At 40.8% G+C, this 144,179-nt stretch overlaps 3 protein-coding genes across 6 annotated transcripts; all 3 read left to right on the forward strand.

The window, feature by feature from the left end:
* The first annotated feature begins 2,981 nt into the window (after window positions 1–2,981).
* Window positions 2,982–21,903, forward strand: ddhd1a (DDHD domain containing 1a). Of its 2 annotated transcripts, XM_089004647.1 has the most exons (14): window positions 2,982–3,987; window positions 5,805–5,984; window positions 8,363–8,461; window positions 9,484–9,612; window positions 9,741–9,888; window positions 11,042–11,151; window positions 12,006–12,112; window positions 12,195–12,457; window positions 14,034–14,109; window positions 14,207–14,356; window positions 15,003–15,067; window positions 15,824–15,996; window positions 16,077–16,277; window positions 18,005–21,903. In XM_089004647.1, the coding sequence occupies exons 1-14, from the start codon at window positions 3,282–3,284 to the stop codon at window positions 18,190–18,192; spliced, it is 2,595 nt and encodes an 864-aa protein (XP_088860773.1). In that variant the 5' UTR covers window positions 2,982–3,281; the 3' UTR covers window positions 18,193–21,903. The 2 variants fall into 2 exon arrangements, with proteins under 2 accessions (XP_088860773.1, XP_088860774.1); XM_089004648.1 differs by lacking the exon at window positions 8,363–8,461 and having other exon boundaries at window positions 2,983–3,987.
* Window positions 21,904–23,679: 1,776 nt separating this feature from the next.
* Window positions 23,680–70,580, forward strand: fermt2 (FERM domain containing kindlin 2). Of its 3 annotated transcripts, XM_089004160.1 has the most exons (17): window positions 23,680–23,912; window positions 25,425–25,589; window positions 41,549–41,782; window positions 51,991–52,119; window positions 53,695–53,727; window positions 56,089–56,314; window positions 56,402–56,504; window positions 57,421–57,528; window positions 59,120–59,254; window positions 59,427–59,476; window positions 60,368–60,492; window positions 60,602–60,708; window positions 61,374–61,592; window positions 64,415–64,435; window positions 65,924–66,048; window positions 67,001–67,142; window positions 68,033–70,580. In XM_089004160.1, the coding sequence occupies exons 2-17, from the start codon at window positions 25,433–25,435 to the stop codon at window positions 68,204–68,206; spliced, it is 2,088 nt and encodes a 695-aa protein (XP_088860286.1). In that variant the 5' UTR covers window positions 23,680–23,912; window positions 25,425–25,432; the 3' UTR covers window positions 68,207–70,580. The 3 variants fall into 3 exon arrangements, with proteins under 3 accessions (XP_088860286.1, XP_088860288.1, XP_088860287.1); XM_089004162.1 differs by lacking the exon at window positions 53,695–53,727; XM_089004161.1 differs by lacking the exon at window positions 64,415–64,435 and having other exon boundaries at window positions 23,681–23,912.
* Window positions 70,581–77,705: 7,125 nt separating this feature from the next.
* Window positions 77,706–115,669, forward strand: stxbp6 (syntaxin binding protein 6 (amisyn)). Its single transcript, XM_089004840.1, has 6 exons — window positions 77,706–77,959; window positions 86,470–86,691; window positions 104,416–104,546; window positions 104,635–104,800; window positions 111,372–111,529; window positions 114,609–115,669. The coding sequence occupies exons 2-6, from the start codon at window positions 86,538–86,540 to the stop codon at window positions 114,630–114,632; spliced, it is 633 nt and encodes a 210-aa protein (XP_088860966.1). The 5' UTR covers window positions 77,706–77,959; window positions 86,470–86,537; the 3' UTR covers window positions 114,633–115,669.
* The last annotated feature ends 28,510 nt before the right edge of the window (window positions 115,670–144,179 follow it).

Here is a 144,179-nt window from a genome sequence, read left to right on the forward strand (position 1 = left end):
CACTCAACCCGGAAGGAACTCAGATAGAAAGCTTAGTAAAGTAAAAAAAGTTTAAAAAAAAAAAAATAATAACACATAATATGACAACACAAAAATACAGAGTCAATCATTCTTCAGCACTTTCTGTACCCTCTTTGTGACATGAAGCAGTTCTAGATGAAAGAGGAGAGATTCTTCTTCTTCTTCTTCCTCTTATTATTATTATTATTATCTTCTTCTTCCTATTATTATTATTATTATTATTATTATTATTATTATTATTATTAGACAGTTTTACAACAACCTTCTTGTGTAAATTGTGACTAAATATTTTTGGCGTGTTCAGAGAATTTTTCGAGTAGGGCAGCAGGACCGTTTTCCAAATGAGCGTTACTGTGTCGTGACATTGACATCTACTGGCCTGGTATTATAATTACACCATTTTCAGTGAAATAGTATCCATTCTTTGATTATTTCACATTGTTTTATAATGTGAAACGCATCAGATTTTTCATTATGATGTCATGTAAATGTCCCAGGAGCGCCAGTGATGTGGTACACTTAAACAATAGCCTTTAGGAAGTATTTTTTTGCCCCCCAAAAAAACAAACAAACAAACCAACAAAGTCCTCTCAACAGAGACAACCCGCATACTGACATTCCCCACAATTTAAAGTTCCACGTACATCGCAAAATGAAAATTTTAAGAATAAAATTGTAATTTTTCGCTAAAAGTAAAAATCTTGCCAACGTTAATTAGTTTTCCTGCACTGACTGCACTGCACTAATCCTCTCTCGTCATGGAGGGAAAGTGACTTGTCTACACTTTAATTCCTACTGTCTAGTTAAGTAGAAAACAGTGGGTAATGTCTGTTTATTCCAGCTGCCTGGCCCTTTCACAAAGTATCCGCTTTGTCTACCAGCACCCAACACACAGACACTAAACATCATTTAGTTGTTAAAAAATACAATGGGACCATGGCTTGGGAGTTTTATTTACTCTGTGATCACATTCGTACCTTCACTCGTATCTCGAATGAATCTTTTCTATTTAAAGGACAACCGACATCACTTTTTTGTTTCCTAACTGACATCAGAAAAAAATGTTTTATAGCATCTAAAATACCCAAAACATGCAGTCAAATGCACCAATAAAACACCATACACAAACACAAAACATCAAAACACCAATAAAAATGACTTAAAGTGTCCAAAATCTGCAAAAAAATTGAGTTGCAAATTGGGCCTTTTCAGAAAGTCCCGCCCCCAGTTCGTGATGTCACGCCAAGACGTCTTGCATTGTTCGAGAATCAAAACAATGGCTTCAGATTTGGAGAATATGCTTTCTTGTTACACATCCAGTTATGAATATGATTTAAATAGTTCTGAAGAGGAAAGCACACATGTTTGCAATCGATTAAAGAATTTATTCCGTGCCATTTTGAGGAAAAGGGGGGGGGGGGGATGTAGCACTAAAAAAGAGGCAGAAAATGGCGACAAAGCTCCGCATAAGGAATTAATTAGCCCATTTCCACAGGCTGATTAATTCCTTACACGGAGCTTTGTCTCCCTCTTCTGCCTCTTTTTGGTGCAACACGACGTTTTCAGACCAAACAAGTACAGCAAAATGCATTGACGTGATGGAAGGAGTGCTACAATGTGTCCTTTTTTCAGTCAGGGGCGTTCCTTCGGTGATGTAGGGTGAGGACTCGTCACCAAGTCAAAAACAAGACTTCCGGAATATTCAGCGCGAGTCTTAAAACGTAAAATATAGCTATATGCGGTGGAATATTTGTAAAATACGCTCAGTAGAAGTCATTTGAAGCCATTTTACAAATTATGGACACAACTTGTCCGGAGACGTCGGTTGTACTTTAAATGAATGCAAATTATATTAATCTGCATCAGTGCCTACCACCAAAAAGTAACATATTGCTTTTTACAAGAAATATATCAGTTTACCTTATCAATAGATACTGTAAATAACAGTTATGGATTGATACATTGTTAAAAACTAAACAGGTTTGGCAAAATTTTGAACCCTTCAAGTGGGTGTTCGGGACCACTGCGCTGTTGGCCCCACCCTTTTCATACTGGGCTCGAGAATGGAAAAAAAATCAAAGTTGTACAAAGTCAAGATAAATTTGTCATATGAAAGTCAAAGTGAGGTTGAATTTCCAGAAAAAAAAAACTTTATTATAAAAATTTCTATTCTGGTATGTGAAACATTTATTGTCTAATAAATGGGAAAAATATTATTTTAAAAATTGCTTCATACCCGCAACAACAATAAAAAACAATTACAACAATAAAAAGGGGGTAACTTATTCCACATGATCTCATGTTTTGACGCATACCTCTTTCTTCATGGAGGGGTTGTCATTTATTAGTTAGTCTCTCTCCAACTATCCATCCATCATTTGCCTGTAAATTGTCTTTGAGAGTTTTAAAGGCTCTTATAAATCAAACGTATTATTATTATTATTTATATTGTTATTATTGATATAATTATTAATATTTTTATTTTTATGTATTATTATTATTATTATTATTATTATTATTATCCAGAGCGTCGTCCTTGATCCACCGGTGGAAAGATGCTTTGATCCTCTCCTATTTCATATAGAACTGCTTCATGTAACAAAGAGGGTACAGAAAGTGCTTAAGAATGAATGACTTTCTGTGTCTTTGTGTTGTCATATTGTCTGTTGTCATATTATTTGTGTAGTTTTTTTGACAAGACGACGCCACGAGAGTTGCTGGCTTTCCAGCAGCTCATGTATTTTGTTTTTCTACTTTCATTCCTTTCATCACTTTGCTGTCTATGAAATGTAAATTTCTCCACTTCGAGACTAATAAAGGCAAATCCAAATCCAAACGTTTTGTCGACATCTAGCGAAGAAGCCTAGTACTACAGGCTCTGTCACCACTGGCTGGCCTTTTTCGCCATCTAACGGCCACAACCCGATGTCGGACGTTCGCACGGTTTAAACGTGCGCGTTCTCGCGTCAAAACGTCACAGCCGTCGCGCTGCGAACGCGCACCACTCACAATGGACTATCACGTCTTTTTATTCCCTTTGAATTGAGCAGAAGAAACTCAACGAGGACTTTTAAAAAGTAAGATGACCGCAAAATGGTGGATTAAAGCGCCATGGGAAAAGCGTTCAACATAAATGCTTTGAAGTGAGAATGAGCCGTAACTGTTACTAATAAGATAGCCTCGGACTTCTACCGGCTTCGTTAGCCGCGACTAGCTCGTTAGCTACATAGCTAGCGTGATGCTAAGTAGCACAGATAGTTATGAACAATTGTGTCATCGGGTCTTTAAAAGACAAACAACGTCCACCGGAGGGAGCTACGGCGGCTAATAATAATAATAATAATAAAAAGTGGCACTCGGTAGATAGTGATGGGTGCGAGTGCTGTCAAGACATGAGCCCCATGGACGAAGCCGTGCTGCCCGGGATGTCGTCTGTTCAACCCGCTCTGGACGACCGGGACGGGCTCCGGCTCCTGGAGGATCTCGGCTGCTCGCCCGCCGCCTCACCCTACGTGGGCGACGTCAACGGCGAGGGCCCGCTGTTCGAAAGACGGAAGCGGTCGCGTTCCAACAGTTCCAAGCATCACTTCGGCGAAGTAGTGGCCGAGTTGGGTCCCGAGGAGGTACGCTGGTTTTACAAGGAGGACAAGAAGACGTGGAAGCCCTTCGTGGGGCACGATTCGCTGAACATCGAGCTCATGTATCGCAAGTATAACGAGCTCAACCCCGGTGCGGCGAGCCATCCGGTGGACGTTCAGGGAGCGAATGGAGAAGAAATGTCAGTGGAAACTCGGACCACGGGCGTCGTCGGAGACCACGGGTGTTTGGACACATCCACACCGTCCATGAGCACGGATGAGAGAGACCCTGACGGCAATGATGTCCATGTGGAGCCTGTCTGTGTCAGGGGGGGACTCTATGAAGTGGACGTCGGACAGAGAGGCTGCTACCCTGTTTATTGGAAGCGTAAGTATTCCTTAAACTGAGAATTTGGACTCGTTTACTGGTTCTAGATTACTCCAAAATTTTCATTTTCATTTTTTTGGATGGGTGAGGCAATGCGAATGTGATACCTGTCAACCGGAGGCGTTTGGCAATTATACAAATAATGGCATCTGCCCTTACAAAATGGTGACTAATCTTACATTTTATATAGCGTGCGTAAAATGAAACAAACATAATTTTTTAAAATAATATAACTTTATTGGTATATAGCCTGGTTCAATCAAAGAACAATGTCTTCAGCAGCATTATCTTCTTCTTTTCCTTTCGGCTTTTCCCTTCGAGGGGTCGCCACAACAAATCAATATCCTCCATCTTTAGAGGTATGATCCGCATGTTTGTTTTGGCCAAGCTTTTACGTCTGCTGCCCTTCCTGACACAACCCTCTGTATTTATCCGGGCTTGGGACTGGCACAAGAAGACTTATGTCCCTTTGTGGCTACAGAACAAGCAACTCGCTCACTAAAAGGCTCCCAAACACAAAATGGTCATCGGCACAGCAACATTCAAAACAGCAAAAACTGTCCTCACCATTTGATGACAATGTTCTTACTAGTGTCTATTTAAACACATTTATTTGCCTTGAAGATTTCCAATGTGCTGCAACAGCTCTGAATCCTAAAATCTAAAATGTAAGAATGATTTTTTTTGTCATTACCGGTAGATGTAGCGCTTTTGGTCATTTCACTCATCTCTTTTGATGGCACTTCAGCTCGCAATTCAGTTTGACCTGAAGGTAGTTTGTGAGTGTTGACTTCCATTGATTTCCTATACTCAGTGTTCATTTTTTGATGCGTGAAAATGCATGTTCACTGTCTGAAAATGTAGCTTCGCGTGTACCTTTCTCTGTTTAGCAATTGCACAAGACAGACATTATTTACGGTTCATAGGTACGTAAGCTTAAATAAAATAATAGTGCATAATTAACAATGATTTCGTCGGTGAACTTAAAAAGGTCAGTTGATAAAGTTTACTCACTGATGCAATCTTCGAGTCAGGAAACATTTCGTTTGTTAACTCTGAGAAGTGATCAGCAACATTTGCTCCTTTCAATATTCTTCAAACCATGTGTATTCTTCTTGTCATTACTCACCGCAACAGCAGACTGATTAATGTGGGAGACTAATCACAGCTGGCCCAACTTCATAAACCAATGAGACTTGGCCCCGCCGGATTTGTCTACGTTCAATTACTTTCAACCCTTTCAAAAAAATCTGCGACTTAACCTATTTCCTCATATTGTAGCTTAGCAACATGAGTTTACGCAGCTGCAGAAAGTTCCGGGTATTTATATGCAGAGATCTGGCCTCTTGATTGGCTTGGATTAGCCTTTATTAGTCTCACAGTCGAGAAATTTACATTTCACAGCAAAGTTATAGAAGGAAGAAGAAAGGAAATGAAGAAGTAGAAAAACAACAGGAGCTGCTGAAAAGGCAGCCACTTTTGCAGCGCCATCTTAAAGTCAAAATAACAAAAAAAAAAACAATATGACAATACAAAGGCACAGTCATTCAATCTTAAGCACTTTCTACAACGTCTTTGTCGTATGAATCAGTTCTAGATGAAAGCAGAGACGATCAAAGCGTCCTTTTCACCAGTGGATCAATTACGTCACAGTGAAATGTGCACGTCTGCTACAAGCTAAATGTTGAAAACAAACACGAAGCTGTACCATCCGTTGACGAAAAGAGACTGTCTCACATCTCCCGTCTCACGTAAATCCGCTTCAATTCCAAGCCGCGACAGTTCCACAAACGCATATTTTTTTTTTTTTTTTGCAGAGCAAGACCACATTCCGGTTCTACGAGGCCAGTGGTTCATCGACGGAACGTGGCTTCCCTTAGAGGAGGACGAGAGCGACCTTATTGAATGCGAACACCTCAGTCACTTTTGCGGGGAGCAGACACAGGATACCTTCGATGCTAGCGAATTGGTCGTCAGGACTGTCGACGGTAAAGACGGTGAGCCATGACTGTACACGTCGTAGCTTAAATACGATGGAACCTGTGTCTTTTGTTCGGAAACGGTCTCATTTTGATTTGCAGTATCAAGATGCCCAAATTAAAATTAGTATTCCTCCATGAAAGGAGGGAAAACTAAAGAAGCTCAAGAAAAAAAGCAAAACTGAAATCTGGTGAGCCTGTCACCAACTTAATTGCAAACATTTCAACAACAGCCATGTGTTCTGATGAATAGCCTCCATTTTGGATACCGGCAAAGCAAAAATACCCCCCTCCCCATCTCCTTTAGCTAATTTCCTGTGTACTCAGCAAGTCTCTCGCGCTGTCTCTTTGTCAGGTTTTTCACCTCGGCCGGGGAAGAAAACCTCGCTGACGTGTACAAAAACAGCCAACATTGCACCGGAATCCATGATTTACTCGCATTTAACTCATTCACTGCCATTCCCGAATTTTTTCGGGAATTGTAAATATGACATGGAGCGCCATTCCCGGATTTGTTCGGGTTTTGGTTTTGGTTTTTCTTGCTAGGGTTCCGATAAAGCGCTGGTCAGACCTCTGGCAATGTTTTTCCCCTTCCACGAGCGGGCAGCATTTGCCTTTTGCACAGCCGCCCCCATTTTAAGCTCAGATAACTCCAGATCCATATAATTAAGGAATTAACTGTATTTTTAATGAAAAAAGTCTAAAGTTTCTTATGCTGTATTGAGTGTTTATGTAAAACTTAAAATTGGAATTTGAGTGAAAATGACAAAAACCCTGTGTCATAGATGTTTTATCGGACACTGTGGAACAAAGACTCGAACCCAGAAAGATTACTGCCGGCAGGGAACGCAGTCATTCATGACAGACACCCGATGCTTTGCCAAGCTATTTATTGAGAGTATATGCAAATTTAAGTGATACATTAGTAAAACATAGTTTTCTTGATTAGAATACCACATTCCTGGAACGTTCTGAGCCCCAACAGCTGTAAGCAATAAAACATAGGTATTTTGTCTTTTCCATGAGCTGATAAATTTGTAACCTGGCTAATGAGCTCTTCCTGTGAAGGAGTTTCAAGTCATAAATAACTCAGAAGTTTCCCAAGTCCTAAATTCTGCCCAAGGTCAGATATCCTAGATGAAGATGACAGTTTAACTTGCTGTGTCTGTTGACCTCAGATTGACCCCAGGTTGTCTGTGCTTCAATTGTGTATTCGAGTCACACATGTTGCCAAAGCATATAACAGCATGAAACTTTTAAATATGATAACGTCTTATTCTTTCTAATCTCGATCACCCTGGCACTGGAGTGTACACATTTTTTTGCAGTGAATGAGTTAATATTCACCTCCTGCTGATTTGACTAACAAATACCAAATCAAGCCGATATATCAAACCCGAAAATCTTCTTTCACAGATTGAAATGAATGGAATGATGATTTATGTATCTGTACTACTTTCACATCCAGTACAGTGCTACCTTGACCAAACGCTTCAATCATTCCTTGACCAATCACATCACTTGCTCTGTTTGCATATCGCATGAATGTTCCCAATTGAAATTAATTAAAATTACAAACACAAAAAAATTAATTACCATATTTCCCCGTGTATCAGGCGCACCCAAAATCCTTCATTTTCTTCAAAAGATGACCTAGGGTCATCTTTTGAAGAAAATAAGACGCAGGGTCAATGACCCTGCGTCTTAGAGACCAATGTGCCTTATATGTGAAGTAATATTGAGCCTCAACAGGTGTCGCAATGACTGTCAGCAACCAGCGACTCCATTTCTCCCCATTACCCCTACTGTCACACCTTATAATGTGGCGTGCCTTATATTTGGAAAACCTTCATATATATTTATCTATTATATTTAGAAAACCTTTTTCATTCATTGAAGGTGCGCCATATACTGCAGTGCGTCTTATATGTGGAAAAATTTTTGAAAATACACCATTCATTGTGGTGCGCCTTATACTCTGGTGCGCCTTATACACAGGAAAATACGGCAATTAAAATCCCAATCATGAAAAATGTAATTATGTCAAGCAATGAACTGGTCTTGTGAAGTCTGACTACTGTCATGACCGTACTGCCGTGTCCATGTGTCGTCAAGGTAGCACTGTGCAATAACCTGACTGTTATGTTTTATTCTTATCATACGGTGCTAATTTCATCATATTAACCTCAATTTCTACAGTCGCTACTCCCGGTCATCTCTGGCATGTGTCAAGAAGCGATGCATATGAGACTCCCCAAAGGCTTGATAGTTCACTAGGCGTTCTATCATGGCCCGGGCGCTAATCTGATCGCAACGCCACTCGACCGGGATGTTTAACAGGAATGACCGGGGTAGGCGGCATCAATGGCCGTCACTCACTGTCTTTTGGTTGTCAGTCCTCTCCCACCTGCCCCCTTTCTACTTCCCCTTTATGTTCAAATGGAGCAACTATCAGACGAGTGCTAGAACATGCCACAAGCGCAAACGCTGCCAAGGTACTGTATTAAAACTACATAAATAAAGGGGGGGGAAAATACTTTTTTTCCCTGCAGTCTCCCAACCTTAATCGGCTGCCCTTGGTTTCTATCCTTTATTTACCTGTAGAGCCACGATCTTCGTGGCACTAGACTCACTCTTTTTTATTTTCAACCTATTAGATCCATTATCGCTGAAACTGAGACTAGTTGCTAGAAATTCCCCTTGTGTGCTGTGTGACAGTGAATTTTGGCACCGCTGCTCTTTCTGTGGCTTTCCGAGCTTGATAGCGAATAAACCACGGTGACACCGGTCATCCCTGGTTCACATGGCATGCAATACTTAAGACGTGACCTGTGGACCACATGCTTAGTTAGCTTAGCGTATGAAGAAATGTCATTTTTCTGTCAGCTATTAAAAGGAAATTGTCAGATAAATGCATTTTAAACACGTACTGCTTATTACGATACTATTTCTATGAACTCAAGGAGAAAATTACATGCCCGCAGGATCTGATATATTGATAGTCTGGTTATATCGATATTTTTTCCGACTCCCGAGAATATCGATATAACGAGACTTATAACTAATATATATATATATATATATACACAGTAAAGTCTCGTTATATCGATATCGGATATATCGATAGTCCCGGTTATATCGATATTTTTTCGGACTCCCTTGAATATCGATATAACGAGACTTTACTGTGTATATATATATATATATATATATATATATATATATATATATATATATACATATATAAGCCGACCCGTTTTTGTCTTTCCCCTTTAACGTGGATCGGACTTGCTCTTGCCTCCACGTTAAGAGCACATAAATACTAGAATAGATTTCTTGTCTAAGCAGGGCAGAAAGAGCAACAAGTAACTGTTTTAATCTCAGTTTTCCTTCCAAATGCAAATCAGTTCTCGCAGACTGCATTTGGACTAAATCTCTTATCTGTGTTTCACCTCTTTTGTATTCTTACCGGTCAATACGCATCTTAACATGCCTTAACTCTGTCCTCTTTCACCAGCCATACACAGTTTGAAGCTGAGTCGGACCCACGTGGACTGGCACAGCGTGGACGAGGTCTACCTCTACAGCGATGCCACCACCTCTAAAATCGCTCGTACGGTGACACAAAAACTGGGCTTCTCCAAAGGTTTGTCAAAAAGACTCTCCCGCTCCATTGTATGAACCGCTCAGAAACAGCCGGCCCACATTCACAACAGAACAATGCATGATATGAAACCGCACCCTCCCTGCTGACCCTCCCGTGTCCTTTCTCAGCCTCCAGTAGCGGAACTCGGCTACACCGTGGTTACGTGGAGGAAGCCTCTCCGGAGGATAGACCTCCGCAAACCACGCACATTGTCTTTGTGGTCCATGGGATTGGGCAGAAGATGGACCAGGGACGCATTATCAAAAATACGGGAATGTGAGTTTTCCGTTTGGGTTTCATTGGTTACACTAAAATCTGATCAATCAACCCCTAAAAATGTGAAATTTGTGATGCAAATTCAAACAAATTGGGTGCCTGTTCGGTTTCTACTTCAATGCAAATTTGGTCCAGATTGAGGTCAATTTTTTCATCAAATTTTGTTTGAGTTTGGCTCCTCAATGTTAGCATAAATATAACATATTAATATATACATAATCAAGAAATATATATGGCATTGATCTATCACAAAAACAACATCAAACGCAACCCTGCAGCCCAATTAACTAATTCATTGCCATTTTCGAATGTATTCAGAAATTGAAAATATGACGAAAAGCGCCATTCCCGAATTTGTTCGGGTTTTGGTTTTTCTTGGGGGTGCCGATAAAGCGCTGGTCAGACCTCTGGCAATGTTTTTTTTTTTTTTCCCCTTCCACAAGGGGTTAGCATTTGCTTATTGTACAGCCGCCCCCACTTGCACCTCATATTACTCCAGACCCATATAATTTAGGAATTAACTCTTGGGAATTAACACGCTTTGTTTCAGCTTCAACTGTTGTTAAAGCGCTATATAAACCAATATTTATCTATTGCATTGTATTTTGGACAGCCACTCTCATTTCAAGCTCAGATAACTCCAGACCCATATAACTTAGGAATTCCCCCTTTTTTTGATGAAAGAAGAGAGTCTAAGGTTTCTTACACTGCATTGAATGTTTATGCAGTCCTAAAACTCAATATTCTGTGGGTCCTAGAATTTGAGTGAAAATGACCAAAACCCTGGCATTGGAGGGGACACATTTTTGCATGTCTGGCAGTGAATGAGTGCAAAAAATGGGGCACAATTTTTGATCCACACCGAGTGAAAACAGTGCTCTTGCCAAACCAAGATAGTCAGGCCATCGTTTGAGGCTTAGGCAGGCTAAGCGGCAAAAGTAGACCCAAGTTGAGCTGCCGAGCACCTTAAGCCTTACTCGCAGCTACATCAGGATTACGCTTTACAAACACCCTCATCAGCAAAGAGCAAATGGCACGTCAACGCGCTTCATGTTTCTTTTTTTTTTCATGTGGCCCAACTTTCAAAGTAAAACACACTCTATTCTATGATACCCCCTCACCCCACCTCTGTATCTCAACTGCTCCTGGTCAGGTTGAGGGAAGGCGTGAGAAAGATGGAGGAGAAGCACTTTTCAGAGCACAACGACGAGCATGTGGAATTCCTTCCTGTGGAGTGGCGCTCTAAACTGGCCCTAGACGGAGGTTTGTCTTTTCATTGTGCATTTAAAAGGCTGGTGTCAATCTCGTAATATTGAGTCATTGAGAATACTGAGTAACGCTGTGCGGCAAGGGTGTCAAACTCATTTTTTTTTTGCTGCGGGCCACATTGTAGTGATGGTTTCCTCTCGGGGATCCGTTATGAATTTGGCGAAGCCATGATAATGTTTAATCCCATCCACATATTACATACAGAGTGCACAATAAATTAACGCATTCACTGCCATTCCCGATTTTTTTCCGGAATTGAAAAGCATGACGTGGAGCGCCATTCCCAAATTTATTCGGGTTTTGGTTTTTCTTGCCAATATTTATACAATTTTATTTTTATTTTATACAATTGCTGGTCAGACCTCTGGCAATGTTTTTCCCTCCCACGATGGGGCAGCATTTGCCTTTTGTACAGCCACCTCCATTTCAAACTCAGATAACTCCAGACCCATATAATTTAGGAATTAACTCTTTTATTCTGATGAAGAGAGTCTAAGGTTTCTTACGCTGCATGGAATGTTTATGTCGTCCTAAAACTCAATATTCTGTGGGTCCTGAAATTTGAGTGAAAATGACAAAAACCCTGGCACTGGAGTGGACATATTTTCGCACATTGTCTGGCAGTGAATGAGTAAATGAATAACTAGTTTTCAAATTTGAAGTAAAAAAAAGACTGTTGTTATGGTTTTTATGAGACAATTTGACATTTTGGTTCGGACTTTTGCAAGCATCATGGAATTTCACAAGCTTGATTTGCTTTCACCGGCCGAATAAAATGACGAGGCGGGCCCGATTTTGTTCCCGGGACCTTGACTTTGACACCTGTGCCGTGGGGTGTATCTGAATAGACACAGTGGACTCCATTACACCAGACAAGTTGAGAGGCTTGAGGGATCTTCTCAACAGCAGTGCCATGGACATCATGTATTACAACAGTCCTCTTTACCGTGATGAGGTACGTTTATTCGGAGAAAAGCTACTCAGCAAAATGGTGCATTGAGATGAAAAGACACAAATATTTTTTCCTTCCCTTATAGATCACCAAAGGACTGACACAGGAACTGAACAGACTCTACAGCCTGTTTTGTTCGCGCAACCCAGATTTTGAGGAAAGCGGCGGCAAAGTTTCAATTGTGTCGCACTCGTTGGGCTGCGTCATCACGTACGACATCATGACGGGCTGGGACCCCGTCCGCTTTTGTCTCCAAGAACATCACGCCGTGGAGGAGGAGCTGCACAAGCACTGGACGTCGTATGAGGAGAAACATCTGTTGGAGCAACTGCGCTATACCAGGAACAGGTGCTCAATCATTCAAATGCTAGAACAACATTTACCAGGTAGCCCTGTGGGACTTGTCTAGAAATAGCCAAATCCAATCCCCTAATTGACCAATAAATTTAAAAAGTCATCGAAATGATTAAAAAAAATATTAAAAACAAAAACATAAATTAAAGGCAGATCATTTTACTGTTAAATACTGTTTGTAACGATGAAAAATAATTATAAATATCAGTGGAGAAAATGTAGAAATATAAGAAGACTTTCACAAATATTTATAATTGTATAAGAAGCTAACATATAGCTAGATAGCTAGCTATCTAGCTATAAGAGATAACTTGATAGGTATATACTGTAGCTAGCTAGCTAGCTAATAGACAAATTGCTATATAGCTATCTATATAGCTATCTAGCATATAATAGATATACTGTAGCTTGTTAGCTAGATAGCTCATATCTCTTGTTTCTATCTATAATTGTATTTTATTTATTATTGTACCTAGGCTTGTCTGTGACTGTAAAGTGACTTAGAGAGCTTTGAAAGGTGCTTGAAATAAAATGTATTACAGTAAAGTCTCGTTATATCGATATTCAAGGGAGTCCGAAAAAATATCGATATAACCGAGACTATCGATATATCCAACCCTATTTGCATGTAATTTTCTCCATGCGTGCATAGAAATAGTATCGATATATCCGATATTGATATAACGAGACTTTACTGTATTATTATTATAAATATTGCAAAAAAAAATCTGACATTCCAGAATAAAATTAACAAAAAAGTGTCAAAGAATGGGATGGGAAGAAAGGGGAAAATGGGAAAAGAATGGGAAGTTTAATAGAAAAAAAGAAGATAAAATACACAGCCAGGTAAAACATTAATTATGCAATTAATAATTAATTATTAAAATAGAATAGAAATAAAAATATCCAACAATATAACATTTACATAACAAACACACAAAAGAAATAATATGTTATAAATTAAGTCATTCACTCCCAGACAATGTGCAAAAATGTGTCCACTCCTATGCCAAGGTTTTTGTCATTTTCACTCCAATTGCAGGACCCACAGAATATTGATTTTTAGGAATACATAAACATTCATCGCTGCGTAAGAAACCTTAGACTATCTTCTTTTATCAGAAATAAAAGTTAATTCCTAAGTTATATGGGTATGGAGTTATCTGTGCAAATGCTGCCCCTTCGTGGAAGGGAAAAACATTACCAGAGGTCTGACCAGCGCTTTATCGGCATCCCTTCCGCAAAAAAAAAATAAAAAATAAACAAAACCTGAACAAATTCGGGAATGGCGTTCCATGTCATGCTTTTCAATTCCCGAATAAATTCTGGAATGGCAGAGAATGTGTTAATATGAAAACATAAAACATATGGCAGTGAATGCGGTAAAATATCAGTCATGCACAGGAGATGAAAATACAATAAAAGCTCAACAGTATACCAATTCTTAATCTTGACCCTGTGCTTTATTGCTAAATTAATTGTTTGCTCACTAAGACCCCCATCAGTCCGCTTCTTGTGATAAAAGCGCCTTGTGTAGCAACAAATTAGCATATTTTATATCCGTTTCCAGATTACGAGAGCTGGAGAATCAACTTTTAACACTGGAAGCCTCCAAACCCTCAACACCTCCTGCTCTCAAATTTAAGGTTTGTACATGTCAACTGTAATGCAAACGAGGGAAAATAAAAATAAAACTTTGGATGAAATGACATCTCTTTTTCATGAAAATAATAACAACCTTAGGTGGAAAACTTCTTCTGTATGGGATCTCCTTTGGCGGTCTTCCTGGCCTTAAGAGGCATTCGGCCTGGCACCAGTTGCCACCAGGACCACATCCTTGCTACATCCATCTGCACACGCCTCTTCAACGTCTTCCACCCGACGGACCCTGTGGTCAGTTGTCCCAAATACTATTTCATAATTAAAAACACACAATTGCTCGGGTGAGGGTAAAAAAAAAAACCAAAAAACAATGGTTGAATTTCATATACCGTATTTTCCGGTGTATAAGATGCACCGGAGTATAAGGCGCACACCCCAATGAATGGTATGTTTTCTAACGTGTTTCCATATATAAGGTGCACCGGAGTATAAGGTGCACATTCAATCAAGGAAAAAAAATAATATATAAATACAGTAAAGTCTCGTTATGTCGATATCGGATATATCGATAGTCCCGGTTATATCGATACTATTTCTATGCACGCACATGCAAACAGGGTTGGATATATCGATAGTCCCGGTTATATCGATATTTTTTCGGACTCCCTTGAATATCGATATAACGAGACTTTACTGTATATAAAACTTTTCCAAATATAAGGCACTACAGTATATGCAGGGGTTACACACTACTTCTTCTCCAGGGGGAAATGGCTGCTGACAGTAGTAGTAGTAGTCACTGAGTGACTTCACATATAAGGCGCACCTGCGTATAAGGCACAGGGTCATCCTTGGAAGAAAATCAAGGTTTTTTGGTGCGCCTTACAAACCAACAAATACGGTAATTATGAAATGTGCTTTTTTTTTTCCACCCCAGGCCTACAGATTAGAGCCTCTCATCCTCAAACACTACAACAACGTTGCACCGGTGCAAATCCACTGGTAAGTTTAAGGTGGCAAAAACATCTCAAAAGTCCATGTCCAGCGCATATAAAAAGTCTACACACTACCTGTTGAAATGTCAAATAGCAGCGTGTGAACACTTTCACAACCACGTTATTTCAATTGTTTATTTTTTTGGAACGTCCCCTTGTGGAAAAGTTTTTTTTCAATTGATCTGTATTATGGTAATTCATATTGATGGCGGAAAATGTGTTTACATTATTCATTCAGTCCCAAGAAAAACTCTACCGGGTTATGTAGAATTATTATGATTATTATTAGTATTAGTATTGTTGTTGCTGTGTTTTATATATATAGTCCCGGTTATATATATACTCCCTTATATCGATATATACTGTGTGTATATATATATATATATATATACGTATATGTTTTTCTGTGGGTGAGCAGCAGCAGCCACACGCACTAGCGTTCACTCAACCCGGAAGTAACTCAAATAGAATAGTAAAACAAATAATAATAATTATGATGATGATGATAATAATAATAATAATAATACATTTGATTTCTAAGCGCCTTTCAAAACTCTCAAGGACACTTTACAGTCACAGGATAAGAACTTTTTTTTTGTGCGGGTGAGCAGTGGCAACCATTCGGGCCAGCGTTCACTCGACCCTGAGGTAACGCAGCAGCAAAGTTATGAAATTATGATCATTATTATGATCATTAGCATTATTGTTATTATTATTCTTATTCTAATTTTTTTAAATGACGGATTTGATGAATCCTTGGCAGGTACAGCGCCACCAACCCGGCACCTTACGACGAGGTGCGGCCCACTTTCCTCAATTTAACTAAGGAGCCGACTTCTGACACTGAGAGCATCCCCAGTCCGAGCACTTCTCCCGTCCTCCAGCGGAGACATTACGGAGAGTCGATCACTAATTTAGGCAAGGCCAGCATCCTCGGTAAGGCGATTTCAGACATTTCGCATCCCTGCAAAGCATTTAATGTACCGAGGCTGTTTTCCCTCTTTCTCACCTTTTAGGAGCGGCTAGTATTGGGAAAGGCATCGGTGGCATCCTCTTCTCCCGCTTTTCCCGCTCCAACAGCCAACCCTCTGTCTCCTTGGGTCTGGAGGGCGGATCCAACCCAGAAGAAGACGAGCAGCAGAAGCGCACTGAGAGCCAGTCGGCGTACGGCCTCTCAACCATGGCCCGGCCCACTTCGCCCACTGCTGATGTGTCACGTGAGTCACCTCGAAAAAAGAAAGAAAAAAAACCCACCCTTTTGCAATCACTGTACAAGTGATGGCGTATTGTTCTGTGTATTATTTGTTCTTTTCATTTTCAAAATCCAAATGACTTTTTTTTAATGAAGCACAAAATATTGTTTATTTTTGTTTTGTTTTACACATCATTTAAAACAATATTTTCAAAATATCCGGAAATTAATATTGTAAAATTAAAATAGGCGTTTTAGATCATTTTAACTCATTCACGATGTGCAAAATGGTGTCCATTCCAGTGCGAGGGTTTTTGTCATTCTCAAATGACTTTTTTTAATGAAGCACAAAATATTGTTTATTTTTGTTTTGTTTTACACATCATTTAAAACAATATTTTCAAAATATCCGGAAATTAATATTGTAAAATTAAAATAGGCGTTTTAGATCATTTTAACTCATTCACGATGTGCAAAATGGTGTCCATTCCAGTGCCAGGGTTTTTGTCATTCTCAAATGACTTTTTTTTAATGAAGCACAAAATATTGTTTATTTTTGTTTTGTTTTACACATCATTTAAAACAATATTTTCAAAATATCCGGGAATTAATATTGTAAAATAAAAATAGGCGTTTTAGATCATTTTAACTCATTCACGATGTGCAAAATTGTGTCCATTCCAGTGCCAGGGTTTTTGTCATTCTCATTCGAATTCAAGGACCTACAAAATATTGAGTTTTAGGACTACATAAACATTCAATATAGCGTTAGAAACCGTAGACTCTTTTCTTTCATCAGAAGAAAATAGTTAATTATTATATGGGTCTGGAGTTATATGACCTTGAAATTAGGGCGGCTGTCCAAAATACAATGCAATACATACATATTGGTTTATATAGCGATTTAACAACAGCTGAAGCGGGAACATAGCGCTAACATGGGACAAAATGGCACTGCTGCCCCCTTGTGGAAAAGAAAAAAAACATTGCCAGAGGCCATGGCCAACGCTTTATCGGCACCCAAGCAAGAAAAAACAAAAACCCGAACAAATTCGGGAATGGCGCTCCACGTTACGCTTTTCAATTCCCGAATAAATTCGGGAAATGCAATGAATGAGTTAAAAGCAATTCAAATATTATTTAAAATTAGAATAAACGAAAGAAATCAATTCTAAAACAAAAAAAGGGTTTTTTGTTATAATTCGCACATTTGGTTTAGTTATTTGACAATAACTATATTGAATTAATATTGAATACATTTACTGAAATAAAATTGAGTATATATTCATATACATATTTTTTTGAAAGGACAACCGACACCCCCGGACAAGTTGCGTCCATAATTTGGAAAATCACTTCAAATGACTTCTACTGAGCGCATTTTACAAAGATTCCACTGCATATAGCTATATTTTACGTTTTAAGACTCGCGCTGAATATTCAAGAAATCTTGTTTTTGAGTTGATGACGAGTCCGTACGTGACGTCACTGAAGGAACGCCCCTATCCGAAAAAAAAAAGGACACACTGTCGCAGTCCTTCCATCACGTCAATGCTTGTTTGGTCTGAAAACCTCGTGTTGCGCCATAAGAGGGCGTCCAAGCTCCATATAAGAAATTTAACAGCCTGTGGAAACACCCGTGTACAATCACCTTCCATTAAATCACACATCAAGTACGTAAAAAGACAATGCACACACACCTAAAACAACAACAAAACTCAACCCGGTGTGTATGTTTTTGTGTGTCGCTAGTGGAATTGGAGCGCCGCATTGACTTTGAATTACGCGAGGGCCTGGTGGAAAGTCGTTACTGGTCAGCCGTCACGTCGCACACAGGCTACTGGTGCTCGCATGACATCGCCCTCTTCCTCCTCTCTTTTATATACCGGCAAAGGAAAACAACATCCGATCCCGGAGAAGTCACCCCTGAACCTGACTGAACACACTCTTCCTCTTCCTGACTGACACCTGACACTCTTCCTCTCGCTCTAAACCTATTTTTGTTGCTGTCTTTTATTTTTTTTCGTTTTTTGAACACAAGCTTATATTTTTCTTATGATCCAGTTCTGTGAACTACAATACATTTAGCCCACTTAATTACTTTCATTCCAGGACAGTGAAACCTCCAAAGTGGACCAAAATAGATATATTTTTTCCGCCATAGCAAACTATGCACAATGCACCTTTCTGAAAGAGGGATACGTTCCAAACGCTGCTGCGATTGGTTTAAATTTAGGCATTTTCTGCCTCTTTGGGTAGATTGTTGATAAATTGCTAATATGACAAATTTTCACCTATTTATCTATTTATTTCTTTTAACTTTTATATTAACAAATTATCATCAGATTGTGATCATAAAAACATAACTTGCATACATTTACAGTTTGGCGTGCATAATTAATTTAAATTGAGTTTTTCAGGAAATAATGAAGGCTAGAGTCCAATTAAAAAAAATAGCAATCACCAGCCAGACATCCATTTCTCTATTTTGTTATTTTTAATCATCACATTCATTAATTAGTCCACTTTAGAGGTACCGCTGTAACCGCATTTTAGTGTAATTCATCAGACCTGAAACAATAGACCTCAAAACCACTGTTGCTAATTAGCATAGCTTCAGTAGTAGGCAACGGTCACAAGTTTGGAAACACCCTCAAATTCAAAAGGTTTCAAAACATTTTTAACTTGTGAGATAATGCACAGATGTGAAATGAAAGTCATTCCATATCATAACGCATCATCGACATCTTACAGTTGAGAAAATACCAACATGTGCAAAAACGGGCCCTACTTTAAAGAATCTGAATCCGAATATTCTGTTAAATTCCCTTTTTTTAACCAAATAATTCCATCAATCATGTTCAGAATTTATTTATTTTTTTAATATTGCAAAATACTGAATTGGGGGGGTGGGGTGTTTTCAAACTTTTCACTGGTTCTTTACCGCGTTGCCCTGCTGGTCCAAAGCTTTGTTGACACAACTGCCTGTTGGTTTACATTGGTTTGCCTTTTGAAACCAGCCAATCATACCATATGTTACATTTTAAAGATGAAAAATAACTTGGGGCATTATGTGATTATTTTTTTAGTTTAGTTATTTTTTTCACCATTTGCAATTACCAGTTAGATATGACTATGGGTCATCAAGGGAAGTTTGATCAAGATTTGACCTTGTGGAGTTGTTAGAATTTGATGCTTTATGGGGAATCAAACTATCAAATCTAGCCAGCGTTTACTGCCGAAGCACAGTGACAATAACTCGAAACCCATGACAATTAAGCGTCGCACGGCTAACGCGAGGTTCAAATTTGGTGATAGTCGGAGTAGGAGACTATTTTTGCGGGTCTTCTCATGATAGACATATCTGCCAAATTTCAATTTTCAAAATATCTTGCACGAGTCATACGAAAAAATCGAATATGGCCACGTTTTTTGGTAGTCTACTCGTAATGGACAAACATGGCCACCAAATTTCATGTTGCAAAACTAAACTTGCATTGGGGACTGAATTTTCAAAAAATACGACACCACATATGCCCCACACACAATGCAGTCATTTTGTCCACTTTAAAGAAACTCGGGTTATTCTCCATAAAAAAAAATAACAACTAAAAATTGGTTTTGGGCCGTTAACAAATAAATGCAATCCAAGCGACTTGCTGATCTTTTTTTGCGCATGTGTGAGAATAAAATGTAAACAAATACAGGTAACAGCCGACTTACGACCAGCTTGACTTACGACCACCTGTACTTATGACCATGACCTCCGGATTTTTTTTAATTTAAATCCTATGCCTGGCACCGCAACACGCTAACAAGCCGGCAACGCGTAGGACAATTTTGGCCAAGCAGCGAGCATCTCACTCTCTCACAGCAATCGGCCGTGTGATGGCACCAGAGGGGGGGAATTTGGATGTCATTTAGTCTCTATTCAACATTTTGAATGTACAGTAAAGTCTCGTTATATCGATATTCAAGGGAGTCCGAAAAAATATCGATATAACCGGGACTATCGATATATCCGACCCTGTTTGCATGTAATTTTCTCCGTGCGTGCATAGAAATAGTATCGATATAACCGGGACTATCGATATATCCGATATCGATATAACGAGACTTTACTGTATTTCGACTTACGACCATTTCGACTTGCGCCCGTTTGGTCAAAACGGAATTCGGTCGTAAGTCGGACGTTACCTGTATATATTTCGGCTGACAAACGAGGGGTCATTGACATTTTGTATACTACTTCAAAAGTGTACACCGAAAAGCCAGGACTGTTTGCACATTGTATTAAATCGTCTTGTTCCATCTCAAATTGGTGATTGGTTTGCCGATTGTTACGCTGCCTTCAGATCACTTCACTCGTCCGTCCGTGTTGGTTGGTTGGTTGATCTGGTCAAAACACTTTTATTCAGGCTATTTATTAACTGTAGCCTACCAGCAAAAGGGCGATCCATTTACTGAGTAACAACCGACAGACTATGCATGTTTAAAATAAAATAAAGGGAATGTCAACCCCCAAAATTTCTTTACAATAATGTGTTCTATGCGCCTCCACTTGTCTCAACACAGTGTTTTTATGAATACTTGTTTGTGGTATATGAGTTAAGCCGCAAAATGTACTTTATTTTGTACATGTATTAGATCGCCAGCCATTTTGCCCTTTGGTGTCGACTGAAAATGACATCACGGTTGCTCAAGTCATTATCAGTTATGGCTCACCTGTTTTCAGAAACTGCTTTGAATACTCCTCAATGCACATCTACCATGTTACAAAGCAAAACTGGCTTCAGTGGAATGAATTTAGCAAATCTCTCTCAAATCAATGGTAAAAAGTCACCCAAAATAGCTGCTTTGAGCCAAAATGGCAGCCTTCTTATCGGTGGCCATTTTGTCCTTTGGTGTCGACTGAAAATGACATCACGGTTGCTCAGGTCATTATCAGTTATGGCTCACCTGTTTTCAGAAAATATGCTGTGAATACGCCTCAATACACATCTACCCTGTTACAAAGCAAAACTGGCTTCATGGGTTGATTTTTTTTCAAATCTCTTGTACAATCAATGGTAAAAAGGCACAGAAAATGGCTGCTTCGAGCCAAAATGGCCGACTTCTTGTAAGTTTCTGAGCTTCTTGAGTCTTTTTTTTTTTGTAAATCAGTCATTATTACACAACATTTCATATTCGTGAAACTGGCTTCGGGGGCTGAAGTTTCTCTCAAACAAGTCCATTTTAAAAGGACGGCATGAGTTATGTTTTGCAATCAAGGGCTTATGCAAGCACTATTGTTTATTAGCATCACAGATCAATCATGTGTATGTCCTGTTGACTGAAAACCACGCTGCCTTCCTTGACGTGTAATCAAAGCACACCACTGGACTTTACTTTCACAAAGATCTCTTTTTTTTAATTTATGAGGACACGTAAAATAAAACAATCCCTATTATGTTCATGATGAATCAATAGGTGATATTAGACGATCCGCGAGCCGGGCCGGGTGTACACTAATGGTGTAATTTATGACCCCCCTCCTGCTGGCCCTGCTCTGCAATAACAACAAATGCCTGTGAATGGATCCTAACCTTCATCGAATGCATTGTAACTATATTCTCTGTCATTAAAGGGCATTCCTTGTTTTGGAATACAACCATTAACCTCCTCTCATGTGGTTCTGTCTGGTATGCTTTGGATAATGGACTCTTCCACATTCAAGTTGAAGCACCCACATTTAACCAGTGCATTGCCAGGTTCATACTATTCATACACTTTCGCCAACATGCTAAGCTACATTAGCATCAGTTTGTTGAAATTAAATTGAATGTCCACACAGCCGTGTTGTGGTGCCAAAGTGGCTAATTATGATCATGTTGGGAAAACGGGAAATTGACATTTATCTGCTTGCAAGATTTTTTTTGAAATTTTACTTATTACTCTTCACAGAGATGTAAAATTACACAATGGTTGCCATTTTCTTTTAATGAATGCATGTTTATGTGTAGGAAGTCAGATTTTTTTTTAGGGGAGGCACAAATGCGTATGTTGGCCTACTGGGATGCATGAGATTCTTTCCAAGCCCAAATCGCTCTCGCTAACAACAAAGTGGTGTTCTGGATGCTCAATGGACCTCATTGTGACTTTGAAACACAATCTGTAAAAGAAAAATCTGCACTGGGACCTGCTCATCCGCGCCAGGCCAGGAGATGGCGGTGAAGTATAGCTAACGTGAGGGAAACAATGGCTCCCATTCAACCATCTGCTCACAGACTGCTTGCCCTGCTGTTTCCATTTATGGCCCCTCTGCTCACTCACATGGATTGTCGGTGAAGGCAAAAACAGTTAACGCACGAGAAGTGGAACGATATCCATCCGATTCTCCCAACTATTTCTGTTGCCTTCCATTTCCCTTTTTGCTTTGTCATGCCTACCTGAAGCTCCAAACCTCCGTCCTTCCTTTTACTGTATTTCCAGCCATACGTCCTAACTTCCTTCCTCATTCATCTCTTTTAGTCATATTCCATCCTCCCTGCCTAATATCCATTCTTCCTTGCTTTCATCCCTTCCTTGATTCCTTTGAAAATGTTATTTTCCCTTTCCTTTCTTCTTCCACCCATCTTTCTTTCATCTTTGCTTCTATCCATCCTTTCAATACGCCATTTTTTTTCATATCAACCTAATTCTATACGACCATTGTTGTTTCTGTCATTTTTCACTTTTTATCGTTGCCTGGTCATATTCTCAATTATTCCAATGTTTTGTTTCAGATCTTCTGTGCTCTCGTCTTAGTTTTTACTTTCTTCGCCTGTTACTTCCGGTGTAGTTGGCATCGTTCCTTCCATCCTTCACCCTTGCGTCCTATGTTAAAAATGACTTCCGCCTTCGTACTAATGTACTTCCTTTCGCATATTCCATCTCAAAACCCACCGATTTAAAACTGCATTTTCTGTGTAGCTCTTTCTCTTTTTTCTATTTATAATCTTCTAGTATTTATTGCATTGTATTTGTGATTGTATTTTATTTATTATAGTACCTATGCTTGTCTGACTAAAGTGTCCTTGAGAGCTTTGAAAGGCGCTTAAAATGTAATGTATTATTATTATTATTATTATTATTATTATATTCCTCTTTTTTTATAAAACACATTGATTATCTGTCCTTGTCTTTGAATTATCACCACCCATCGTCTTTTATGCCTCTTATTTATTTTTTGCTTCTTTCCCTCTCTCTTTCAAACCGGCGTTGATTTCCACTCTCGTTCCACATTTCCTTCTTTCCTACGTTCCTTCCTTCCTCTTATATGTCAGCCAATTTTTAAAAAGTGGCTCCCGTTTTCATACGAGGGGCACTGTGGCACGAGGAGGGGGTGGAGAGAGAGGAAAAAGAGGGATTGGAGCAGTGACGTGATCCGATGCTGAAAAGAGGAGGAAGGGGGAGAAGGAGGGGATGGGGCACGGCTGGACTCCATTAGGACCAAGTCTGCTAGAAAAGTGCTTGGGAATACTCCACTACTACTTCTTCTTGGGCGACTCGTCGGGATTTTTCCCCACTTCTCGTTTTGGATCGCCTTTCCCTCTCCCAAAAAACATTCTGCATGTTTTAAAAGAAGGACTAATCCGTTTTCTACCGTGTCGTCGAGCGTTTTGAGTGTCTTTTTGTGAAGGTGAGTGTTGTATCCAGTTTACTTTAAGAGTTCGGGTGTATAATGCCGCTTTTTAAATACTAGGTTTTAGCCGTTAGCATTTAACTTTGCGACGCGTTCATGTTGTAAAGCATTTCGCCGCTGTTTTAAGTACTTATTGTGCGTTTGAAGGGCAGTACGACGCTTACACAATGAAACATTGGACTACGTACGTGGACTTGTGTCGTGTACAGTGCGAAACCGTTACTTTCCTACAGGTGAATCACTTCCGCAGGTAACAACCTTCGGGAAAGGGATCCGGGGGAACACCCGGAGACCCACCCACTCAACCCGGGAGAGACGCTCCTTTTTCGGCCACGTTTATCCTGGCGTAGCCCCCCTCCCATTCTCCTGGACTCGACCGGCTCGCTTTGAGAATTGACAGATGGGCTCATTTACTCCCCCCCCATGAATCCACAACAGGGCGCGTCTAAAACACCACAAGTTCCCGAATTAAAATTTAAAGTGACAATAATTAATTTTGTTGTTTTTTTTTACCCCTTTCTCGCTTGTTTTAATGTAGACCTAGCATAGAGCCAGTAGCAACTGCTTGATACATTGCCTTAAGATATTGGTCATTTCTATGAATGCCAATTTGATAAATTTTAACTTAGCCCAAGAATATTTTCATAATTTTCTTCATGAAATGATCGAAAGATGTTTTCAAAATACAATACATATTGATTTACAACAACAGTTGAAGCTGTAACAAAGCGCTTAACATGGACAACTACAATACATTTTGATTTATATCGCGCTTTAGCAACAACTGAAGCTGTAACAAATCACTTCACATGGACAACTATCCTATACAGCAAATAAAGCAGTCACAAAGATCGTAGAAAGCACCGGGGAGCAAAACCAATATCAAATCGGAATCATGCTGAATCGAATGCTAAAGAGTAGAAGTGAGTTTTGAAACGGGTTTTAAAGATGGGCAGCAAGGGAGCTTACCGAATGTTCAGTGGCAGGTCATTCCACAGAGTGGGGCCAGAAAGGGAAAAGGCTTGATCCCTTCTGTGGCCATTTAAATATTTGAAAACAAATTATATCTTGAAAAGAACTAAAAAAAATGCATAGGGAGCCAGTGAAGAGAAGCCAGAGCAGGAGTTACAGTATGTGCTCCCTCTTCCGAGTACCAGTCAAGAGGCAAGCAGCAGCAAAATGTTTCAATATTAAATGTATTTTTTACATTAAAAATATTGTTATATTTATATATGTTATATTGTATTTCTCTATCATAATTTGGGACTATCCACAAGTAATTCATACACACCCCAAAAAGTTTTGACATTTCCTTCGGATGCCACAAAATTGTGGTTTATGTCTAAATGAAACTCTTCAACTAACGTCACCATACATACTTAACATTAAGATTGCACCAGATGACGTGAGTAAAGGGGTATAAATTCTAAAAATAATCTTTGGATTCCGGCCAAATAGGCCATGTTATCTTAAGTCTATGACTATAACTTGTGTCTTTCCCTTTTGGAAGAACAAAAATGGCGCTGGATGGTATACGGATGCCTGACGGCTGCTATGCCGATGGGACGTGGGAGCTGAAGATGCACGTGACCGACCTACACCGGGATGTGTCGCTAAGGGTCACCGGCGAGATCCACATCGGCGGTGTCATGCTCAAGCTGGTGGAGAAACTAGGTGAGCCATGTCTAAGAGTCATAAAAACTCTCAAGTGCAGTCTTGGATCGTACTTAGGACCTGATTGGCTCTGAGCTACTTCGATGTCATTTTCAGTCGACGACAAATGGAAAGATGGCCGCCTCCTAAAACCTGGTTGATTTTAGCTCCACTAACGCAACAATAATTAATTAATAAATAAATAACAAAAGGACCTAGTAACATTAATAACTTATTTAAGGACAACCGACACCTCCGGACAAGTTGTGTCCCTAATTTGTAAAATCACTTCAAATGACTTCTACTGAGCGTATTTTACAAAGATTCCATGGCATATCGCTATATTTTACGTTTTAATCCTCGCGATGAATATTCATGAAGTCTTGTTTTAGAGTGATGACGATGCCCTAAGTGACATTACAGTGGCCGAGAAAGCGACACACAATGCATTTTGGGTACTTTTTTCATCTGAAAACATCGTGTTGATCGCAAAATTAGGAAGGAAAACTACATAAATGACGCAATGGTGAATCGTTGTGTGTTGCACCAAGACTACCATTTGATTCTAGTTGACACAAATTCCCAGCAGACAAATCAGCACATTTCCCACGGCGCTTGGGCGCCATCTTGTGCATTTTCTGGGACGCTACATTGGAGTCCCGATGGCTCGAAATGATACGCAAGTACTTCTTTAATTGATTGCAAACATGTATGCTTTCCTCTTCGGAACTATTTGAATCATATTCATAACTGGATGAGTAACAAGAAAGCATCTTCTCCGAATCTGAAGCCATTGTTTTGATTCTCGAGCAAGGCAAAGACGTCCTGGCGTGACGTCATGAACAAGGGGGTGGGACCTTCTGAAACTCGGCACCTCCGGGGTCATTTTGAAGTAGTTTTGGGACACTTTAACTTATTTTTTTGGTGTTTTGCTTTTAACTAAAAATATCAGCCTGCGTGTTTTGGGTATTTTAGATCCTATAAAACGTTTTTCTGATGTCAGTTAGGAAACAAAAAAATGGTGTTGGTTGTCCTTTTAATTGCAATCACGTTTTTTTTTTTCCCGAAACTACCATCTTGCAAAATAGCACTAAATAACAAAAGCAAAGTCATAATAAATTATCCACAAAAGTCATTAGCTCTAAGAAGAAAGGACACCGTTGTGCAACAAGCGGTTCTCTATTTTGCAGGCGCTTGAACAGTGCGTTATTTCACAAGGAACACAGAGAAAAGTGCTGTTTTTTTTAAATGTCATTTTATTTATTTATTTTTGTGGGGTACGGGTGGGTGACAGTGTATCATGTGTGGAAGACACCCTGCCGGAATGCCCAACATTCCTGCAGGGCTGCTCTCGGCTTTAATTCTCAGTCCACGGTTCTGCTTTTAGCTATCCTCTCCTGCACTGCTTCATGATTTTTTTTTTTACTTCAGATGGCTTTAGTGGTGTGTTTTCTGCCCATTATTTAACCTTGTTTAGGATTCTTGCTTAAAAAAAAAAAGTTGAGGGGGGGGGGTCGCGTGTCCATAGTCTCCACTGTTGTAGCACTCCCATTGTTTTTGTTGTGCTAAATCTTCTTTCGGATAAAATGACTTTCCGTACGTACACAAGTAAGGTGACTCGAGTTTGCTTTGTCTAGTTTTCTTGTTTGGTGAAGTCTTATGCTCCACAGTCTCCACTTCACTGCAGAATTATTTTTTTTAACTGCCCTTTGTCTCCTCTCAGATAAACTTGGTCTCTTTGTTAAGAGGTACAGTAAATAAGGAAAACATTTGTTCTTGTACGTTGTTGTGTTAGGCTACAAAGTCTCACCTCTCTGCAGCACTCCGTTGTCCTACTGCCCGCAATCTCCTCTCAGATAAAATGGGCAATACATTATGAAATGCAATCTTGCCAAACTTTGTTCCACTCTGTTTTTGCATTACTCTCTATAACCTCCATTTTGGTGATTTTAATTGTTTTTTACGCTGCCCTTAATCTCCTTTCGGATAGAATTTGTCCGAATGTTGAGAACTAAATTTTAGCCACCTGTATTTTACGAATTGTTATTCTGGATTTACAGTATGTATATTCAATTGGCTTCACATTGTTGGATCATTCTTTTCTCAGTGCCCATAATCTCCTCTAGGAATCTCTTAATATTGAAGAGAAATACACACAGTCATCGGTTTTTGAGTATATTCAACAGTCTCCACGTTGGTGCATCATTCTATTATCAATGCCCATAATCTCCTCTTGGAATCTCTTTATGTTGAAAAGAAATACATTCAGTCTTCTCCATTGTTCTAGTTTTGTACCTCACAGTTACTCCTTTTACTCAGAGCCCATAATCTCCTCTAGAATAAAAGTAGCCCCTCTCCTTTCATCGCGTACGTTCATTTTTTTATACCTAATGCGCCCGATGCTGCGTCCATGTTGTGAACATTCACATCCACATGTCGTACATGTTCAGCACATCCACCCAGCAATGTGTTGACAAATGCAGCTGTCCGCCTAAAATCCATTTCTCGCCGGTAGCCGCGCACGTGTTAGCCCACGTGAGCACGCCCACATGATTGGCCAGACGCTCGTTCGCCTACTCGCCTGCTTCAGTCAGTCAACTCTTCCTCTCCCGTCGTCCTGGGCGCACTATTGTTGGCTCAGATGGCCTTCGATAATGGATTAAATAGACAAATGCCAGAAAGGCGCTCGACTATTGATCACCGCTGTATTTCCACCCCCTCCCTAACGGTAACTCTTATTTAAAGTCCGACTCTTGTAATGCTTTCGCCCTTCTGTCAGTTCGCTTGTTTTCTGATCAAGTACTGGCTGTCCGTTCTTGCAAAAAAATAAAAAACATTTGCGGGTTAGACATTTTATGAAAGGTCTATGAAACATCTGAGTTATTAGCTTCTATGAAACACGGTTGGCTAGCAAAATCACACCATAGACACAGTTAGTGCATAAAAGAAGTCTATACACCCCGTTGCAATGCCAGAGTTTGTGCTATAGACCAACATTTTTTTTGAGGACAAGATAAATTGTTTGTTAATGAGACCTAAAATATTGACACATTAAGGGGGAACTAACTAACTAACTAACCAACTAACTAACCAACTAACTGACTGACTAGCTAACTAGCTGACCAACTGACTAACTGCTCTCTTAGTTAACCAGACAACAGCTAACTGGCTAATGAGCTAACTGGCTAGCTGGCTAATCGTGTCACATTAAGAAGAAAACTAACTGGCTAACTAGCCAACTAGTTAACCAACCAACAGCTAACTATAAAACAGCTAATGATCTAAGGGGCTAACAAGCTAGAGAGATAACTGGCTAACTAGCTAACCAACTGACTAACTGATTGAAAAAACTAATCAACTACTCTCCTAGTTAACCAGATAGCAACTAACTAGATAAAAGCTAATGAGCTAACGAGCTCATTGGCTCACTGGCTAATCTTTCCACATTAAGAAAAAAACTAACTGGCTAAGTAGATAACTAGTTAACTAACTAATAGCTAACTTTCACACCGCTAAATGAGCTAAGGAGCTTACAGCTAACGAGCTAACTAGCTAACCAACTGACTAACTAATGAACAAACTGACTGAATTACTCAACTAAACAAATATAAATAAAAATAAAAATAAATAGATACATAAATAAATCTAACAATGAAAAGGTTTCTTCAGCCGTCATCTGTACTTTTTTGAAGGTGTCGGACGTTTCGCCTCTTATCCAAGATGCTTCTTCAGCGAACTAAAGTCTTACTGGTAGTATCGGCTCTATATAAATGTAACTATTAAAAACAAACAAACAATTAGTTAATTAAATAAATAAAATATCTGGACTCGCCTAAAAATGTCACCCCACCCAAAAAGTTGAATATAAGTGGCGTGCTGGAAAACAAGAAAATCTTCCAGATGAGAAAAAAAAGGCTATTTTGTTGAAATCATTTAATGAAAAGAGAAACCTTTGAGTTTTTAGAACAAATAAAGTTTTGAAAGTTTGAGATTTTCATCATTCACTATTTCATTTGATACTCTGCTCACATGTGAAATCAGTATTGCAGCTGAGTGGAGAATCGGATGGGACGGGGTGGGGGTTGGCGGGCGACAGTGGGTGACGCACAAAGTAACAACGGGGGCGGAGTCAGAGAACGGACCTCGTCAGCCACCCTACTACTAGAATTCCATAAAAGTCTTGGATGGAGCAGGAAATGACTTCTAGGGTCTGGCATGCTGTTTCGTATGTCACTGCCGGCCGTCACTGCTATATTCTCCCTCCTTCTATAGAACCCACCCCCTCAGCCCCCCCATCACTATTTTTTTTTCCAACCCTGAATACTTAACATCTGGTATGGATGGAGAAATCGTTGGAATTCTTGGATTACATTTTCGGGATAATCTCACTGAAACTGAGACCCTTGTCCCACATGACCCTGATCAGAATTTCAGATGTGTCCATTCAAGCAAGCATTATTGCACATAATACATTAAATTGATTTTCTTACAACCTCTCACCCCCCAAATAGTCAAAGTCAGCTTTATTGGCAAATATGCTAATACGGATGACATACAGCACAGATGAAATTACTGTCCTCTCGGACCCAGCATGCAAGGCACTTATAATGACTTTAACAAACATAATAAACACGAAACACCAATTTGCCGGGAGAGGGGAGCCGCTGCGTGTTCACGCGCCGTCATCTTGGGGAAAAAAATAAAATAAAAATAATATGTCAAATTGATTTTCCTCAGCACCAAATAATATGCATCTCCAAATTTTCAAGGATTTTATTTCTTCCAAAACAACCATTTTTAATGCATTTGGATCTGCTCTTTTTTTGCAGTGCAACTCTGGTTTTTTGAGGGGTGGTGAAACAAAGAGAAAGAAAAATTTAGAGGTTGCGTTTTTGTTGTTTTTGCATTATGATGGTGACAAGATGTGTATTCTGATCATGCCAGAAAACAAAATCGTTTTGACGCATTACAACTATGTTAACGCTTGTTTTTCACAATGGGTCAGTTATTTTTTCATGTGTGAAAGGTCACCATCTGGTGTCATTACGCCATTGTTACCAATTTGAAGCATCACAATATTTATGTAACTACTGAATCCTCAACTTGTCAAGTGACTGGATGATGGGGTTTCAATTTTAGCTGAAGAGAATCAGGTCTCGCTACTGAATGTCAGACAGTCACGATCCTATGATGTAATATAAATTAGAGCTAGCTGGCTATTAGCTGGCTTGCTAGCTGGCTATTAGCTGGCTTGCTAACTGGCTATCGGCCGACTTGCTGACTAGCTATTAGCTGGCTGACTGGCTATTCGGCTGGCTAACTGGCTATTTGCTGGTTAGCTAGCTGTTGCCTGACTCGGTCGCTATTGGCTGGCTAGCTATCTATTAACTAGCTCGCCTTTAACTGAGTTATTCCGGGTTGAGTGAACGCTGGTGCGTGTGGCTGCCGCTGCTCACCCACAGAAAAAAAACGTATCATGTGACTGTAAAGTGACATTGAGAGTTTTGAAAGGCGCTTAGAAATGAAATGTATTATTATTATTATCAGTGATTTTGGGTTATATCGGTAGAAAAAAAATTGATAATAAATCACAAAAGCAATTACGTGTTCCATTTTCAGCCGTCTAACGATACTGCATTGGAAGTGAATACCGTAAAATACATCACAATATCGATATTTGCCAATGCGGCCGTTTTATCGTATACTGTACATCCATAGTCAGCATACGAGCAGAGAACGGCACAATCACTGCCCTTGCGGCATCTTACATGTCAGACAGGAAAGCACTGGCCTGGGCAGGACCGCTATTTAGGCTAACTACTTCCTGTCAGGGAGATTAGGGAGCAGGATGGTCCTCGGGCTTCTTTGTGATTCATAAAAGCCAGATCCTTGCAAGGGACGACGATGTGACTCTACATTTTGAGAATGATGTCACGGCTGAGTCAAGTGATCAAGGTTATATTATGCTGAGTGGTGTTTCAAGCTAAAGGACTAGCGTTTAAAAAAAAAAAAAAAATACAGTAGAGCAGGTATCGGCCAAGCTGCAAGAGAGTGAAAATAAGGTGTGTATAAAAGCCCAGAGGAAGTTGAACATCCTGTGGTGCATCACATCTGTTTCCTCACAAAACTTGCTCTCCAATTGTTAGCAAAGGCAAAAATGAAAAATTGTCAAAAGTTCCTAGCGGGACACCAAATTTAGAAAACTCCTTTTAAGCAAGTCCGCTGGAAGATTAAGAGATGTGTGGATGAGCAAAATAAACAAGCGCCCAACCTGGCTAGCTAGCAATGTTGCCTTTTTGGGCAGTCACGACCCGATTACGCAGCCCTCCTAGCTGTTTTTAGGTGGCTGACACTTTGGAGAGCACGTGGCATTCTTTTCATACTTATGTATGGGGCAGCAGGAATAAAAAACAGATGAGTAAATTGATGACTACTGTACCGTATTTTCCAGTGTATAAGGTGCACCAGAGTATAAGGCGCACCCCCAATGAATGCTGTATTTTCAAACTTTTTCCATATATAATACGCAACAGACTATAAGGCGCCCTTCAATGAATGAAAAAATGTTTTGCAGATATAATATACAGTCATACCTTGGCTCACGAACTCTGTCTGTGAACCAATGTTCGCAGACAGTGTCTCAGGCGAAAAGTGTGTCCCAAAAATTAATTAGCCATAGGAAACCATTAAAAGGAGAATGATCCGTTCCCGGGTCCCCATAAAACATAATTTTCTACTTTCGAAATTTATATGCCTTAAAACTACACAAAATATACCTTATTTTATGTATAATAAATGTGCTATGGTATTATAATTAAAGAAATAAACGGTGCTGTATAATAATAATTTATTTACCTTTGTGATGGCCGTTGATGGCTTGATGGAATGGAGTGGCCGGCTTCATCAGCATTAAACACTGGATGAGGAACGTAGCCTTCTTCTTTCACTATCTTGAGGAATAATTCCTTGTAGGTGCTTTATCTACGATAATTTTACCTAGTCCCTCATCAATTGTGTTCTGTTTAACTGGGTTGATAGCATTTTGCATCAAGTGTACAGATTGCTTGTGCGGGTTATTTTTGGAGCCTGATTGATGGGATATTTTAACCTTGCAGTCTACACTCTGCCTTTGAAATAACAAAGTGGAAACGAGTCCAAATTTCACTGTTTTCTAACCATTTTCTCATTCTCTCTCCGTCGTCTGCCTGTCTCTTTAAGGTTTAACGGCCTCACTCTCTCTCTGTCTCTCTCTGTCCGTAACCCCCACCCCGTCACTACTGCATTCTTGACCAATCACGTGGCTTTAACCGAAGCCTGGGGGCGGGGAATAGAGGACAAAAACAGTCGGCTGCCATTTTGTTGTTAGGAGAACGGGTTCATTTGCGAACGACACATCACTCATTGTAGTGCTCTGTGTGTATCCCGAAAAAAAATTGTATGCCAAGGTAAAATTTTCATAAATTTAATGTTCGTAAACAAAAAAGTTTGTAAGCCAAGGGGTTTGTAAACCAAGGTATCACTGTATCAATATATCAATGTTTTCAATATGTAAGGCACACCGTATTATAAGGCGCCAAAGTAGAGGGTGCGGTACATAAATGTGTCGTACAAGATTTTTTTTTTTTTTCAGTATGTCATGATTATCACACAATCACAGTTGTCTCTATTTTTTCGAATTGTTTTTCCAACCGTTAAGTTTACAATGGCTTTTCTGGGGGTACCTATGCTTTCTTTCCCTTCCTTTTTGCTTCAGCGGTTGATGCGACACAAAGCATCCACCCATCCATCGTTTGAAGGTATTTTAGAACATCAGGTATTATTGTCGCAACACGGCACACCCGTCTAAATGCAGTAAACCGATATGGCACTTTTTCTTTGGGTTATCCAGTCATTGTCCAATGAGGAGACAAACAGAAGGTTTAGTTTTTCCTTCCCCTGGGCACATTCTCGACGACATGGATTTCACGTTGCTTATTTTCGCATAGTGTACATCATGGTGTAAAAGTCTAGGCCCGGCGGCCAAATCCGTGCCGCTACATAATTTTTCTCGGCCCGCAAAAGCAACATTGAAATTCAAAATGAAATCAGAATCTGAATCAGAATCATCTTTATTGCCAAGTATGTAGAACACACAAGGAATTTGTTTCCGGTAGAACACGCTGCACTAGTATCGTCGTCAAAAAAACTGCTAAGTGGCACTATACAGTTCCATTTTTTCCGTGATGCTTGCTAAAATCCTAACCAAAATTTCCCATTTTTGGATGTAAACCATAATAACAGTCATTATTCTTGACTTATAATTTGAAAACTAGTTATTAATGAATTTCTTGTGCGCTCTATATGTAATATGTGGAGGGGATTAAACATTCTAATGGCTTCCCCAAATTCATAACGGCCCGCGAGAGGAAACAAAATGACTTTGACACTACACCTTCATAGCATCCATGCTGAGTATAATGGTTGAGTATAGGCGCTTATGCAGTTTATGGTCGCCCCTGGGGACACCCTCCTGCCCTCCCAATCATGCATATTGCATATCTGCTCAATTTGTCTTGAGTTGAGTCCCCCCTCTTAGCTTTCTTGGTAATGTTGTTATTCCTCAAGGTCCCTCAATGTATCAAGCTGTGTAAGGGTGGGGCGGGTGGTGCAAATCTGTTTGGACGAAGACAAATGGACACAAACTACCTGTCACTGAGGTTTACACTAATAGCCATCTGGCTTCTATTGCATCAATGCTAACGTGGCTACGCTCGTGTACTTTTTGACTTGCTTCGCCAACTTGGAGTCACTTTTCTAAAATGTCCCATGTACCGATGCCGCAGCTATACTATTCTGCGTGCGATTACTTTGGATTGGATCGTGAATGTCTCCTAAACTGGAATTGTTAGTGACTAGACATTCAACGTTAAAATGCCGTAATGTCACCTTCTAGTTAATTCGTGACCTTCTGATATCTGGGTCAACGGCAGTGTTTTCGCAAACTATGGTTGGCTAATGACTAGGCAATGACTAGTGTAAACTGCTCTGATCACAAGCCGCTAGTGACATGAGCACACTGGCCAGAGCTAGCACACTGTATCGTTGGAATTTCCGAGCCTCCATGGGCAAAATTTGGAATTGGAGTACAGTATTTTCCAGTGTATAAAAGCCCCGATTTTTTTTTTTTTTTTCAAAGATGACCCTGACCCTTATACGTGCGTCTTATATGTGAAGTCATATTGAGCCATAATAGGTCTCGCAACTACTGTCAGCAGCCACGGACTTCATTTCCCCCAGTAGAAGAATTACTGCGTAACCCCAGACTCTACTGTAGTGCCCTATGTAGACATTAGTAAGAAATATTGTGCTAAGTCAATTGTCTTTGTCTTTTCTGTTATACCGTACAATAGCTAGCTATCTAGCTGGCTAGCTATTAGCTATCTATTGGCTTTCTAGCTAGCTTTCTATCTATTTGTCCTACTATTCTACTTGAGTTACTTCCGGGTTGAGTGAACGCTGGCGCGTGTGGCTGCCACTACTTGCCCACAGAAAAACTTATCCGGTGACTGTAAAGTGACCTTGAAAGTTTTGAAAGGCGCTTATAGATCAAATGTATTATTCTTATTATTTTATATAAATTTGGAAAACCTTTTTTTTTTTCATTGAAGGTGCACCATATATACCGGTGCGACATGTACAGGATATGGAAAAAGTTTAAAAATACACCATTCATTGTGGGGTGCGCCTTATACTCCGGTGCGCCTTATACATTGGAAAATACGGTATGTTGTGACACAGTTTTAGCATGATTTGATGCCATGTTTAATTTTTGACAGAAAAAAAATGCAGAAGTAAAAAAAAAATCTATCTTCTAATCTTACGTGACAGGGAACATTCAAGTTGAAAAAAAATGCGATTTTGAGATAAGAAAACATTTGTCACAATGGATTAAAATTTGCAATATATTAGTCCAAATTTTAGTATCAAACATTTAAAATATACTACTCTACTAAATCTATGTACAATCATTTTAAATTATTTTTTTTTGCCATCCATATAAGAAGATTTAAATATTGACTGTAAAAATGATGAGTCACGGGAGCCAGTTTTGAGGCCCCTCCCCCTTAGGCTCATGTTTTGTATCACTTCAATCATCCACCGCTAATCTCGTGTTTGTATTGCAAGCTGCAGATGTTGTCATCACCTGTCTTTATCGCGGCTTTTCATTCATATTGACGATCTGCCGCTGATAGTATCTCACCTGACTGTAAAACGGAGACGCCCATTTGCGTTTTTGGTTTTTAATGCTTGCCAACGTTGCCTTTCTACAAACGAGACCCTAGCATTTAGGCCGTGTTGTATATGGAAACAAAGTTGTTGTGGAGCGGCGCCACACCGGCGTCGCTATAGAAACAGGATGAACGAACCTCCCCCTCTTCGTTGTGGTTTTATCATCTAAAAATGCTGAACTTTGCCACCATGCCCCACCAGGCCCCTTAACCCCCCCCCCCCCCCCCACCCGACATAACCCGACGCAACTTTGGAACAGCGACAGACGGTAAAAGATTACATCGTGTGTGTTTGTTTGTGCGTGGTTGAAAACGCTGTGACTGGCGACATATGTCAAAGTCTTATCTGTCAATGTCACGAGTCTTGTGTTTTGCATGCGGGCTCAGCTGATTGTCAACTACTCTTTTTTTTTTTTTTCTTCCACTCTGAAGCACACAAGGCATTTATTATCAAATATATTGCAAGGATTTTGCTGTTGCAAGACAGTTGAGATGGAATAAATGACCTCTGTGTCACCTCAGGAGAGGAAATGTATTTATTTGTTTATTGCAAAATATTTGAGACATTCTTGTTTTTTTTTTTTTTTTAATTTCTAAAATCTCACAGATTCACCACTTTGGCTAATTTTGAGGGCTATTCCAATCCAATCGACATGATTGGAAATCGGGGGCCATTGTGCATTTTTTTTTCAGTTCATCGACATTGGCTAAAAAAAGATCAGAAGCTTCAATTTTCCTCATTTACAAACTGATTAACTCTTTCATTGCCTGATGTGCAAAAATGTGTTCACTCCAGTGCCAAGGTTTTTGTCATTGTCACTTGAATTCCAGGACCCACAGAATATTGAGTTTTAGGACTACATAAACATTCAATTCGTCCTAAGAAACCGTAGATTCTCTTCGTTTATCAGAACAAAAAGTTGATTCCTAAGTTACATGGGTCTGGAATTATCAGAATCAGAATCAGAATACCTTTATTCGTCCCGCAATGGGGAAATTTGCAATATCTGAGCTTGAAATGGGGGCGGCTGTCCAAAATACAATGCAATACATGCATAATGGTTTATATAGCTCTTTAACAACAGCTCAAGCTGGAACAAAGCGCTAACAGGAAAAAAAGCGAGATGCTGCCCCCATGTGGAAAAGAAAAAAACAATGCTAGAGGCCATGGCCAGCGCTCTATCGGCAACCAAGCCTGAAAAAGCAAAAGCCGAACAAATTCAGGAATGGCGCTCTACGTCATATACCATTTTAGTTTTTGCTTGATTATAATTGCTGCTGTTTTATAGCCTTGTAAAAATGTATCACGACATTGTCTTTTTTTTTAAATAATATATTATTTGGTCTTTTTCTTCTTCATTGAATCCCACTGCATGCGTCTTGGACCGGAACTCTGTGTCATCAGGTGCTCAAAATCAAATGACTAAATAAATAAACGATGCCTACAGTAGATAGAGTAGATAAACACATAATTAATAGATACATTCATATCTAAATTAATAGATAAATAAATAGCTATATACATTAAAAGATACACACATAAATAGATAAATATTTTTTGAAAAATTGATCAAAAGATCCTGTCTAAATTTCTTGACAAATACCACCAGAAACTGTCATTAGACAAGTTTCTAAATTTGATCATCTTTCTCTCCAACCCCAAAGGAAAAAAAAAGAAAATGGTTAGTTCTTGTTGTGGTCTTTCCTATTATTGATCTGCTTTCATTTTTTTTCTCCATGTCCTTTTCATTTTATCCTCCATCCATCTCTTGAGCGTCCCCTCCCCCATGGACTCCGTCAGCATCCGTGCTTACTGAACATCCATATCATGACAGCCTAAAAGGAGCAACATTTCCCGTATTATCCTTTGGAACAATACTGATCTGATATCCCTGAATCGGTGTTAAGCAGCAAGTCCCCGAGAGAAGCGGTCCCGGGTTAGAAAATGCAAAATAAAAACAAATCACTTTGCCGTAATGAACAGATTAATTGAACTCGTTAAAGCATGGCCACGTACAAACACACCCGCGTCAAATGCATTTAATGAACCATGCATTCAATCTCTGGCTCATCTTTCCCATTCTGTAGAGGTCATTAAAAAAAAAAATAATAAACAGGGACTTTGTCTTTTGCTTCCCTTGCTCATGTCTTGCGAGACACAAACCAACGAGGGGATGGCCTGTCCACGTTTGGTGCACCCAATTACTTAGCTCCCCCTTAACAAGCCCCCTCCTACCGCATTACGTCAGGTTTGACAGAATTTATTTTTAGCCTTGGATGGGCTATTGGCGTTCCCGCTTCCCCTTGCGTGTGGATGAAGTTACTGCCTTTTTGCAAAAAGAACGCATCCCGGAAACCATACCGTGCTTCGACAACAAAGTGTTTGTCCCGTTGGGGAATTGAACTGAAACCTTCTTGACACAAGTGTCTGCATAGTAGCCCTAGCCAAGTCAAGCTTTTACACCGATGTAGTATCGGTAGGAAAATACTTGTCGACTGGAATGAGCCATAGATGGAGTTGTATTAGTACAATGAAAATATTTACGGCTAACAACCATAAATTCACGGTTCCTCCAATTTTGAGTTGCTCAGTTTCTGCCAAAAAAACATAACCATCTGGCTGTTCCTGTGCTCGGGCTGTAACTCTAATGCTTTGTCGCCATCTCGGGATATCTTTGGGTTGAAGTGAGTTCAGGATCTTCATTTCCGACAAAACGAATCTTTTGCCGCCATAGCGTGGCATTGTGAAGGCAATTAAAGTATGGATTAAGATAATGAGCCTTGCAGATGGGAAGGATTTGTACCTTGAGATTCCGGGTGGTCTCTAAAACAGACGAGAGACAGTCTCCTGCCTCTCTTACTGATACAACTTCAGATGGTGAAGAAAAATTCCTCGGTCGACGACTTCTATGCTCTTCTCTTTACAGACAGTGTGGTAAGGGGCATAATGTAGATTCATGGCTCCCCTACCGTCAGCGTCGTGGTTTAGGTAGCCTGCGTATAAGTTTACGTTTCAGGATCTCTATAGAATTTGGTCTGCGGTGAAGAGTGAACGAATAAATGCTTACGTTGCTGTCAGACACCAGAAATTACATGCTTGTGATAGAGAAAAGTTTTTTTTTTACTAAATATGTAGGGGGTTATATTTTCAGTTCTTGGCCCTCTTGTCTTGTCTTGTTTTCCTTGTTTTTCTCTTTTTATCCATGGGATTGCCGTTATTACAGAACAGCAACATCAAATTTTGGCACAGAGATGTCCCAGTGTGCTGGATTTTGTATGAAATTTTATTTGGACCAGTGCCTGATTTTCCACTCGGAGGTTTTTACAAATCTGTGTGTCGGAAAAAGGCTTCTTTCAGTTTAGTTCAATGTGTCCCTTCTTTGTCCAGACAGTCCCAGCCCACCCGAAAACCCCTCCTGTCTAACTAGAGCTACTGTTCAGACTTTGAAACAGTAATTGTGCAAGAGCTGCGTGTGAAGTAGGCTTCAGTTTCCCTTCGCTGCCTTTCATATGGCCTTTGACAGTCCGTCCCCACTTCACAAAAACTTCCTTTCTGCTTTGGTCTACCATTACGAGTCTTGACGTAGCAATCGTCCAGTGCCTCTATGTGAAACATACGTCAGTTACCCTCAGTGAATTTCTGGTTACTGTTGACCAAATCTTCCTGTCCTGCTTTTTCTGTTACAAATCATCTCGGGTATCTCCGTAGATCTATTTAAACACCCATGTTTTCAGAGAAGATCTGCAAAAGCTAAATTTTATGCTTGCAACGAAGCAGCGTTCACAAGATACCCCATGCCGTCACTAATGCACACAACATCCCCTCTCAAATAAAGCTTTGGAATGTTTTCACACTGCTACTAAGTGTTTGCAGCGTAAACAGTATGGAAGCAACTGCTTTACAAACAACAGCCACCCACGAGCATTGCTTCCCCCTTTTGGGTCCCACCATCTTGACAATTGGCATCGGGAGGCTTGTGGACAGTCTCCTTTTGAATTTTCGTCACCTGGCATCACAGCAGTCTTGTTTCCTAATTCTAAACAACCAATCTGTTGCTTGAGGCCCCCCACCCCCTTCCCATCCTCGAATCTCTTTCATTCAGCCTTTTTTTGATTGGCATCGGTAGGAGGGCGTTAACAGTTCATCCCGATCCTCCTTTCACCAGGGTTTAGGTTTCCATGGTATTTAGTCACTTTCGGGATCAGCGTAATATTTTCCTTTTTCAAAGTGGACAGAAGCAGTGAGTCAGTCGTTGCTATTTATGACGGAAAAAAACCCCAGAAACATTGTCAATGAGAGCTTTCCATTTTATCCTCATGCTGTCATGTGACATTTGGTGGCACATTGTGCTCGTGTTGAGCCTTGAATGATAACGAGTGACTCCTGTCATGTCGTCTTCGCGGGCTCAAGCTCTCAGCAAGTGTGTATAAATGATCAGTTGGGTTTGGTTTTTGTTTTGACCCATTGACTAATTTAGTTAAGCGATGATGGTATGTAAAACATTCGTCATTGCAATCGTTAGGATTACATTTGACATCTGGGACCATTTCATTGCCTTAAATGGCCTTTTTGCTTCACCCCTACGGCCCCCTTCAGTTTGCCACATCATTTTTTGCTTTAACGACACGTCTCCGTTTAGAGCCTTAAAGACACGTGCGCTGCCTCGCTACAGTATGTCAGCTAAACTGATTAAAGGATGAGATAATAAACGGACGTCTTCTTCTGTACGGTGACTCGGCGAGCAAAGGGAAAGACCCGCAGGGAGACTCTGTCTGGGCTGGACAGTGTCTAAAGACTACGTGGGCGTTGGCACTAAGACGCCACTTACCAAATGATGTTCTTGGAATCTGAAATTATAATTATCAAGTGTTAATTTTAAGTGTTTTCAAGGAGTTATATCAGTTCTCAATGCAATAGCCGAGAGTTTAGTTGATGTTGGAAATGGAACCTTGAGCAAAACAGCTGCTTTGGATTTCCTTCAAATCTCCAAAATCTTCACCCTCTCACACATGGTACACAATGAGATCAGGTTGTCATCATTGGACAACATCCTGAAAACTGCAATGTTGGGTTTTGGCTTGCTTGTCCCTGCTTTCCGGCGATCATAGAGTGACTTTGCAACAAAGCGCTAGACATGATGCCGATATCCCCTCCGGGTTACGCAAGCGTTAGCTTTCACACATATGATCTTGTACCCAGAAGGGACATTTGGTTGACGCTTTGGACCAGGGTGAGAAATCTACCGGGACGCCTTCACAATCAGTTCTGCGAGCCCTCTCACATAAAATAAGTGTTGATAAAACCATTGCTTAACGAATCAAACTTCGAGTTGGTGACACACAGGCCTCATTTCCTGGTAAATGGTACCTTCCAGTGGACTTGTAGTAAATCACACCTGTAGCTGCAGTCAAGGTTGTATCGTCATAAAATAGTGATTAAGAGTTGGATTGACTCAAACATAGACCTAGTGAAGGCCTAAGTGTGAAATGCACAGCTCGCCACTGCAGTAGTCCCACTTCATTAAATTATAATTGCATCATTGAGGAAGCATTTAATGATGAAAGGGGTCTTTTGGAAACTAAAAAAAGGGCACGTTTGGTTTCTCGTCCAAAATAAATATTCATTTTTGTCATTTGTTAGGCGAGAAACCTTCCCGTCCCCCCCTGGTTGGTCATACGGTTCCCTTCTAACGTTGCTCTCCCCGCCAACAGACGTGAAGAAAGACTGGTCGGACCACGCGCTGTGGTGGGAGAAGAAGAAAACATGGCTGTTGAAGACCCACTGGACGCTGGACAAATACGGCATCCAGGCTGACGCTAGGCTACTCTTCACGCCACAGCATAAGCTCTTGCGTTTACAGCTGCCCAACATGAAGCACATGAAGGTCAAAGTCAACTTCTCCGACCGTGTCTTCAAAGCCGTCTCTGACATCTGCAAGACCTTCAGTAAGTGGAGCCATATCATTTATTCCCCCTTTGCCAAAATGACGGAATCTCCCGAGTCGTTCCGCCAATTCTTCCCCGCTCATGTTTACCCAACATGCTCGGTCGGCTCTGCCAACCGGTAGCACACTGTTTTCTCTCGACTCGTGTTCTTGGAAGCCGGGCTCCATTTTGTCTTGTGTTCTATTTGGTAAACAAACATTATCATTTTTGGCTTGGAACACAGCAAGTGGAGATCATACAATATCAAACCACCGCTCACTGGATTATTCTCAAAAACTGGGGAGATGAGAGGCTGGATGATGTCACGCGATTGGCTTTTTTTTTGTTGTTGTTGAAAGATTCTCATGAAAAAACTGCTTTCGACACAGCAGGAGAAGGGAAGTCAATGTCAGGTGTTACACTTCACACCTGTATCGTAGTACCGATTCACATTGCACTTGGGTTTCGCTGTGTAGCACGCAAGGCTGGCAGTACCCCGGTACAAGCTTGACAATATTGGGACAACAGCTTGAATTTTTATTTTTTCTTCTTGCATTGTATTAAAACGCTTGCAGTATAGCACTAAGATACTAAGCCGGATCTGCGCTGAGGTGCTATTTGGCACCTGACAGGATCATGTGACGGTGTTTCAGATTTTTTATTTTTATTTTTTTACTGGCCCTGTCTAAATTTTTCAAGAATTGTATTAATCATCTTTCATCACTTTGCTGCTGTGAAATGTAAATTTCTCCACTGCGAGACTAATCAAGGCATATCCAATCCAATCCAATATATCATCATCATATATATCATATCAAAAAACTCCCCAAAGCTATGCCACCAAAAGAGCAAATGACACATTTTTATGGAGTGTAGCGACACAAAGACATCAAATACTAGCAAAACTTGTTAGATGCACCTGGTCTGCAATGTGATGAAAATATATCTATTTTTGCAGCTCAAAAATCTAGGACAACTTGTCTTTGGCAATCTTGTATGCATAGCAAGGCGTTACTTGATAGTTTGGTAGCAAAAAGGCAGAGACAAATGGTGCCCTTAGTAAGAGTCAGCGTCTATGTAGGCTCTCAGTCGTACAGGGGTGATCAGTCTAAATATTAATTAGGTTTATTTTAGACTCTTCTTACAACAGACATCTTAGGTTGTTACCATGTAGGCTTAGTCATGCTAATGGGGCAATCAGAGCAAGGCATAGACATTAGAGATAATCAGAGAGAACAAAAGAAGTAATCAAATTAGCTTCAGGTAGTAGTCCACTGCTCTCCCAACCTTAGAGCAGGGACCTAGAGTTACTAGCACAACTTTAGTTCGCTGATGAAGCACTTTGGATGAAGAGCGAAATGTCCGACACCTTCAAAGAAGTACAGATGACGGCTGAAGAAACCTTTTCATCATAAGAGTAGCAGTCAAAAATGGTAACCTTTTAATTCGAAGTTAGCTGGTCAATTTATTGTTGTTGAGATGAATCTTTTGGCATGGATCCCTCACTACGATGCAAACAAACTGTTACAGCTACGTAATCACCAGCCGAAATTCCTTTACAAGTAGACTCCCATCGGAAGTCCAAAGAACACTCCCATCGTAACAACTTCTCCCTTATTCCTGGACGGATATCAGGCTTTGATGACAATGTTACACTTTTAATACATACTATTAAAAAAATCACACTGTTACGCCCCCACCTTGACCTTTTTCTCCCCATTCGGCATTTGGATATCAAGTCATGAGGATGATAATCCATCTGGACTTTTTTAGCCTTATTAAGGAATAGGCGAGGATGATATTTGTCTGATTCCCTTATTTTCCACCAAAACCAACCATCTGCCACTAATTACAATCACCTCCTCACCCATTTGTGCAGTCAGACATGGGCTCGTCTTGTCTAGACATCCCAGAATTGACTCCAAGTCACCTTTCCCCACATTATAAACCCTGACACAGAGCTCCATTGTTTACCTCCTCGTGCTTGAGTCTTCACAAGTGACTAAGTCCAAAGGTGCAGCAAAATAAAATGAAAAAGGCCCCCTATTACCAAGCTCAGTACCACCACTTAATGTAAACAAGAATCAGGTTGCTTCACTTTAGCGCCATGTAAACGACTTTAGCTTGTATTTGTGTAAAAATGAGTACGCACTGTAGCAAATACCGCGACTATTTCAATGTGAAACCTCACAATCTGTCGCGCGACTTTTCAGAGTTGTACCGATTTCAAATCCAGGACATGAAAAATAGGACGGTTGATCAAATAAACTCTTGGATAACACTAGTGGCTAACGTCTGTGTAAACTCTGTCATTCAGGAGTGGTCCATCGATGAAAAGGTTTCTTTAGCCGTCATCTGTACTTCTTTGAAGGTATTATTCTAGACTAGCGGGGGGCGTGGCTTGCCTGTCAGTTCTGACAGGTAGGTCACGCCCTCATAGCAACACCAGCTGAAAATGGCGCGTCACAGCAACATCCGTGACACTCTGACGAAGGCGGAAGTAGTCGCCGAAACATGTCAGGTATTTGAACACCGACAATACACTGTCTGTAAGTAAGGAATCTGCTTAACATTAGTTATCAAGTAGACAGGATGAATTTAGTACAACGATTACGCGAAAGTTTTGGAGAGACATGCGTCAAGGAGTTTCGCCTCCTCGAAAAGCTGTCAAGGAAACGGGCTCGCTATCGAAACCACCTGAGATTCAACCTGCGCTGCCGGGACGAAGAAGTCGTTCCGGCCAGTCTGAGGATTAAAAACCCGATCCCAACCAGGAACGCGGAAAGAATCATCAAAAAGGTGCGGATGACTCTGATGAAAGAACGAATACGATGCACAGCAAACAAACTCAATAACATTAGCAGTGATCTACAGCGGCAAACGGAGCAATTCGAACTCCGGTTCCCCCTGGACAATTACACAAAAACAACGCTGCACGGACAACTTCACAACATACACGAACAGGAATTCATCGCGACCAAAAACCGACACATCCGGAAATTAGACAAACTCATCACGCAAAAGAAAAAGGCCGAATCAAACACATTTCAGACAAACGACAAATGGATACATAACATGTCACGCCACAACCTCACACAAGCAGAACGCAGCATATTATCAAAAGGTCTCAACTACGCAGTCACCCCCAAAAAAATACCATACGACGATTTCATTCTCGCAACGGAATTAGCGTGTGAAAAAATACAGAACCCAGGACAAAAAGCAGCACTACGCAATGAAATAGCAGGCATTTTAAAAACGGCCAAACCACCACCCAGCAATATTACCAAAGAGGAAGCAAGAGCCATGATAACACTATCAAAAAACAAAGACATCACAATACTCCCCGCAGACAAAGGCAGAACAACAGTTATTATGGACACAGAAAAATACGAAAAACAGATGCAGCAGTTATTACAGGACGACGCCTATGAAATATTAAAGACCCAACAGAAGAAAAGAAAAACAAACTTAAAGCACTACTCAAACCCCTATTAAACGAAAATAAAATAAACAAAGAGTCGTACAACCACCTGGTACCTACAGCAAACATCATCCCCAGGATTTACGGCACGCCAAAAATACATAAACCCGATGCACCCCTCCGCCCCATAGTAGACAGCATCGGATCAGTCACATACAACCTCTCCAAAGCACTATCGGAAATAATAAAACCGCTACTGGGACACACGGACCAACACTGCGAGAACTCAAAGCAACTCGCCACAGAACTCGCCACCATAAAATTACAGAAAGACGAAATGTTCATATCACATGACGTCACCTCACTTTTCACAAAAACACCCACCAAAGCCACCATTCAGATAGTTCAGGACAGACTCAAAACAGACAGGACACTCAAAAAACGCACAAATCTCACAGCACAAGACATAACCCAGCTACTTCAATTCATAGCCACATCCACATATTTCCAATACAAATACACCATATACAGACAAAAAGAAGGGTTCGCCATGGGGGACCCACTCTCTGCCATCATGTGTGGATTCTTCATGGAGGACCTGGAACAGAAAGCACTTTCAACAGCCCCGGAAATATACAAACCAACACTATGGAAACGATATGTGGACGACATCTTGGAAAAAATCAAAACAGGACACACGCAACAGCTTACTGAACACCTCAACTCCATAGACACCACAGGCAGTATCAAGTTCACCCATGAAGAAGAAACAAACCACTCCATCGCCTTCTTGGACTTGAACATACACCACACGGACAACGGGGACATCAAAATAAAAGTACACAGGAAACCTACACATACTGACCAATATCTCCTTTGGACATCTGAACACCCCACCATTCATAAGTTGTCAGTCGTCAGAACATTACATGAACGCACCACAATAATCACGGACCCGGAAGACAAAACACAGGAGGAAAAACATATACAACACGCACTGAAAAAATGCCAATATCCCCAGTGGGCAATAACTAAAGGGGCAGAGCAGGTCAAAAACAAAAACAACACAAGACAGGGAAGAAAGAAAAAGCAAACAAACAAACAAGAACACAGAGCAATGGTAACACTACCGTACATAAGAGGAATCACAGAACGCATACAAAGGGCACTGAGGAAACACAACATAAACACACCGGTCAAACCACACACAACTCTCCGTCAAATCTTGGTACACCCAAAGGACAAAATACTCCCGGAAAACAAATGTAACTCAATATATGAAATCCCATGCAAGTCATGCAATAAATCATACATCGGGGAGACAGGAAGGAGTTTCAATACAAGAAAGAAAGAGCACAAGAACGAGTGCGAGAAGGAGACGGCAACAATCCAAACAAGAGCAATAAAAGAACAAGCACAACAGGAGCACCATAAATCAGCCATCACGGACCACTGCAAAAGAGAGAACCACATCATGGACTGGGAGAAGGCCAGAGTCATCCGCACCGAAGACAACAAACATCAGCGCTGGATCAGGGAGGCCATTGAAATCCGAAAGCGAGGACCAAGGACCATCAACAGGGATGAGGGAGCTTACATGCTCTCTACTACCTGGAGCAGCATCCTGGAGGGACGAGCGGACAGCGGGGGGCGTGGCTTGCCTGTCAGTTCTGACAGGTAGGTCACGCCCTCATAGCAACACCAGCTGAAAATGGCGCGTCACAGCAACATCCGTGACACTCTGACGAAGGCGGAAGTAGTCGCCGAAACATGTCAGGTATTTGAACACCGACAATACACTGTCTGTAAGTAAGGAATCTGCTTAACATTAGTTATCAAGTAGACAGGATGAATTTAGTACAACGATTATTCTAGACATTGTAAAAATGAACAAAATAAATAGCAATACATTGGGGAAACTAAACAAATGCTCAAAAAACAGTACATATGCTAGCAACCACTCATTTGACGAAAGTGAGATTAAAATCTTATCGAAAATAGAAAATAGATGGGTTGACAGTCGAGTAAAAGAAGCAATTTTTGTAAAATAATTTGTAAAATAGCAAAACCCTTCACTAAATCGCCATGGGGGTTTGAGTTTTAATTTGGATCGCGCTTACAACAGACTTCTTAGATCGTTACCATATAGGCTTAGTCATGCTGATGAGGTGATACCAGAGTGAATGGGGCAATCAGGGCCAGTCATAGAACATAATCAGACTGTACAAAAATGTAATCAGATTAGCTTCAGGGAGTAGTCCACTACTCCACTCAACCTTACAGCAGGGAACTATCAAAGCAGAGGTCTAGCACCGCCACCCCTGGACATTAGAGATATATATCGAGCCAGAGCTACCAGCACAACTTTAGTTACTTTTTAGTATCATCTTCATTGATCCTGGTGTTATTGATCCATCAACCATGAAGCTCCGCGAGTCGCTTTCTTTGCAACTAAGGTGCGTGAGGGAAATATCGGCAGACATAATCACCCTTGGTTTTAGTCCATTTAGGGGGCTTTTCTTGAGCGGTGGGTTCAAATTGCCTTCTTGAGTCGTAAATTTTGAATGCGATGGTGTCGTGATTGGCTTTAGTCAAGCAGTGAATCATGTGTTCCAGGGAGGACGAGTCTCCAGCTCAGCTTTTTATGTTTTTTTTTTCCCGTTACTGGAACTAAGTCAAGCCCTCAGCTCTAGCTGTTAGCCTCCTCACTGCCACAAGTCTGCAGGATGGAAGATTGACTTTTCCTCTGGAGGTGTCAATTCCACTAATGGATCCTTTTATTTATTTGTGTGTGTGTGTGAGTGTCAACACTGTAGGCCGCAAGTATGCGGCATGTGTCGGTAAAGTTTTTTTCCCCGCCAGCTAGTAAAATATTTTGAACCTATAATTCAACATACGCTTACTGGGTCCGTCAGCAATAAATTAAAAAAAAATCAGAGAGGGGAGCAGTGAGTCACATGCATCTTTATTGTTTCTCTGCCAGGTAAATTCTGCTTCTGCTGGTGTTTTTTTAATTTATTTTTTCATCTGAATTTTCCCAGAAATAAAAATCCTGAGGGGTCTCAAAAACCAAAGTTGGAGACTTTGTCTCCCATTTGCTTTTAAGAAACAAACAGCAAAGTATTTAATGTAATTTTAGTCATGAGATTGGTTGTAGGTTAAACGTGAACTCATTTGCTGCCATTCCCGAATTTATTCGGGAATCGAAAAGCGTGACGTGCAGCGCCATTCCCAAATTTTTCCGTTTTTTTTTTTTTTGTGTGTGGATGCTAATAAAGCCCTGGTCATACCTCTGGCAATGTTTTTCTCTTCCACAAGGGGTCAACATTTACCTTTTGTCCATGTTAACGCTTTGTTACAGCTTCAGCTGTTGCTCAAGCTGTTGTATGTATTGTACTGTATTTTGTACAGCCGCCCCCATTTCAAGCACAAATAACCCCAGGCCTATATAATTTAGGAATATCCCCTTTTTTCTGATGAAACAAAAGAGTCCAAAGTTTCTTACGCTGCATTGAATGTTTACATAGTCCTAAAACTCAATATTCTGTGGGTCAGGCAATTTGAGTGAAAATGTCAAAAACCCTGGCACTGGAGTGTACACATTTTTGCGCAGTGTCTGGCTGTGAATGAATTAATAATAAGCACATTTTAATGTCATTTTAATCTTTTTAACTGTCTTGCGAGTGTGAAAATAAGTTGACTGTTGTTGATAAGAACCCTTAAAAATATCAAGTGTAAGGTTGTGTCTCAAAACATACAAAGTCTTACAAATTAAGCTTTTATTTTTTAAAGCCAGTCAATGGTGGCATTCCAATAAAAAAGACATTTTAGAAGCCCACTCAGCCTAAGTCATTAGCAATCTCAAAAGATCAGTTATTAGGTAAGATTTTTGATTTCAACTCTAACAAGCTGTTAATTTCTGTTTCTGTTTCCTTTCCCCAAATGTTTATATAATCTACTCAATCTTCATTATTCGGTTTGTTGCAAAGAAGGGGTATTGAATTTTTTTTCACCTCCCCCCAACACGTCTCAGTAGTAAGCTAAAATGCCACGTGTCTCTCAAAACACACAAAGGCTTGCTCACTGGGTCTGCAACTCTGCAGCACGCCTGCAACTTCACATGGCTGTATAAGGGCACAACGAATTTGTGCTTGAACACTACAGTGAAGCCAGAGGAGGACAGAGCGAGCGAGCGAGAGTGAACCAACTCCCATCTGGTAGTTTTGAATACTTTGGAATGCTTTTGCTTTAGTTACACAAAGCAAACAAGGAGCTTTCTTGCTACCATGTTCTCCCTTCTGCTCACGCTTCCTTAAACAGACTTTTTTTTGATCACACGCCACCATCCATTATCCAAGTTACACGAACGAATGGCGGGATCACTGAAAAGGACATTTCGAACCATCGTGTTGACCGTCGACTGTTATGTAGGAATACCAAAAAAATAATGGCGGTTGGTTTTTGGATTGGATTGGATTCACCTCTATTAGTCTCACAGTGGAGAAATTTACATTTCATAGCAGAAAAGTGATAAAGATAAGAGGAAAAAAAAAACAAAATTCAGGATTTGCCATAAAGGCAGCCATTTTGAAGTCAAACAACAAACAAACAAAATGGCGGATTTGATCACATGCCGGGCTATTGTCTCTTGGGCAACTTCAATTTCTCAGAGAGTGGTTAATTTATTTTAATACAGTAAAGTCTCGTTATATCGATATCGGATATATCGATAGTCCCGGTTATATCGATACTATTTCTATGCACGCACGGAGAAAATTAAATGCAAACAGGGTTGGATATATTGATAGTCCCGGTTATATCGATATTTTTTCGGACTCCCTTGAATATCGATATAACGAGACTTTACTGTACTTGCATTAGCTCTTTCGCCCTGACACGTTTAGATTCATCTTGCGACCCCCCCACCGCCGTCTTGTGATGTCCGCCGATGCGCGCTAACGCTTCCGTAGCCTCTTAGAAACAAAAAACGGGCTACAGAGTGGAAAGGAACTGCTCTGTTTTAGTCATTATATCAAATCGTGAACTCTTCAAGCACACGTGCACACTTGAATTCACACACAAACACACACACACCGAAATGTTTTTAAAGTCCTACCGTTCGACAGCACTTTAGCGTGTGTGCCTGAATTTGAGAAATGGTTGTTGAAAGTGGCGGGAGGTGGTGGTGATGGTTGAGGTTGTCTGGCCTGTCTCACTTGGGGATTACATTCCAAGCAAAGATTTGTGGGGGCCTTGAGAAAAAAGGATTTGCCATTTTTTTCCAATCCTCACGTGCTGCAGCTGTCTTTGAATATCTTACCTTCTCCTGCGTCTCGTTTGCCGCCTCTCTCAGAATCAGAATCATCTGGCCAAGAATGTGGAACACACAAAGAATGTGTCTCCTGTAGAACACACTGCACTAGTATCATCAGTATAGAGAACACTCTTAAAAGCAAATCTAATCTAATTCCTTTTAAAAGCAAATATAATCTAATTCCTTAATCTGAATGGTACCTCTCAAGAACAATGTGCAAGGTATCAAGCAGAGCTAAAGTGATCAGTGGTAGAATAAAATACGCTAGTTGATGAGAATGTTTCTTCAGCCGTCATCTGTCTTCTTTGACGGTGTCGGATGTTTCGCTTCTTATCCAGCAAACTAAATGCCTCAATCTGCAGTACATAAAAGCCAGCAACCACTCATTTGACGACAATGAGGTTAAAATCTTAGCGAAAGAAAATAGATGGTTTGAAAGGGGAGTAAGAGAAGCTATTTTCATAAAACAGAAAAACCCTTCACTAAATCGCCATGGTGGGGTGATGTTCAATTTAGATCGTTCCTACAACTGACTTCTTAGGCAACATATGCTTAGTTATTCTGATGAGGTGATACCAGAGCAAATGGGGCAATCAGGCCAGCCTCAGACCCCATAATCAGGCAGGACAATAGAAGTAATCAGCGTAGCCAAAGGGAGTAGTCCTCTGCTCCCCCAACCTGAGAGCAGAGACCAATCATAGCAGAGGCTGGCACTGCCACGTCTGGACAGTGGGGATATATATAGGGCCAAAACTATCAGCAAAAAAATAGTTCGCTGACGAAGCCTCTTGGATAAGAAACGAAACGTCTGACACCTTTAAAGAAGTACAGATGACGGCTGAAGAAACCTTCTCATCGGTGGACCACTCCTGTACGACTGAGAGCTTACACAAACGAGTTGTACAGTTGGTTCCGGAGATCAGTGAACCATTTTAAAGTGATCAGTCCCCGTATTTGTAGTAAAACTAGTATGCAATGATGCAGATATCCTTGAGCACCTCAAAAAGTCTGGTGCTGGAGATTATATTGGTCAGTAACAGTAGTTCAAGTGAGTACAGTGCTAGAGGTACAGTGATTATAACGGGATGTTGTTCCAGAGGGTTGTGCAAAATTGCAAAGAGGCACAATACGGTTAGATTTAGGTTACTGTTTAGAGAGTTAATGGCAACGGGGAAGAAGATGTTGGATTTGTCTGCTAGATTTGGATCGGTAGTGCCTGTCTGAAGGGATTCACTGGAAAAGGTGGTGAGCAGGGTGCGAAGGGTCCTGTAGGATTTTCCAGCCCTTGTCTTGGTTCTTGCAGTGTGGATGTCCTCGAGTGTGGGTAGGGAAGTCCCAATGATTTTTTTTCCCGCTGATTTTGTCCATTTTTGTCTCGGCTCCCTGACATTTTTCTCAAAATTTGAATTTAATTCTTCACATTACTTTTTTTAAACCTTGACTTTTTCCTTTTAGGTTGAAAAATTGAACCCTCTGTCTGTATCTCCACAGATATCCGTCACCCAGAGGAGTTATCTGTACTGCGCAAACCGCGCGACCCTAAAAAGAAGAAGAAAAAGTTGGAGGAAGCCGAGGAGTATGATCTGGAATTAGAGGGTCCGTTATTAACCCCCGGATCAGGTCAGTCACTGTGGCTATTTTCTCATCAACTCAAACGTGTCACGTACAAGATTGTTTTCCCCTGACCAAGCCTCCATTTTGAATTTTGGTCTGACCGCCACCAAAGGTGCGTTGATCCAAATATACAAGCCCTTGCGTGGCCTCTGCAGCCCTTTGGTGGGAAGGATGGTTGAGATTCCACACATAGTTGGTCACGCTGCCATTTTAACCCGCCGACTGTGCTGCACCCCCCTCCACTCCTCAGGCCCCCCACTTTGGCCTAGCCTGCGCTGAGTTACGACCCGAATGGGCGCCGAAGAACTTTCACTGTTAAACCGAAGCACATAGAAAAAGATCATGCAATTAACATGTTAAAAACACAGTTTAAGGTTTTTTTTTTTTTGGGGGGGGGGGGGGGTGTAGTGGCAAGGGGGTTAACACCCACAAACCCACGTCATGACGTTTTCTCCAGGGTGTCTTTCTTTCGATGGAGATATATAATGGTGCCAAGGGTTCACTTAACGACAAGAATGTGCACAATCTGCACTCCCCCCCCCCCCCTCCTCCTCCATCAGATCACATGCTATAGCTAGCCAAATTGCTCTGCGTTATTCTGTCCCGTGTGTGAGGGCCTGGCCCGGTCAGCCAGAGTCTCCTGATTGCAATCACAATCAGGAAGGAGGCGATGCAATCATTTCCGACGTGGTTACTTCAATATACTGAGTGTAGGATTGCGCGCAGCTGGCATGGACATTTTCCTTTCAATTTCTCCATTTTTCATTATTTTGGGGCGGAGGGAAAATCAGCTACGATTAATGTATTTTCCGGTGTATAAGGCCCATCCAGAAGATGGATTTTCTTCAAAATGACCCTGCACCTATATGTGAAGTAATATTGAGCCACGACAGGTCTTGCAACTGTCAGCAGCCATGACACCCCCCCTTATAATGTAGTGTGCCTTATATTCGGAAAACCTTTATATATTTTTATATTATATTTGGAAAACTTTTTTTCATCCTTTTAAGGTGCGCCTTATAGTCCCGTGCGCCTTATACAGTAAAGTCTCGTTATATCGATATTCAAGGGAGTCCGAAAAAATATCGATATAACCGGGACTATCGATATATCCGACCCTGTTTGCATGTAATTTTCTCAGTGCGTGCATAGAAATAGTATCGATATAACCGGGACTATCGATATATCCGATATCGATATAACGAGACTTTACTGTATATGGAAACACTTTGAAGATACTACTATTTTAAAGACAATAGAATGAATCTATTTTAAAACTGAAGATAGTGCGTGTCACACGGGCCCAAGATGGCATGCCTGTACATTGTGCTGAACGTAGGATCGACATTTGGGACTGTCACAAGGACGCATCGCCTGTTTTGACACTTGAATGTGTCTCTCGGAAATGGGCGGATCTTCCGTGTTTGTACCGAGAGGCTAAACTTGCCTCTAAATATGACCATTATCTCCTCATACCTTTTTTGTTTTCCCTTTCGCTTCTGTTTCCTCCCCTCTTTAATATTCCCAGTGACATTTCCTCCGCTGTCCTCTCTTTTCCCCGCCTTTCTGTCTTCATTCTAGCCTCTGAGATAATATACATCGGACCTGTCAAAGGTAAGCTTTCTCTTCTGTCCTTTGCTGTTTCTGCGGCACTGCTTCCTTATCGACGCCTTCATCCCCCGCCCTTGCCTAAGCTGTCTTGCGGTGATCACATGACAACCATAACCTTCGCAGGGCTTACCGTAGTCATTGTCGTCTGAAGTCAGCTAACCTGGAAAGTGACAATATGGAAGCTTTGGCCTCCGTAAAATTGGGAATAGTTGGTGCAAAAATTAATAAAGCACTGAATGAGTTGGTCACTGATTGATGCTTTAGGTGTTGTTGGCATTTCAATGTATCCATAAAGGCACATTTGCAATGAATATTCAATATACAGATGCTCCCCGACTTACGAACATTCGATTTCAGAACAACTGTACATCCAAACATTTTTGCAGGGATGTCGAAAAATATTAGGACAGAGATGCTGTAAGTTAGATATTGCGAGCCTTTTTCCGGCAGAACATCCCTCTTCCCAGTTGAGGCTCCAGGAGGACGCAATGCATAACACAAAGTAATGAGTGCGGGCACATAATTCAGTAATAACCTGGCAGAAGCTTCAGTAATGGCTTACTGAATAAACAAGGATATATGTCGTCGTACTACAGTAGGTGTGAATTTATTTGAGCGGCTGTGTTTCATACTTCCCCGTTCAGTGTTTGACTTAAACATGCATTGCATCCAAAATATAGCACCGAAGCAACTTATGATCAAATTCACCTTACGAACGACCACTCGGAATGTATCTCGTTTGTAAGGTTGGGAGCGTCTGCATACTTGACGTACGTTGATACTGCTTTGGATATCAGTGCTTGCTTTGTAAACTCTTTATTGTAAAAAGTCATTTTTAGAGGACATTCCACCATTTTAAGGAGTGAGAAAGTTTACATCTTGTCTCAACGGTCTATCTCCAAATCCCCCCCCCCTGTGTGGGAGTCTTTGCAAGTTGATGCGTGTAAGCATTCGAAGTGAGATTTTGACTCGCGTATCATCGAGTTTGTAAACAGGATGGAGGAGTTGTGTTTTTCAACCCCCCCCTGTTCATTTTTGAATTTCTCTCAAGACTCTGATGGTGGGAGTGACCCGCTGAACTTGGGCATTAAAGAAAATCCACCTCGCGGTGCCTGAATAACACCCTTCTCGGCTGAGGATGTTGACCCCCCGCCCCCACCTCCATCACAACCTCCCACCCCTAACCCTTGCAAGTTTCCACTATGTTCTCATGACCTCCGTTTCATACCCAAAGCAAGCCCACTTCCTGATTGCAGAAGAAGGGAATTCAGTACAGTGTTTGTTTACATGGCAGAAAGGGACGGGGTTTAGGGGAGGGGGGTCCAGCAATGGAGGAGTACTAAAGTATGATGGAAACATTTGATTCACATCATGGGTAGTATTGCAACACTTGGGCTCACAAATATGAGTGTTGGTGATGTCGTGGAGTGCACTCCTGCCCCTTTTTACTCACAAAACGGGGGTACACACTTAAAGGTCATCTGGCAATTTCCCATTTACCCACAAAAGCCGCAAAATACCTGAATCGGCCTTTCCAAAACGGATATTATTTCAAATAGATCTTACGAGTTTTATGGATGGATTGGATTGGATTAGCCTTTATTCGTCTTGCAGTGGAGAAATTTACATTTCACAGCAGCATAGTGATTAAAGGAAAGGAAGAAGTAGAAAAACAAAATACAGGACCTGGTGTAAAGGCAGCCATTCTCGAGGCGCCGTCTTGAAGTCAAAACAACAAAATAACAAATAATGTGACACTTTGTGCACCCTCTTTGTTGTATGAAGCAGTTCTAGATGAAAGAGAAGAGGGTCATAGCCTCCTTTTCACCAGTGGATCGCGGACATCATGGTGGAATGTGCATGTCTGCTACATGCTAAATGTTGTAAGCAAACACGAAGCTGTAGCATCCATTGACGAAAATAGATTGGCTCACATCTCCTGTCCCACGTAAATCCGCTTCAATTCCAAGCCGTGACACATACGCACCGACGCTCTTTTCTTCGCAGCGATTGATTACTTATTGAGTAAAACGACGATACCAGATTATGTGTGTGTGATTCGGGAGGTCTCAAGCTTTTGTGTGTACTCCCTCAAATTGGGTAAACCCGGATCCTCTCGTGCATCGTGTGCATGCTGATCCGCTTCAATCCCATCGGGATATCATTCTTGAAGCCGTTTCACGTGCAAAATGTGAATCTGGTAAGAACTGTGAACGTGTTTACCTTCCACATTTGTCAACATGCCCTTTAGCTGTATCGTGAATGACTGTGATTATAATTTACGGGTAAAAAACAAATCGTGCTTGTCAGACGTTTATTTTGCCAAGTTTCTCATGCGACCTCCCCTAAATGGCTGATTTTCAGGAAGCATCTACTCCAGTCCGGGTCTGTACAGCAAAACCATGACGCCCACCTATGACTCGCGAGACGGCAGCCCGCTGTCCCCCACGTCAGCCTGGTTTGGCGACAGCCCCTTATCGGAGGGCAACCCCGGTATCCTCGCCGTAAGCCAACCCATCGCCTCCCCGGACATCTTAGTCAAGCTCTACAAGCCGCAGTCTCTCCTGGACAAGGCCAAGATCAACCAGGGGTGAGAGAAGCCAACCCCTAATTTGTTTGCTGCTACGCTATTTTGCTGGTTTTTTTTTTAATGATAAACGCCGGTCTCTGTGTCCAGTTGGTTGGACTCATCCAGGTCTCTGATGGAACAGGACGTCAAGGAGAACGAGGTGTTGCTGCTCAGGTTTAAATACCACAGTTTCTTTGACCTCAATCCGAAGGTAATTATCCATAAAACACAGTCAACACAGCTTGTTCGAAAGACTGCAATCAGACAACACAATTTGTTCCCGTGTGTTGGTCAAACCTTTAAAATCAGTCAATCATTCATAGATGTGTGGACATAAGTTCATCCTTTGTAAATATTAAGATGTAAAAACTACAAAAAAAGCTAAGCTCATTAAGTTTGTCCTTAAATGCTTGTGAACATGACAGTTTTATGTGATATCATCTTTGTAATAAGGTTAAATTTTATTTACAAGCGCCTTTCAAAAAGGACACACGCGCGTTTGGTGGTGAACCAATTTTGGTGAAATAATAGTTTGATTTATTATTATTGTTGTTGTTGTTTTTGTTGTTGTTGTTATTGTTATTGGATAATACATATCTGCCTTTTGAACCGTCATTCTCGAGCAGGAGTGTCAAACTCATATTTGTCGTTCGCCATATTTTAACTCATTCACTGGCAGACGTTGTGTAAAAATGTGTCCACTCCAGTCCCAGGGTTTTTGTCATTTTTCTTGAAATTGCAGGACCCACTGAATGTTTTTTCAATAGAAAGAGAGTTAATTCCTAAGTTATATGGGTCTGGAGTTATATGAGCTTGAAAGGAGGGTGGCTATACAAATTACAATATAAAACATGCATATGGATTTATATCGCGCTTTAACAACGTTTGATTACGAACAATGCTGACAATTCTGTTTCTTGTTCATTACACAAATGCCGGTCGAGATTTGAACAAGGATCATGGAAATTGACATTTGCGGGCCAAATGAAACAACATGACAGACCAAATCTGGCCCGCGGGCCTTGAGTTTGACACACTGTGCTCTCCAGTCAGCTTTTTGACATCAGTGCTCTCCAGCCTGCTTTGGGTGTCGATATTTATCACAAAAACAACTTCTGTGTCCCCAGTACGACGCCATCAGGGTGAACCAGCTCTACGAACAATCCAAATGGGCCATCCTGCTGGAAGAAATCGAGTGCACGGAAGAGGAAATGATGATGTTTGCTGCGCTGCAGGTAAATATTTCGGAGGGAGAAAAAAAATTGAGGACACCACCCTGTCCTCACCTTTGGTGTTAATTATAGAGCAACAGGATGCTGTGTTTTACCCCCCCGGACCTCCCACTCGGACCAATCAGTACCCAGCGGGCCAATGTTGTCACTCATGAGTTTGATCTGGGCGGTTATAATTAACTGGTTTCCCATTACTCCTCACTGGGGAGAGACGCTAATCCAACTTGGGGGTGTTTGGACGCTCCCCGCTGCTTGATACTATTTTTCATCAAGGCTTGCATGAGCTCACGGAGTTGGCTGAGGTTACACGAGAGGGGAAGGTGGATACTAGAGTCTAAATAAAGAACCCGCCGTTCCCACTATGTTGGCGGCACATTCGGATGAGATAATCAGGTGTTAGAAAATACACTCAAGCGTCATTTTGAACTTTCCAGCTAACCAGAATCAACCTCGCCAGGCCTCGCAAATTGTTTAAAAGGCAGCCGCAGAGGAGTGATGAGTCACATTTGCGCCCTTTGTCCCACATTGGCTAACCTGAACGATGAGATGGTGTCTGGTTTGCTTTGACGGTTGGACAGCTGTTCCTTCAAATAACAGCAGAGGATCTGTATTAGAAATAGTGTTTGTCAACAACTTGTGTTTAGTGTTGTCCTGGTTAACATTGTGACCTATCCTTTTTCATTGTGTCCTCCCGACCACCTCAGGGCCTCTGGGCTCTATGCCGTCTACCTTACCTCCATTTTGTCAACCGTTTTTTTAAACAATTGGTATGGGTCTTTATCTTCATTTCGTCATTTGCAACCTCAGCTACGCATTTGCTCAATTGTGTTGTCATTTTGCGTGTGCGCGTGTGTGTGTGTGCGCGTGTGTATATCAAAGTGGGACTGTGTTTTCTACTTTCTTCCATTCATAACTGTGCTCCTATAAATTGGATTTCTTTCATCGTTAGACGAATCAAGTTTTTCTTATTATATAAAAAAAAAATCTATCTTCAAATGAGGTGATTTCATGACTTATGGCACCTCAGCAGAACAACCGAATGACACAATTTAGATTTTAACTCATTCACTGCCAGACGACGTGCAAAAATGTGTACACTCCAGTGGCAGGGTTGTTGTCATTTTCTCTCAAATTCCAGGACCCACAGAATATTGAGTTTTAGGCCTATATAAACATGCAATGAATGCAGTGTAAGAAACTTTAGACTCTCTTCTTTCATCAGAAAAAAAATAGTTCATTCCTAAGTTATATGGGTCTGGAGTTATCTAAATTTGAAATGGGGGGCTGCTGTACAAAATGCTATATGGTACATACACATTCATTTTTATGGCGATTTAACAACAGCTGAAGCTGTAACAAAGCGCTAACATGGACAAAATCGAAATGCTGCCCCCTCGTGGAAGGGAAAATATTGCCATAAGTCTGACCAGCGCTTTGACTGACCAGTGAATGAGTTACAGTATGTAAATTTTATGATCCAAGTGACGTGCCTCACGAGTGCACTCGTAGCAACAAACAAACAAACAAAAATCCAGTCATAGGGTGCAACGCGTATTTACCGCCGTCCTTTCTCTACCCCCCACCCCCTCGCCAGTACCACATCAACAAACTGTCAATCATGTCGTCGGACAATCATATGAACAACAGCGAGAAGGAAGTGGACGAGGTGGACGCTGCCCTTTCCGACCTGGAGATCACGCTGGAGGGTGGCAAGACATCAAATGCCCTGGTAAATCCATGAAAAAAAAAGTCCATGAATATTTTCTGGGGACATGCGTCAAAAGTTAAATTAATCCTGTGACCTTAGAAGGGAATGACTGACTGCATAGATTTATTTTATCAGCTTTGGCTAACAATGATGCTTGCATTTATCTTTTTTTTTGGGTCTGTTTTCCTCACAGGGTGACATCACATCTATTCCTGAGCTAGCAGACTATGTCAAAGTCTTCAAGTAAGTCCGCCACCGGCTGATATCACAATCACGGTTTGCTCATTCAGAAAACGGTATCAAATCTGGAGTGCCGGACGGTGTATTCATCCAAAAAGCAGGAAACAGGAAACGGCCTTAAATAACAAGCCTGCGAACACGCAGGCCTGTTTCAGATCCACATCGGCTTCTTTTGCCAAAGGCCTTTTTTGTTTACCTTTTGAAGTTCAGGTTCAGGTTTGAAGTTCTTTGAAAGAATAATGACTTAAAGGACAACCGACACCATTTTTTTTGTTTCCCAAAAAACAGTAAATACCCAAAACACGCAGACTGATATTTTTAGTCAAATGAAAAACACCAGTCTGGACTCCAATATAGCGCCCAGAAAATGCACAAGATGGCGCACAAGCTCCGTTGGAAATGGCTGATTTGTCCGCTGGGAATTTGTGTAAACTTACACCTTCTCTATGCGTTACCGCATTTTGGTGCGACACACAACGTTTCACCATTGCGTTATTTATGTAGTTTTCCTTCTAATTTCATGATCAACACGGTGTTTTCAGATGACAAAAAGTACCCAGAATGCATTGTGTGTCGCTTTCTCGGTCATGGGCGTTCCCTCCGTGACGTCACTTAGGGCATCGTCATCAACTCAAAAACAAGACTTCCTGAATATTCAGCGCGAGTCTTAAAACATGAAATATAGCTATATGCGGTGGATCTTTGTAAAATGCGCTCAGTAGAAGTCATTTGAAGTGATTTTACAAATAATGGCCGCAACTTGTCCCCAGGTGTCGGTTGTCCTTTAAATCTTTGGCTTCATGCTTTTTATTGACAAGCTGGTGGATCTTATCATAAAATGATAGGAATTGATTGAAAAAAAAAAACATTTTCTGTATACGATGTGTTTTCCAGACCCAAGAAGCTGACGCTGAAGGGCTACAAGCAGTACTGGTGCACATTCAAAGACATTACAATTTCCTGTTACAAGAGTAAAGAGGAGGCACACGGGATGCCCGCTCACCAGATGAACCTCAGAGGTGCACACGCATGGAAAAAAAAAAAGATTAAATAAAACAAAATGCATTTTTTTTAATGCATGTTTGCCCAGCTATACCCACATCGACCATTTGAACGCTGTCGCTATAGGTTGCGAGGTGACCCCAGATGTCAACATATCAGGTCAGAAGTTCAATATCAAGCTTCTAATTCCCGTCGCTGAAGGCATGAACGAGATCTGGCTACGATGCGACACAGTAAGCCCGCCGACGTTACTGTCTTTGTTACGCTTCATTTTTTTGCACATTTGGGTTCAATATCTCTGTTTCTGACAATAATCCGTTCCAGAAACCTGTTCGAAAACTCATTTGTTTGAAAACCAAAACAGCACTTTCCAGTACAATCAATGCAAAACATTTTAATTCAATCCAAGTCTGGAAAACAACTTTTTAAAGCACGTTTTAACTATTTTACAGCATAAATTGGATAAACACATAATACTAGAGCAGGTCATTTTCACCGATTGTAACATTAACATTGGAACATAAAAACAGCTCTCCCTCTGTCACGGGGCATATTGGCACCTATCCCAGCTGTCTTTGGGTAGGAGACTGAGGGACATCCTGGACCACTTGCTCACCAATCACAGGGCACACTAACCTTTCAAACCATCCTTCTGCTTGCTTTAAAATCATACTCTTCAGGACCAATGCTAGGATGTTTTTTTTCCCAAATCTTTCTGTATACCTATCTGACCTTCTTCAAATCTCACATCCTCTTCCTACCTCCACCTCTGTGTGCCCGCCCCCCATGCCCGTCTCAGCACGATGGGGGACATAGCTTTCAGCTGCTCTGCCCCCATACTCTGGAACTCACTTCCTCCCAACATTCGTTTAAGTGTACTTTATTTATTTCTTTGTAGGAGAAACAGTACGCCCACTGGATGGCCGCCTGCCGCCTGGCATCCAAAGGCAAAACCATGGCGGACAGTTCGTACAACTTGGAGGTGCAGAACATTCTTTCCTTTCTCAAGATGCAGCACATGAACCCCGACCCCCAATTCATCGAGCCCATCACCACCGACATCAACCCCGAGTGCCTGGTGTCACCGCGCTACCTGAAAAAGTACAAGAACAAGCAGGTGAGATCAGAAAAAAATGTAGAGTAACTCATGAGTGTCGACAAGTCAGCAACATGCGCTCAGTGAGACACCAGATGGTTAGCGTAGCGGCTATGTGAGTGTTTAGTGGGAGCTTTGTTGACTTGTTGATGACTCTGCCGAGGGGGAGTGGGTCGGTCGGGACAGAGTGGCGTCTGATGCTTCCCAGATGGGCGCCTCCTGGCATCGGCCTTGTCTTTCTCTGGAATGCTCTACCCTCCCCTCCTCTCCTACATGAGAAACCGATACAACGCTAGACCAACGCATTCGAAAGACTTGAGCGTCGCCGAACCTCACACATTGCCGTCATTTGCCAAGGTTCCAAAAAATATGGACCTTATTTTGACAACGGAAGATGAGAAAAAGTACACGTATTTTTTTTTTCCGAATATGGTCGCCCCGAGAAATAAATACGGCAGTACAGATAACCTGTAAAATCAAAATATTTTAACTCGTTCTCTGCCATTCCCAAATTTATTCGGGAATTGAAAATTGTGACGTGGAACGCCATTCCGGAATTTTTCCGGTTTTATTTTTTCCTTGCGGTGGTGCTGATAAAGTGCTGGTCAAACCTCTGGCAATGTTTTTCCCTCCCACAAGATGGCAGCATTTGCCTTTTGTCCATGTTAGCGCTTTGCTACAGCTTCAGCTATTGTTAAAGTGCTATATTAAATCAATATGTTTGTATTGTATTGTATTGTATTTTGTACAGCTGCTCCCATTTTAAGCTCAGATAACTCCACACCCATATAACTTGGGAAATAACTTTTTTTTCTCATGAAAGACGAGAATCTAATATTTCTTAGGCTGAATACAATGCTTATAAATCAAATTTATTATTATTATCTGGTCCTAAAACTCAATATTCTCTTGGGTCCTGCAAATTGAGCAAAACATGACAATAACCCTGACACTGGAGTTGGACACATTTTTACACATCGTCTGGCAGTGAATGAGTTAACTTGGTTTTCATGTCACGTGTAAGCCAGGATGAATTGCGGATTTGCAAGTCAGCCTCAGCTGCTTGTGTGCGCATTGTCAACAGCTGAGTATACGACTGCCATCAATGTGTTTGCAGTGGGATGACGTGGTCTCCATAGCCGAGGTACTCCGTGTGGTTTGAGTAAAAAAAATGATGACAGTAAAATCCCAATGAGTCATGTGATTCTTTTTTTAGCGAACAGCACAGCTAATAGTCATCGAAGCACCTGGAAATAGGAGTTATGTGAGTGAAAACTGCCTGGGAAAAGCAACCCCCCCCCCACCCCCTCCATTCCTCTTAAAAGAGGACTTCCTGTTAGCACAAAGTCCCAGTGGACACAAGAAGACACACACACACCCCCCCCCCCCCCCCCCCCTGTCCATTTAACAAACATGTTCGGAGAAGAGTAAACAAGACCACCACCACAACAATCAACTTCCTGGGTGTGTGTGGTTAGAAAAAAAAAAAAAAAATGGCCAGCAGACGTTCTGTGTGACGCTTACTCTCCATTTCCCTCTTGTGGTTATATAAGGAATTGCAGCATCAAAAAACAATTCCAATCCAAAATGATCCATTCTAACAATTATTTTAATAATAATAATAATGATAATAATACATTTAATATATAAGTGCCTTTCAAAACTCTCAAGGATACTTTACAATCACATTATTTTTTTTTGTGCGGGTGACCTGCGGCAGCAATTCGCGCCAGCCGTTCACTCTACCCGGAAGTAACACAGCAGCAAAGTCATGAAAGGAAGAGGAAAGAAAAGAAATTTAAGTGCACTCTGATTCGTATAATTTAGACCTGTCTAAGATGGCGGCCAACATGCAAATTGTATGTTATATATGTCATTATTAAATGAATAATCTTAATAGCAGCAATTTTTGGTTTTAGACCAAATCATGTGGTCTAAAGACTTATTTTTAAATTGTAATCTGAAATGGTTTAACATGTACTGAAATTGTTATTTTTTATGCCAATTTTTAAAATATTCTGCCTTTTTTTTCCTTCAGCACATGAGGTTTTTGATATGGATGGATAGATAGATAGATGTTGTTGTGCAGTTAAATCTAAAAAAACTGCAAAAAAATCATAGTTTATTCACATCTATATTTACTCAATTCAATGCAATTATTTGAATTAATAACAAAAACAATTGGAAATTCAAACTATTAACTCATCCACTGCCAGACGATGTGCAAAAAAAATGTGTCCAATCCAGTGCCAGGGTTGTTGTCACTGTCACACGAATTCCAGGATTCACAGTTTTAGGACATCATAAACATTCAATTCAGCGTAAAAAAAAACCATAGACTATCTTCTTTCATCAGAAAAGAAAGACTTAATTCCTAAGTTATCTGGGTCTGGAGTTATCTGAGCTTGAAATGGGGGCGGCAGTGCAAATGGCAAATGCTGCCCCACCTGTGGAAGGGAAAAAACATTGACAGAGGTCTGACTCGTGCTTTATCGGAACCCCCTCCAGCAAGAAAAACCAAAATTTGGCAATGGCACTCCACGACATGCTTTTCAATTCCAGAATAAATTCGGGAATGGCAGTGAATGAGTTTAAAAAAAAAAACACAAGTGTCTGAAATTTGTGAAGGAATTCATCCCATAACACGATGTTTTGATCTTTCACAAAATAAAATTACATTTGACCAAGATACAAACAACTCCGGGATGACATCTCTCCAAATCGCTGTTCTTTTCTTTCCTACCCACCTAACTTGACCTCCTGCGTCCAATCGTTTTTTTTTTTTTCTTCTTCTTTCTCCTTTCTCACCCTCATTTCTCACCCTTTCTCTCCTCCCTCTCCAGCAAAGCTTAATCAGGGATTTGGTAAGTTCATCCCGAGTGTCCCTTGAGGTTGCATGTTTGGAAAAAAAAAACTGACCACTTGTAGCAAGTAGCCTCCTCTCACATAACTACATCTTAGTGTCAAATAGCGGCTAGCGTGCCATATGTAGCATCTAACCTTTTTAACACGCAACTCATTAAGGACCGATCGACACATTTTTAATGCACGACATCCTCTTCCGAATTGATTAATTCCACACACTGTTGTCGTCCATCCACATCGATTGGGCTTTTATCTGACCGCTTCATACCAGAGCGATGTACTGTAAAAGCTCATCAACATCTGGATCTCAACTTTCCACTGCGGACCGGCTCGAAAGTGCCCGTTTGTCGTCCGTCCACGGATGAAATGTCGTCTTCTTTTTAGCTTCAGCTCAAAGGCACAGAAGATGATTTCTCACGGAGATCCTGCAAAATTGCATTTTCCACAGAACCGGGTGAAAGCGGGATTGTACTTGACGCTTACTTACTTGACTTCAACGCAACAAAGAGTGGAAAACCCAGTATTTGAGACCATATCCGGGGTTTATGACCATAACCCTGACTTCAAACCATAACTCTAAACTGTAACCTAGTTTGACATTCTAACCCTGTCTTAAAACCAGAATTTGTATTCTAAAACTTTTTTTTGAAATCTTAACTCATTCACTGCCATTCCCGAAATTATTTGGTAATTGAAATTATGACGTGGAGCGCCATTCCTGGGTTTTGGTGTTTCTTGCGTTGGCGATAAAGCACAGGTCAGACCTCTGGCAATGTTTTTCCCTTCCATGAGGGGGCAGCATTTGCCTTTTGTCCATGTTAACGCTTTGTTACAGCTTCAGCTGTTGTTAAAGCGCTATATAAATCAATGTGTATGTATTGTATTGTATTTTGTACAGCTCATATAACTCCAGACCCATATGATATTTTTCTTGCGGGGCTGCCGATAAAGCGCTAGTCAGACCTCCGGCAATGTTTTTCCCCTTCCACGAAGGGGCAGCATTTGCCTTTTGACCATGTTACAGCTTCAGCGCTATATAAATCAGTACGTATTGATTGTATTTTGTATAGCTACCCCCATTTCAAGTTCAGATAACTCCAGACCCATATAACTTAGGAATTAACTCAATTTTTGATTAAAGAAGAGAGTCTAAAGTTTCTTACGCTGAATTGAATGTTTATGTAGTCCTAAAACTCAATATTCTGTGGGTCCTGCAATTTGAGTGACAATGACAGAAACCCTGGCACTGGAGTGGACACATTTTTACACATCGTCTGGCAGTGAATGAGTTAATAATAACCCAAGAGTGACCTTGGAAGGTGGTGTACAAACACGGGTGAATGGGTTCTTGCATGCAGTGTTGCACGGGTTGGATATTTTTCCTTCAGCTCCTTTTTTTTTTTTGCCCAGCTTGATTTCTCTTTGTGATGATCTTGTCAATTACTCATCAAAACAAGTCATGTGTTTACTCCCTGTGTGTTTTTCAGATCTCAGCCCGCATCCTCGAAGCTCACCAGAACGTGGCCCAAATGAGTCTAATCGAGGCTAAGATGCGCTTCATCCAGGCGTGGCAGTCGTTGCCCGAATTTGGAATCACTCACTTCCTGGCCAAGTACGATTAGCCCTGATGAGGCATATAGTGCCGTTAAAAAAAAGGCATTTGCCCATGTATCAATCTTATTTTTAATCAACTGATCAATTAATTGATTGATTAATTACTTAATCGATTATATCAGTAATGATTGATTATTTAATTAATTATTTTTATTTATTATATTGATATTTTCTAGCCCGGTCTTATCTTGCTCTCAGATTTCATATCAACCAACAAAAAGACCTACCCGTATTATCTGGTATATAAGGCGCACCAGAGTATAAGGCAGCACTGTACAATGAATGGTGTATTTTCTAATTTTTTCCATATATAAGGCGCACCGGACGGTAAGGTACATTTTCAATGAATGAAAAAAGTTTTACAAATATAATATACCATATTTTATAAGGTGCACCGGAGTATGAGGCGCACCCCCCCAATGAATGGTGTATTTTCAAACGTTTTACATATATCAGGCGCACTGGACTACAAGGTGCATGTTCAATGAATGAAAAACGTTTTACAAATATAATATACCATATTTTTCAGTGTATAAGGTGCACCGGAGTATGAGGTGCACCCCCCAATGAATAGTGTATTTTCAAACTTTTTCCATATACTGTATAACGCGCAATGGACTGTAAGGCACATGTTCAATGAATGAAAAACGTTTTACAAATATAATATACAATATTTTTCAGTGTATAAGGTGCACCGGAGTATGAGGCGCACCCCCCAATGAATGGTGTATTTTCCATATACAGTAAAGTCTCGTTATATCGATATTCAAGGGAATCCGAAAAAATATCGATATAACCGGGACTATCGATATATCCGACCCTGTTTGCATGTAATTTTCTCCGTGCGTGCATAGAAATAGTATCGATATAACCGGGACTATCGATATATCCGATATCGATATAACGAGACTTTACTGTATAAGGTTTTGCTAACACATGACTGTCATCAGGTTCCAGGGTGGGAAGCGGGACGAACTGATCGGCATCACCTACAACCGTCTGATCCGCATGGATGCCGGCACCGGAGATGCCATCAAGACATGGCGCTTTAGCAACATGAAGCAGTGGAATGTCAACTGGGAGATCAAGATGGTAAGTGACGGGGGGGTTAGGGGGCAACTCATTCGTTGCCTTCCCCGAATTGAAAAGTGTGACGTGGAACGCCATTCCTGAATTTGTACCAGTTTCGTTTTTTTTTTTTTTTTTCTTTCACGGGTGCCGATAAAGCGCTCGTCAGACCTCTGGAAATGTTTTTTTTTTTTTTTCCCCATGAAGGGGCAACATTTGCCTTTTGTCCATGTTACAGCTTCAGCGCTATATAAATCCGTATGTATTGAATTGCATTTTGTATAGCTGCCCCCATTTCAAGTTCAGATAACTCCAGACCCATATAACTTAGGATTTAACTTTTTTTCTGATGAAAGAAGAGAGTCTAAAGTTTCTTACGCTGCATTGAATGCTTATGTAATCCTATAACTCAGCATTTCGTGGGTCCTGCAATTTGATTGAAAATGAGAAAAACCCTGGCACTGGAGTGGACACATTTTTGCACATCATCAGGCAGTGAATGAGTTAACAATAAGGTGTCATTTTAACCTTAACTGTCTTGGGGGGCAGCATTTGCCTTTTGTCCATTTTAGCACTTTTTTTTACGGCATCAGCTGATGTTAAAGCGCTATATAAATCAATACGCTATGTATGTATTGTATTTTGTACATCTGCCCCCATTTCAAGCTCAAATATCTCCAGATCCATACAACTTAGGAATTAACTCTCAGGAGTCTCAGGTTTCTAACGCTGTATTGCATGTTTATGTAGTCCTAAAACTCAATCTTCTGCTGGTCTTGCAATTTGAGTGAAAATGACAAAAACCCTGGCACTGCAGTGGACACATTTTTGCACATCATCTGGCAGTGAATCATTTGACAGAACTATCATATTGACTCCGTGTGTCTCTGCCATCTTGTCCACATTTTTGTCAGGTGACAGTGGAGTTCGCCGACGAACCCAGCCTGTCATTCATCTGCGCTGAGGTCGACTGTAAAGTGGTCCATGAGTTCATCGGCGGTTACATCTTCCTGTCCACGCGAGCCAAAGACCAGAACGAAACCTTGGATGACGACATGTTCTACAAGCTAACCAGCGGGTGGGTCTGACCACCCGTCCCGCCTATCGGGGCCACTGAACGCTCCATGGACTACCACGCTCTTCGTTCCCGCTAGTGGAATACATGACGTGCTAACTCGTTGAATTTGTGTCGTCTGCTAAAGAGGACAAAGAGCGTACTAGTACATGGACCTTGAGATGAATATCAAATTAATACACATGCTAGTATTTATTCAATGTCCGCTATATCCCGTTTTAGCACGCCAGTTCAGCCCACTTGTAGAACAACTGTCTCTTACTGGTAATATATTTTTTTTTTCCCCACCGTTGTATGACATTTCTGCACGCTACGAGTACAACCCTGGCATCGCGGCGGAACAAGAACTTAATAGCGAGGGAAACGAAACTTTGGTGCTACAAGTCGGATCCAGGAGGTTCCTCGGGTATGTGCGTGACTATTTATTCCATTTCCGACTAGTGCGCTGAAAATCAAAGGGGAGTAGCATAAACGACGTGGTACTCACGAGACAAAGCTACTAGTTGACATTTTGGTGCTAGGAGGTTACTAGTTGCGTGACACAAGCCGATATGTCTTTTTGTCATGAGTCGGACAACGTGGCGCACTGGTAAACCGACAAAGTAGAATGATCAATGACAACTAATTTACTCGTCAAGAAAGACTACTAGTTGGATTTTGCTAGTTGGGTTCATGAGGAAACTAGTTTGTAACATGTCTTTGATGACATTAGTAAGACATTTGAGCGTACGCGTAGAATATAGGCGGACTAATTTAAAACTAGGGTGGACTAGTAGCATGCATTAACCTAGTGGACAGTTTGACTCTCTATAGCACAGGTGTCAAAGTTAAGGCTCGGGGGCCAAATCTGGCCCACCACATCATTTTATAGGGCCCGCAAATGCAAATGAAACTTGTGAAAATTACATGATGCTTGCTAATGTCTGAACCAAATTTTCAAATTGTCCCACGTAAACTATAAAAACTGTTATTTTTAATTTGAAAACTAGTTATTCATTATCTCATTTGCTGCCATTCCCGAATTTATTTGGGAATTGTAAAGTGCGACGTGGATCGCTGTTCCCAAATTTGTTAGTTTTTTTTTTTGGAGGGGGCGGAGTGCTGATAAAGCGCTGATCAGACCTCTGCCAATGTTTTTTTTTCCGTTCCACAAGGGGGCAGCATTTTCCTTTTGTCCAGCTGTTAAAGCACTATATAAATCAGTGTATGTATTGTATTTTGTACATCTGCCCCCATTTCAAGGTCAGATAACTACAGACTTGTACCATTTAGGAATTAATTCTTTTTTTTTCTGATGAAAGTAGATAGTCTAATGTTTCTAACGCTGCATTCAATATTCTGTGGGTCCTACAATTTGAGCGAAAATGACAAAAACCCTGGCACTGGAGTTGGACACATTTGTACACATCGTCTGGCAGTGAATGAGTTAATTTGTTGTGCGCCCGACAATACGTCCCGCGGCAAAAAAATGACTGACACCCTTGCGCTATGGTAGTTGCTCTCCTGGTGCACAATGATGTCATACAATAGTCGGGAAAAAAATAGTTGACAGTTTTTAGGCACTCCACTCGTGCACGGAATTGTCTAAAAAGGACAAAAAGATAAATAGTTTATGGACAATTTGGTGTACTTGTAAGATAGGGAGTAAATACTCAAATGGCTTCCCATCGCCTCTCCCCCAGGTCCTAAAACCCACCCGTCTTGTGTCCATGACACGTTGAATTTGGGCAATTGTTACTCTTTAAAACAGCCATGAAGCATTATGGCAGTGGGTTTTAGGCCACTTTTAAAATGAAAATGATGAAATATTAATATGAGCTTTTTGTTGTTATTGTTGTTGTAATCTAAACGCTCTCACACAACAGCCATTGAAGTTACCTCTGTGTCTCTCACATCCACAGTATTATTCCTCGTCCTATTATGAATTGTATGAGAACACACCAGCAAAAGGCCCACAATCAATTATGCAAGCAAAAATGAAGTATTATTATTTGTTATGTAACTAATGTAAAAACACAGCTTTTATAGAATTGTACAGTTTTTTTTCTCTCTCTGCTGTGAGAGGATAAATGTTTTTTTTTGTGTGTCCGCGTTCTTAATAATGATGACTGTCGTCACGTTAAGCTGAAAATATCCTAAATTCACGGAAATACATATTTTACCCAACACTACTTTTGCAGCTTTTTTGTTGTCGTCCGAAAAGTGTTGAATGGAATATGAAGGAATTCACTTCATATATATATATTATATATATTTTATTGTTTCTTTTTGTTTTGTTTGCCGTTCTCGTGTCAGGAAGCGACAGTGCATGTCCTGTTGTTTCCTTTTTTTTCTGACTGTAAAAAAAAAGCATTTATTTTAAAAAAATAAAAGTAATTTTTATTTAACGCCTCACCTTTTTCAGGCTTATTTTGGTTAATTCATGATATTTTTGAGGAATTGTGTTAATGACTTGTTTCTAAAAATTACAACTGCAAAAAAAATGAATATATTCCAAAAATAAGAACATTTAACCTATAAATTGTTACATATTTTTCATGCAATGAATTACATTTTCAGGCTATATTCTTTTTTTAAAATAAATTTCTTATAAGGTTACAATTTACCTGTTTTTTACTATCTACCATATAACTGAACAACAATAATTTAATTCTAACAATATATAAATAGATAGAAAGGTAGCTAGCTAGAAATGTAATGCGCTAACTAGCAAGATAGATACGTTAATAATAATACAGTACATTTAATTTCTAAGCGCCTTTCAAAACTCTCAAGGTCACTTTACAATCAATAGATTAGTTTTGCGGCGAGTGAGCAGCGGCAGCCACACGCACCAGCGTTCGCTCAACCAGGGAGTAACTCAAACAGATAGAAAGCTAGCTAGCTAGATAATAGATAGCTAATAGCTAGCTAGCTATATAGCTAATCTAGAGCTAGGTAGGTAGTTAGCTAGCCAAACAGATAGCTATAAAGATCATAGATAGCCAGCATACAGATAGCAAGTAGATAACAAGTTAGATAGCTAGCAGCTAGATAGCAAGAAAAAAAATACTTTCAAGTATAACACCCAGCAATATTGAATACATTTCAAGTTTATCAGCAATAGGGGAAAAAGGCACAGTTTGTTGAAAATCTCACCACATAATGGTAGCTAGCTAGATAACTAGCAAGCTAACTCGTAAGAGATAGATACAGTAAAGTCTCGTTATATCGATATCGGATATATCGATAGTCCCGGTTATATCGATACTATTTCTATGCACGCACGGAGAAAATTACATGCAAACAGGGTCGGATATATCGATAGTCCCGGTTATATTGATATTTTTTCGGACTCCCTTGAATATCGATATAACGAGACTTTACTGTATTTACTGAATTTAACCATTTTGAAACATAACACACCACGCTTGCAATAATCATGTCTGTCCACCAGAGGGAAGTATTACGCTTTGTATCTGTTATCTTTACTTTCCCCGCTCCCCAAATAGAAAACACCCCAAACACTGCCCTGATAATCCAATATAAACTAGCAAATACTCATTTTTCTGCATCCGAGTTCGTCAGTTTTTAGTCATAATCGCATTCTAGGGTGGAAAAAATGTCCCAGCCAATAGTTAGTTTCAACCAGCTTAGAAAAAAAAAAAAAAAACACACCACCCTGATCATTTAACACCAAATTTTAGCACTTTATCTCCATCTATCCGAGCCAGACACTGATCTCATTCATCAAAGTCAGCGAAACCACTTGAGAGCCACATCAAAACTAAAGTTTCATGTTTCCATGGCAAACGACAAAACACCACACGGGGGCCAAGACGCTAACGGCAAAAATTGTCAATTGTGTGTCACAATGTTCTCATTTTGTGTCTTGTGGGATAAACACAAAGCCTTTAAATATAATGTATCCGGCCTGATGTCATCCGTAAACAGCATTACAAAATGGAATCTTTTGGACATAAATGACGACCAATGATGATGATAATGTTCTTTCTGGTCAATTATTTTCTGAAAATAATAATTTCCTCCCCAAAAAATAACCGAAAGTGACATTGGGGAAAACGGCTATTTCCCCAAAAATAATAATAATAATGATAATACATTTTATTTCAAGTGCCTTTTAAATCTCTCAATGGCACTTTACAGTCACAGACAAGCATAGATACATACAATAATAAATAAAATACAATTATAAATAGAATACAATAAATAAAATACAATTATAAATGGAAACAAGAGATAGAGCTACACAGAAAATGCCATTTTAAATATTTGTGTTTTCTTGGTTGAAAGTGTCACCGCAATCACATAATCTAATGTTATGACTATGTACATGTGTGTGAGATATATATATATATATATATATATATATAAAGCCATCAACGACCATCACAAAGGTACATAAAACGACTTTATTATACAATGCAGTGTATTTCTTTCATTACAATACAATACAATATTATTTATATTATTTGTTATACATAGAATAAGGTATATTGTTTGTAGTTTTAAGTTAGGTTTTAAGGCTTATTTGAAAATATATAATATGATATATATTTTATGTAATATTTAATATTTTATATATAATATTATTATATATTTTATAGGTGTGTTTTCAGATGGGATTTGAAGGTGGGAAGAGAATCGATGTTACGAATGTTTGGAAGGAAGTGAGTTCCAGAGTTTGGGCACAGAGCAGCTGAAAGCTCTGTCCCCCATTGTGCCGAGATGGGCACACAGAGGTGGAGGAGAGGGAACGAGAGGGAATAGAAATTTGAAGGTGAGATAGGTATGGGGGGAGGGGGCAAGGTTATGGATAGCTTTAAATGTCGCCATCTGGCCTGGGAACGCCTTGGGATCCACCTGGAAGAGCCGGAAGAAGTGACTGGGGAGAAGGAAATTTGAGCTTCTCTCCTAAAGCTGCTGACCCCGCGACCGACCTCTGATAATCGGCAGATGATGTAAGTATGGATTCTTTCCAATTTTTAGTCCTCCAAGGAAGTTCCATTTTTACCCTGCTCACCAGGGGGACCCGGGGATCCCGCCTCGCCGACCCAGGCCACACGCAGCTCAGGCCTGTCTCCATGTGGCTGAGAGGATGTTTATGTATTCCAGAATTTTGGGAGGAGGAGGAGCGTAGGGCGGCGTGGGTCTGAGATGCTAGCCAAGTGAAACGGCGTGCCGGGTAGGTCTCCGATAGCAACGCTTCGTCGTATGTTCTTGTGCAAAAAATGGAACTGCACACATCATCATCATCATCATCATACATTTCATTTCTAAGCACCTTTCAAAACTCTCGAGGTCACTTTACAGTCAGAGGATGTTTTTTTTTCTGTGGGTGAGCAGCGACAGCCACACGCGGCAGCGTTCACTCAATCCGGAAGTAACTCAAATAGATAGAAAGCTAGCTCTTTATCTAGTTAATACATAGCTAGATAGACCAATAGCTAATAGATAGCAAGCTAGATAGCCAGCTCACATGGAAGAATCCATGAGGTTCAGGCGCCAAGAACGAAATGCGGGTAAGCTCCATTGAAAAGCAGCAATCAGTGTCCATCTTTCAGCTCATCTGTTACAAAACTGCCGTTATATGCTATCCATTAGCACATGTAGCTGACTATTAGCTATATGGCTGTCTAGCTAGTTAGCTAGCTGTCGAGCTGGCTATCTGCTATCTATTGGCTATCTGTCTAGCTAGCTAGCTAGCTATGTAGCTGGTTATTTATTAGCTATATAGCTATCTAGCTAGTTAGCTAACTGTCCAGCCAGCTAGCTATATAGTTGGCTATTTATTAGCTATATGCCATCTACATAGTTAGCTAACTGTCCAGCTGGCTATCTGTTAGCTAACTGGCTCACTTTCTATCTATTTGAGTGACTTCCGGGTTGAGTGAACGCTGGCCCGTGTGGCTGCCGCTTCTCACCTGCAGAAAAAAACGATCCTGTGGCTGTAAAGTGACCTTGAGAGTTTTGTAAGGCGCTTAGAAATGAAAATATTATTATTATTATTATTATTATTATTATTCGTCCTGCTAGCGCACTTGGACTCTGCGTAGCGTCAGACGTCTTCCATCAAAGAGTTCGTCATCTTTTTTGGGTTTTTTTCCCTGAAACTGTCTGAATTCTCCAAGTCACTTGTAGCAACCCTCACCCCCCCACCCACCCCCACCGCCATTTTTGTGGTATACCCCACGAGGAAAACGTGACTCATAACTCGGAACAGGCGTACTCATGTCGGAGATGTTTCACTTCTGCTTTTTTTCCACAACCGTCTTGTTGTTGTCCTTCCCTACGGACCTCCCTCGCAACCCGCAATCCCCATCCACATTAACCGAGCTTGTTGAAATCAAAGTGGATGGTCTCAAATAGTGATGGGAATTCCGGCTCTTTTGGCTCAGCTCACTAAAAAGATCCAGCTTTTAATTACTCATTTAAAAAATACACTGAACAGTGGGACCTTGGCTTACGCACTTAATTGGTTCCCAGACAGAATGTGTAAGGGGAAAAGTGTGTATCCCAAAAAATAATTTCCCATAGGAAACCATTAAAATGAAAATAATCCGTTCCCATGTCTCCATAAAATATATTATATATAAAATATATATAATAAAATATAAAATATTACATAAAATATATATTATTATATATTTTCAAATAAACCTTAAAACAGTACAGTCTTGTTTATAGAACGGTTTTTGCACATCTACATTTGCACAGTATACATTTTTACACATTGACATTTTTATTTTGTTATGCTTAGAATATCTTGTTTTCTATCCTTTCACTCCCACCCCAACCCCATCCCTCTTCAATTGCTGCTGTGGACTGCAAATTTCCCCATTGCGGGACGAATAAAGGGATTCTGATTCTGATTCTGAAAACTGCAAACAATATACCTTATTCTATGTAATAAGGTATAAATGTGCTATTGTATTGTAATGAAAGAAATACACTGCATTGTATAATAAAGTCGTTTTATGTACCTTTGTGATGGTCGTTGATGGCTTTATATATATATATATATATATATATATATATATATATATATATATATATATATATATATATATATATATATATATATATCTCACACACATGTACATAGTCATAACATTAGATTATGTGATTGCGGTGACACTTTCAACCAAGAAAACACAAATATCAGGGGACCTAATACAGATCCAAGTGGAACACCTACAGTGTATTTTATGTTAAACTTTGAGAGGAAAAAAAGGTCTTGTTTTTAAATATGGAAGCTCTCAGCTTCCATGTTAAAAACTACTTCACCAAACCAAAACACTCAGCAAAGGATTCCGTAACTTAGCACGGGATTGCCTCGGGTGACTCACTACAGTATTGGCCAAGCAAAGCGCGAGACAGACACAAACATAAAGTACACACACACACTTGTAGACGCTCTCACAGCTGCACGGCCTTGCCGTGTTATCATACGGTTGCGCTTGAATGGCTGCAGAAACAAAAGCAGCTGCCAGCTAAGGACTGTCATAAACACAGAATGGACACTTCCCTGGAAAGTGTTCATGGAGCAGTCAGGAATTCGCCGAAGCCGAACGAAACCTTCTGTGGCGGATGGGCTGGACGATTGGGGAGGGCAAGGGCAAGCTACCGTGTCGGAGTTATTGGAGGTTTGAGCCTGCGAGTGGGTAATTCAATCGTAAAATATGATATTTGGCGCCATTATCGGCTCGGAACGGTGGAACGGAATGATTTTATAGCCGCTGAACATGGTCTCACAACTCTGTATCATGTGCAATTCATGCTATATGAGCAGTCAAACCCCATAGAGATAAATAACACACAAATGCACCCTGTAGCAAGGACCACAAGGTAGCAGAAAGGATACAATGGGGCGGGGCTATGGTTATCCTTCATAATGTAGCGAGCTCGATGGCAGCTGAAACGATCCAACGGGGGTCTACTACAAGGTGTATCCAATTATTTTTTTGGCCTGGTTTTATGAGCCTCCTGAGCATTGTACATGCTCATAATTGTTTTTTTTTTTTTAAGAAATCTTTTTCGGTAGGGTAATACAGTACTTGGTGGCAAAAGTACCCCTCAAGCTTTGATTTTTATCACAACCTTGAGGAGTTTTTCTTTGTCCTTTATGCTTTTTGAAAGAGTTCCATTACTTTGCTATCAATCAGTGGATTTTTAGAGTTCTCTTTGAAATGGGATCTTTAAAAATATATTAAAAAAGGTTTCAAACGCATTTCGTTCTTCTTCTCTGTACTAATGGCTTAACTGAATAGCAGATATGTCCGTTCCAAAATAATTTATCTTATCTACAGGACAACATCTCTCCACCACACCATTTTATGGCTGAACTGAATCCTGAGAAGTGAACTGATTAAGCCCTAGCCACTATTTAAATATACAGTTTAAAAACTATCGAGATACAGTGGGACCTCGACTTACGAACATCTCTTCAAATTTTCAAGTTACGAACCACGTCAACAGGAGAACTTTGGCCACTTATTACGAAAGAAATTTCATGACACGAAAGGTAAAAATACAGTATAAAGGGCTTATATAAACTCCGAGGATCCTGAACGCAACATACGCATAGCGGGACTGCCATTGGATATTACCGAGCATCATCCTGGAATCTCATTGGCTAAGGGTGACTTCCACCTGTAAGTATCAACGATGGAGATTCGGCGTCCTCCTCATTCGCCCAGGAGTTGTTCCAGTATTGATATTATTCAGAAAACATGTTCACCAGTCGGGCTATTGCTCATAATAATAATAATAATAATAATAATAATCTTATTTTCCTTTTGGCTTTTCCCTTCAAGGGGTCGCCACGGCGAATCAGTGTCCTCCATCTTCAGAGGTTTGATTCGCATGTTTGTTTTGGCCAAGCTTTTACGTCGGATGCCCTTCCTGATACAACCGTCTGTATTAATCCGTGCTTGGGACCGGCACAAGAAGACACTGGGTTGTGTCCCTCTGTGGCTACAGAACAAGCAACTCCATGAACTTAATAAAGATGAAGATGCTCAGAAAAAGTTTCAGCACCTAAAAAAATGATACAAACTCAATAATAATAATAATAATAATAATAATAATAATAATAATAATTCTCATTATAAATTTCGTTTATAAACGCATTTTAAGCTGTCAACGACACTACGTCCACTCAACCCGGAAGTAACACACCCACACGCCCACATTACGATGCTGATGTTTACCTTAGCCATTTTCGAAAGGCTTGTTTAAAAGCCGATAAAAGCAAAACGCCAGTCAAAAACCACTTCCGGGAAAGAACGTGGACAAAAGAAGGGGGGGGGGTGATGAGGCCGCAATTAAAATAATCATTGTTCAGCCTAACTACAAAATACAGATTCAAATCAAATGTTATGGAAGAAATCATCCCAACAAAATAAATACACGAACAAAGCCTTTGTACTTCACAACTTTCCACCAATGATGAGCACAAACACAGCCACTCCCCCCGCCAAAACATGGCTGCGTACGTCTAATGAAAGACCGTGTGTAAACGCGTGTGGGCGTGCGTGTATTCGTGTGTCAACCTGCTGCCGGCGCTTCGTCGGAACCGACTGACGCTCACTCACTCAGTGGCAGTCAGTCCGACGAGAAGACTCCTGTCACGCTTCACGAGAGTCAACCGACTGTGGACGGTAAAAGACACAAAGCGAGGACATGTTGGACACGACGAGGTAGTTTTTTTGGGGGGGAGGATACGACCACGACGGGACGTGAACGTTTCAAAGCACACGAGCCGGTGAGTAAATAATGTGGACGTGTACTTGTCAGCTGTGTAAAATACAGACTGTTTTTTTTCCTGTTTTTACTCGTGTTCGAAGTAGTTTCCATGAATGCAGTAATTTCAAGTACCGTTTTCCTTCTCGCTATCGCAACACGTGTGTTCATGTGCAGGTAGCCAATTAACACATTCACTGCAAGACGATGTGCAAAAATGTGTCCATTGCAGTGCCTGTTTTTTTCCCCATGTTCACTCAAATTGCAGGAACACAGAATACAGTGATACCTTGGCTTACGAACTTTAATTGGTTCCCAGACAGAGTGTGTAAGGCGAAAAGTATGTATCCCAAACATTAATTTCCCATAGGAAACCATTAAAATGAGAATAATCTGTTCCCAGGTCCCCATAAAACATAATTTTCTACTTTCTAATTTTCTAAGGCTTAAAACTACACAAAATATACCTTATTTTACATATAATAAATGTGCTATGGTATTATAATTAAAGAAATAAACTGTACTGTATAATAAAGTAATTTTATTTACCTTTGTGATGGTCGTTGATGGCTTGATGGAATGGAGTGGCCGGTTTCATCAGCATTAAACACTTGATGAGGAACGTAGCCTTCTTCTTTCACCATCTTGAGGAATGATCCCTTGTAGGTGCTTTGTCTGCGATAATTTGTCTCCATGTTGTCCATTGTCGGGGGAAAAAGGACCAAACCAATTTAACATAAAAAGGCTTCAATTTTTGTCATCAGCACACAAAAACTGAATTTGTATTTCTTAATTTTTTGACATAACATTCCATTCCATTTTTGTTCTTTTGGCTTCAAGATGGCGCCACGAGAGTGGCTGCCTTTTCAGCAGCAGCTGTATAATTTGTTTTTCTACTTCTTTCATTCCTTTCTTCTTCCTTTCATGACTTTGCTGCTGTGAAATGTAAATCTTTCCACTGCGATACTAATGAAGATAAATCCAATTCAATCCAAGTAGCCCTGAAATTTCTCTCAAAAGAAATGTTGAATGTTGACAAAATCCAAAGGACAACCTTCAGATGGACACGTTGGTCTCTGTGAAAGATTAAATTTGTTCATCTGTTTTTTTTTTTTTTTTTTGTTTGTTTTGTTTTGGCTGTGCTTAGCCCAGAGGCTTCTTATCTGACCCGTGTTCCCATCTGTGAGGTCCAACTAACCCACTTAAGAAAAGAAAAAAATGATTGTCTCTTCCCTGGAAAGAGTTTCGGGGCAGGGCTTAATTTGCTTTGCTACGCTATAAAAGATAAGCTTCTATCTTGCTCTGTATTTCTTTGACTTGCAACATCAACGTCTGCTGTTAGGTTGCACACTAGACGTCCTTTATTTATGCCATTGACAACATTGGATAAACCCATTGTTCCACTGAATAAAATCTCGGCTCAGTGACTTTAAATGCGCTTTACTTTGGAGTCAGACAATCCTCCATGAAACGTCTCCAATTGGTCCAGGATGCTGCTGCTCGCCTCTTGACTGGTACTCGTAAGAGGGAGCATATAACTCCTACTCGGGCAATCCCTTCACTTGCTCCCTGTACATTTTAGAGTTCTTTTCAAGATCTTATTGTTTGTCTTCTGTAATGCTCTTTACTTTGGAGTCAGCTAATCCTCCATGAAGCGTCTCCAGCTGGTCCAGAATGCTGCTGCTTGTCTTGACTGACACTCGTAAGAGGGAGCATATAACTCCTACTCTGGCATCCCTTCACTGGCTCTATATATATATATTTTAGAGTTCTTTTCAAGCTCTTATTGTCTTCTGTAATACTCTTTACTTTGGAGTCAGCCAATCCTCCATGAAGCGTCTCCTGCTGGTCCAGAATCCTTCTGCTTGTATTGACTGGTACTCGTAAGAGGGAGCATATAACTCATACTCTGGCATCTCTTCACTGGCTCCATATGTATGCATTTCAGAGTTCGTTTCAAGATCTTATTATTTGTCTTTAAATATTTAAATGGCCTCGTTCCTCCTTACCTCTCCTGACACCTCAAGACTTCTGACCAGACATTATTAGATTTGCCAAAAACCAATCAGGCTCAGAGGGGATCGGGCATTTTCCGTTGCTGGTCCCACTCTCTGGAATGACCTGCCACTGAACATTTGGCATTTTCTGCCCATCTTTAAAACCCGTCTCAAAACTCACCTATACTCTTTGGCATTCGACTCGGCATGATTACGACTTGATCTTGGTTTCACTCCCTGGTGCTTTCTACTATCTTTGTGACTGCTTTATTTCCTGTATATGATACCTGTCCATGTTAAGTGCTTTGCCATATAAATCAATATGTATTGTATTGTCGTGAAATATCTTTTGATCATCGATCACTCAGTATTTTCCATATATATTGCCCAAAAAGATTTTTGGTGCCTGACTAGGTTTTATTCAGTCACGGTTTGCCGATCGCCTTGCTTGCTTTCATGTGTGTCTTATTTGAGATCTCGCAGTGATCTAAATTTGCACACGAGAAGTTTCAACAGTCACACGATTGTTTGTTTGACTGGACTGTTATTTTCCAGAGTTGCCCGGGACGTCACATGCACAGTCAACTTTGCGATTCTGCCACAAGGCCGCTCATAAAAAGCCTCTTTATTCAACTTTTCAGTAGCTCAAAATGCCCTGTAAAAAAAACTCAACTAACCAAACAAAGGAAGTCAGGAAGTCATGAGGGTTTTCTTACTTGTTTGGACAAAATGTAATATTAAAATGGCTGGAAAGCTAATCAAATGTTATTTTCCAGAAGGTTGAATTCTAGCCTGGATAAGCAATTGTACTTTTGTTTTTCAGCACCGCTTTGAGGCAATAAAATATAAATGCGTTGCTTTGGATGCCAGGAGGAAGGGGAAAAAATGTTTTTACAAGACTGACTGAAAGCAAGAGAGATTTGTGCACGAGTCCCCAAGTGTAGCTTTGGAATGATACATTGTAAAACTGCTTCAAAAAAACAACGACATTTTTTTTGGGTCAGGCGGTCATACCGCACCTTTAGTCAGAAAGAAGGAGAATTGTTCCTGGGAATGACATGACTTAAGAAGGCAGTTACTGTATTTTGTTGATGAAAATGAGACACGCTGGAGCTGTGGAGCGTAAGCACGTTGCAAAACAGAAACCTGGCTGGCCACCACCGAAATGTAAATCTTGACTCTCCAGCATACCCCGCCCACATTTGTATGCACTGCGTCGAGGGCCGCCCAAAGAAGTGACAGCCCTCAATTTCATACAAAATTCCCTGAGCCTCAGACCACCTTCCTCGGTCCACGTTGAACAAGATCAAAACATGAGCAGAGCGGCCACACGAGTGTCCAAAACCTAAGCATGTTACATGATGTTATAAATAAATAAATGAATGAATAAATGAATAAACACATAAACAAAAATGTACATCAATTCATACACAAATAAACAAATCAATTAAAACACACATCAATAAATAACCAAATAAGCACACAAATAAACCAATAAATAAATAAACTTGTAAATACGTAAATAAATAAAGAGGTAAATAAATAATTAAATACCTGTGTATATATAAACACATACATAAATGTATATGAAACAGATATGTAAATAAACAGATATATAACTACATAAATATATAGTGTAAATAAATACTTAGATGAACAGATAAATAAAAAACTTAATGAATGAATACATTTAATTAACAATTAGATAAATCAAGACAGAAATATATATGCAAATAACTATATAAATGAACACATGCAAACGTGCAAAAATACACAAACGGGTATATACAACATATATATAAATAAACAGATAAATAACTATATAAATAAATAACTAAATAAATAAAACAATGTAGGTAAAAAATAAATACATGTATAAATAAACAAAAATACATCAACAAATATATATATATATATATATAAAACAGATAAATGAATAAATATATACAGTAACAAATAAACAAACCAAGAAAATAAATAAATAAATACACATGTAACACATGTAAACAACACATGTAAATAAACAAAAATACATAAACAGATATAAAACAGATATATAAATAACTGCATAAGTAAATACATACACAAATAACTACATAAATAAATACATATACAAATAACTACATAAATAAACTGATAAATACATACAGAAATAAATAAACAAACTAATACAGTAACAAATAAACATACCAAGTAATAAATAAATAAATAAATAAATACATCGTACATATATTTTTTTACTTTGTTATTTCCAGGTTGAGTGAATGCTGGCGCATGTGGCTGCCGCTGCTCACCCGCAGAGAAAAATATGCTGTGCCTGTCAAGTGTCCTTGAGAGTTTTGAAAGGCGCTTATAAATCAAATATATTATTACACAAATAAATACATAAATAAATAAACAGATGAATACATCCACAAATAAATACAGTAAAGTCTCGTTATATCGATATCGGATATATCGATAGTCCCGGTTATATCGATACTATTTCTATGCCCGCACGGAGAAAATTACATGCAAACAGGGTCGGATATATCGATAGTCCCGGTTATATCGATATTTTTTCGGACTCCCTTGAATATCGATATAACGAGACTTTACTGTACATAAATATAGACAGTAACAAATAAACAAACAAGAAACAAGAAAAACAAACAAATAAATAAACACATACATCAACATATATAAAACAGATATATAAATAAATACTGTACATGAATAAATACATACACAAATGAATAAATAAATACAGTAAGAAATACCAACCATACCAAGAAAATGAATGAATGAATGAATGAATAAATGAATGAATGAATGAATCGTCTTTCTCTCAAAATAGAACGCAATCAATTTATACCCTTTATTTGATTTTAGCACATACGTAATTAAATTGCATTCGGAATGCTGTGATGCTACCTCCCCCCCACCAGCTTCTTCTATCTTGCTTCCTTCCATGGAAGCTAATGATTTTGAAGCGGCAAGATGCAACAATGTCTTTTAGGGCTAGCTGCTGCCCCCCGCCCCATACAAATAAAATATCCTCTTTTTGGCCAAGCCAAGAAGCAAGCACGAGCGGTCCCTTTTGGCCGTACACTCTGTACACTCGGGAGTTAATGCCGCGCTTTTTCTTACTGGGTGATAATCGTCTGTGAAATTTATGTACGTTTTTTTGGCCTCCGCGCCGGCAATGAGGCCCACTCAGTCCGTCTAACATTATGTAAGGCGGCTCAGAGTCGAGGCACACACTTGGCATCATACTTGGTTACATCTTACTGCCCGGAAGCTTCTGTCTGTCGTCTTTTTTTTTTCTTTCTTTGTGTTCTCATGCTTCAGTGGGCTACCTGAGGGGGCGGGGGTGGGAGACGCTTGCCTTTGCCTGGTGACAGCTTGCGGGTAGATGAAGAGCAGGAGGGTTTCTGATTTAAAGTGTCTTTCACATTGGATTGCAATTAAAAAAAAAATAAAAAAAAAATCCAAACTAGGGCGCGGAAAATCCTACTGGACCCTCCGCACCCTGCCCACCACCTTTTCCAGCTACTCCCCTCAGGCAGGCGCTACCGATCCATGCGCACCAAATCCAGCAGACATTTAAACAGCTTCTTCCCCCAAGCCATTAACTCTTTGAACTCTTTCAACAGTAGCCAAAATGGAACTGTATAGTGCCACTTAGCAGTTTTTTTGACAACGATACTCGTGCAGCGTGTTCTACCGGAAACAAATTCCTTGTGTGTTCTACATACTTGGCAATAAAGATGATTCTGACTCTGATTCTGATTCTGAAATCTGGTGCAATTTATACACCGGAAAATACGGTACATTATTTTTTTTTAAATTTAGATCTTGTATTTTAATTATATTTAATGCCGGACAATTTTTCTTTCTTAAAAATCCACTCTGAAAGAACTGCTGTTGTTGTTTTAGGGGGGTCTGGAACGGATTAATGGGATTTCAATTCATCTGAATGGGGAATATAGATTTGATATGTAATTGGAAAATGTTCATATATGGTTATCCAGTGATACCCTGGCTTACGAACTTAATTGGTTGCCAGACAGTGTGTAAGGCGAAAAGTATGTATCCCAAACATTAATTTCCCATAGGAAACCATTAAAATGAGAATAATCCGTTCCCAGGTCCCCATAAAACATAATTTTGTACTTTCTAATTTTTGAAGCCTTAAAACTACACAAAATATACCTTATTTTATGTATAATAAATGTGCTACTGTATTGTGATTAAAGAAATAAACCGTACTGTATAATAAAGTCATTTTATTTACCTTTGTGATGGTCGTTGATGGCCTTCTTCTTCCACCATCTTGAGAAATGATTCCTTGTAATCTTGGGCAGCTTTATCGTTCGAAGTGGCTGCCTCACCATGACGAATGACACTATAAATCCCTGTACGACACTTAAAGTTCTCGAACCATCCGTGGTTAGCCTTGAAATCATCAATGGATGACGAACTTCCAGGTTGCCTCTTGACGATACCCGAGTGAAGTTGCCATGCTTTCTCTGCGATAATTTTACCTAGTTCCTCATCAATTGTGTTCTGTTTAGCTGGGTTGAAAGCTGTGTGCAGATGGCTTGTGCAGGTTATTAGTGGAGCCCGATTGATGGGATATTTTAACCTTGCAGTCTACTCTCTAGCTTTGAACTATCAATAAAGTTGAAACGAGTCCAAATGTCACTATTTTCTATCCATTTTCTCACTCTCTCTCTGTCGTCTGCCTATCTTTTTTTATTTGCAGCTCTGTGTTTCTGTACCCCCCTCCCCTCACTGCTGCGTTCTTGACCAATCACGTGTGGCTTTAACCGAGGACTGGGGGTGGGGAATAGTGGACAAAAAAAGTCGGCTGCCATTTCCTTGTTAGGAGAACGGGCTCGTGTCAGGTACAAGCCAGAGATTAATCTATTTAGACACCAACATACATTTTTATTTTGTTTTTTAACATTTGTTTTAACAAAATGGCGGCTTGAGGAACAGATACACTTATTTTCATTCCATTATGATTTTGAGGCCAAACAGTTGTTGCTATTAGATCTCGATCACTTAGCTTTACGCGCTATGCCTAAAAAGACTCCCGTTATTCCTTTTTTTGCATTATTCATTTCCAAACTCCAGCAAAATGTTTTGTTTTTCTTCCCAGAAATGCTTTTTAGTCCGGTGCCAAATCTTTTTATGTTCCACTCTGTTCCTTGGAGGTTGACGTCATCCCCCCCGACACAACAATGACCCGCGGCCAACAATAGCGCCCTTCCAGCCTCGACTAGACTCATTTGTTTGTGTATTATTTACCCCTTTCACTCTAGCCTGCTTCTTGCTTCTTTGCTCCAGCCAACTTTATTACTTTTTTTGAAAGGTCGCAGTGATGAAATAAAGCAACTTTGTCATTCTTTTATGCTGTTGTTTATTAGCCTACTTCGAAACAATCCATAGCTTTTTTTGGACACTCCGCACAGTAGTTCAATCCGCGAGGCTACAAATGACAAATTGATTTGTCGTCTGTTCAGAGCGACTGGTGCGGTTTTGGGATGTTTTGCGAGTGTCTCGAGTGTGTGGCTGATCATATCCGCAGATGTCAGGAAAACATACGGATCGAATTAACCCACTTCGTTCCAGCGACGTCGACTTCAGGCTTGTAAAGTTGAGGACTAGACAGACAATTTTATGATGCGTTGCTTCCTGTTTGCAACTGAGGATCTCACATTCCACACTAAACAAATGTCACTAGTCGATTTGGGTGTATTGATAAAAAAATTGACATACCGCTCAAAGCATTTTCTTCAGCATGATATATGCTAACCAGATACCGAGCCGTATTGTGTTTATTTCTGCGTTCGACATTTGGCTCCGGGTATAAGGCAGTTCAACTTTAGGTCCCGTCATAAATATGTTCCCCGATAATTACCATATTTTCCATTGTATAAGGCACACCGGAGTATAAGGCGCACATTCAATAAATGAATAACTTTTCCAAATATAATCTATAAATATATACATTTTCCAAATATAAGACAACACAAACTCTTCTACAGGGGGAAATGAATTTTGTAGCTGCTGACAGTCGTTGCTAGACCTGTTGTGGCTCAATATTACTTCACAAATAAGGCGCACCTGCGTATAAGGCGCAGGGTCATATTTTGAAGAAAATCAAGGCTTTTGGGTGCGCCTTATACAACGGAAAATACATTACAAATGTTTTTTTTGTGTATTTCATATTGTATTTTAATTTTATATAATGCAGGGGAAATTTTCTTGATTAAAAGTCCATTCTGAAAGAACTACTGTTGTTATTTTAGGGGGTCTGGAAGGGATTAGTGGGATTTCAATTCATCTGAATGGGGAATCGGGATTTGGCGAGTTGACAATAACGGTACAATACATCGCAATATCCATCTTCTACTTAAAAATATGTGTTGGATTGATCATGCTCCATGTCACCGTGAAGCACTTTTATTTAATTCTAAGATTACTTGTTGAGACAATACCGCAAGTCCTCAATTTTCATCTCCCCCGTTCTATCGCACCGACGCAGCCTGAGAGCGCACCTTGCCGTCGCCCCCCTGCCGAAGCCCTTCGCCAGCCGACCCGCCGGCTTCTGAGATGAGTGCCAAAGCCACCATCAACAAGGAGGTCTTCCTACCCCACGACGAGAAGATGTTAGCAGCCGTGCAAGTGAAGCGAAAGACCAAAAAGAAAATTCCTTTCCTGGCGACTGGCGGTCAGGGAGACTACATGACCTTCATCTGCCTCTCAGGTCAGACCTTTTGAAATGTCTGCTTTAATTCCCACGCCTATGTCCGCAATCATGAGCTTGTTTTCCTTCACTGATAAAATGACACGCTAAATCAATTAAACGCTGAGCTGTAGGTCAATCCGGATCCGATTAACGCTCAAATTGAATCATTGTTTCGTGACAAATTGGATTAATTTTTGTTTCGCTGCCTGTAAATTGAATCACTCATGCATAGCATTCATCGTTTGAACAGCAAGGGCTTGGTAATTTATTTTTCACAGGATCGTCGAACTTTGAAGTCTTTACAGCTGCGGGTTATTGAAAGATGAACTCTGGAGCGACATCGCTGCTCGTGCCATTCATTTGGTCATGGGTAAAAATCAATACGTTAACCGTGGCGTGCCCCCAAAAAGTGGAACGAGAAAGGTTAAAACCTCTACTTACGAAGAAAATTGGTTCTGGAAGAAATCTCTTAACTAGAAAATTTTGTATGTCAAGACGCATTTTCCATGTAAACGTGCTAATTCGTTCCAAGCCTCACAAAATTCTTTTTGAAATTACTTTCATAACCCACGTTCTTCCCTAGAGGTGTTTAGTAACAAACATGTTGTATGAAGAGACGTTAGTCAGTACTAAAATACACAAAAAGTAGTATTTTCACTAAACTCAACTCAGCGGAAGAATTTTGGTCCAACTGGAGATTCTAGATGGAGAACTGGGTGACTACTGTGCACAACCATAGACACGGCTCTTCCTGACTACCATTGTTTTCTCGTATCCCAGGAAGTCAGTCCCATCTGAGTTCATCATTAGTAGATTTAATCAAACAGGAAGAAATCAACAACACGCTAAACAAAGTCAGCAAGTTGGGAACCTCTGTCTTAGACTATGACTGCTGGAGCAAATGAGTGAACCAGTCATCTAATGGATAGGAGAGGGAGGGGACTTCGAGACTTCCACCTACTGTAAAATTTAAGCCCCCGGGGCGAGACAGTGGCCGAGTTATATAATATGCGCTATATCACAGCTGAAAGAGAACCGCAAACTAAGTGAGGAGCCCGACTGTGGCGATGGCGACATGCTCGAAAGTGCCAGGGCCAGGCACCGCCATTAACGCCGTCCACAATATCCGCGGGCAGTTTGAAAGGGACATTATCAGGTTCAGAAAAGGAGTTTGGAGCCAGTGTATGATGACAAGCGTGTTGTTATGATTTCTTTTTTCAGCAGCAAGAAGACATTGTACTGGTAAAAAATGGGTAGCAGATTTAAACACTCTAGCGCAGTGGTTCTTAACCTTGTTGGAGGCATCGAACCTCACCAATTCCATATGCTCATCACCGAACCCTTCTTTCAATGACTGTGCCCACTAATAGACGAGACTGAGGGGTAGACCTCTGCGGCGGAGGATCTACCAAACCCCTAAGACCGACTCACAGAACCTCTAGGGTTCGATCAAACCCAGTTTAAGAACCAATGCTAGTAGCGTTTCTTTGATGATTTCTATTGACTCAGTCGTAGGATCATGAGAAGTAGCTTCATTTGTCTTGTTCGATATTGGCAAATTTTGAAAAAGTAACGGCACCCTACTGTTGCACATGTCAAGGTTTTGGTGGCCAATGGCGGTTCTTGGTGAAAACATGTTTTCCTGAGAAATTTAGTTGCACATTCTTAACATTATACCGATAGGTGGCTAAAGGTTTTCCTTGGTTACGCAATAAACAAGAGCAGTCAGTGGGATGTTCTCCTGCTTCGTGTTGAACCTTAGGTCATTCCTTCAGTTTCTGAAGCTGCGGAATCATAAAACGATCTGGCCTAGCTCCCAACTTGGAGCGCAAAGTCCTGTGTGAAGTCTGGCTCTCCTCACAGAGCTTATTGTTGTTTGCCCTCCAAGTGACCAGAGTCAGAACAACACTATTGCTCAGCTCAGTTTTATTCAATCCATTTTTCTTTCTTTTTGGCGTCGTCTTTTTCCAAATAAGGCGCACGACTGAACCGCGAGCCCATAAAGCGGCGATAGGACCGAGTCGGCTCGCACGGAATTGTTTCAATGCCCTCACGTCATCATAGGAGTGTTCGCTGGAAAGGAGCCAGCGGCTCAACATGCTCCAAGTCAGTTAGCGAGCATTGTCTTTGATCACCGGACTCCATGCGGTGCCTTACAGCCGGACCTCTGGGCTAAAAGGCTGCGCCGCCCACAGAATGTTTGGCAAGAGATAGACGAGAGGCCCCGTTGAAAAAGATAAGACCCAGTCACCGTTTCGCTGGCGCGCACCAGATGTTGATTCCACGGCATCTTTTGCCACCATACGCTTTTCAAAAGGGCTTTTATCGGATTTGCACTACGCGGGTTCATCGCCTACGGCACAAAATCAAAGCTCATGATCGAAGCGGTCGCACTGAGATAAACGACTCGGCACCTTACGTTTTGGGTCATTGCCGTTTCTGTTGAGGCCTGTGGGTGACACAGCTTCAAAACAGGTTAAGGCTTTCAAACAAATCCAGAACTGGTTAGGGCATTAATTGTACTGTATTTTCCACTCTAAAAGGCACACTGGATTTGTAGGCGCACCTTAAATGAATGGCCTATTTTGTCATTTTTTTTTCATACTTTGGGCGCACCGCATTATAAGACGTAATCTGCAACGCATCCACTAGATGGGTCTACCCTCGAGACAATGCCAACAGAATTATCAAATGTCAATCAACCTTATTTAATAAAGCAACGACACAGTTCACTCTGCGTTCTAAATATGTGTCTAGCAAGGAGCCATTTTGGGAGTGAAACTATTTCCGTCATGACCATACACAAGGTGCATCGGATTTGAAGCTTTTAAGAAAACGGAAGGCCTATATCCTTCTTCGCTCAGTTTAATACACCTCACTCTTTCTTTCATAATGACTCTCTTACATTTGGATGCCATGATTACAGAACTTGTTGATGAGAATGACGTAATACAACTTCTCCACGACACTAAACAACGCATGATTTCGAAAGCAAGCTAATGTGGATAACCTGGAGATTTCCCAGCATCCTCTGCTCAGGTCGCCGCAACTGCGTCACCGGCAAGAAAAATGGAGCATGAAATGACACCATTTTTCGTGGATTGTAATTCCGTGTTCCAGAAATCGGAATTTCCGTGGTAGGGAATCGATCTTTGCAATAATTTAGTGGTAAATACAATTCTGGATCAAGGAATTTCCGTTTGACATAATTCCTGATGAGAGAATACTTACTGTATTCTCACCAGCGCCATCCTCCGCTATCAATTGACATACGCCGCGTTCACAGACGAAAAACGGCGAGGTCAACAAATTGAGGAGGTCTTCGGTTTATGATTGATCTCGCTGCGGGTTTCGTACCGGCTGCTCCATAGACCCTGCTCACCTTATTGCACAAGTAAAAGCTTTCCACCCTCAACTATCTCCGTCAGGGAGTTAATTTTTATGCCAATGTTTTTGCTTCAGGCCACTTGGTAAATAAAATCTGCAGTTCCTCCTCAGCCTCGTGCGTTTCTACCCCACCATTTTTCTGTTTTCATCATCAACCGCGCCGCCCCAGAGCTATTGAATACCTTGTGAGATGGATGGGCTGGGAAACAAACTGGGAAACAAACTTTTCACTCTGCACCACATCGATTAAAGTCTGAATTAAGGAATGTTCACCTCCCCAATAAAAGACATTCAACTTGTTAATGGACGTGCAAAGGAGCCTTCCCACCTGGTGCCGTTGTAACCGCGGCACCAGGCGTGGTCCTCCTGTTCTCCACGTTGACAGAGAACAGGTTGCGTTTCTGGCCTCCTTGTCGGGAATGAACTCTTGAACCGACGTGTTGTGTTACGTGTTGATGGCACCCGGCGGCAGGAAACAATTATTTGCGATGACCACACCGCCACATGGTTTTGATCATGTGTACTTTGACCGTATGTATTGGCTCTGACCTGACAACCAAATTCCCCCCGTACCTGGAAAAATTCATTGGCCTTAGCAAGGCTTGCCCTCTAAATTCTTACTTTCATCTGCACAGTGTGAGCCGAAGTGAAGAATCTCAGAAGAGAAGAATGTGAATAATCGTCGAGGCGAAGAAATGGATGTTCAAAGCAAAGGGAAAGGTGTGATTCCAAATAGAACTTTGTCAGAAGAACATAATTCCAAAATAAAAATCTAGCTTGCACTGGCCTCTAACTAGCTAAGGCTAGCTTGTTAAAACTACCCAAGAATAGCTAGTTAAAGGTAGCTAATGCAAAATAGTTAAACCTAGCTAGTTACTTTCAACAAACTAGCTAGAGGCCAAGTTAAAGCTAGCTTAACTTGCCCTTGCTAGCTTTAACTATCTAGCTTTAGCAAGCTAGAGGCCAGTGCAAGACAACACTGGCTCAGTCTTAACCTATTTGTTAGCTAGTTAAAGCCAGCTATGGCTCACTCGTTAACGCTAAATAGCTAGCTTTAACAAGATGGATGGATAGATTTTCCTTTATTTGTCTCACAGTTGTGAAATTTACATTTCACAGCAGCAAAGTTATGAAAGATAGCTAGAGGCCAGTGCTAGCGACAGGTAAAGCTAGGGCTAGCTAGCTTTAACTATCTAGCTAGCTAGCTAGAGGCCAGTACTAACCCTAGTTAAAGCTAGCTTGAACTACCTAGCCCCAGATATCTTACACTAGTTAGCTCTAACTAGCTAGAGGCCAGTGTAAGACAACACTGACTCAGTCTTAATCTATTTGTACTTTACTGCAAAGCTTAATGGGAAGAAAATAGGAAGTAGAAGTTCAAGAAACATACTAAAATATATCCAATAATCGTTCAAAAGCAACATTTGCAGTTTCGTCATCATGATGACAACTCCACTATCTGCTGTAGCGAGCAGTGCGAGCCTTAGTTAAAGCTAGGGCTAGCCAGATAGCTTTAACTAGCTAGCTAGAGGCAAGTGCAAGACAACACTGGCTCAGTCTTGTACTTTACTGCAAAGCTTTGTGGGAAGAATATAGGAAGTAGAAGTTGGAGAAATATACTAAAATATCGCCAGAAGCAACACTCGTAATTTCGTCGTCATGATAACGACTCCTCTATCTGCTGTTATGACACAGAAACAGCAAACAGACATCAATGGAAATATAGTCTGATTTTTTTTTTTTTTTTTTTTTTTTAGTAAGCTTTAATGGGTTCTAAGGCCTTTTGAGAGTGGCTCGTCCATGGTCGGGTGAGAAGTAATGGCGGATCAGTTGAACAAAAGTAAAATAGACTGCTATTAATGGCCTTGTGCCTCATCGCCTTCTCGGTTGCTCAAGTCCATTAATTCCTGTTGCAACAATTGTTTCTGGATGCACTTAACAGGCTTTGGACACTTGACAGAGACCATTGCTGCCGTCCAAGTGGGATGTTTGCAAGCGTCTCCCGTTTCATCGACTTCTTCTTTTGCGCCTCTTCCAACATTTTGGCTAGCTCAAGACTAATATGTCATATTTTGCACTTTAAGGATTATTGCATTGGCAGTTTGAGGAGTTGTGGCTCTGAATTTTGTTGATCATGACCGTTTTAATCATGTAACTGGAAACAGGAAAACCAGACTTTCAGACATTTTCACTTCAAACATACTAGCGTCAATCTTAAAATCATTCTTGAGACTGTTGGAAAGCGAATTAAATGATGAACCGTCAATGAAAAGGTTTCTTCAGCCGTCATCTGTTCTTCAGCCGTCATCTGTACTTCTTTGAAGGTGTCGGACGTTTTCACTCGTCATCCGAAAAACTTCGTGAGCTAACTAAATTGAGGTGATACCAGAGCGAATGGGGGAAATCAGGGCCATTCTTAGAACATAATCAGACAAAACAAAAGAAGCAATCAAATTAGCTTCAGGGAATAGTCCACTGCTCCTCCCAACCTTTGAGCAGGGACCTATCAAAGCAGAGGTCTGGCACTGCCACCTCTGTCCATTAGAAATATACAATATATAGGGCCAGAGCTACCAGCGAAACTTTAGATCACTGACAAATGTTTTCGGATGAGGAGCGAAACATCCGACACCTTCAAAGGAAGTATAGACGACAGCTGAAGAAACCTTTTCATCGATGGCCCACTCCTGTACGACTCTGAGAGCATACACAGACGAAGTGACGAACCCCACAAAATGCAAACATTCCGTTGACTTTGGAAAAGATGAAACATTCCCATAAAGATTCCAGTTAGTTTATGGAAGGACATGACAGATATGACTTTAGCATTTAGCATTTCTCCACTGTGAGACTAATAAAGGCATATCCAATCCAATCCAATCCAATCTCCCATCACGTTAATCTACAGGTGTGGCCCATAAATCGGCTCCCTCCGACTCTGCCCGGATGCTCCTCTTTGTCATGAAAGATTGATCTGACATATTAGAGCACAATACCTTCTCCGCCGAGAGCGAGGTAGGGAGGAATAGGAGTGGATAATATCACAGGAAGCAGACATCTCATGAGTCCAAACCTCTTAAAGTCCTTAGTGGAGAGTACAATAATAGTCCATTGTGCTTCCAATAGAACAAAGGAGTTGTACATGTTTTTGTTTGTTTTGTTGTTTCATAAAAGGGATGGTGGAATGACCCCCCAAAAAATGATGACTGAGTTGTCCTTTAACTCACTCAGTGCCAGACAATGTGCAAAAATGTGTCCACTCCAGTGCCATGGTTTTTGTCATTTTCACTCAAATTGTAGGACACACATCATATTGAGTTTTAGGACAACATAAACTTTCAATACAGCGTTAGAAACCTTAGACTCCGAGGTTACTAATTCCCAAGTTATTTGGGTCGGGACTTATCTAAGCTTGAAATGGGGGCTGCTGTACAAAATCAATACATACATATTGATTTATATAGCGCTTTCACAATTATTGCAAAAAAAAATCTGAAATTCCAGAGAATAACACAGGATATGATGCAAAACACACCAGAACCAAATTCAGACAAATATTAAATGGGAAGTTTAACTGAAAAAAAGAATACAAAATACACATCCAGGAAAAACATTAATTATGGGGAAGGAAATCACAATTATAAAGTAGAAGAGTAATATAAATATTGGCCAAAAATAGAACATTTACATAACAACAAAAAATATATGATATAAATTAACTCATTCACTACCAGACGATGTGCAAAAATGTGTCCACTCCAGTGCCAGGGTTTTTGTCATTTTCACTCATACATCAGGACCCACAGAAGATTGACTTTTAGGACTACATAAACATTCAATACAGCATTAGAAACTTTCTTCTTTCATCAGTAATAATAATAATAATAATAATAATAATATGAATAATACATTTCATCGTTATTCTTGCCATGCTTTCATCCTTACTTAGCATATAACGCGTGTGAGTGGCATTCATATTCATTGTTTTAATGAAGGTCACCCGGAGGAGCAGCTGGAATCATCCTCTTTGTGGAAAACACCAGCAGTGGCTAAGTAGCCGCCTGCCGCGTTCCAAGCCGAAGCGATCCAAAGCACCATATGCTCCTTCGCCCGCCACCAGACACTTTTTGCAAATGTGTTGCCACAGCGAGTTTCAGCCAAAGCGCATTTAGAAATGTTTCTTTTTTTAACTCATTCACTGCCATTCCTGAATTTATTCAGGAATTGAAAAGTGTGATGTGGAGCGCCATTCCCAAATTTGTTTAAGTTATGTTTTTTCTTGCTGGGGGAGTGCTGATAAAGCGCTGGTCAGACCTCTGGCAATGGTTTTCTCTTTCACAAGGGGGGGACGGCATTTGCCTTTTGTCCATGTTAGCGCTTTGTTACAGTTTCATCTGTTGTTAAAGAGCTATATAAATCAATATCTATGTATTGTATTGTATTGTTTTTTGGTCAGCCACCCCCATTTCAAACTCTGATAACTCCAGACCCATATAACTTAGGAATTAAATATTTTTTTCTGATAACAGAAGAGAATCTAAGATTTCTTACGCTGAATTGAATGTTTATGTAGTCCTATCACCCAATATTCTGTGAGTCCTGCAATTTGAGTGAGAGTGACAAAAACCCTGGCACTGGAGTGGACACTTTTTTCAATTAATGAGTTAATCCGGAATATTAGAAGTAACTCACCAATGAGTGAAGTGACTGACAATATATAAAAAAAAATCCAGATAACTGAAACATGACCACATAAAATGATTACCCCCCACGAAGAGCAGATCATTCAGGTGGCTCATCCCAAAATTCATCCCACCCTCGCCCACCCCAAATGTCCTGGACCATGTCTAATGTTGAGTTAGCGCCAGTGGCTAATGAATTAAAAGAAGCTAGGATAATCACTGTATCACTTCCAAAAAGTTAAAAGCGGAATGAAAAAGTGCACCCTGCCCTCACCCCCCATCTGGTCTCTCCATGCAGCAGGAAAGCAGCTGGGAGTTGTGCAAATGATATTAATCTATGATATCATTCTTCCTCTGCTTTTGTGCAGCAGGAAGAACAAGTTGGGAAAAAAATGAAACAAAAAAAAAAATAAGATAACCTCAATCATTACTTTCATCACTTTACCTCCCGAGTGTACAAACAGAACAAGCCTGATTATATATTTTTTTTTTCTCGCTCTCTGCATAAATCACACAACATATCCAGCCCAAAGCCTTTATCGAAGTGAATATGTGTTCTGAGTTAAAGAGATTTGAGTGAGCTTTACTTATTTTTAAGGGAGGCGGCTCAGGCATACTCTTAGTATGAAATACCAGAGCTGGTCTCACCACAGCGGTGGCTCAGCAGTGTGCAGTCCCCAGGCTGTGCGGTGGCATTGCCTCCAGAGGGGGTGTCGATAGATGCCATGGTGCCAACCCACATCCCGTCTAACCTTTTTTTCACCCCTGGCTCATTGCAAAATGTCCTTAAGTTTTAAATGGATCTGGATAGAAAACACAGTGAAATTTGGACTTGTTTCAACTTCATTGATAGTTCAAAGGCAAGATTAGCTCGAATTGATAGAAAGCTAGCTAGCTTGCTAATGGATAGCTAATAAATAGGTAATAGCCAGATAGCCGACAGCTTACAGCCAGCCAGCTTGACAGCTAATAGCTAGCCAGCTAGGTAATGGATAGCTAATAAATAGCTAATAGATAGCCAGATAATAATCGCTGAATATAGCCAAATAGCTATCCCAATATTTTTTTGCACGACTGGAAAACTGCGCTGATAGCTTCTGAGTGGCTAACTACCAAATTCTTGGACACAATGTTTTGGTTTTGATATTTTGACATCAGTCCCAAAGTTGAATTCAGCTTTTTGCGTTACTACAGATATTGAATCAAATGGGAATCAAATGACATCGAGACAACCTCCACGAGACCGTGTCTAAGGAGAACAGCTGGGAAAAGGAAATGAGGTCTAGAGACAGACTTGAAATGTAATGTTTTGAAACATCATCGCGTGTTTTCACTTCCAAAGGGCTTTGAGGGAGCGTTACCATCACAGTGACTTATAACTGAAACCCGTCACATAAAACACTGCAAACATTGAACACAAGTTTTTAAGGTCAATGATCTTTTCTCAAACAACTTGTGTCATTTTTATATAAATTCTAAAAAAACAGTCACGATTAAAATGTCTGCCTTGTTATATGTCAAACCCGTTTAAAGGACAACCGACTCCTGCAGACAAGTTGTGTCCATAATTTGTAAAATCGCTTCAAATGACTTCTTCTGAGCGTATTTTACAAAGATTCCACCGCATATAGCTATATTTTACGTTTCAAGACTCGCGCTGAATATTCCGGAAGTCTTGTTTTTGAGTTGGTGACGATTCCTGACGTCACGGAAGGAACACCCCTGACCGAGAAAAGAACACACAATGCATTTTGCGGTACTTTGTTTGGTCTGAAAACTTCGTGTTGATGGCGAAACTAGAAGGAAAACACGTAAATAACGCAATGGTGAATCGTTGTGTGTTGCACCAAGACAACTATTTCATATTTGCTGACACAAATTCCCAGCAGACAAATCAGCCCATTTCCAACGGAGTTTGGCGCCATCTTCTGCATTTTCTGGGTGCAACATTTCTATCCAGATGCCTCAAAATGACAGGGAATAGCTTCTTTAATCGATTGCAGACATTTATGCTTTCCTCTTCAGAACTATTTGAATCATATTCATAACTGGATGAGTAACAAGAAAGCATCTTCTCCGAATCTGAAGCCATTGTTTTGCTTCTTGAGCAAGGCAAGACGTTTTGGCGTGACACCACGAACAAGGGGGCGGGACCTGCTGAAACTGACCACTTCCGGTTTGAATTTTAAGTACTTTTTAGACACTTTAAGTAATTTTCATTGGCGTTTTGCATTTGACTAAAAATATCATCCTGCGTGTTTTGGGTATTTTAGATGCTATACAACGTTTTTCTGATGTCAATTAGGAAACAAAAAAGTTATGTCGGTTGTCCTTTAAATAATGTTTGCTTCCAAGAATTTAGTTAACATCATCCTGAAAGCATGACCTGTCCAGGAATGTACTGTACCTTGTTTTGATATATCCCAGTTTATTCCACGTTTACTGTGCAATGACAACCAGAGCGTTTTTCATGACGTCTTCTCGCAATGAAACATTCTCCAGCGTTTTGGCACGTTGTACTGTGCATATAGGCAGATTTTCCAAATAAGGCAACGATTCCTGCTTGGAAAATGCCCTTGAATCAACCAATGATTTATTTGAGAGGCTTCTGTTCTATGTAAAGGGGTCAAATTTACTCTTTTGAAACATGAAACAAAATATATGAGAGCTCAAAGTTCACAGCCAAAATCCAACGGAGTTCTTACAAAAGAATGGAGCAGTGGAATGCTTCTAGAGAAAGACCCATTCATCTCGTAGCAAACATCACAGAGCGAAAGAATGCTAAAGTCAGAGCCCTGGTGTGATTAAACATTCGCTCGTATCCTAGAGCCTGATCTCCAAAGGAATGCATTGTGTATGTGGACTTGGCGCGGCTTGAATAGCGGCTGTATGAAGTGGCCCAAGGGGGGTATAAGGTGATGGACAAACTTCATCACATGTATGTCTATCTGACTTGAACATGAGTTTTCCAGGTGAAGCGATGCAACCTTGACACAATGACTTTGGTATTGCGATTATCCGAATCGTGTGTTAGTATCTGCGTTAACTATTCAGCGTCTCCTTTGACTGACGTTGCCTTTGTTGTCCAATCTTTGGTTGTTTCTTTTGATCAAAACACACGAAAAAAACTTACGAACGAAATACGTTCCGAACGGTCGTTCGTAAGGCGAATTTGTTCATAGGTTGCTTCAGTGCGATATTTTGTATGGAGCATATGTTTCGGGCTTATATCAGTATTTTAAGTTTTATATGAATATGTTTAAGGAAGATATGTACACGTACAACTGGAAAAAATACTACATATGTTACTACAAAAATGTTCGTAAGTACCGCTGTTTGTAACTCGAATGTTTGTAAGTAGTGGCGCGTCTGTATTCTGTGGGTCCTGGAATTTGAGTGAAAATGACAAAAAAAAAACCCTGGCACTGGAGTGGACACATTTTTGCACATTGTCTGGCAATGAATGAGTTGAAAACAAGGTAAATATAGCGAGGTTTCACTCTTCCCAACAATGGTCATTTACCCTTTTTGAACCATCGCAACCGCACATTTTCAGAGAACCGACCGAATACAGCAGCTTAGTTTATCACCGTGTCTCCGCGGACTATTTAATTGCCCCTACATTCAACTCCCGAAGAGCTAATAGCTCACCGAGGTACACGCAGTACAATCGAGCGCTAATGTCTTGTCACTGCGCGGCAACCATTCCGCCTAGAAGCAGACTTATAACACAGGCGTCGCAGTGCTCACAGCTCTCAAGAGGCCTTTTGTTCCACGCCGCCAATGCTAGTCTCGCCGATGCTGACGATGAATCCGCTTGGCAGCTTCTCTCAAGAAGGGCCTCAGCAGTGTTGGATGGTGTCGACCTTTAAATTCTAAAACACTTGGATGACTACCCACGCCTTCTATGCTTTATTTTTCATCCCACTTGAACTCTGCTAGCAATTTGTCTGCTAATGAGCGAACGAGAACAATTCAAGTTAATGTTTCCCAAAAAAACGCATTTGCGTCTGCAACCATGTACTCGATGTTGAAATTAGCGCCGTTAGCTCCTTTTCCATCATACAAAATTGCGGCGGAACAGAAGGCCATTTTCCGGTCGTGCGACATTTAAATAGCAGCCGTTGGCAACTCCTGACTGGCCGCGTATTGAAATGATATCCGGGCTCGTCTGCCGTAAAGATCCACTTGGTGCAACGGTAACGTCGTCCAACTAAAGCACTTTACGTACACCGAGTGGATAAATGTCACACTAAAAATTAGGATGAAAATATGTACGATGACTTCTTAACCTATTTGGCCAGGGAAATTATTGATGTGCCTTTCCGTAGGCCTGAATACTGTCATTGTCATTTCGTCGTTCGCCATCTGTTTCCTGCATCGGATCGTCTTTGCTTCACGCCAGGATTTACCCGTTCCGATGTGATAACATGGAAACGCTTCCCTTGATTTCCCCCAATGCGAGTCTGATAATATTTCCACAATGAGAAGCTGAACATTTGTCCCAAATAGAATTTTTGCCTTTGGGCTGTGACTATCAAAGCCGAACACAACATAAAACTAATCCACTGGTGGAAGTGGCTCCATGTCTCGGGAAAAGAAACCTCGATATGGACTTTTGCTGACAGCGAGCAAGCGTGGGAACCATCGTGCTAGTCATTGTCACTCCCAGGCTTTCACAGGTGCTACGTCTGAATCAATTAGCTGCGAGTTTGGTGTGATATTACTACACATCCACTAGAGGGTGCAGTTGGCCATAAAATGACTTGAAGAAACAAGAAATACTGTCATTAAACTATTCGAGTTTTCACTATGAACGTGTGGATTCATAATAACCTCATAAAATCACAATATTTTCTATTTTTACTAGCTTCGGAGCTGTCTAACTTTAATGATGTCCATCTATTCTTGAAAAGTCCATCTTGAAAATGGCTTTAACAGTATATCTGCAACCAAATCCATTTCTTCTTCTCTTTCAGCCATTGTGACTTGATAAAACCGCTATTAAATCAACACAACAATATATTTGCTTATGCAGCTTGCTACAGATACAGTGTGCTAGCTCTGGCCAGTATGCTCTTATCACCTAGCGGCTAGTGATACTATGATTGACTAGTGACTAGCCATTCATGTGACGTTTCCAACATCTTCCAGCAGTCCTTGCGTTACCAACCGACACTCTGAATGGTTAAAGCAACAGTTTCATTGACATTGATTTTTAAACTCAAGGGCCTGCAGTACTGATTGTGAAGGCGTCCAGGTCGATTTCTGACCATCGTAACAAATGATGACTGAAATATGATTGGTTAAATGCTTAAATATGAGTCTGTGATTCAGATATTTTTAGGCCAGCATAGAAGGCCTTGCAGGCCCTGACTGCCCACCACTGTTGTCATTTGATTTATATAATAACGGCTTTTAACAATGAAGCATATGAGGGAAAAGCAGTCTGGGTTGCATTTTGTGTTTATTACAGTAAAGTCTCGTTATATCGATATTCAAGGGAGTCCGAAAAAATATCGATATAACCGGGACTATCGATATATCCGACCCTGTTTGCATGTAATTTTCTCCGTGCGTGCATAGAAATAGTATCGATATAACCGGGACTATCGATATATCCGATATCGATATAACGAGACTTTACTGTATTTTACTTTAACTGTTTCATTCTAAAGCCACATGTATTGTATTTTATTGTATTCCCTTTTGTATGCCATTCTCCAATTTTAAAGTGCGTTCGCATACAACCTGAGCTCACTCTCAACCAGGAAATCGGTTTGTCATAAAGATGATTAATATTTGCTGTCAAGCAAGCTTTGAGCGTGTACCCTGCGAGGTTTTGATTGATTGTTTCGGTCAAGTCGTAACTTTTAAATCATTGTTTAATATTTTCAAACTTCAAGGACAAAAAGTGAAAGTCAACTGAACGTGAAAGTAATTTGAGAGCTTCAAAGTTGTCTGGCACTTTTTAAGACCTCGCTGTGGGATTGTTCTGTCACCTTCAGATTAGTCATTTGCCAACAAAGTGTCAGGTAGCGCGACACTTCCTATTTAGCGGAATAAAACAAACAGTGAAACGGGGCTGCCGGCGAATATGAAGTGACTAACGTGTTTTCACTGTTACATAACCGCATTTCTAATCCTCGGGCCTTTGTGTGTGTTTACAATGCAAAGTCGGTGAATGTGTAACGAGCCGTACTGAATGTTTCTTTTCATATCTTTGGAAAGTGTCCGATTTGCGCTCAGATCCAATATCGTAGGAAGATTTTTGGTGGGCCAGACTGAAAGTGAAATAAATACGATTGCAGGAAAGGGAGTGCAACGTGCATGTGGATGCTTGAAAAGCAGATTTTGGCATAACGTCTGGGCTAATTTTGTGATTTTTCTAACCATTTTATTTATTTATTTATTTATTTATTTATGTATTTTCTTTATTATGAAAAGGTTTCTGCAGCCGTCATCTGTACTTCTTTGAAAGTGTCGGACGTTTCGCTTCTTATCCAAGAAACTTCGTCAGCAAACTAAAGTCTTACTGGTAGTTTAGGCCCTATATATATATCCCTATTGTCCAGACATGGCGGTGCCGGACTCTGCTATGATAGGTCCCTGCTCTAAGGTTGGGGGGGAGCAGAGGACTACTCCCTGCAGCACCACTGATTGTTCCTATTGTTCTGACTAACGACTGGCCTGATTGCCCCACCTCCATCGGTATCACCTCATCAGTATTACTAATCCTATTTTGCCTAAGCAGGCTGTTGTACGAACGATCCAAATTGAACCTCACCCCACCATATCGGTTTAATGAAGGATTTAGCTGTTTTATGAAAATCGCTTCTTTTACTCCCCTTTCAAACCATCTATGTTCTTTCGCTAAGATTTTAACCTCATTGTCGTCAAATGAGTGGTTGCTAGCTTTTAGGTGCATATGTACTGCCGATTGAGGCCCACTAGTATTATCCCTGCGATTTTGATAGTCTTTTTTGAGAATTTGTTTAGTCTCCCCAATGTACTGCTCTTTTCAATTTTCATTCTTACAATGTATTGAATAAACTACATTACTTAGTTTTTCATTTGGCAGCATATCTTTTGGATGCACTAATTTTTGCCTTAGTGTTTATCGGTTTGAAATAAGTAGGAATTTTGTGTTGCCAAAGGACTCTTTGTAGTTTTTTTATCAATCAATATGCATTTTATTTTGTACAGGCGCCCCCATTTCAAGCTCAGATAACTCCAGTCCCATATAATTTAGGAATTAACTCTTTTCTGATGAGACTAAGGTTTCTTACGCTGCATTGAATATTTATGTAGTCCTAAAACTCAATATTCTGTGGGTCCTGGAATTCGAGGATTTGACAAAAACTCTGGCATTTTTGCATGTCTGGCAGCGAATGAGTTAACCTGGGTTGTTGGTGGAAATCCCAAGAATCTTGACCATATGTGCGTGAACGTACGCACAAATGGTCAAGTAGGGGAATGTCTGTATTCTGTTGGTCCTGGAATTCGAGTGACAATGACAATAACCCTGGCACTGGAGTGGGAGTGAATGAGTTAAAATGATATATACATATAATTTTTGTGACTTGATAATTTTTCACTGAATTTGTTGTCATACCCTTTGCCCTTTACACTTCCAACGCTAATGTTTTTTTTTTTTTTTCGTTTGAAACCATATGACGCGTTCTGGTGGGGCTCCCCTGATACGTGTTTCCCCTCTTAGTTTCACCTTGTGTTTACAAAATAGCTTTTAATAATCTTTTCCGTTTCGCAACAGCCAATTTTCCCGGTTCATCAGGGAAAACATTTATCAGAGCTCTGGCTTCTCTTCAACGACCGCTACCACAGATGTAACAAATTATTCTGTTGTGAATTTGAGTAACTTTAGTGTCATCAGTCCTCTCCTACGCCGTTCCATTGGATCCAGCTGTCAATTTTTTTTTCACCTCATCGATTTGGTCATGCTTGTGGCTTTCCGGCAGCCTTTGTTCCTTCCTGTGACCGCAAGCCAACACCTTGCGCATTAGCTGCAGCTGTCCAAATGGACACGCAAAACATCCCCTCGCTCGCCGGGGAGCTCGCTCACTGAATCCATCACCTGATGCAACAATGGGCCCTGCCTATATTTGTATAAATCAAATCTAAAGAAACAGCCAGCAGAACCGGCGAGATCCCCGCTTTGCATGATGGAACGTAACGTGATGTGACCCGGCGAACCGTTGTGACTTTTGTAGAGCGGCGTTATGGCGCAACGGTGGAGGAAAAGTGACCCGAACACTTACTCTTATCTGAGGCGACACAATAGTTGACCGGATGGCGGAAACGGAGGTCTACTCGCTAGGTCATAAAAGCAATAAAAGGAACAAATGAAGTACAACATGAGCCCGGGTGATCTGTAAACAAACATGGACGTCCAGAGGATGTGTACATAATATTGTCAGATTGTAGCCAATTTGAGGACAAGGAGATGAACGGCGTACTTCCAAAATATTTTGCACTCTTGTTGTTGATTTTGATCGACCAAATAGGGAAATCACACATCAGTTTTTATTGAGGGTGTCAAACCAATTTATCATGGGCCACGTTGTAGCAATGTCACTCCTAGGCCTTCAGTAGTGCTATGTCTGTATCACTCGACAGCTGCAAGTGCGAACTTACGAAATACAGTAAAGTCTCGTTATATCGATATCGGATATATCGATATCGGATATATCGATAGTCCCGGTTATATCGATACTATTTCTATGCACGCACGGAGAAAATTACATGCAAACAGGGTCGGATATATCGATAGTCCCGGTTATGTCAATATTTTTTCGGACTCCCTTGAATATCGATATAACGAGACTTTACTGTACTGTCATTAAACTGTTCTGATTTTTACTATGAACGTGTGGATTCACGATAACCTCATAAAATTGCAATATTATTTGTTATTTTTGCTAGCTTCAGAACTGTCCAATCTTTCTCCATGATCTGCATCTATTCTTGAAAAGTCCGTCTTGAAAATGGCTTTTAACAGTATATCTGCAACCAAATCCTTATCTTCTTCTCCTTCAGCCATTGTGGGTTGACAAAACCGCAATTAAATCGACAAAAAAATATATTTGCTGATACAGCTTTCTACAGATACAGTGTGCTAGCTCTGGCCAGTATGCTCTTATCACGAGCGGCTAGTGATACTATGATTGGCGAGTGACTAGCCAATCAGAATTTGCGAAAACTTTGACGTTTCCAGCGCCTTCAAGCAGGCCTTGAGTTGCCTATTCGGTCTCTGATTCGTTAAAGCAACTGTTTAATCGACACATTTGATACTCCGGGGCCTGCAGAACTGATTGTGAAGGCATCCGGGTCGATTTCTGACCCTGGTACCAAATGATGGCGTAAATGTGATTGGTTATATGCTTAAATATGAAAACACACATCTGGAAGCAGCACAACAGGGGAAAAGTAATGAAAGGAAGCTGAAAGATAATTTGGAATTATTTAATGAAGAATTCATGGAGAAAATATAATTCACATTAATCTGTGATTTAGATGTTTTTAGGCCTGCAGAATAGGCCCACCGTTGCCGGACCTGTTGCACGCCTAGTGTTGCGTTGTGATATTTTCTTGATCCTAAGTCAAAACTTTTTCATTTGTAATTCAAAGCGTTTTATTTTGTATGTTTTAACAGTGACAAATAAGAAGCCAACCCACGTCTCCATCACCAAAGTAAAACAATTTCAAGGATCGTCCGCCTTTGTCAAACGCTCCCACTGGATGATCGACCAACTACGGCAAGTCAACGGCATTGACTCCCATAAAGTAAGCAATGGTCCAATTCCATTTCAGACATTTACTTTCTCAAACTGTCATCTTTGAACCACAAATCTTCACCATTACTCTAACCAAGGACTCCCCCGAGTTTGACCTGACGTTCGATAACGCCTTTGACCAGTGGGTTGCCGGTTCTGCGGGAGAAAAATGTACCTTTGTCCAGATTCTTCATCACACCTGCCAACGTTACATTCCCATGCGGAAACCAGAGTTTGTCAACTGTCAGTCCAAACTGCTTGGAGGTGAGACTCTTGAGTGGGAGGGGTGTCTTGATTTATGCAACTTTTGTTTTTCAAATGTGTTCTGCTACCTGATTTGAATGGATTCATTGATGGTTATTAGTATGTGAGCAATTATTCTAGGGTATTCAAATTCAAGGCAACAAAACGGAGCTATTTGTTCAACTGTGGCCACCATCCACTTGGAATTCTTTCTGCTCAGTACTTGCCGGGAAGAGCTAAAATCCGCGGGCAATTGACAACTCGCTCATAAAAAGTTAGCAATTTTCTATTGAGGTTGCGAGAAAAAAAAAATCCATCTGTGACAGGAAGTTGAGCTCCAATCATTCACAACTTTAGTCTGATGCTCCTCTGGAGGGGGAGGGGGGGGTCATTATGACACTGCAGCTGAAACAGTTGTTCAAAAGACCACATTGACATTTTTTGAAGAAAAAAACAATTCTAATTCAGTGCCCATCCCTAATTCCAATCGCGAATGATTTAAAAAAATAACCCATTCACTGTGAGACATGTGCAAAAATGTGTCCATTCAAGTACTAGGCTAGTTAAAGCTAGCTAGTTAGCCCTAGCTTTAACTAGGGATAGCACTGGCCTCTAGTTAGCTAGCTAGTAAAAGGCTAGCCAGTCCTAGCTTTAACTTGTGCTAGCACTGTCCTCTAGCTAACTTTAGCTAGATTTAACTAGTTAGCTCGAGCTAGGTTTAACTAATTCACTGCCAGACGTGCAAATATGTGTCCACTCCAGTTCCAGGGTTTTTGTCATTGTCACTCAAATTCTGGACCCACAGAATATTGAGTTTTTGGAGTACATCATAATTCAATGCACCGTAAGAAACTTTAGACTCTCTTCTTTCATCAGAAAAAAAAAGTTAATTCCTAAATTATATGGGTCTGGAGTTATATGAGCTTGAAATGACGGTGGCTGTCCAAAAAAAACAATGCAAAACATACAGATTGGTTTATGTCAAAGTGAGCTTTTTTGTCAAATATGCTAATATGCATGACATACAGCATATATAGCGCTTTAAGAGCAGCGGAAGCTGTGACAAAGTGCTAACAAAGACAATAAGAAATACTGCCCCGTTGTGAAAGGGAAAAAACATTGCCAGAGGCCATGGCCCGCGCTTTATCGGCACCAGAAAACAAAATCCGAACAAATTCGGCAATGGCGGCTTATGTCATATTTTCAATTCCCAAATAAATTCTTGAAAAAGAGTTATTTCATCCCTTGTCTTAAAAAAATGGTCCAGTTCATAACCTCAAATATTCTATTCAGCAATATGTGTCGTTGTCTGACGCCCAACCAGCCAATCGTGTCATTTCCTGACCGCAAAGATGTTAAACGGTTTTGTTCATAAAGCCAGCAGGCGAAAGTAGCATCCTGCCCGGATGAATCCGATATTGATCTGTTTACCCTCAACTCTCATCTTTGAACACTGTTCCGCTTTTGTATTATTCATGAAGTTGTTAATCCAAACACCCCCCCCCCGCCACCCCGCACGCCACCCACACTCAGCCCGGCCAGTTTTTGGCTCTCGCCTGACTTTCATCAACCAAAGAGACAAACATGCCGAGTCACTTCATCTTCTCTCCGTGGCAGGGGTAAACGCTACGGAGCGCAGTTGCTTGTTGTATGCTAGCTAGGCTTTCTTTGTTGCCCTACAAAGACTATTCGTGAGTGGTTTTCACCCCCCAAGGGAGAGGGGAGCCGCTGCGTGTTCACGCGCCGCCATCTTGGGGAAAAAAAATAATAATAATAATTAATAATAAATAGAATTTATAAGCGCTTTTCAAAACTCTCAAGGACATTTTACAGGCACCGAATAAGAAAAACATTTTTTTTCTGCGGGTGAGCAGCGGCAGCCAGACGCACCAGCGGTCACTCAACTCGTACACCATTAAATGAAATATAAAATGGTCATCAGCACAATAATAATAATAATCATCATCATCATCATCATCATCATCACCATAATAAATGTATTCAATTTTTCTTCTGCTTCTTCTTCCTCTGCTTCTTCATGTTCTTGTGCTTGTTCTTCTACTGGTTCTTGTGCTTCTTCTTGTTCTCGTGCTTGTTCTTGTTCTTCTTCTGATTCTTCTTGTTCTTGTTCTTGTTCTTCTTCTGATTCTTCTTCTTCTTGTTCTTGTTCTTCTGATTCTTCTTCTTGTTCTTGTGCTTGTTCTTGTTCTTCTTCTGATTCTTCTTCTTCTTGTTCTTGTTCTTCTTCTGATTCTTCTTCTTCTTGTTCTTGTGCTTGTTCTTCTTCTGATTCTTCTTCTTGTTCTTGTTCTTGTTCTTCTTCGTCTTCTTCTTCTTATTATTATTATTATTATTATTATTATTATTATTATTATTATTACACCTCTTCTCTTGTTTCTGCTTGTGTGTCAATGACATGACCAAAGTTGCCTTGTGGCAGGAGCCTCCCAGGTTGCCAGCATTGCTGTCTACTCCAGTTTAAGTCTCACACCAGTGCAAAACAAAAATCATGACGCTGCTCAGGTGTGGGACCCTAACTGTGGGAGACTCTTATCGGCCGAGATGCGGCGTCGCAGAGGAAAACTGTGATGTGACTTGTCACTTTAAGTGGGTGGTAGGGATGTAGGGCAGGTTACAATCTGCAAGGCATTTCTAGTTTACCCCTAAAAGGTTATTTGTGAGTTATGCTCACTGCCTGGACCTTTCATTGTCAACCTGTGGCGCGGCTGACAAATGCCACACGCAGAAGGAGAATTGCATTCCAAAAGGGCAGCTCAAGACGGAGCCTTCTTTTGACAAATTCACTCAAGTCGGGACTGTAATGGGTGAAGGGATTGTAAAAGCACGATTGGATGGAAAATGAGGCAAAAGAGGGAAATGAAAGCGAGGGGAGGGAGAAGAGCCACCCAAGATTGTATTCGTAGAAGAAGAAATAACCAGAAAAGAGGAATCAATGTGTGGGGTGAGTGGGAGGACATTTTGCGAGGAATCATTATCAGCCAAAGGCCAGGAGGGGTGGTCATCTGCTACCAGGACATTTTAGCGAATTAAATCGCTGGTGAGAACAACATAGTTTATTTTGTTTAGCATTTCTCTGAAAACATCTCGATTTTGGAGATGTTCGGATTCCATTCGGCAGCGGTGATACATAAACTTATAGTTGCTGTATGTTTGCTCACTCTGAGTGGTCTTTTGAGTAGCCCAGAATGAGCCAGGACTGGCAAGCAATAACAGCAATAATAATACAGGTATTTTTATTTTTATTATTATTATTGCAGTAAAGTCTCGTTATATCGATATCGGATATATCGATAGTCCCGGTTATATCGATACTATTTCTATGCACGCACGGAGAAAATTACATGCAAACAGGGTCGGATATATCGATAGTCCCGGTTATATCGATATTTTTTCGGACTTCCTTGAATATCGATATAACGAGACTTTACTGTATTGCAATGTGGATTTGGAAAAATTTGGAGTTTGATGAGAACCGGTCGTAAATTAAAAGTGAGGAATATTTCAAAGCAAATGAATTTATCAAGTGGAGAAGAGCACAATGTTCCACGGAAGCCGTCTGATGTGTGTGATGGCTTGTCTCGCTCTTCCCTCATTTGAAAACGGGAATCTGAAGGTCCTATGACAATGCGCCATTCGTTAAGCAGATTAGTTCGGCGGAACTCCGTCAAGTGCAGATAAATGTTTGCTTGCCAATACGAATGTATGCAAAAAATAAAACACCCACGCACACATATATGAACGTCATGCCCCAAGCGATATCCTTGCACAGCAGTGATAAGACGCTACACCCTGGTGTACTCGGCCGTGTAGGCTCTTTAATTAACACTGCTTATAACGACCCTTCTTGAGGATGAACATGGCTATTTCCAATCTCTGATAGTCTGATGTTCATGCACTAAAGATGTGAGGTCTACGCGGTGACGCCCGCAATGCCGATAGAAAATCAGATTTTACCCTGAGGCAAAGTCTCCATTCTGTCAGCCTATGCGTTGGATCGGATGTTGTAAATACAGTAAAGTCTCGTTATATCGATATTCTCGGGAGTCCGAAAAAATATCGATATAACCGGGACTATCGATATATCCGACCCTGTTTGCATGTAATTTTCTCTGTGCGTGCATAGAAATAGTATCGATATAACCGGGACTATCGATATATCCGATATCGATATAACGAGACTTTACTGTATTGTAGTGGTTCATCATGCAAGAAACCTTAGACTCTCTTCTTTCATTAAAAAAAGGAATTAATTAATAAGTTATGGTTTTGGAATTATCTGAGCTTGAAATTGGGGCGGCTGTACAAAAATCAATACATACATATTGATTTATTTGGCACTTTCACAAATATTGCAAAAACAATCTGAAATTCCAGAAAATAAGACAGGATATGATGCAAAACACACCAGAACAAAATTATTCAATATAGCGTTAGAAAGTTTCGACTCTCTTCTTTCATCAGTAAAAAAAGTTAATTCCTAAATTATATGGCTCTGGAGTTATCTGATCTTGAAATGGGGGAGGTTTTACAAAATACAATGCATACATATTGATTCATATAGCGCTTTAACAAGAGCTGAAGCTGTAACAAAGCGCTAACATGGACTAAAGGCTGCCCCCTCGTGGAAGGGAAAAACATTGCCAGAGGTCTGACCAGCACATTAACCAAAACCCGAACAAATCCGGCAATGGCGCTTCGCGTCAGACTTTTCAATTCCCGAATACATTTGGGAATGGTAGCGAATGAGTGCCTTCAAAATAAAATATAAAGTAATGGGCATCAAGAGTGACACAGACGGATGTTTGTAACAGAGAACTGGGTGATTTTTCAGAATAAAACGTCTTTTAGATGTGAAAGCATTTAAGGATGTCAACTACTGTCATGAGAGATTTTCTTACAATATGTCACCGATGACATTTTTTGGTACATATTTCATCAATTGTCATAAATAATAATAATACATTTCATTTATAAGCGTCTTTCAGAACTCTCAAAGACCCTTTACAGTCACGGGATATTTTTTTCTGCGGGTAAGCAGCGGCAGCCACACGAGCCAGCGTTCACTCAACCCGGAAGGAACAAAGTTAAAAATAACAAATAATATGACAACACAAAGACACAGAGTCATTCATTCTTCAGCACTTTCTGTACCCTATTTGTGACATGAAGCTGTTCGAGATGAAAGAGAAGAGGATCAACGCGTCCTTTTCAGCAGTGGATCAGAGACATCATGGTGGAATGTGCACATCTACTACAAGCTAAATGTTAAAAGCAAACACAAAGCTTTAGCATCCGTTGACGATAAGAGATTGTCTCACAACTCCCGTCCCACGTAAATCTGCTTCAAATGTTTTTGACTTGCTTCTAACGGGCCACATAAAAAATGGGAACGGGCCAGATCTGGGCCCCCGGGCCTTGACTTTGACCCCTGCGATTTATCTGCCTACTAAGTTCAACTCCCTCAAAACTTGCTGCTGAGATATGTAGAAATTCACGGTTTAAGGGCATTTTTTTGCATAATCCACCAGGCTCATGCCCTCTCAATCAGTTCCTTCTTCACACAGCATCTCCCCCGCTGCCTGTCTGTAATTGCATCCCCCCCACGTAGGGTGAGGGGGGCCTCAGGGGAAAACAGAGGCAGAGCGAAGACAAACGTGATGGAGATGTGCTCCCCCGGCACACACTTCTGGAAGGGTCGGAAGGGGTTGGTGTGATTACGATGACTGGAGTATAACTTCCTGGCCTCCCTTGAAGGGATTCCGAGGGATCTGTCTCAAGTGCACTCAAAGAGGAATTGTTTCCCCAAACACAGGAAGTGGGCAAGAATGTCATAGCTCCGCTTGATGAATTGCTACTTCTGAAGGAATACCAGCTGTCCTGTATGTTGGATTATCTGGAAAATTCTCCCAGACACATTCTCGTGAAATGACAGATGACACCACAGCCCGTAACGGGGCAGCTGCAGACTTGCTCTTCCTCATCTCGCTGTTAGCATCACGCGATAGCATCGTTGACGTGCTGTAGACGGATTGCCTGTCAGGGCAAAACCTCTGCTTGGGGGGGTGGTTCCGTGGGGAGCTTCTGTGTAACATCTGAAGATACGTCTACTTTTAGTGCTGGAGGAGTCATCTACAAGGCGTTTCCGGCTAGGCTATGTTTAAACCAAAAACATACTTTTCTGAACTGCAAGGTTGAAAAATCAGAGTCCATGGCTTAAAGAAACAGGGTAACAAAACCATTTTCCGTACAGAGTTCAGCAAGGATTATGCAAGTTGCTTTCACGGGCCATGGAAAATAACGACACGGGCCAACTTTAGCCCCCTGGGCCTTATCTTTAACACCAGTGTCTTTGAAAATCACGAAATTTGATACAAAGCACCAAACTATTGAGACGCTGAGTCGATCTGACACATTCCAACATCAACCAACCCTCGATTTAACTCGAGCTCCAACACAATCAATGGCGTTGCCAATGGTGCCAACGGCGGCGACGATCGAGAATTTCCAATTTCCTAAAATGCTCCGATTGAAACGTAAACTTTCCTTTTCTCTCTTCCCCGATGGACCATAGGCAACAGTATTCTACACTCGGCCGCAGACAGCGTGACAAGCGCCGTGCAGAAGGCCAGCCAAGCTCTGAACGAACGAGGCGAACGACTAGGTCGGGCTGAGGAAAGAACCGCCGACATGATGAACAGCGCCGAACAGTTTGCTGTCACTGCACACAAGGTGAGGGATAAAATGTGCAAAGTGGGGACCTCACTTTGCAATTGTTGAATATCAGAAAGAGAGGAAGGAACACAGTCTGCTTTCTTTTTCACATGCTAAAATAAAAAATAAAATGATGTTTATTCCATATATTTAATGCACAGGGTTGTACAGTACAGCGAGACCTCAATTTACGAACTTAATTGGTTCCCAGACAGTGTGTAAGGCGAAAAGTGTGTATCTCCAAAAAAAAATTCCCATAGGGAACCATTAAAATGGGAATAATCCGTTCCCGGGTTTCCATAAAATATACTTTTCAACCAAATAAGCCTTAAAACTACACACAACATACCTTATTCTATGTATAATAAATGTGCTATTGTATTGTAATGAAAGAAATACACTGCATTGTATCATAAAGTCACTTTATTTACATTTGTGATGGTCATTTATGGCTTGATGGAATGGCGTTGGAGGTCGAAGGTCAAAGGGTATTGCTGTTTGGAAAGAGAGGCGCATTACATGAGGACTGTGATTAAAGAAATAAACTGCTGTAAAATAAAGTTTTATTTACCTTTTTGATGGTCGTTGATGGCTTATGGAAGGACAGTCACCTTCCATATGGACTGTTGGTAACTTAACCTCTGGAGCTGTTCGGTCGTGTGCTTCCGCCGAAGATCACTCCGCCAGCCGTGGTGGGTGTGTATTATGAAAATAGTGCTTATTATAAGGTTTAATTTTCATAAATTTGACGTTTGTAAGACGAAAAGTTTGTAAGTTGAGGTCTCACTGGATATGTATTTTATGTGAGGGTATTAATGATGATGACTACCTCGCTACGTCCCACATAATGTCTCCCGTTTCCCCTCATTGACACTTGGGATGCTCCCTCGCCTTCTGTCTCTTTGGTTTCTCCCGTCCGAGTACATGGCTTGCTTTTCCGTTTAGCGATTAGCATGCTAAATGATGGAAACGCCCAATTTGCAGTGTGGCTGATTACGATGGTTGCGCCACGGTTGTCTGTGTAATAGCGCAATGCCATCCAGGCAGACCCCGTTTGCACTTTGGCAGGCTTCATTGCTAATATTCATCGCCGATCTTTGACTACCATATGTATAAGGCGCACCCCACCTTGACTTTCTTCAAAACATAACTTATACGCAGGTGCGCCTTATATGTGAAGTAATATTGAGTCACAACAGGTCTCGCAACTACTTCCAGCAGCCACTGACTCCGTTTCCCTCCTGTAGAAGATGTAGTACGTAACCCCAGACTACACTGTCGCACCTTGGTGTGCCTTATATTTGGAAAACTTTCATTTATTCATATACTTACATTTAGAAAGCTTTTTTTCCATTCATTGAAGGGGCGCCTCATAGTCAGGTACACCTTATACAGTGATACCTCGGCTTACGAACGCTTTAGCTAACGACCTTTTTGCCTGACGAACGTTAAATTCACGAGAATATAATCTTGGCATACAAACTATTTTTCGGGAAAAACACGGAGTGCCACAATGAGTGATGTGTCGTTCGCTAACGAGCCGGTTCTTGGAGCTGGATCTCTGAAGTGAACGAATGCCATCAACGACCATCACAAAGTCAAATAAAACAACCTTATTCTACAGTACAGTTTTTCTTTAATTACAATACCATAGTAAATTTATTAGGCATAAAATAAGGTATATTTTGTGTAGTTTCAAGGCTTATTTAGTAGAAAATTATACTTTATAGGGACCTGGGAACGGATTATTCTCATTTTAATGGTTTCCTATGGGGAATTAATGTTTGGAATACACACTTTTCACCTTACACACACTTCCTGGGAACCAATTAAGTTCGTAAGCCAAGGTATCACTGTATATGGACAAAGTTTGAAAATACACCATGCATTGGATGTGCGCCTTATACCCCGGTGCGCCTCATACACCGGAAAATACAATATTTTGGAGTTTTCCTGCATAAGCCATCCAGATGACCTTGATGCAGTTTTTTTGGGTGTGTTTGGGACATTACTGGGGATGGGTGGTGGCCATCCCAAACAAGAAAAATTGGGGCTGAACGGTAAAATGGCTTTAAAGTAAAACCTCAAGGTGTTTCTTGGGATTGTCTCCAAAAATCCTAAGAACAGATCTGCCGCTCCTCCGTACTTGTAGAGCTGATCAAATGACATCACATTATTCCAAACACGTTTTTACTCTTTGATTTATTTCCCATCTGGGATTTCCTTCATTTCTCCTGATGCAAAACAGGCTTTCAAACTTGCAATTGGGGGATGGGAGTAATGCAGTTTTACTTTTCATAAACGGAACAGTAAGTGTATAATCAAATATTTGAGAGGGAGGGAGTCACATTTGATGCTTCTTTTCCGACAATTCCAAAATCAGTCATTCCCTTGTGATGCTCTACCGCCCTCATTCGTCTAAACTCAGAATTGCACCCTGCATTCATCCTGTTGGGCTCTGTGTGTCAAGTCCCAAGTTCTTATTTTCCTTTAGTCTTTTTTTTCTTCAAAGTGGTGGCGACAGCGAATCAGTGTCCTTCATCTACAGAAGTTTGATTGTCATGTTTGTTTTGGACAAACTTTTACGTCGGATGCCCTTCCTGACACAACCGGCTGTATTTATCAGGGTTTGGGACCGGCACAATAAGACGCTGGCTTGTGTCCCCTTGTGGCTACAGAACAAAAAAAAAGCAAATAAATGTAATAAAAAAATAAGAATCATCACACTGTCTGATTGGGCTTCACAAAAGCTTTTTAAAAATAAGAGAATCACTTATGTTCTATTGTTACACTTGTGTTCGATCGGAGATGGCAAAAGTAGGATAGTTATGCCAAGGTTAAATTTTCATAAATTTAACGTTCGTAAACTGAAAAGTTCATAAGCCAAGGGGTTGGTAAACCGAGGTATAACTCTACAAGCAAATAAAAAACAGCCCGTAATTGTCATGTTCCAGCTAGCAAACAACAGTCGTTTACTGAGTTCTGTTCGTAACGTCGTCGTTGTTTGCTTTACTGTGGCAAATATCAAGTTAAATTGAGTCCCTCATATTTAATCATATTTTCCATACTCATGTCTCACTGTGTTTTTCCCCGACAGCTTGCCATGAAGCACAAGTGCTAAAACAACCACTTGCCAAAGCCAACTCTCAAAGTCTTCGGGGAGGGCACTGCAGGAGGTTCTCTCTCGGCAATCGCCGCTCGCCAAAAACAGACAACTGCGGATTTTTGTTGCGTCATATTTCAGTGTTGAAGAAGACTGAAAACGGGTTGACCTAAAGGGCGGATGACCCGCTTCTATTCATGACAATTTAATGAAGAGGACCATTTTCAATGGTGGTTTAATTTGTTATTTATGGTGCGCGCAGATGCAAACATTCCTTTTTCAAGTTGATCCCATCTCAATATTAATAATTCGACAACACCCTGAGGGTGAAAAGCCTGAATTAATAATCACCTCCTTAGTGAAACAGAACATTTTCTGGGCCTCGATTTACGATTGATAAATTAACAAAATGCCCATCAGAGATCTCCTTCAGACTATTTGGGATGCGGCACGCTTTAAAGTCGACTCGTGTTCATTATTTCACAACTTGCTAAAGGACAACATAAAGAGTTTACCATTTATAATCGTAGGGAACTGTTTTTTTCCGCAGAACATGTGATTAACAACGTCCAAAATTTCAAGTTTGAGGTTCCACTGTGGATCACATTTCACAAACCACAAGCCAGACTGAAAATATTTATTCCAGTATGTATTATTATTTTTTTACTGTGAGACCATCCTGGCACTTGAACAAGATATTCAACTATGTACGTTTTTTTTTCGTTAGCTCCATGCGTGGCTTGGCTCTGCTCCGCAAAGCACGTCGTGTCAATCTTCTCTAGTCCGTGTTGTACAGATGATGACGCCATTCAACGCTTTTTTCGCACTTCAAAGTGCGCCGAGATGGCTGCTTCTGTAACAGTGTTCGCTCATCTAAACTTTTATCAAGTGGTGGGAAGCTATTTCACTGACTTCTGATCTATGTGATTTGAAATGTTTTTTTTTGTAATTGTCATTTTAAAATGACAGAAGAAAATGTCTGTTTTTTCAGCTTCCTCCGTCTGTCACTGCTCTTTTGATGTTTGTTTTGATAATAAAAAGAACTGTCTAATTCATTTCTGTATGCGTTTGTTACCACGAGTGTCACTGTTATTTCATTGTGCTGTTTAGGAAAGACATGAAAGTAGTATATTTCAAAATAATGTGATGCTTAGTTGTGTTAAATTCATCTTGTCTACTTGATACCTAATTTTCAACAGATTATTTTCTTACAGACAGTGTTTTAGGTGTTCAATTACCTTACATGTTTCGGTGTATACTTCTGCCTTCGCCAGAGTGTCACGGATGTTGTTGTGACGCGCCTTTTTCAGAAGAGAGCTGAAAAACACTAAGAAAAGAATCCGTTAAAAGTTAATGTGATTCTTGTCTACGAGGCAAGACTGCCCCCACGTGCTTGACTTAAAACAATTCGCCAATGTACCGTATTGTAAAATGCATTCAAACACACATTTAAAAAACAACGTTCCCCCCTCCCGTGTTATTTATGTTGCATTTCACCTTTAATTTAAAAAAAATATATTGACAAATGTTTGCAACTGTAACAAAAACATCATGCCATTTATTGTTTCTGACAAAAAAAAACATGACGGTTTCTATTTTGAACTTCATACGATTGTTTGTGTGTTTTCTAATGAAGAATAACCCATTTTCATTTTTGACCAATGTATTTTATTTTGGCAAAAATAGACGTTTAATTATTTCTTTTGACTAAATAACGTCTGATTTTAAAAACCACACGTTTATATAAGTGTGGTGCGATTTAGTACAAGTCCACTAGAGGCTACCATTAGCCAGGAAATAACTGACCGACCTTTCTTAATGATGTCCATTTTTTCTTAAAGTCCGTCTTGAAAATTACTTTAACAGTAAATATCCAACCAAATCAATTTATTCGCCTCCTTCAGCCAATGTAGGTTGACAAAAATGCTATTAAATCAACACAGTATACGTATTTGCTGATGCGGTTCTCTACCAATACAGCATGCTAGCTCTGCCACTGACCAATATGCTAGTGTCACTAGCGGCTTTTGATCAGAGCAGTTTTGTGAAACAATGATTGGCTAGTGACTAGCCAATCACGGGGCCTGCAGCCTGATTGTGACGGCGTTCAGATTTCTGGCCCCGGTAGCAAATGATGGCTCACATGTGATTGGTTAAATGCTTAAATACGAAAACACACCCGGAAGTAGCGCAACAAGGGAAAAGTAATGAAGGGAGAGTGAAACATAATTTGGAATTATTTAATAAGAATTCATGGACAACATATAATTAACTTAAGTCATAATTCGGATATTTCAAGTCCAGCAGAGAAGGCTTTGCAGGCCCTGACGGTCGCGATATCATATTTTTCAGGAGTTTGCCCGCCCTTTCTCAAGATGTCTTCCTCTGTCCTCTGCTGTGTACATTTTTATACCCTCCGTGACGGAGCCAGCTATCAGTATGCAGTCGGTGCCTTTCGTATGTGCTAAGCAGACTGCGAGAAGCCTCTAAAATTCTAAGATGATTTAGAGACATGCGGGCGGGAGTTCTCCCCGTCGTCCCCCTCCCTGACACGGACGACGTGTTCTGTCTCTTCCGGTTTGTCGGTGATCCATCAGCCTCATTGATGTTCTTCATATTATTCCACTCGGCTGGGTCCCGCCACAACAGTTTTTTTTTCCGTAACGTCCCAAACCACCGCAGTGTGACTTTGAAGATATATCTTCCTAACTAAGTGCCCCAAACTGGGATTTAAGGTGAAATAACATCACATTTACCAATTTGTTTGATTAGCTTAGCATTTAAATTGTTTGCCACTTGGAATGTTTCGACGTTGGGGAACAAAACACGGTCACGCTGGACATGTTCTTGTAAATTCTGTACAAGGATATGGATTGTTTTAAAAAGCACTGGAAATAAATATTGAAGTCTTCTATGAACTCTTTGTGAACTATTAAGATAATTGAAAACGCAAGACCAATTTCCTTAGCGCCTATTGGTTCACACATTTGACACAATTTCGTCTTCAGTTGAGTTAATATTGCGAATTAAAGCAATTTATCGTCCACTGTTACTCTAATAGTCGGTAAGCTACAGTGACCGATATTCCACCGCGATTGTTTCTGTCCGGTGAACCGAGCGCACTCTGTACAAGCAGTCGTATATTTCTGAAGTACGTAATCGTTTTTTTCGTGGGATTTTTCCAAGCTCAAGCTATTCAGTTTATGAAGACGTATTACACGTTTTCTCCATGCTGGTTCTTGAAATTTCAGAATACGACAACGAGAAACGAGGAAAAAATTGAAGTTTACCCTCCTTTTGCCAACACTACACTTTATAAAGGTGAGTAAGTTGTATTTCTATAAGTCATAGATGTGGTCGAATATATATTTTTCCCCATAACTGCCAAGTTTCAAGCAAGAAGAAGCATTAGCATATATATTTCTAGAGCTCGCAATTTTCTTTCCTCGTATTCAGTTACAGCCTTTTTTGATATCTGACGAAAATCTGCCTTCATTCGATCGTTGATATTTGCAAATTTATATTTTGAATCTTTTCTTGTGTCTTTCTATTCTTGTTAAAATTTCAAAAGCTTTCCAATGGTACCTTACTCGTTAAGATCTGCCAAAAAATAAAGTTATGATAGTTTAAATTGTAATCAAGAACTATCACATATTTTCATTGTTTTAACTGTAATTACAGGCAGAAAATCCCATCATATTTGAAAAATTCCATTATTTCCTTATTATTTGTCATCGAACAATATACATCACGTGAAAGCTATTTAAATGCACTTTAATATGATATTAGAAAATGTGTGATGAGTTATTATTATTATATATATAACAAAAATGTCACATCCCTACTAATAGGGATATTTGGGCATAAAACATTTAGTCTTCAATTAACCGATTTAAAGTAATTCGCTTGTGAACCTAACAACCTACATTTCACTCTCCAAATAATTTTAGTCTTCAATTAAAATATTTTAAAGAGTTGGACTGTTTGTTTCCTCTTGTTGCAGCTCCACTCTTGCTCACTCGTTCCACTTGTCACCACTTGATGGCGCTGCTACGCCAGCCAGTCGCCTCCATTTTGGAAGAACCCGTCTGAACCTGCTTCCATCCGTTGGAGGACCAGTTGCAAAGCAGCCAGCAAAAGTTATCCGGTATGCCTTAATGTGCTGAGACGCAGATTTTTTCATCTCCCCCTTTCGTTACGTTGCACTTTTTCCTTGCTCTCTCTTGTTTCGATCGTCCTCTTTCTTTCTTTGAAACATCAAATCCAATCCAGCTGCAGTCAATCTAATCCTTCTAATTCGCCTAATCTAATTTTCTGGGTAAACACGCTGCGGATATTTTGTTAAAATTGTTTTTGATGGATTTATATGTGTGTGACTATTGTCCTGAATACCCCCACAGTGTGTCTCATCTTCAGTCTACCCTGACCTGCTTGTGTTTTTGTAGTAGGCTAAATCTGTTCAATGACCTTCTTTTGACAACGGCAATGGTGAATTTGATCAGAAGGTGGTCAGTTTTCGCTAGGCAAAATTTATTTTTTTGCCCACTCACCCATTGAAACATTGACATACTGACAACACCTGTTTTGTTATTCAACTGACTAAAATCATCTTAAAGACAACGTGTGTCCCTAATTTACAACATATTATTTTCTTACAGTGTTTTTTTAGGTGTTCAATTACCTGACATGTTTCGGCGTATACTATACGCTGAAAATCGTATACTTCCGCCTTCGTCAGAGTGTGGACACTCTGACGAAGTATAGTCAGTGTCCATGCCGAAACATGTCAGGTAATTGAACACCTAAAACACTGTTGGTAAAAAAATAATCTATTGCAAATTAGACATCAAGTAGACTGGATGAATTTAACACAACTAATGTGTGTCCCTCTTGTAATTATGGACTGTTGTGTGTAGTCACAAATCCCCCCACCCTTCAAAATAAAATATTAAGGCATGAAATGTGGAAAGTGAAACACAGTGATGACATGATTGCAGTGTAGTTTTGAGGGGCCTCATTGGTATTCCGCAGCAGCTTCCCGTGTATATGGTATATGCGTGTTTGAGGGATTAGCCTGCTCTATTAGCAGATAAGAGGGAAATGGCGGCAGATAGCCTATGTAGGTTAAATGATACTCGCTTGTTCATGACGTTGACGGATAAGTACCCTCGCCACTTGTTTTAAGCAATCAGCGCCTTCTCTCTCTAGCTGTTAAAGGGAGTTGGGGGTGGAGGGGTCTTTCAACCTGTTGTTTATGAATAAAGGGAAATACAGTTGGCGACAACGAGAGGACTAGCGACATCAATGTCGTTTTGGGCATTGATGTCTTGACACTCAGGCTTCAGGTGCCGAATATTCAAACTAAGTAAGTCTAAAATGGTCGTTCCAAACCAAAACGGCCATTTTATTCCTACATCCTTTTATATGTGACTTGTTCAGATTTTTATGAGAAGTTACTTCTGATAGACATGCCAGGCAGTTTTTAGTTTGCATAGTGAAACTGGGCTATTATCCAAAATCCCAAGAGCAGGTTCGCCTTTGGAGGAACAAAATGGCTCTAAAATGTTCAGACTAAAGCAAAATAGCAGACAATGGATTTGTAGCTTTTTGAGGCATTTTTTGTGGGTCTACTCTTAGTCTACCGATTTTTACCATGCTTCAAATGCTCATATTGTAAATACAATCTGTGCTGTAGAATACTTATTTCATTGAATTATTTTGTCATGTTAGACGATAACACATGTATCGATTGTATCCAGCCAAAAATTTCATTGAACACACTGAATGTAAAAAAAAAATGAATAGATTTATTTATGATAATATGGAGGGTTGTTATCTAGTATGCTTAAAGGACAACTGACATCACTTTTTTGTTTCCTAACTGACATCAGAAAAACTTTTATAGCATCTAAAATACCCAAAACACACTGTATGATATTTTTAGTCAAATGCAAAACACCAATAAAAATGACTTAGTGTCCAAAATCTGCACACACAAAAAATGAACCCGGAAGTGGCCAGTTTCAGAAGGTCCCGCCCCCTTGTTCGTGGCGTCACCTTGCTGGAGAATCAAAACAATGGCTTCAGATTCGGAGAATATGCTTTCTTGTTACTCATCCGGTTATGAAAATGATTCAAATAGATCTGAAGAGGAAAGCATACATGTTTGCAATCGATTAAAGAATTTAGTCCGTGCCATTTTGAGGCAATTGGGGGGGGGGAGGCTGCCACAGGCTGATTAATTCCTTACACGGAGCTTTGTCGCCCTCTTCTGCCTCTTTTTGGTGCAACACAAAGTTTTCAGACCAAACAAGTACAGCAAAATGCATTCACATGATGGAAGGACTGCTACAATGTGTCCTTTTTTCGGTCAGGGGCGTTCCTTCAGTGACGTAGGGTGAGGACTCTCGTCACCAACTCAAAAACAAGACGTGGAATCTTTGTAAAATATGCTCAGTAGAAGTCATTTGAAGCAATTTTACAAATTATGGACACAACTTGTCCGGAGACGTCGGTTGTCCTTTAAAAATGATAAAAAAATAAAGTTGGCCTTTTGCTCGCAATATAAGTCTGGACCTGGCAATTTATGGACTGCCAAGCCAGCTCATCATCAAAGTTTTACAGAGCCTGCAGATGAAACTAAAAAAAAAAAACCACACAAAGTGGAGGAATTGTGAAAAAGAATCAGAAAATGTTCAATCTGTTTTGCCAATTCCGCACACTAAGTGTAATTTGGAAGCTTTGTGATGAAGTGATGACTCAGCCTCTCCGTGTATGTCAAAAAAATGGACCTTTTGACTTCGATAGCCGTCAATGGCAGTGAATGAGTTTAAGAAACTGTAGCCGTCCTCGTCATTAGCCCGGCAATAGAAGATGATTGCTCAATTGCATGAAGCATCAACCCTTCATTTTAAGTGTACCCTTCAAATGGAGGACCGACGAGTCTATTAAGTGAATCTCATCAGGTTGAATGCTTCTTGAGATTCCTACCTTTATTCCACCGGGTCGATACTCTTTATTACGTAACCAACGTGTTTCTATACAAATCGCCATTTTGAGTCAATTGGCGCTCGAGGTGATTCGACGCAGCTCAATGAAGTTTTGGTATCCTCAGTGAGGCTGGAAGACTTGTGATGTGCCCAAGAGGCTGAAATTGAACAGCAGACGCCTGCCGCCCTGCAAACAAGCAGGTATCTTAACTCATTCACTGCCAGATGATGTGAAAATATGTGTCCACTCCATTGCCAGGGTTTTTGTCATTATCACTCAAATTGCAGGACCCACATACTATTGAGTTTTAGGACTACATAAGTATTCCGGGTTGAGTGAACGCTGGTGCGTGTGGCTGCCGCTGCTCATCCACAAAAAACCCTGTGCCTGTAAAGTGACCTTGAGAGTTTTGAAAGGCGCTTATAAATGAAATGTATTATTATTATTATTATTATTATTATTATTATTATTATTATTAGTATTATTATTATTAGTATTATTAGAAAAAAATCAATACATGGTTAGAAACTTTAGACTCTCTTCTTTCATAAAAAAATAGTTAATTCCCATGTTATACGGCTCTGGAGTTATCTGCAGTGGAAGTGGGGGCTGCTGTACAAAAGGCAAATGTGTCCAAAATGTGGCCACTCCAGTGCCAGGGTTTTTGTCATTTTCACTCAAATTGCAGGACTGACAGAATATTGAGTTTTAGGACTACATAAACATTCATTACAGTGTTCGAAACTTTCGACTCTTTTCTTTCATCAGAAAAAGTTGATTCCTAAGTTATATGGGTCTGGAGTTATCAGAGTTTGAAATGAGGGCGGCTGTCCAAAATACAACTCAGTACATACGTCTGTGTCCGCTCTCAGTCGTGCAGGAGTGGTCCATCGATGAAAATGTTTCTTCAGTCGTCATCTTTTCTTCTTTGAAGGTGAAAGAAAATAGACAGTTAGAAAGAGGAGTAAAAGAAGCAATTTTCATAAAACAGAAAAATCCTTCACTAAATCGCTATGGTGGGGTGAGGTTCAATTTGGATCGTTCGTACAATAGCCTTCTTAGGAAACATAGGTTTAGTTATGCTGATGAGGTGATACCAGAGCAAATGGGGCAATCAAGCCATTCGTAGAACTCATACTCAGGCAGGACAATAGAAGTAATCAGTGTAGCCGCAGGGAGTAGTCCTCTGCTCCCCCCAACCTGAGAGCAGGGACCAGTGATAGCAGTCTGGCACCGCCACATCTGGACAGTAGGGATATATATATATATATATATATATATATATATAGGGCCGAAACTACCAGGAAAATACTTGAGTTCGCTGACGAAGCCTCTTGGACAAAAAGCGAAACGTTTGACAGTCGCTCCGACAGTCGCTCCGACACCTTCAAAGAAGTACAGATGACGGCTGAAGAAACCTTTTCAACTCAATACATACATATTGGTTGATATAGCGCTTGAACAACAGATGAAGCTGTAACAAAGCGCTAACATGGGCAAAAGGCAAATGATGCCCCCTCGTGGAAAGGAAAAAACATTGCCAGCTGTCTGGCCAGCGCTTTATCGGCACCCAAGCAAAAAATAAAGAAAAACCTGAACAAATTCGGGAATGGCGCTCTACGTCACACTCTTCAATTCTGAATACATTCGAGAATGGCAGCGAACGAGTTAACATCAGCACTCCATCACCCTTCTACACCCCCCCTGACTCCCTGGAGTACCGGCGTACTGCTGATGCATCATCACATCGCTGTAATTTGTTTAAATGACAGACGCGTGACTCCATTTGCGCACTCTATGTAGTGCCTGTTACCAATCCAATAAAGCTCCTCCAACTGCCTTTGGTGTAAAAAAGAAAATCAAGGAGAAAAAAAAAAAACAGCCGCAGGGATTGTAACACAATCCCGGAGCCTCCGCCCCATAATTGAACCGTGCAGGCTGGGAGATGAAAGGGTTAGGGGTGGGTAGGTGGTGGAGGTTTTGGGCATTGATCGTCGCTAAGGGGGCTTTGGAAATATGCCTTGTGAGTCTCAGCCAATCAATCAAACAATTAAGCCGTCTCTCCAGAGCCGCCTGTTCTCCGTTTAAGTCTAACCTCCTCGCCGCACTCCAAATTAATTGCTTCTCACCACACACAAAAATAAGGCCGGAAGCTTCCTCTGGGCTCCCTGTGGACATCCCCCCAAACCCCCCATCCCCTCGATGGATTTGGTGAGGAGGGAGTGTGGCTGTGACTTTGCATTGTTGCTCTAATAATATCTGGGCAAAACCCATCCCTGCATTGACTGCCAATCTAATATGCGGGACTGAAACGCGGGATTAGATCCTCCAATTCCACCTGCGGGATTCACATCATCAGCACCCCAATTTTATTTCACATTTTTAAAAAAGTAAATCCCCATTTTCTAAAAATTCTCAATGTTCTATGCATACTCATCGAAGAAAAGGTTTCTTCAGCCGTCATCTGTACTGTTCTCTGAGCTTTGTCAGTGACCTAAAATTTGCTGGTAGCTCTCGTTCTATATATATATCCGTAATGGACAGAGGTAGCTGTGCCAGACCTCTGCTTTGATAGGTCCCTGCCCTAAGGTTGGGGGGAGCAGAGGACGATTCCCTGAGGCTACACTGATTACTTCTTTTGTTCTGACTGATTATGGTCTATGACTGGCCCTGATTGCCCCATTCGACCTGGTATCACCTATTCAGCATGACGAAGCATACATGGTAACGATCTAAGAATTATCCTGTAAGCACAATCCAAATTTAGTGAAGGGGTTTGCTGTTTTAGAAAAAGAGCTTCTTTTACCAGCAAATTTTAGAGTTCTGACGAAGCTCCTCGGATGAGAAGCGAAATGTCCGACACCTTCAAAGAAGTACAGATGGCGGCTGAAGAAACCTTTTCATCGATTCATTACGACTGTGAGCTTACACAGACCTATGTATACTCACTAAACACAGAGAAATTCTTTTGCAACAGGCTTGTGACAGTGACTCAGCCCTCTTGAAATGATTGATGGTCCCGTGTGCGTGCATGCGTGCGTGCGTACATGCGCGTTGCAGCCTCAGCAAGCCGGACAGCATCCCTGAGGGACGCCTCTGCAATGTTGAACACTGTCAGCAGTCCCTAAACCTTTCACCATGAAACGTTTTAGCAGTGTTGGGCCGTCAGGGCCTCCAAGTCCTTCTCAGCTGGCCTTAAAAATATCTGAATCGCAGACTAATGTGACTTATGTTTTGTCCATTAATTACAAAAGGAAATACAATACATACAATACATATGGATTTATATTGTGCTTTGTTACAGCTGAAGCTGCAACAAAGCGTTTAATGAAACAGTTAACAAAGTAAAATAATAAACACAAAACATGGATAGTCATGCAATCTGGGCCGTTTTTTCCCCTCATATGCTACGATCATGCTGTGTTTGTGTTGAATATGTCGCTGAAAAGGTTACAGCACTGCGACATGGATGCTAGGCAGCACTAGCATGAAGCTAGTAGACTGAAAGGTTTCGATAATTATGAGGTTGTTAAAAATATGTATCCGATACATACATTCAGTACACGTTCATCAAAAATGAGAAATTTGTAACACGGACTGTAAGCAATAGCTTCAATTTAACACGAGAAAGGCGCATTGATCCTGCTTGGAAATGGTCAATAGAATGAGCCTCATGATAATTAAAGATCCATACACGACCCTGTTAGCCTAAAAGCACATCGATTGCCCATTCTTGTTTTTATGGTGATGAATGCTCCTTTTTGTGTGTGCTGCCCCTCGCAATGCAATCACGCGACCAAACTGTACTGGCAAAACTAACTGCTTTGGATGTACAGAAGACTGATGTGGAATGCTTTGGATCATGAGATTTCCTTTCCGTAGCTGGATGGATGATACGATACAGCGTTGTGCTTGTCCACGTTTATGTTAAGTGGACTTGAAGTAGGTAGCAAAGGATGAGTGTCATGACATTGCGAGCACGTGATTCACGGGGAACAAGGTCATGTCATGCGATTCGGGCATATGATGTCAGTGAACTCCTCAAGCTGACAGGGCGACATGAAGTGTGTGTGTGCGGGTATGTGTGTGTTGTGCGCGAGTGTGTGTGCGTCTTGGTGAATAATATATCCGTTAGCCAAGAAGAAGAAGAAGAGGGGTCATGGCTGTCTAGACATTTGTGATAGAAGAAAAATGATGGCACCGACCCCCCCTCCCCCCAAGCCCCACCCCACCCCCAACATTTATGGTCACTTGGAAAAATGGTTGCATAAGAATACACCTGCGATCCACGATCCAAAGCATCATGCTATCCATCTGCAGTAGATATTCACCCATCCATGGATGGCAAAGGAAGAAGGATTCAATGCAAACCGCATGTACGATTTTGCATACATCAACTCATGGAAAGAAAGAAAAAAAAAAAGATGATCCAAAGCATACTACATCATATATCATCGATCCATCCATTCATCCATCCAACCCATCCATCAATTTGACCCATCATCCATCCATCTGACCCAACAATCCATCCATCCATCCATCCATCAATCCGACCCACTCATCCATCCGATCCATCCATCTAACCCATCTGACCCCTCCATCTAACCATCAGACCCATCCATCCAACCCATCTGACCCATCCATCCATCTGACCCATTCATCCATCTGACCATCCATCCATCTGACCCATCCATTCACCCATCTGACCAATCCATCCATCCATCCATCCATCCATCCATCCATCCATCCATCCATCCGACCCATCCATCCAATCCGACCCATCCATCTGACCCATCCATTCACCAATCTAACTCATCCATCCACCTGACCATCCATCCGACCCATCTGACCCATCCATTCAACCCATCCATCCATCCATCCATCCATCCATCCGACCCATCCATCCAATCCGACCCATCCATCTGACCCATCCATTCACCAATCTAACTCATCCATCCACCTGACCATCCATCCGACCCATCTGACCCATCCATTCAACCCATCCATCCATCCATCCATCCATCTATCCATCCATCCGACCCATCCATCCAATCCGCCCCATCCATCTGACCCATCCATTCACCAATCTAACTCATCCATCCACCTGACCATCCATCCGACCCATCTGACCCATCCATTCAACCCATCCATCCATCCATCCATCCATCCATCCATCCACTTAGCTGAAAGAAAAGCGAAAACATACACCCAAAAATAAAAATTAAAAACCCGTTTTCTTTTTCACATTGGGTAAAAGGAAGCCCTTTATTTGCCTTCAGCTGCCCTGCGTCTGTGCAGTGGGCGTTGTCATTTCAATAGGCGTCTGTCAGTCTGTCTGGATTTTGACATGTCATGTATTCCTCATCTGTGGCTTCCGATTGTCCTCCATTTGCTCTGATGACATTCTTCCAATTGAAATATCCTCTCAAGAAAATGGCGCCATCAGCACTTTCTTCCTCCCCTCATTTGAGTTTTTACAACCTTTCGTAACAAACCGCTTTGTTCATCACACACAACACGAACGTGTCCGTGTGCTCTTAAGCACTATTGTTGCACCCCCAACTTGTTCTGAAACTGCTTGTTGTGCGTTCATGTAAAAAAGCTTATCGATTCCCGCCGCCCACACCCCGGCTCGATCAATAGCTGTCCGGGACAATGTATGTGAACATGCAGCTGCAAACAATGCTACAAGACTTTTTTTTGTCTTTTTAATTGGATCCTGTAGCGAAAGCTGTTGAATGCTGGAATGTTTGCCTCTGGTGTTTTAGCATTTAGCTTAGGCGCTAACTTGCATCCAGTGATGGGGAAGTCTTTACTTTTCAGTCTTGACTTCTTGAGTCCGATTACAAGGTTGTGGATTTATTCTCAATTGTGTACTTTTGTGACCTCTGCCAGCTTCGACACAATTTGCATCATTATTGACCCCGCCCATCATATTTTTTAATTACTCTACAGTTTCACAAATTTTAATTACTCTTGCATTTCCAAGGTCGATCCTCTTTTTAATAACTGCAACTTTTCTGCCCGACTTCATTGCCATGTGCAATTAAATATTCATTGTAAAAAAAAAAGCGGCTGTGAGGATAATTACATGCCTTTTAAGTCACACGCTAACCCGCCATGTGACTTTGAAATGACTGACACCTGTCACGGGCTGCGTGGATCCTTCCACTGTGTGCATTTTCAGTCTTAGTTTACCTCATAATTTGTTGTCACTGCGGTGCGTGACGGGGCGGATTAATTGGGCTTAGTATGTAATTATTTTTTATTGTATATTTATTTATCTGATATAACATGCGGCGGCACGGCTGCTTTCCCATCTGCTCGGACCCTTATGGGATAAAATACCAGGAGTCTCAGTGGGCGTGTGTGCGGGAGGAGAGACTCCGCGTTAGCATCTAAGTGCTGACACAAGCACGACTGTCATATACTGTATTTGAGCTCCTCATAGTGTAAATATTTGCGTTTTGCGACATTAACATTAAAACGTGTTTGCGGCAGATGACTCGATTGTACAACCGAGTTTTGCTGTATAAAGATATGTACATGTACAACTGGGGAGAATACAACATATGTTACTACAAAAATGTGTGCATGCACACTTGTTCGCAACTCGAACGTTCGTAAGTAGGGGAGTATCTGTATATCGTTTGTAAATTGGGGAGTGTCTGTATATTGAATGTATTTGCTTACTATTGGATTAGCGGTAAATCTGGTTTCACCCTTACTATGCTTTCCCCATTGGTTTTCACAAGCCCCTTAGCATAGTAATGTAACTCGACAGTTAGATGGCGGTAATGGCGCATGAGAGATAGGTAGATAGCGCGAACTACTCAAGCGACGTTGTGTATGATGGCAAAAGTGTCAGAAAAGAAGGATGAAGATCGAGCGATGGAAATTGACAAGAGTGCTGGGATCAAAAACTGTTTTAAATGAGCTAGGCTGGAAAGATCAGTGACCGTGGAGATCGACAAGCAAACCGTTAAAATCGGATCATAAGGCGAACAGTCAGCTATGACGGCTGACAATTCAGTCGGTTTAGCTTGTAATGGAACACATGAACAGACACTTTCATGTGACTTGAAGAGACCTAATATAATTAAAAAATAAATATAACTATTAACTCATTCTCTGCCATTCCCGAATTTATTCGGGAATTGAAAAGTGTGAAATGGAGCGCCATTCCCAATTTTTTCCCCTTTTTTTTCAGGGGGTGCCGATAAAGCGCTGCTCAGACCTCTGGCAATATTTTTCCGTTCCACGAGGTGGCAACATTTGCTTTTTGTCCATGTTAGCGCTTTGGTACAGCTTCAGTTGTTGTTAAAGCATTTTCATGAATCTTCAATTGCGGTACTTGTGAATGAAAAAGTGTCAGAGATGTTCGATCGGACACTGTGGACGAAGGCTCGGATCCAGAAAAATTGTCTTTTAGTGCCGGCAGGAGACGCAGCCATTCATGACAGACGTCTGAATTCCACAGTTCTCTGCCAAGCTATTTATTGAGAGTATATTCAAATATAAGTGATACATTAGAATACCACACCCCTGGAACGTTCTGAGCGCGAACAGCTGTCAGTAAAACATTGTCTTTTCCATGAACTGATATACTTGTAACCTGGCTAATGAGCTCTCCCTGTGAAGGAGTTTCAATTCTTAAATTACTCTGGTGATAAATGATTTTCCCAAGTCCTAAATTCTATCCAAGACCAGATCTCCTAGATGAAGATGACAGTTTAAAAAGCTGTGTCTGTTGACCTCAGATTGACCCCAGGTTGTCTGTGCTTCAATTGTGTATTCGAGTCACACATGTTGACTAAGCATATAACAGCATGAAACTTTTAAATATGATAACTTCTTATTCTCCACCAGACAGGAAAACACGACAACGTAGTTGCCAAACTAAGAAGTAGCTGAAAATGCGCTCTGCCTTGAGCATCATACCGCTTGGCATTTTAAGAGAAGCCAACGGGTCAAGGACGACATCACTCATAGCGATATCATCACGTAATGGAGCCATTAAAAGAATGTCGTACGTGGAAAAGATTAGACACGGCCAACACATTAAGAATATGCGGACGCAGGCTAGGCGAAAATATACGGCCGCACATCCTCAAGGACGTGGTTAGATGCGTGAATGGAAGATGTCGTAAGACAAATACAGTAAAGTCTCGTTATATCGATATCGGATATATCAATAGTCCCGGTTATATCGATACTATTTCTATGCACGCACGGAGAAAATTACATGCAAACAGGGTCGGATATATCGATAGTCCCGGTTATATCGATATTTTTTCGGACTCCCTTGAATATCGATATAACGAGACTTTACTGTACTTCCCTTCCGTCTGAACGTTAATATTCTGCCATTTTTTCCCTTCTTTATTCCTTCCGTCTGAACGTTAATCTTCTGCCATTTTTTTGTCCCTTTACCGTCATCTACACATTCTCCTCATATTGTTTCACGTGTGACAGCCTCAACTTTCATACCCTGATCTACGGAACGCGGATGCTAATCCTAAATGACGCTAACAACAAAAAAGATGTTCACGGATGAGGCGATTCAATCTTGTCGGACGGAGCACGACTGCTTTCTTTATTTTATTTATTTATTTTATGTATTTATTTGTATTCAGGTTCCACATCATTGCCACGTGTAAATATGTCAAGGAAATTTTTTCAAAATTTTGAAACGCAGGCCCGTAAAAGACAGGACGATTATATTCGGGTCATGCACACACTAAAGAAAATAAATAAAATACCAACCCAAACAAAGAGAAATCCACACACATAATCCAACACAAAAACACATGCACACAAATATACAGAAGCACACACAAGATTAAAAAAATGCACACATGCATCGAAGTGGAACCACACAAAAATACGCAAAAAAAAAAAAAAAAACACACACACACGAACACGAATCTGTCCGGATCAGCTTGCTCTTCATCACTTATTCACCAACGCAGCACACGGCGACCAGGCGCATCCTTTCGCCAGAACGATTCTCCTCAGCATTCTTCAATTTCAACTTCTAAGCTTTTTTCTTTCCCGATGCAACGCAGCATCCATGTTCAAGGATAACCGCGACTGCTAGCATGTTGTTACGGTGTCAAATAGTGCTGAGGGGAGGAGAAATCAGCTTAATTTGATACATGCGTTGACACGTCGTTGCGTTTCACACCGTGAAGGTGAATACTAGTAGATTAGGTGCGCTTTGGTCAACGGTGTCCTGGCTGATCTTCCCCCCCTCCACCTATGCTTCCCAAGGAAATAACCTCCCTGCTTTAGCTCTCGGCACTTTGCTTCTGCTTGACCTTGAGGGATCGATGGTGAGGCGATCCATCCAAGCCGGGTCTCATAAATAACAATGAAGGATGCAGCGGCGAACGGTAGCAGGGGGGGTCGCCACATGACACCCACGCAGGCTCACAAGTGCAGATTAAAAAAAAAAAAACGACACATTTCCATGTATATGTATATGTACATGTGTATGTGTATGTGTGTGTATATACACATATCCATATATAGAGAGTTTTGAAAGGTGGTTATATATATACAGTAAAGTCTCGTTATATCGATATTCAAGGGAGTCCGAAAAAATATCGATATAACCGGGGCTATCGATATATCCGACCCTGTTTGCATGTAATTTTCTCCGTGCGTGCATAGAAATAGTATCGATATAACAGGGACTATCGATATATCCGATATCGATATAACGAGACTTTATATATATATATATATATATATATATATATATATATATATATATATATATATATATATATATACTATTTTTATTTTTTTTTTAACTGTTGATCAAATTCAAAGAAAAATTTCTACCTTGATACTTTGTGAAAATCTAATGAATTGATCAAAATTGATTGATTGATTTCTCCACTGTGAGACTAATAAAGGCAAATCCAATCCAAAACAGGCGCCACCAATATCCCCCTATTGTCTGCCATCCTCAATAGATCGATAACAATCAACTTCTCATGTTATCCGTGCGACCCGATTTATTTGCAGTTAAGACAGTTCCAAAACGCTTCATTGTGAAACGCATTTTATCTTGCCCGCGCCTCTTTATGGTGTAGTATTTACCGCTTTGCTTCGCAGGGGGCTCTTCGCCCGAGGAGCTCAAACAATGGCCAGAAAAAAAAAAAACAGTGTCACTACGCCAGGGAAAAATCAGAAAAAAATGATAACCAGAAGAAAATGGGCATATCAGCTTGGTTGTCTGAACTCAAGATAAGGACTCCATCAGATCGATTAGACGAGCCACTCGTAAAAAAAAAAAAAAATCAAGAGCGATCATTTTCCAGAAAGCGTGTAAAGCGTGCGCGTTAATTGAAAAAAATATATATTTTGTGCTGATGTTCCAAAATTTGCTGAGTTTATCTCTTCACTGGAAACTTTGCTTTTGCCTCTGCTTTGAAAATATCTCCTACGCACTCTTCATGCTGCAAGAATGTCGCAATTACTAACTTTGATTGGATTGGATTATCCTTTCTTCATCTCGCAATGGATAAATTTACATTTCACTCAGCAAAGTGATGACACTTAGAGGAAAGGAAAGGAAGAAATAGAAAAACAAAATAATGTAAATCCACTTCAATTCCAAGCCGCGACAGTTCCACACACACATCGGCACTCCTTTCCTCTCATTGCGAAAACTTTCAATAGAATCTTTAATCCCAGTATATCAAAATGTAATCATCCACCATTAGGATTAGCATTCTCTGTTGCTAACCAAAATGATGGCACTGGCTGAAGCACGTAAGCGTTACTCCAGACTTTTTTCACAATGACCGCCCCCCTCCATAATATTTTCTGAATTATCCATGACCGTCTTTTGCGTCAACCAAAACGGTCGCACCTATTGACGCGTGCATACATTTTGTGAAATATATCCCGATCATTCGCCCTCCATTCAACTCCGCCATGCTATGTGCATCAAATCTTTTTGTGCTTTATTTCCTGGTTAAAAGTCTTTATTTTTTAATTATTTATTTATTTAATTGTCTCATCAACTGGCTGGTCTCCTGCTATCTTTTCACTTTGCGGCGGGAATGCCACATGCGGCAGTGACCTGGAGTGATGCTGCGATGCTAATGATGTAGCTTTTCTTTATTGCCGCAACCTTCAATGTCTCGAGCTCTTAGTGCCAACTTCTCTTCTTCCTATGCATACAAGAGAGAAGCTCGCTATCGGCAGGAAAATCCAAGATAGAGAGTCTGGCTTCAAAGTTGAGTTAAAAAAAACAAAAAAAACTGAAACTTTCACTGCTCTCTCCTTGCTAATCTTTGCTGCGGCATTGATCTTGACGAATAAATTTGGCGAGTACAACTTGTTTAAATGGATGCAGAGTATATATATTGTGAAAGCCTCCACCAACCTTTTTTTCCCACCGAAATCCTCTTTATGAAGAGGATGGAAAACATTTTTCAACAGCACGTCCCGAAACGCTGCAGTGTCACACATTTTTTTTTTTTACTGCACTGCAGTAAGAGGGTTATATTGATCTATATGGAGGCTCGCTTCTCCCGAAATAGCCACTGTCAGAGTCGTTGAAGGAGAGGAAGCAGATGGGATGTTGTTTCAGGTCTCCTGATCCTATTCCTGGAGAAATACCTTGACACCCTACACCCCAACCCCTTCGTGCACACTGGAACAATGTGCCGTGTGTGCGTGGGTCATAAATCACACTTTTGTTGTTGCCAAACGTGTGCGGAAGGAAGCTGTAGCCTGCTGATGATGCAGGGGTAAGGCGGTCAAACATGACTGTCATTTGTTGGATGCAGACATTTGGTATGGTACGGCGGAAAATCCATTTGTCCCAAAGATGAGAAATTTGCAATCTAAAGTGCAAAATTGAAAGGGGTCGAAAAGAAAAAAGTCTTGCTTGTATGAAAAAAAATGACAGAAGACTGGACTGTACAACTGCACAAAAATATTTCATAAAAAGAAGTGTACATAGTGCAAAGTACAGTAAAGTCTCGTTATATCGATATCGGATATATCGATAGTCCCGGTTATATCGATACTATTTCTATGCACGCACGGAGAAAATTACATGCAAACAGGGTCGGATATATCGATAGTCCCGGTTATATCGATATTTTTTCGGACTCCCTTGAATATCGATATAACGAGACTTTACTGTATAAAAATACAGTATAACGCCTATATGCTATATGTAACTGTATTTACTCTACATAAGGTGGCTGTGCTATTTACAATGTAAGAGTCACTTTTTTCATGTGTGTTCATTAAGAAGCCTGTCGGTAGGAATGAGCGGCGGTATCTGTCCTTCTTGCACCACCGGTGTAACAGTCTCTGGTTCAACATGCTGACCCAGTGCTGTCAGGTTGGGCAGGAGAGGGTGGAAGGGGCTGTCAATCATCGTTTTTAGTTTAGCTAGTGTCTGTCTGTTGCCCACCTCTTCCAGAGAGTCCAGGGAGAAGACCAGGACAGAACTCTTGACTAGGCGCTCCAGTCTTTTTCTGTCCCGGTTGGAGATGCTATCTGACCAGCAGACAATTCCATACTGGATGGCTGTAGCGACCACAGAGACATAAAGTCTTAAGGAGTTCCCCCTGAACCCCAAAAGATCTCAGTTTCCTGAGTAGGAAGAGGCGACTGTCTCTTTTTGATCTGGACCAGTCACATTTATTGTTGAGAAGAACACTGTGGTGCTTGTAGGTCCATACTCTGGATGTTCATCGGTGCAGATGAGGACTTTTTCCTGCAGAAATCCACAACCAACTCCTGGGTTTTCCTGGGGTTGATGAGAAGGTGATCCTGCTCGCACCAGTCCACAAATTACTTTGTCAGTCCCCTGTATTCCCGATCATCTCCTTCTGTAATGAGGCCGACAATCGCAGAGTCATCAGAGAACTTCTGAAGGTGGCAGGTTGGAGTGGTGTAGCTGAAATCCCAGGTGTAGAGGGTGTAGCGGAATGTAGCGCCCCAGTGCTGCAGAGAAACAGTTCTTTGCCCTCACATACTACGGCCAGTTTGTGAGCGAAACTGTAATCAAGGATGTCAGGTGGTGGTCCACTCTGGCATGCTGAAGTTTTGCCCCTAGTTGGCTGGGCTGAATGGTGTTGAAGGCACTGGAGAAGTCAGAAGTCGAATTTTCATGCTTCCTAAACAGCTATTGTGCAGTTCAGCCTCCTAGTTGTTTTTGACCTGTCTCGTAGTAAAACATGCATGGAAGGCTGATTCTATACTCAAAATTGTCCTGAGTTGTGAGTGCCAATGGTTCTTCCTCAATGTGTGATTGACTGGCAACCGGTTCAGGGTGTCCCCCGCAGACTTCTGGGATAGGCTCCAGTCCACCCATCACCCTTGTGAGGATAAAGCAAATCAGAAAACGGATGGATGGATGTTTTACTTTTTTTTTTTTTTGCCAAATGTGACATTTTCAAATCCAAATCAGCCGCCACCCCTCCCCCGTTTTCATTCCTTGCCAAATTTTGACTGTCACAAGTATGGATTAAAGAAGCTCAGATGAAGCAAACACACCTTATCTTCTTTTTCTTCCACCCACGCTTTTGGGTTTCAATCCAGAAAAATACATTATGGGCAGTGCGTATATAAAATATGGAAGAAAAATGTTCCATGAGAGGATTCACAGTTGAGATGAAAGATTTCATACGCCTGCACATCTTTGCGCCTTGTTATTTCGACTGCGTGGACACGCAAAACAATTTCCAGCCAATATGCTTGTCATCCAAAATTTTCTCGTGTGTTCATGCGATTTACAAAAAAATATATGGCTCTCAGTTTGTCATTGCCCATCTAGTATACGGGTTTCCGATTTGTTCGTCATCAGAAAAAAAAAAAAACTCTTGGAATAGCCCACTTATTGAAGGACTGAAATTACCTTAAAATTGCTGATTCAAACCAAAATGGTAAACCCCATTTGTCAGTTCATTTTTTTCTATTTAAGTGAAAAGGTCTTGAGATAATATTTTGAAATATGTTCAAATAGTTCGTCTTCGAAGGACACTTTGAAATAAACTAAATGATCTGTAAAATGTATCCTTGAAATCAAAATGGCAGATTGGCTGCATTTCCCCCTGAATTTATTCGGGGATTGAAAAGTGTGACGTTGAGCGACATTCTTGAATTTGTTCTGTGTTTTTTTTGTTTTTGTTTTTTTGTGGGGGGGTGCCGATAAAGCGCCGGTCAGACTTCTGGATACGTTTTTCCCTTCCATGAGGGGGAAGCATTTGCCTTTTGTTCATGTTAGCGCTTTGTTACAGCTTCAGCTGTTGTTAAAGCGCTATAAATCAATATGTATTGTATTTTATAAATTCACCCCCAGTTCAAGTTCAGATACCTCCAGACCCATATAATTTAGGAATTAACTCTTTTTTTTCTGATGAAAGAAGAGAGTCTAAGGTTTCTTACGCTCAATTGAATGTTTATGTAGTCGTAAAACGGAATATTCTGTGGGTCCTGGAATTGGAGTGAAAATGACAAAAACCCTGGCACTGGAGTGGACACATTTTTCACATCGTCTGGCAGTGAATGTTTTTTTTAATTGGTATCGTTTTTGTCTGGCAAATATCATATCTGAATCTTGAATGACACCTGAAAACAGACAGACAAAATGGTTGCTTTCTTTCTTTATTTTATTTTTTTGTGGGACCTCTCATCATAGACAAACACATTTACCAAGTTACCATGCCAAATGTTCTTCAGCGACTGAATTTTCAATTCAACGACCATCGACTTTACAATTTGAAGGCTGTTCGCACGGGTTTCATACAGTCCTTATTAGTCCTAAATAAAGAACTTGGCGCAGGCAGCTATTCACGCCATTGAAATGACTTTGTTCACTTTAACCTTAAATGTATTAAGTCATTCCCGACATCACCCTCTAATGAGAACATCTGCTCTATGCTGCACATATATGCTGTATTCATCAGTTCGTACTGTTTGACAAAAAGCACTGACTGAAAAGAAACTAGCTTGCTAGCTACCGAATGGCTAGCTGCCATCTGCTTGTCACTTGTGACCAGAAGCGAGAATGTCACGTGTTGTATGTTAAAAAGTTACTTTGTTTTCATTTTTTAACTCTTCACCTTAGCATAGCAATTTCCCCATTGTGGGATTATTACAGGCTTTCTGATTCTGATTAGCATCTCGTGCTAGCATCTTGCTATTTAAATTCCGAACTACCATGTTTGTCACTAGTGAACAGAAGCGAGTGACGTGACGTGTGACGTGTATGTTAAAAGGTTACTTTTTTTTACTGTTGACATTAGCATCTCATGCTAGCATCTCACTTGTTAGCCACCAAATTCCGAGCTACCATGTTTGTCACCTGTAATCAGAATGTCGTGTTCGACATACACGCTCTTAGCTTTTCAAGCTCGCTCCTTCATTCCTTTTCCTTCCTCTCGCTTTCGCCATCTTATTCCATTTGACCATACCTGTCAACCTGCGAGACACTGTGAACTTACTAACGGGTCAATTTTTCCTTACTCATTGAGGAAAAAAAAACCAAAACATATGCGTGTGTAATGTTTCATTGCGCAATTTTATTATCAACATTTCACATGTAAACATGAATAATTTTAACAAGTAACAACATATTTCTAGCAAAAATCATGTATGTTATTTGTTGTAGAGCATTGTGGCTTATTTAGTTGTGGACAAATTTCACAGGTTCACCTCAGATTGACCCCAGACTTTCTGTGCTTCCATTGTGGGCCTTTTAAGCATGACACTTTTCAATATGATGACTTCTATTCTGTCTTTTCTCTATCAGCCGTGTCCATCTAAAAATGAGCAAAAATCGTACAGAATATGGCAAAATGCGGCCGGTTGACAGGTATGCATTTGACCCCCTCTCATTTTCCTCTCTTCACTTAGCTTCCTTCTCATCTCCTCTTTTACTTCACACCTCACCTCCAATTTGCCATCCTACTAATTGTCTTTCTGTTCTCCCCTCCCAGAAATATTTTTTTTTCTTCACCTGTTCCTCTCTGTTTTAATCTTTCTGTCATCGCCTCTCCATTTGCTGCTACCAGCGCTTGCATAACAATTGCAAAGCATGCGCAGGACAAAATTATGAGGCAGTGTAGCGTATATTAGCTAATGGTAGTTTGTGTTTGTGTGTGTGCACGTGTGTCTGGTATCGCTGTGTGATTTCTTTCAAGTTGCGTAACGTTGTCAATCAGGTACAGTCGCCGCAGACAGATCCCAGATCAATTACAAGGTAATCCACTTTAGGGTCTCTTCTTCACATGATAAACACACACAATCTGGTTAGCTAAAGCCTTCTTAGTTTCCAAGGTGAGGCTGCCGCCTGCCAAACTGATTGGCTGTGTGTGTGTGTGTGTGTGTGTGTGTGTGTGTGTGTGTGTGTGTGTGTGTGTGTGTGTGTGTGTGTGTGTGTGTGTGTGTTTATGGATACACATAAGGTCCTCTGGGGGGGGCATCTTTTCACAGAGCGATTGGATCATGCCGACAGAGGTGTTGATGTGCAAACGGTGGGACAAGATGAATATCATTCACTCACGAGTCTCATCCTGTGGGATTCTTCATTCATTTTTCACACACTGTACAGGACGTCAGGTGTTGTGGCGTCCTTTATTTTTGCGGCGACTGGCCCTTTAAAACAGCTGTTGTGTGTGCGTGTGTTTGTGTGTCGGATAGCCAAAGATGGGTCAGCTTCATCTCCTAACTCAAGGTGATGTCAAAAGAAGCCCCGTCGACTGGTGACCTTTGTGTCTTTGTACATAATGCTCTCTCTCTCTCTCTCTCTCTCTCTCTCTCTCTCTCTCTCTCTCTCTCTCTCTCTCTCTCTCTCTCTCTCTCTCTCTCTATTTCTCTTTCTCTCTCTCTCTTGCTCGCTTTGTCTCTATTGCTCTCTCTTTCTATTTTTCTCTCTCTGTCCCTGTCTCTCTCTCTTTTCTGTCTTTCTCTCTCTTTCTCTCTCTCTTGCTCGCTTTGTCTCTCTTGCTCTCTCTTTCTATTTTTCTCTCTCTTTTTCTCTCTCTCTGTCCCTGTCTCTCTCTTTTCTGTCTTTCTCTCTCTCTCTCTGTCTCTGTCTCTCTCTCTCTCTCTCTCTCTCTCTCTCTCTCACTCTCACTATCTCTCTCTCTCTCTCTCTCTCTCTCTCTTCTCTCTCTGTCTCTCTCTGTCTCTCTCTCTCTCTCTCTCTCTCTCTCTCTCTCTCTCTCTCTCTCTCTCTCTCATTCTCTCTCTCTCTCTGTCTCTCTCTCTCTCTCTCTCTCTCTCTCTCTCTCTCTCTGTCTCTCTCTCTCTCTCTCTCTCTCTCTCTCTCTCTCTCTCTCTCTCTCTCTCTCTCTCTCTCTCTCTCTCTCTCTGCTCATGCTGTCTGTCTCTCTCTCTCTCTCTCTCTCTCTCTCTCTCTCTCTCTCTCTCTCTCTCTCTCTCTCTCTCTCTCTGTCTCTGTCTCTCTCTCTCTCTCTCTCTCTCTCTCTCTCTCTCTCTCTCTCTCTCTCTCTCTCTCTCTCTCTCTCTCTCTCTCTCTCTCTCTCTCTCTCTCTCTTTCTCTCTCTCTCACTCCCCATGTCTCCATTATCCTGTCCTTTCATGATAAAGCATGTTACCTTGCAGGAAAGCCGTGTAGCGCTATCAATGTATTTCGGAGAACATTCTAGGCATCAGCATTCCGACACACTTGGAACGCCGTGGTGGCACCTCTGAAGGGGGATTAGTGCCGCTGCCGACTCCCACTGGGTTCACGCTGCCGCTGCGTGGGTTTGATGTGTTTATCACACCGGGCATTCCCCAAGGCTCCCCATTAGAGCCACAACTGCTTCTTTTCTCTCTTTCTATGACTCCTTTGAAGAATGGCCATTTAATCTCACCCCGCCCTACTTCTCTTCTTCTGCCTTTGTCTGCCTTCTCGCCATTATACATCACCGGTGCATGTGTGTGTCTGTGTGTGTATGTATACCCGCGATCACTCTTGGCTGATTTAATGCCAAAGGTGCAGGAAATTGGAGGTCAGAACACATCATTAGTGGCCAATGAATGCTTAATTAGGGAAAGAAACGGCGCACCGCCCGCAGTCAGCGGAGCCAGAGTCAAAACACAAGTCAGCACCAGAATTTCTCAGCATGAGATATACCCGCACGACTGCCGCATTCCATGATTTTCTTATTTTTTTGGGTGGGAGGTCTTTCTAGAAGAGGAAGAGCTCACGGCAGAGTGTGGTTGTGCTATAATACTCCACCAGCCATCAGCGTTTTGTTGCGTTTAATGAGGATGCTGACACCGCTTTGAGACAGCGACAGCAGCTTCTTTATAGTTTTCCCAGAAATCTCATTCATCAGCTTTAAATGTCGGAGTTACTTCAGCTGGTTATTAGTGTGCAAAACTAGATTTCCTTGAGATCTAAAGGGAAATATATTTGTCACAGGCGTTTTATCCTTGTGTTTATTTCCATTTGATTTATTTTCTCACTTCTTTAGGCATGAATCAATGCCAAAGAATTCACTTTAAATTTCCAAAAGGCTGATTACTACAACATGGTTTTGTTCATTAATAAATTCCAAATCGACAACAGGTATTGATTTTGTGGAGCATATTAATGCAAAATAATTGTCCACCTGATTACAGTAAAGTCTCGTTATATCGATATTCAAGGGAGTCCGAAAAAATATCGATATAACCGGGACTATCGATATATCCGAACCTGTTTGCATGTAATTTTCTCCGTGCGTGCATAGAAATAGTATCGATATAACCGGGACTATCGATATATCCGATATCGATATAACAAGACTTTACTGTATTTGATTCATGTCTGCAATCGTCAGTACTAAAAGTATTTTTGCTGTATTTTAATGCAATTTCATTTTTTATGCATTATGGTGGCTTATCTTTAGAATATTTATTTGGAATCTATCATATCCCAAAGTATTCAAATGTGATGGCTAAGATGTGAATACTGATTTTTAACAGCAGTTAACGTCAAGACCCTTTGACTTTTTTTTAACTCATTCACTGCCAGATGTGCAAAAATGTTTCCACTGCAGTGCCAGGGTTTTTGTCATTTTCGCTCAAATTCCAGAATCCACAGGATACTGTAGGACTACATAACAATTCAAGACAGCGATAGAAACCTGAGACTCTCTTCTTTCATCACAAAAAAATAGTTAATTCCTCAAACAAGGATGACTTGATGCAGACCCTAGGGGCAAATTTGCTTTCGGGAAATTGCTTGAGCAATGTTGAACATGGCTAAATTAGAGCCGCCTTAACATCAACAAGACCTTCTGTTTGTACACCCGAGATGTTTCATGTTGATTACAGATGCACAAACCAAAACAGCCGCGGCGATTTGTTTTCTCCATATGGGTCAACCGCGATGACCGCTCGACAGAGTGAATTCGCTCGGACATTACGGGGGATAGGGAGAGGGAGCTTCGCCACTCTCGAAATAGCCTGCAAGCTTGTCAGCGTACGACAAGGATAAGAACGTTTGATGGACGGCAGGAGGAAGGAAGGGAAGATTGTGAAAAAAAATAAAGAAAATAAAATGGCCCAAATTTGAAGTCATGAGGTGGCTCAATAGTAAACGTAACTCATTGACTCCCGAATGTATTCGGAAATTGAAAATATGACGTAGAGCGTCATTCCCGAATTTGTTCGGGTATTTTTTTCATGCTTGGGTGCCGATAAAGCGGTTGCCATGACCGCTGGCAATGTTTTTTTTTCCACTGGGGGGCAGCATTTCCATGTTTTCCATGTTAGCACTTTTGTTCCAGCTTCACCTGTGGTTAAAGTGCTATATAAACCAATAAGCATGTACTGCATCATATTTTGGACATCCACCCCCATTTCAAGCTTAGATAACTCCAGACCCATATAGCTTAGGAATTATTTTTTTCTTCTGATGAAATAAGAGAGTCTAACGTTTTTTTATGCTGCATTGAATGTTCAGGTAGTCCTAAAACTCAGTATTCTGTGGGTCCTGGAATTCACGTGACAAGGACAAAAACCCTGGCACGGAGGTGGACACATTGTTGCACATCGTCGTTGCCACTGTTCATAGGCAGTTAGGCGGCTAGCCGTGATAGCATAAGATAACGTGAATATGTCGAAAATGGGGTGCTCCTGTCCCTTTATTTTGTCCTCATATGAACATCTGGCATGTCTTCCCCTTCCGATCTATTATTGAGTTTTGCGACACACACGCACACAAAGTCACAAATGATGAATAAGTAAAGGCGACACCACGAGAGTTGGAGTTGAGCCCAGAGCGAATGACAACCTCCCTTTAAATCTGTCTTTCTCTCTCTCACTCTCTCCATCTCTCTCTCTTTCTCTCTCTCTCTATCTCTCATCCCAATGAAAAAAATGAAAACAAAATTTGTTGCTGTTCGTTACTGGCTTTTCCCTTTGGGTAAAGAAAATGATCTCAGCTAATCAATCTCATTCCGCTTTCCTAAGAGGCTTCTTCTGCTTTTTTCTGCTTCTTGTGTGCCCTGTAGGGTTGTCATGCTCTTAACCCCCCATATGAGGACGGATAAAACAACCAAACAAGCAAAAACATACATTTAAAATCCAGATTTTGGATTTTGATTCTCTAGAATTTTTTTTGCCATTATATTTATATTATATTGGACAGTGTCACTGACATAGTTGGCCAGAGGGTATCACGACGGAACGTGACAACAGCCCTAATGAGTTCGCCGGACTGGGTGACCATCGTCTGGCGGGAGGGTTGGGGGGGGGGTGCTGTCGCCAGAGCAACAAAGATTCATGGTGTCATGCAGGTGCTTGAAAAATGGGACCGGATAAAAAAGATGATTATATGAAATAAAAATGTCTTGGCGTAGCGTAACGCGTAGCAATATTAGCAGCAAAGCCTCAGCTTGCTTTTAGCAGGTTGAGCAGGCGGCTGTTATATGGCCTCATAGTTTCTGAGTTCGTTTCTGAATTAATTTACTTGTCCAAGAGAAAATAATGCTTGAAATTAGATATTAACTCATTCCAGGGTTTTTGTCATTTTCACTCAAATTCCAGGACCCACAGAATATTGCGTTTTAGGATGACATAAACATTCAATGCATCGCGAGAACGCTTAGACTCTCTTCTTCATCAGAAAAAAAAGTTACAGTAAAGTCTCGTTATATCGATATTCAAGGGAGTCCGAAAAAATATCGATATAACCGGGACTATCGATATATCCGACCCTGTTTGCATGTAATTTTCTCCGTGCGTGCATAGAAATAGTATCGATATAACCGGGACTATCGATATATCCGATATCGATATAACGAGACTTTACTGTAATTCCTAAGTTATATGGGTCTGGAGGTATCTGAACTTGAAATGGGGGTAGATGTATAAAATACAATACATACATCTGAAGCTTTAAAAAAGGAAAATGCTGCCACCTTGTGGAAGGGAAAAACATTACCAGAGGTCCGGCCAGCGCTTTATCGGCAGCCCCCGCAAGAAAAACCAAAACTGGAGTTATCGGAGCTTGAAATGAGGGCGGCTGTACAAAAGCATTACCAGATTAAAATTCAAAATGGCGCTCCACGTCATATTTTCACTTCCCGAATAAATTCGGGAATGGCAGTAAATGAGCTAAAAGACCTAAATTACCCGCATTTTTTTCCTCTCCACATTGCACTCCCCCCCTCCGCCCCGCCCCCGCACATGTGCGAAGTGTAACCCGCAATCCGCAAGGAAGCGGTCTGGTGTTTTCCACACGCTGCCGCTTCGGCAACAAAACGCCGGTGTGAAAAAGGGAGAGAAACGGGGAGCCAGAAAGTGACTGAGTGGTGCTGCTGTGTGAAGGGGTTGAGAGCTGAAAAAAAAAGCTTGGGGGCTCCTCTCGCCACGCCAGGGTGATGATATGCGGGGTAATGAACTCCTTCACTTTACTCATTAAAGGCGTGACATCTCCTCTCTCTTGCCTCAACTGTCAGAGATTTGTGCCCCTTCCCCCCACTATCCCCACCGCCCCCGTTTTATCACGGACAAGGCCTTCTCTAATCTCCTTCTATCCAGTCCGCCGCAGCCCCAAGTGGAGCCTCTGCTGACTTAAAGCCTGCATTTCACTTGTCAGCCTAATGGGGAAATTTGTAAAGCGTTTAAAATGCAGGACCCCCCTCTTCCTCCCCAACCCCCAAGCCATTCCAACTACAGCTCCAGAGGTGTCAGGAGGAAATAGAACAGTCATTTCTAGAAAGTAGAGACATAGTCCTTGGAGCTTGTTCATGTTTTTAGCATGTAGCAGACATGTAGCCAAGCTGCTAGCTGGGGAACCCAATATACAGTAAAGTCTCGTTATATCGATATTCAAGGGAGTCCGAAAAAATATCGATATAACCGGGACTATCGATATATCCGACCCTGTTTGCATGTAATTTTCTCCGTGCGTGCATAGAAATAGTATCAGTATAACCGGGACTATCGATATATCCGATATCGATATAACGAGACTTTACTGTATTACTCACTTGACTTAATATTAGCCACACTGAATAAAACCTCCAATAAAAATTCCAGCTAATTAGCTAATAGCAGGTGCCTTATACGGCACGTCACCTTTGCAAT

The sequence above is a fragment of the Hippocampus bargibanti genome, linkage group LG09 (assembly GCF_051943395.1).
Source record: "Hippocampus bargibanti isolate YZ-2025 linkage group LG09, ASM5194339v1, whole genome shotgun sequence".
Classification (NCBI taxonomy): Eukaryota; Metazoa; Chordata; class Actinopteri; order Syngnathiformes; family Syngnathidae; genus Hippocampus; species Hippocampus bargibanti.

Excerpts from the sequence above, each read along its gene's own strand:
- stxbp6 (XM_089004840.1), top strand. The coding sequence starts at position 86,538 with ATGAGTGCCAAAGCCACCATCAACAAGGAGGTCTTCCTACCCCACGAC. Across the intron at positions 104,547-104,634 it reads ACGGCATTGACTCCCATAAA|GACTCCCCCGAGTTTGACCT; the intron begins GTAAGCAATGGT and ends ACTCTAACCAAG. Across the intron at positions 111,530-114,608 it reads TTGCTGTCACTGCACACAAG|CTTGCCATGAAGCACAAGTG; the intron begins GTGAGGGATAAA and ends TTTCCCCGACAG.
- ddhd1a (XM_089004647.1), top strand. The coding sequence starts at position 3,282 with ATGAACAATTGTGTCATCGGGTCTTTAAAAGACAAACAACGTCCACCG. Across the intron at positions 3,988-5,804 it reads CTACCCTGTTTATTGGAAGC|AGCAAGACCACATTCCGGTT; the intron begins GTAAGTATTCCT and ends TTTTTTTTGCAG. Across the intron at positions 9,889-11,041 it reads ATTATCAAAAATACGGGAAT|GTTGAGGGAAGGCGTGAGAA; the intron begins GTGAGTTTTCCG and ends GCTCCTGGTCAG.
- fermt2 (XM_089004160.1), top strand. The coding sequence starts at position 25,433 with ATGGCGCTGGATGGTATACGGATGCCTGACGGCTGCTATGCCGATGGG. Across the intron at positions 53,728-56,088 it reads ATACATCGGACCTGTCAAAG|GAAGCATCTACTCCAGTCCG; the intron begins GTAAGCTTTCTC and ends GCTGATTTTCAG. Across the intron at positions 57,529-59,119 it reads TGATGTTTGCTGCGCTGCAG|TACCACATCAACAAACTGTC; the intron begins GTAAATATTTCG and ends CCCCCTCGCCAG.